A 144179-nucleotide genomic window follows, 5' to 3' on the forward strand; every position below is an offset into this window, starting at 1 on the left:
CTGGTTGTTATCATGTTGGAATGGAAGTCCAGTGCTGCAGATTTTCTAATTTTTAAGGAGAAGCCAAAAAAAAAATTCTGAGTTTATGTGGTTATTAAATATTGGGAAATATAAACTATAAATACAAAATATAATGTGTAAAAATCACTTAGCCAGCCCTGTAAAACATATGAAAACCAAATTTAGCTTGTGGGCCACCACTTTGCAACTCTGGATTCATGTCATTCTTTTTGTCCTGAATGCTCTGCATCATGGGTTCCCAAACATGGCAGTGCAAAAGGATTCTCTATGGAAGTTATTAAAAGCCCAGACTATCAGGCCCCATTCAGTGTACTAAACTTGTAATTACATTTTTAACAAGTTCCTCTATTAACTGTATACAGCTTGCCCAACAAGAGCTTTTGAATAGCTGCCTATCAGCTACAATTGGAATAGCAGATGAAATCCATCTTGAATGCAAATCGCAATCTATTAATGGTGGTTGCCCAGGGCACTGATTTGAGGAGAACTGTCTGAGTGTGACCAGGTTCAGTGGGGAGATTGATGATCTGTTAGTGATGTCTACCTTGGGCATAGACAGGGAGAAATGCGGTACATGTGCAGTTTCTTTGCTGACCATGACCAATTGGTGAGGATCTGTGCTTTTAAAAATAATATTTAAATAGCTCCATGATGTGGCCTCACCTTCTTCTCTGGTCTCATCATCTACTATATCCTGCCTCATATGTGAATCTCCAGTAACAAAGTATCTGTTGCTTCCCATATGTGTCGTTCTGTTTCACTGCTCTGTGGCTTTGCTCCTGCACTTTCCGTCCCTTATGCCCTCCCTTTCTGGCTGACTCTACTCCCTGGGTAGGGCTCAGCTTGGACATCTTCTTCCAGAGGAGGATTTTTCTGACTTCTTCTCCCTCCCTCTTTATTTCAGGATGGGTTAAGTGCCTTGTGCTTCCTCATATGAGTGTCCTAAGAATATCTCCATCATAGTATTTGTTTCATATTATTAAAACCATCAGCTTACACTTGACATTTCTTTCCCAAACTTGAAGCTTTCCCATCTTGAATATTTTATTCATATATGTATAAACACACAATGTATCATCAATTACATAACTAAACTACATCTGATATATCTGTAGTGCTGAATTAATGTTTATTAAATTGAACTTAGCCATTTTTATTATGGATAGCCTTATATTATATATATTTGTATTGGAGACTTATCTTTCTTGCTGAATCTTATCTTGCTTAAACATAGATGTTAAAAAATGTTGAAGCGTAGAAGCGCCTTAGAAATTATCTTATTAATATATTTCTCTTGTAATTATACACAAGAGGAAAATGAGGTTAGGAGAGGAGAGAAGCCTATGTGGTTAAGCTTAATTTCTGGAATCATACTGTCAGGGTTCAAATCCTGGTTCACCACTTGCTAGCTACGGGAACTTAACTGTAAATTCTGAGCTTCACTTTTTTTGATGCGAGGATGAGGCCGATAATATTAAGTCCTTAAGAGGGATAATATGTTGTTTCAATGAGAAAACCTCTTTTTTTACGCTTGGTAAAATTCTTATCATGTTTCAAGCACTAACTGCATGTTACTTGTAGTTTGCCCCTAAAATACATAGTAGTTAGTGAAAGAACCAGAAGAAGAACCCAAGTTTTCTGACTTTCATTCCAGTTACGTTAACAGTTTAATTAATCCAGTTTTGGCACTGGCCTTGCCCCCCAAACACCTAATACTTAGCAAGAGGGCTAAGCAATGAGGGCTTTTTGCTGGAGCCTTTAAAAGTGCGTGCAAGGTAAAGGGAAAGCATTCTTAAGCAAAAACAAAACAAAATGAGAACAATGACAGAAATTTGGACTAGATGAATAGACAAATTCTTTTTCTCACATGTAATACATTCTGCAAAACATTTAGATAAGCCACTGAATACATTTCAAGTCAAGTTTGCTTCGGTGGTTTAAAAAAAATCATCCAAGGTGAGTTGGAGGGAAACATGTCTGGCTGTGTCCTCTCAATGACAACGTGCTTGTAAAATGGCGAACATTTGGGAGTTCTTGATAAAATCATGACAATCATTTGAGCCATAATCATAGTGAATAGTGTCAATAAATTATTCTTTTAAACATTGTCTGTAGCATTACATAATGTTCAAGTTCTTGTTTTTAAATCAATTCTACAGGATTCTCACTAATCTAAAGAAACCAAAAATATTTTACCATTGCAGTGGGACAACCAATTGCTCATCAGTTCAGCTTTGTATAGAATGTTCTATTCAATGTAATGTCTGGCATCCATTTTCTTGCCTTGCCTACAATATCCTCTATCAAGGCTTCAAGACATTATTTAATGTTAGCCATGCTCACTGGAAACTGATTAGTTTGATCATATATATAATCAAATAATCAGTTTTTAACAGATGGTTTTAATGGATATGTTTTTAATATATATTATTTTAAAATTAATCTGTTTTAATATATAGCATCAAAAGGTTTTTGATAATTCCAATATTGAAGTTGACAGAAATCATTGTGTTTTTATTGAAAACAATAATGCTTAACTATAGATTTAGATCAGTATATCGTAGGAACCTAAATCCTTTAAAAAAAGGGATATATGTTACCTGTGCAGAGTTGAGGCTGGCATGGTACCTTGGTTCTTTATGACAATGTGATCTACCAAACCAATGCTGAGACTGCCCACCTCCAATTCTTTTGTTAATGAGTAAGAACTGTGTCATATTCCTACCACAGGACAAAGGGGAGTGACTTAGGCCAATGATAATTTAGTCCACAGGGCTGGACACATTGCAACCAACAAATCAGAAAGAAGGAGATAATGAGCAATGGGGCAGTAACCAAAGGTGTGTGCTGCATCACCTCTAGAAATCAATTTGAAGAATAGATCCTAGTGCTAGGATGATGAGTGTTTTCTCACGCCACGGTGGCATTCCTAATGATCAGGCATTCATGTTCGTAAACAGCTTGGAGGATAAAGGTGTGCAGAAGTAATAACTAACATGAATTTAGCTGTGGTAATAAGATACATACCATTTAAAAACTGCTCTAGTATCTATGCAAATATGATACGTATTTAGGGAAACTTTTATTATTTCAGTTCACCAACTGGTGCTAGTTAATAAGAGTTTTAGTTAATAAATAGGATTAGTGTTACACCAAGAGTCTCAGGAAATAATAGTTGTTCCCAAACCTGGCTATGAAGCTGAATCACATGGACTTGAGAAATTCCAAGAACTTGTGGGATAGATGAAGAGGTGTTAGTATGAAAGGTGGAATGGTCCAAGGTATTTTTAATTTGAGCAATAAAAAAGCTTTGAGATATTTTGTGACCTACAGAGTTTAGAGTAACACCGTATGAAATAAACACGCCTGCCCTGAGCACGCTGGTATTCTTAAAAGGGGAATAAAACGTACTCAGGTGTGAATAGAAACCCTCATTAAAAAAATGGAACAAACTCGCTTGTGTTTGCCTTTATCCAGTGGTTCTTAACTTTCTTGGTTCAAGGGCCTCATTGAGAATCTGATCAAGGTTATGGAACACTTCCCAGAGAGATGCACATTTGCATATTCACACAGTGCTTTGAATATTAATACTCCCTTCTCTAATGTTCTTGGTCTTATTAGAAAAACCGAAACAGCATAACTAATAACTAACAACAGATACGATTGATCAAGTCCTTACCAGTTTTCCAAGTTCTACCTAGATCTACTGAATTAGAAGCTTCAGGGGCTCAAAAATACGTAATTTCATAACGTCCTTTTGTTGTTTCTGATGAAATTAATTGGATCCCTCTTGATTAGTCAGAGAAACAAGGGCTTTAGAGTCAGACAAACTTGAGTTAAAAAATCAAAACTTTACATTCAATGAGCAAGGAAGTCACTTAAACACTGTGTCTTAGTCCCTCTCACCTATAGAATGTGAAAGGCAGCTGTCCTCACAAGAGTGTGATAAAAATAATATGATATAATGTATGACAGGCTCAGAGCATGCCCCTAGCATATAGTAAGCACTATATGCATCTTTTCTTTATCGTAGATACTCATAAGGGGCCTGATTTGTTTGCAGTGAGGATATTGTCCTAATATTAAATAATTCCTTGAGATAAAAAATTCAGAAAACAGAAATCGTGATACTAAAACCAAGATAAAATAGCAAAGGCAAGAGCTGCAGATGGCTTTTATTTGAGTCACATAATGTATAAACATATTATCACGGCAGAGCTTCAGAAAACAAAGCTCATTCCTCCCCAGATGCACAGGTCTCATCTTTAACCTTAATTTTGCAAGGCTTCTGGAAGGTTTCCAATTCTTAAAGCTTTTAAATTTTCATGTCAATATAGTGAATTCTTGGTTGTGTGAAAGGAGACACAAGTGTTCAGAATGGTTCTGAATTGGGAAAAGGATAATATAAATCATGTTTTATGTCTAGCAACAAACCTTTGAGCATGATGCAATAAACACTGTGGAGAAGAGTTAAGATTTAGAGATGTACCCCGATTGTTTGGTCAACCAAAAAAGAATATTCTTATTGGAAACATTAGCTTTAAAAAGGATAAAAATGGGGGGTCTGGGTTAGGCAAAAAAAAAAAAGAACAGTAGCGGCATTGGGTGAAATAACTGAGAAAATGGAAAAGGAGGAAACAGCCAAAAACAGGGAAGCAGTGATGACTGCTGGCATTTTGGGAGAGATTTTAAAGTAATTTTGCATAGCTCAGTAACTTACTTGGGAGGTTTTCTCTCGCTTCTTAGGTTAATGTATCTTTGATACATCCAAGAATCTAAGAGATGGGTCAGGAGAGTTAAGATCAATGATGGAGTGTCCCGAAATAGAATCAGATCACTAAAAGAGCTTAGTGACATTTAGTGACCCATGAGGCCACTATTGTCTCTGAGAGAATCAACATATGAGATAAATATTTGCCCTGAGCTGGTGAGTGTCCTCTCAAAATGTTGAGTGCAGAACCATGGCTGTGAGTCAGTACTTTCACAGAGAACAGAGCCAACACGTGTTTGCTTTTTTTCCGTGGTCTTTATGTTTTCCACCCATGGACTTCACTGAAAATCTGACAAAAGATTTTATATGCCCTTCCTAGAGAAATTGTTTACATTTACATATAAGCATAGTTTTTTGTTGTTTGATCGCCACTTCTCTAATGTTCTTGGTCGTCTAGGGAAATATAAACAATGTAACAAGTAATAATACCTTCAATTATTAATTAAGCTAATAATAACTAATAGTTACCATTAATTAAGTCCTTACTGTGGTAAGGACATTGTGCTAAGCCCTTTATATGCATTACCTCATTTAATCCTCACCTTGACCCTATGAATTAAATAATATTATGGACCCCATTTTATAGATGAGAAAACTGAGGCTTAGAGAACTTAAATAGCTTGCTTAAAGCTCTACGGCTAGCAAGTGGCAGAGCCTAGAATCAAACTGAGGTCCGTGTGGTGCCAGTGCATATAATCGTAAACACTCCTTCATAATACTTCTAATTTTTTTATAGAATTTTTTTATAGGCACTTGAGATCCCATATTCCAACCTGGGCTCTAAAAGATTAGTGAACCTTCTGAATTTATACATTGTGTGCGTGTGTGTGCGATGTTTGTTTTTCTGGAGATCGATAGCTTTAAGCGGATTCCCTTAGGATACCTCATCTAAAACAGTAAAGAGTCAGTCATCTAGCTCTGTCAGATTTTAGCTGTGGATTAAGTTAGGCCATCATAGAGCCACATATTTGGGCCACATTGACCGTCTTCTCTCCACTTCTGTCATCTCACAGAATGAGAGATGTTATTGAGTTGTTTTTGGAATAATGCCCTAGTCTTGAATTGAAGAATACTGCCAGAAACAGATGTATAAAATCTACGACTGCATTTGCTTTAGGAATATTTTTGAGTATATTTTAAATATACTCAAATATTTTAAATATTTAAAATGTTTAAAAATACCTCCAGTGTCTTCTAAACGAAACCTCAACCAACAAATTACTTTTAGAAGAGAGAATATACCTTCCTTATGCATAATAAAGAAAGTAATGATGTATCCCTTTACGCAAAAGCCAAAATTTCAGACTCGAATCTGCAATCCAACTTTAGTACTTTTGGAGGGGTCTTTGGCTTGCATACTTGAATTTTATCTCACCCTCAGTTATAGTCATCTACTCTGATTTGTATTTTCCCTTGTTTTTTGTGTGTGTGTAAATAAATATATATATTTCATTTCATGAATTTTTGTTTTTGGCGGGAGAAGGATTTATTACTTGCAGCAAGTAGGGAGAACACAAGGGATCTTTCCTAAAGCAGTGTCTCCATTCCATGAATTCTTGTAAAGCGTCTGAAATTCTTTATGGAACACTGAGGAATATAAATTAAAAATTTAAGTTTTCCTCCTTCTTCCTTTTCTATCACTTCATGCCTAAAAAGAGGCAGAGCTTTAAGACCTTGCAGATGTTTGTTCTTTAATGCCTTCACCGACAAAGATCATTTTCAAGGAAATGATCCCCAGTTAGGGCAAAATAGCAGATTAAAATAATACAAATGCCTTCAATGACAAACACTTTTCTTACTGATTAACTTAGCAGAGGACCATATCTTGCTTCCCTCCTCCCCTACAAATATTTTCTCAGGCAAAAATGGATTTCTTTCATTCACGACTGGATTTTCTGAGAAGTAGCTGTATTGTAGCTATTTTGTGTTGTGAATCTAATAAAGCCACATGGTTTAAACCCAGATTTGAAGGGGCAAAGTTCTCTTCCGGTTGTGTATACTTGAGTACCTGAATGTGAAGTCTAGCCCAGTGAAAAGATCAACACACCAGCTCAGGCGTTAGCTAATATGCTGGTATTTATGCATAGAGTTAACATTTGGCTCAAGAAAGAACTTTGAATTTTCTTAATCAGTTAAAACAAGTAATTGGTTAAGAGTCTAAACCTTGGTGCCATAGAGCATGATTCTTGAAAACATTTTAGGTCAGGTTGAACCAATTATGAACTCTGCTGGGAAACTGTAAAAAATCAGGAAAAACTTTAAGACAGCTACAGTGGGTGTCTGTTCTGAAAAAAATGTATACAGAAAATCTTTTCCACTGCCTTGCATACCAAGAGAACTCTCAAATTTTTGCTTCTCATCAAGATCAGTCTTATAAACCCTACACTTACATATCTCACTACTGGTTCCTCAGCTCTAACGCATGTCTCATCATTTCGAACTCAGTATCTGAAGTGGAATTCATACACATCCAACCTGACTCTTTTTCTTAAGTATAGTTGATTTACAATGTTGTGTTAGTTTTAGATGTACAACAAAGTGATTCGGTTATGCATATATATATATATATATATATATATATAAAATATATACTTTTTCAGATTCTTTTCCCTTATAGGTTATTACAAAATATTGAGTATAGTCCTTGTGCTATACAGCAGGTTCTTGTTGGTTATCTATTTAATATATAGTAGTGTATATATGTAAATCCAACCTGACTCTTCTCAGTGTTCCCTCTCTGAGTGAATGGCCCACCCAGGGCAGGCATCAGAACACTGAGGGATACCTTGAATCATTCCTCTCCTTTCCTGTCTCCCCCTCCTCTTTCAACAAACTGCTCTTTTTTCTATTTCCTTTGTCAAAATTTGTTCCTGCCAAGAGTCTTTTTTCAGCCAGATGACTGAGCAATCCTCCTGGCTGGTGACCTAGATTTCACTCTTGCCTAGGCACAGCCCATTCTCTGCATTAGAAGCTGGAGTGGTATTTTAACATTTCAATCTGACCATGCCATTCCCTTTATTGAAAACTTCCAGTGACTCCCCATTACTTTAAAAATTAGGATCCAAATCCTTAATGTTGCCTAAAAGGTGCCCACCTGATCTGAATACATCTTCAGACTCATCTCTAGCATTCGGATTTCTCTAAAACCAAGTGCCTACTTGCCTTGAGTCTTTCACACACACACACACACACACACACACACACACACACACACACACACACACACACACGCAAGCACTCCACCCCTAACTAATTTCTATTCTACTTTCAAACTCTGCTCAACACACATCCTAACAGAAACTTTCCTTGCTACTTCTGACAGATTCAACCCACTGTAATTTTTAGAGTACCCTATATTTGCCCTTTCTAATACTTATCACAATTTAATTAATTCTGTAACTAGTTTTTAATATCTTTTTCTTTTGTTTGACATAAATTTCAAAAAAGTAGATGACATTTTTTTTTTACACTATATACCCAGTGTCTGAAATTAGTGCCTTGCACAAAGCAGGTATTGGGTGAATTAAGTAACAATTGGTGAACCACCATGTGAGTTAGGTACAAAATGCCACTCTAAATAGTTATATGATTTTTACCTTGTGGAAATTATTAAACATTAATGCTACTAACTATTCCTATTTCCTTTGGGAAGAAGTCAATTTTAAACACAATTTTTAGTAAAAACTAGGAAAGAAGAGGATGGACATATACATTGACTGAGTGCTTACAGTGTAGAACGGCTTTAGATCATCAAGCGATACTAATTCTAGTGTAATTCTCACAATTGCTCAGTGAGAATTCATGAGAAAAGAACAGAGACCCAGAGGATAACTTGACCATAGTCACACAGTTATCAAATGGCAGAGATGGCAATAATTCAAAGGTTTCAACAAAATAAGTTCACTTTTGGGAAATAACAGGACCAAATGTATCTTCTGGTGTATTAACACTTGTTAACAAAGGAGATGCTGGGATCTAGGTGTATTTGACTCAAGTGTCAAGAAACCATTTCCATCACATAACTGTCACTCCATCTATGGAATGAACGAAGAAAAGGCTCTTAGCAGTAGTGCTTTGATATACACGCTGAAGATGTATTAATTGCCCATAAAACTTAAAACTAAAGTGAAACTTTGGGGCTTTGTAGGAGCCATCTAAATTAAATCAAGATACAACATAGTAAGTTTTCCATCTGCTTCTATGCCATGTGCTATCAGATACTTTGACCTTTGAGATTTATGAAAGAGTACGACAAAATCCTGTTCTCCAGTTTGTTTATCCTAAGGACATCATGGCTTCAAGGTCTTCCAGGACCTTGAAGAAACAGATGACAACCTGTTGTCCACTTCTCTGCCTCTCTGGTATAGTCTGAGCTTGATCTCTTAATAGATAGCTGCAGCAGGGTAATGGGACAGGCCACCCTCTTCAACGAAATGAAATTCATATTTGGTGCTTTTGATTGCAGACTTGACTGTCAGTGATCCACAAAGAGATATGTACGGTGCTGCAGTGAATTGGGTCCTTGCCACTCTGTGTGTGTGCACCTGCATGTGCACATGTGTGTGCACATGAATGTGTATCTCTTTTGGTGCTTTTGGTGCTTTGGATTCTGATATGGTTCTCCTGTGAAGTGGTAAGGTCACACCTATGTGGGTGGAAGGAGAGTAAGTGGTCTCACTTTAAAGAGTTGGATATTACTGGAGTCAATGATGTGGTAAAGAGGAGGATTCTCAGAAAAGAATGAACACTTAGAAGGTGGGCTTTAGAAAGGCAAGAGGGAATGTCTGTTGCTCTCTGGGGTCAGCCTCCCCCTAAATAAGATGGCCTCTGATGAACAGGCCACAGGGAAATGAGTCTGGAGCTGAGGGGGGAAACGCCTCTCTAGGAGACCACAGGAAAGAACATGAACAAATAATACTTTACGAACTATGTTGCCTGGTTGTATGTTCCTATCTGGTTTGGTTTCCCTTGTTATTATATCTGAGCTTCAAGTGGAGTTTGTTTCACTCCTCCAGCCTTGCATCAACTCCAGGACTAGGAATTTAGAGAGCAGTTGTGTTCCACATCAAGCTGTACTATTACACGTGAATTTTTCTTCTATTTATGTCCCCATGTCCCCACTCTCTGGGCCCACGTGGTGGTGGCAGAGTTGATTACTGAGTTGTTTATCCGTCAACCTCTTGCCTACATGACAATATTCTCTCCATTGAAACCTCAGAAGGTATTAGACTTGAGTTATTGAGCAAGGTTCTGGACTCTTTAGAGGAATATCTTTAGATTCTTCTTTCTCGTAAGTTTCTCCATAGCCCTCAGATTTCCCGCTAATAATTGCTGTTTTCTGAAAGTCATGTAAGAAAAAATTTTTCTTCAAAAAAAAAAAACACTTAAAGGCACAATATACAAATACACAGCTATATACTAGCCTGATAGAATTTTGTTCATTCTGAAATATAATTTATCAACCAATAACCATACAATTTCAGAACGTTTCTTGTTTGAATGGGAGGAATGGGTGGGAGATTAGGAGCCCTTTGTGTAGGACAGAGGGGGCAAAAGAGGAATAAGAGAGGCTAGAAATAGCAAAGACCAGCTGGGCTTACTTTGCCTCTTTTCTTGGAGTGAGGCTAATTTACTTTCAACTGGTGGAGTCCTTTTGCCCAGAGTGGGAAGCGATAAGCTGTGAGCCAACTTGTTTTTCAGTGATGGACCAAGTATTGGATGACTTTTTCCCTCAACCACAGCAGTTTCTTAAGAATCTGGTTTCCAGAGAATTCATAAATAGAAGTATCAGTGTATTTTACATCTCTATACAATAGATAAGGAGAAGGGGCACACCAAGAAAATAATGTACCTCATCTTCCAAAATGTCATGGTTTGCTGTATGTTTGATAATCCTAATGTAGGCGTCACCTTAAAGGAAATGAGTGGGTTGATAATGACTTATTATGAACCTCTAAGAGCAGGACACATGTGGGTCCTATCACAAGATAAGCACCCTACTTGGCAGCAGGTTAGTAAAAGCTACTGGGTCACATAGACAATCCAACAGGAAGTAATTGAGTTTGGATTATTTTTGAGATCTCCCAGCATCCTTCGCATCACTCTCAAGTTTACTCCTCTGGAGCTTTGGGCAGTAATGCTTTCTATCATTGTTCTTTTTGGTTTCTTGTCCTGTTAGGTTATAGAAAAATCCCTGACGTCTCAGTTTAGGAACAAGAGTCTAACTCTTAGGGGATAGAAAATGAGTACTTCTGATAACTATTTTTGGGCTTTTGTCATTGGCAATCTTTTTTACTTTGTGCATTTTATGTTTTACAGCCAAAAGTAAATAAATAAATAAATATTTTTAAAAACCTGATGCTCTGTTCCCAAGCCTTCCTTGAAGCTACAGTTAGGGTGAAGAAAGGCACAGCTAGTGTTCAGATGCAGCAGCAGGAGAGATCCTAGCGGAATCATCCACTGTCCGGCCTCAGAGTGTTGATGGCATCAGATGCACTGTCTGTGCCCATTGGGGGACAGGGCAGAGCACTTCAAAGGCCAGTCCCCCTGGGTGCTTATTATGTGCCAAGTTAATTTCAGTTGCCAATGTCAGAACTGCCAGTGTTAGAACTAGCAATACGTCTTAGGTAGCATTCTGTTACATGAACACATTTGTGCTATAAAAAGATCCTTCTGGCTGAAGAGTCCATGAGAATAGATTGGAGAGGAGTGAATCTCAAGGAAGGGGGACCAGTTAGGAGGCATGTTTGACATTTCAAGTAAAAGAAGATGATGACTTGCGGTAGGATGGTCGCAGTGAGATGGAAAGAAGTGAAAAAATTTGAGAGATTTTTAATAAAAGTTAGAATCCATAGAAACTGCTGATTAACTGGATGTAAAAGATGAAACAGAGGGAAGTGATAAGGGGGAAAGAAACAGGGTATTTGTCTGGGGTTAAAAATAACTGTCCTTTTTGAGTGATTTACTCAGGAAGAGATGCATTTGTACTGAGTCATCTAACTCTCTTACCTCCCTGTAACCTCACTCTGGTAGAGTATAATTACAGGCCCATTTTAAGGAAATGATCCAAGTGGTGGAGGCTTGCTTACTTGGAACTGAATCTCTGACCTGCCTTTTATAGATAGAGCCTGTATTGAATGCACCTAATCAGCTTAGCACACTGACATTAGCCAGTGGAAGAGAAAACAGACAAAGTTTGAGTTTGTTGAAAGACCATATTAATAGTATTAAAAGCATACAAAAATCAGTGAAGGGGGTGCAGTCATTTTGGAAGGTGGTGAAAACACCTAGTGTGAATACTTTACAAAGATATTAAGCTTTTAGCAGTGGCAGTCGAGCTAAGAAACTGTTTGATATCCCCCCATTATCCATGTCCACAGAGCGGGGTCATTATTTTTCTTTTTTATGAGACCTGAGCTGTCTCATGAGGTATAGACACTTTGAAGGTATATATTGTAGAATCTCAACAAAGTTCCTAAAACACATGACTATTTTCATGGGATGGAATTAACAACAGACAAGAGAAGAAGAAGAACCGAAGTGAAACTAAAATTTCCCAGTGTAAAACTTTCTGGGATTAAGAGATGAGATGAGTGAAGATGAGTGTGTCATGCACTTCTTTAGAGAGAATGTGAGTTTAGGGAAGGAAAAACGCAGTAAAATGAGAAAAGATTAGACCTTGACAGTATATAGCAAATTATCATAGTATGCCTCCTCACCATATGCTTGTTCCATGACAAGTTCATGTTCCAAGATGAAATGAGAAATTAAGATGCATGGCATTCATGATTCTGGAAAGGATAATAATAAAAGAAACCTGTACAATAAAAAAAATCCTAAACAACCACACCCAACCAATAGTCATTTTCAAAGTTCAGTTATTACACATTTACTTGCCTTATTCATTTGGAATGTTATTCTGCAAATGCATCAAATCTTTACAATTTATACCTGTTTCCCTGGTTATGTAAGATTTACTCACCCGAAGTCTGTTTTGCTGATGGGTTATGAACTCCTCAATTATTTGTTGTTTTTGTTTTCCTTTGATGATGAGAATCCAAGAGTCATGATGTAATGTTGCTATGGTAATGAATATGTACAAATAGATGATTAAGGGTGGGGGAAACCTTAAATCTTTAGAAATCTTTAGAAATATATTTGCATGTAAATTTCTTTCCAGTGAAATTTTTTTAAATTTCACATGTAAATTTTTTTCTGTTATGTACAGAAGTATGAAAGATGTACTATATTATATCGTATCTTGAACAATGCATTTGTGCTGCTTATATTAAGTAACAGGAGTCACTCACTATGCTCCAAGGAGTGTTTTCTTAATAATAGTTCATTTTTAAAGATATTGGATTAAAACTGGATTAATTTCCATAGGTGCGTTTATGTGTGTGTGTGTACAAATAAAGTATACTCTTTTAAGTAAAAATTGGGACACATTATAAGGGTGAAGCTCTTTTCTTCAAGCCTATCAGAAATATTTATAGTTGCCTAAGAATATACTTTGCCAGCCATTGGAACTCAATACATGCTGAGTGGTTAACTTGTTACTTCAAAGCTGCCATAGAACTGATGTTGGAAGAAGACATGAACTTAGGACAGAGGGAAATGGTATTTGGAGATGTAGTTTAATATAATCCTACAAGTTAAGTATTTAGATTTTGACTTATTAACCTTTTTTTGTTGTATCACAGAACTTTGCACCAAGATATCAAGAGTTGCTGCTTCCTTCATTGGCTGGCCACATGTTGTCTGGCAAGGTACTTAACAACACTTGGCTTTTTTATACTGTGCTTAAGACAAAGGTAATGATCTTTTGCCATTTGAGGAGGATTCATTAGACCAGCATTGTCCAATAGGGATAGAATGTGAGCCACACATATAATTTAAAATTTTCTAATAGCTATATTAAAAAGTAAAAAGGAAGAGGTGAAATTAATTTTAGTAACTTATTTGACCCAGTGTATCCAAAATATTATCATTTCAACATGTAAGCAATATAAAATTATTAATGATATATTTTACATTCTTATTTTGTAATAAGTCTTTGAAATCCAGCATGCATTTTTTTTTTTTTTTTTTTTTTTGCGTTGCGCGGGCCTCTCACTGTTGTGGCCTCTCCCGTTGTGGAGCACAGGCTCCGGACGCGCAGGCTCAGCGGCCATGGTTCACGGGCCCAGCCGCTCCGCGGCATGTGGGATCTTCCCAGACCGGGGTACGAACGCGTGTCCCCTGCATCGGCAGGCGGACTTTGAACCACTGCGCCACCAGGGAAGCCCCAGCATGCATTTTATACTTACAGCACATGTCAATTTGGACTAGACACAGTTCAAGTGCTCACTACTCACACGTGGCTGGTGGATAACATAGCAGACAATGCACCATTAGACTAAGAGGAAAGTGTTGAATTTATTTAGAATATTGAAGTTATTCAGTATCAGACTTCTTGGGATAATAACCTTGCTTTCTTAGAAGATGAGAGCTTTCCAACTTGCAGGGAAATTGCTTACTGTATTCAAGAGACAAAATAAATGTGTGGAGGGTAAATACCTGACATTAGCATAATGCCTTGGTTTGACAGTATGTTCACATTCACTACCCTTTTTAATCCTGTCGTGGTTCTGAGAAATAGGGAGGAACGAAGTTCCACTTACTTTTGAGGAAGCAGGCCCTGATCTTTAGGCTCCAAGTCTCATGATCCAATGGTAGATCACCATCTAGGGTATAGTTACCAAATAATGAGCAAGCCAAGTCAGCCAAAATATAATGTGTTCTAGCATTTTCTTTTCTTTTTTTAAAAAAAGCATCTGTTTTGTGGGTGTCTGGAAGGGCTCAGGCTTGTCCCAGATCTCCATTTTTTTTTGATTTATTTGTTTGCTTGGATCCAGAATGAAATGAGAACAAAGTCTTTTTATGCTTAGGAATGTTTTGATTCATACAAGGTGGTGGTGGTGGCGGTGAGATCCTCAAGACTGTCACTATCATGCATCAAAGTCCGACAAATATCCCACCCCCAATACTGTGACTCTTTGATTAAGTCAACTGCATACAGCATTTCACCATAGGTCTTCCATAGATGTGCTATTTAGAGCTAAAGTAGGTGAAGAAGCAAGTAATGTCTCTTACTCCAAAGCAATTCATTTATATGACAATCACTTTTCAAAGAGGCCCCTAATAGCAGCAATAACACCAGCACTGGATTCTTGGCTTTTTGTGTCGTTCAGTTTAAAATAATCCCATTCAGCCTGACATATACACACTACTATATATAAAATAGATAACTAATAAGGAGCTACTATATAGCACAGGAAACTCTACTGAATACTCTGTAATGGCTTATATGGGAAAAGAATCTAAAACAGAGTGGATATATGTATATGTATAACTGATTCACTTTGCTGTACACCTGAAACTAACACAACATTGTAAATCAACTATACTCCAATAAAACGTTTAAAAAATAATTCCATTCACTTTAATGTACAAGCTACATACCTGGATTAAATTTAGGCTAATTTCTATTAATTGGTAATGCTGCCCTTATATTTTCAAACGCAATCCACATGGGAAGCACACTCATTTGATAAGCCCCAGGGATTTAAACAATACTCAAAGTGTCTAGTGCAGTACTTTCAATCATTCTTCACCTCCCCTTAAAGCTTGTGTATGATTCTAACCCACCCCTCAGTTTTTCAACTGCTGAAATTGTACTTGCTAAGTATTTTGCATAGGACGGGTCCTCTACTTCCTTCTAAACCTGGATTACACGTTGCAGACGACCACATCACCTGGTGCAGGTAGTCCAGCTTCGGTCGCCATTCATGGGGGGGGGGTCACTTGAAGGCATCAGATTAGAGATGAAGTTTGTTAAGCCAAAACTATAGGTAGCCTAGGAAGTGAGGCACCTGGTTATTTCCAGGGCTGGACAGAGAGGGCGCCCTTCCACAGACGCGCGCACAGCCAGGACGTGGCGGAGTGAGGAGCCAGGAGGAATACCCAGGATGTTTCAGGGCTCAGTCTAGTTAGAAAACCTTTAGGGCACTGGACAACAAATGAGTGTCGAGACCTGGACGCGTGGATCTTCTGTAGGAGACTACAGAGCGGAGCAACAGGAAGCAACTGCTGCAGGGTTTAAGTCTTCCTGAAGTCTCAGTAGGGCTTTCCCTCCTGTCCGACGCCCTTCTCAGCGTATCCAGTCTTGGGGACTCCGCGCCACCCCACCTGCTTTCTTTGCCTCCCCCTGCGCCCCCCCGCCCCCACCTCTCTGCGATCTCACTGCTTCTCCTGCGGGCCGCCCTTGCCCGCCAGCCGGGCTGCGGCAGGCCCAGTGCGGCTGCCGGAGGGCCCAGGGGGCGGAGGCGCGGCAGGGGCGGGCTCTGTCGCCCCCCCGCCCCCCTGCCAGCCGGGCTGCCGGGGCCAGTGGCTGGAGCGCCGCGCACCGCCAGCCGCGGGGGCGGGGGATGGGGGAGGCAGGGGAGGGGGAAGCCCGCGCTGATTAGAGCCAACCGCACACTTCAAAAGGGTGTCGGGCAGTGCTTCCCTCCTGCGCCCCGGGAACTTCAAAGCGGCCCGCGCTGCCCCGGCCGTCGCGCTCGGCTCCCGGGCCTCGCAGCCCGGGCGCGGCGCCTGGTGGCCATGACCCGAGCGTTCCGCGCCGCGCTTCGCCAGGCTCTCCTGCTGCTCGTCGCGGCCGCCGCGCTCTCGGCAGGTACTACAAGCGACCCTTTCTCCGCGCCCGTGAGGGTGGGCGTCGGGGGCGGTCTGCGGGTGGGCAAGGGGTGGGGAAAGAAAGTGCTCCGAGCGAACTGACCTTCCTCGGGGCGGAGTGCAAAGCGCCAGTTAGATTGAAGGGGCGCGGGATAGGGCGCAGCGTGGGCACCTGAAGTCGGCCAGCAGGGTAGACAGGTGTGTTGGGGATGAAGCCACCAGGAGGGGGGAAGAGCTCCAGGGACGTTGGGTTATGGGATTAGGGGTGAGGTGGGTGACACATTTGGGGGCAGATTGTAGCGGAGGGAGTAGGAGAGTGTTTGTGGGTGTGTGCAGGGCTGGGAGTTGGGTGGCACCGTGAGTTCACTCTGCAGGGGCTTGGGGGACGCTCCGTGCTGAGCTCCGGAGAGCTAAGCAAGGATGACGACACGGTGGTGGTGGGAGAGTGGGGAGTGGTGGTGGCGATTCAGTCAGAGTTTTAGGAGATGAGGGATACCTCAAAAGCCGCTGGTGCCAAGCTCTGTAGGCGGGAGTGGGAGCTTAAATCTGCGTGGTTTGCAAGGCACAATGCTTTCGAGGTATGATCTTTACTAAGAGCTGCAGGGAAAAAAATTTCTGGCAAGAGTCCCAGCGTTTATGACAGGTCTGTGCTTTGATAGGCTAAATAGAGCCCTCGGCCCAAGCTAGAAATTAAACATTTCTTCATAATGTTTACTAGAAACTGGGGCAAATGCATATAGTGTGCTATGATGAAGAGCCCTTTAACTCTAAAATTCTTTTCATTATCACATTATTCTGGGTTATGGAGAGAGACCAGGAGCAGATTCCTTGCTAACTCATTCTTTAAACATGTCAATCAGACATTTAAGACATTTGCACATAAAAACCTTGTGTTTTTCCGTAGGGCTGTACTTTGTCTGAAGCTAATTTTGATGCATTTTTGTTTTCTCCGATGACAGTCTGTTTGACATTAATAGCTATACTCCAGGGTAGGTAGTTTTCCTCTTAGTGACATGTGCACGAGAATGTTTTGAATAGTATGATTGCTGTCACGTGCAGATTCAGTGTTTCAGATGGTCTGAGAGACTCACCAAATACAATATTCAAATGAAAATTTGATTGTTGGAAGTGATCAGTTGATACAATATTAGAATGAAAACATTTCAGTTATCTTTGAAAAGGCACAGCCTTTTAGGAAGCAGTTACCCAGAGACTTGTCAGGAAGATGATGGGATAAAGGGAAGTATTTGAATTCAGAGTTAGTAAATTCATCACTGGGAAGAAGAATGACTATGGGAAGGTCTTTATGAGAAATGGGCAGAAACTCCACTAACTTGGAATACTCAAAGTGCTCTTGATGACTTAGTAGAATTTACACACACAAAGTCTTCTGGAGATCACAGTTTTAACTGGACACCTGTGAAGTTGCCTCTGAAGGCTATCTGTACAAACCCTGTTTATTTCAGGGAGCTAATAGCTTTGTTGCAGACATTTAAAAAAATAGACTCAATTATTTTTTATCTAGCTTGAAAGGTATATTTTGTTGTATGACAGAATCATTAGAAGATTTCAGAGACTCTGGGCATAGCAAAATAGGAAACACATGCCCTGCCTGCTATGTTCTTAAAAAGGCATGGAAACTTTTGACATTGAAATGTACAATAGATCATCCATTCAAATTTGATTGTTTCCTTAAAATTTGAAGGCTAAGAAAAATGCCTGATATGGAAATAATGTGGCAATACAGTAGAGAAGGACTTATCAAAATTGAACTTTAACGATGAACTTTTCTATGTAGAATGCAATCATTCTGAAACCTGTTTAAGAAATTTTACTCCTCTTTGTGTCCCACAGGAAAAAAAAAATATATTGCAATCTACATTTTTGATTCTTATTTTTTTATACAAATCTTTGATTATTTGATCGAGGGAGTCAAGGTTATTTATTTATTTAATCTTTTAAATTGTTTTCTCATGTGGCTACCTTCATTATCTTTGACCTGGTCACTTTTTTTTTTTTTTTTTTTTTTTTTTTTTTTTTGCGTTACGTGGGCCTCTCACTGTTGTGGCCTCTCCCATTGTGGAGCGCAGGCTCAGTGGCCATGGCTCACGGGCCCAGCCACTCCGCGGCATGTGGGACCTTCCCGGACCGGGGCACGAACCCGTGTCCCCTGCATCGGCAGGCGGACTCTCAACCACTGCGCCGCCAGGGAAACCCTTGACCTGGTCACTTTTACAAATTGCATTGGTAATCATATTTACCATGTTTTGGAGATGTACATGCCATTGTTGACATGTTATATGATAAGTTGCTATTGACAGTGACATAGCAAAACCACATGACAGAAAACACTACTTTCCAACTTGGCTCTGTTGAGCACCAAGCCTAGGACCTTAAATATCTGAAGATATTGATGAACGAATAAACCCTTTTTGCTTTGGCTGTTCTTCCCCAGCATCTCTAGCACCTTAGGTATGTCAAGCCTTGACAGCAGAGTAGAAATCATTGCTCCTTGGTGAAAATCTCAAAGGGTAACCGCTGGTCTGGTGGAAACTTAGAGAAACTATTTATTGGTCTGGACTGGCTAAAAAAATTAGGCTGCTCTGTGTTGCTCTAATTATCTAGTTTCTGGGTTCCTTGATGTTGATAAGAAAGACCTGACATGACCTCACAACATTTATCATGTGTATTAAACAAAGAATTGCCAGAAAATGCCCTGGAGTTCTCAAATTTGAAGCTGGACTTGGACATTATACAGATTTACACATTGTATATTTTCTACTAATTTCATGAAACTCCTTTGTCTTCTGGCTAGAAAGGATTATTAAGAGTCCAGAAAGCTAGATGCTGTTACTCTAAAGGTGAAAAGATAACTGTTGCATTTAATAACCAGAGTGGGGTAGGGGTTTCAGGTAGTGAGTTTTTTTTTTTCCCCCACTTAACAGCAGTTAGCAGTTCCTACTATACATTTTAAACTGTGCTGGAAGTAAAAGTGAAAGCCTTGGACTGAGTTTATAATGCAAAAGATGGCACCTTTGCCCTTCTTTAAGCATGGTCATTTATTGGTTGATTGACACAAGTGTAGCAAGAGGCTCCCTGGTTCCAAAAAAGAGACTTCTTTGGACTAGGAGAAACTCTGTGCAGAAGTCCTTGGGAGCGTATTTCTTCATTGATTGTACTGCCTGAACCTGTTTTCTAGCCTCAAACGTACAGAAGTATAAAATAGAGAGTTCCTCCGATTTTCTACAATGACGCAAAAATACAGGATTTGAGGTGTGAGAGTAAGAGAGGAGCAAAGGATGACACAAAATTTTGACCCAAGCAATAGAGGAATAGACCATTAAGTAAGGTGAGGCTGACTGCAGGTGGAGCAGGCCTGGGGAGAGGTGGGGCATGGTGGAGGAGAGCTGGAGCTCAGTTTTGGGTATGTTGAGTGTTAAATGTCTCATCGGTACTGGGGTGGAGATGTCATGTGAGCAATTGGTTTTGTGAGTCTGGAGTTCAGTCTGACCTGAAGATTAAAAATCTAAAGCCAAGGGCATTTACAGATGATTTTTTTTACTTATTTATTTTTAAATATAATTTATTTATTTGACTGCATTGGGTCTTCATTGCTGGGTGTGGGCTTTCTCTAGTTGTGGCGAGCGGGGACTACTCTTTGTTGTGGTGCGCGGGCTTCTCATTGTGGTGGCTTCTCTTGTTGCAGACACGGGCTCTGGGCGTGTGGGCTTCAGTATTTGTGGCTCATGGGCTCAGTGGTTGTAGCTCACAGGCTCAGTAGTTGTGGCACACAGGCTTAGTTGCTCTGCGGCATGTGGGATCTTCCTGGACCAGGGATCAAACCCATGTCCCCTGCATTGGCAGGTGGATTTTTAACCACTGCGCCACCGGGGAACTCCCTTTAGATAATTTTAAAAGACACATTAAATACAGTCACAGATTTAGTGAATCACAGCATGCCCAGTTAAATTGAATTTCAGATAAACAACAACAAATAATTTTTTAGTATAAGTAGGTTACAAATATGACATGGGACATATATATATTAAAAATTAATTGCTGTTTAATTCTAGTTTAACTGGGTAGTCTGTACTTTTATCTGGCAGCCCAACATTAAATAAATATTGTGGTGAGATGAACTGCTTCAGATATATGTATTCCCGGCTCTTGCATTAGAGAATACACTTATTTTCTAGTTCTCATCTCTTAAAACTTCTGTTCTAGCTTTGCTGCCGTCCCCATGTGTATCTCTGAATAGATCACTTCCAAGTCTTGGCACTGAATGTCCTTCTGAGTCAACAGAGGGGGATACCCAGCCTTTCCTAATCTTACATGAGTACCTTAACATAAAAGGATGTGTGAAAAAGAAACAATACTCTCTAGACTCTCTGCAAATATTTATTGTTACGTGAAAGCAGTTGGTTTTGCCCAAAGTTATGGTCTTTTGAATGTGATTGTTGCTTTCAAATGCATTTTTAGAGTACAGGGGGACTGGTTCCAGGACCCCCGGGATACTGAAATTTGAAACTTGAGGATGCTCAAGTCCCTTATGTAAAACGGTGTAGTATTTACATATGATCTACGTACATCCTCCCATGTATTGTACTTTAAATCATCTAGATTACTTATAATACTCAATACCGTGTAAACACTATGTAAATAGTTGTAAATATAATGTAAAACCTATGTAAAGAGTTACCAGTGCATGGCAAATTCAACTTTTGCTTTTTTGGAACTCTCTGGAGTTGGTTGGTTATATCTGCAGATGCGGAACCTGTGGCTACAGAGGGCCAACTGTGTTTTCCTTTTGAATAAACATTCATGTGTTTCTCTTTAAAAAACTTCTAGGCAGCAGCTGAGATCCAGGTTGTTGTATTTTTCTTGGCGGAACTTGCATCTCTTATTGTAAATAAGGAAAGGTTAGAAGAGAGGAGAACAACTAGGGTCACACAGGACCTGATAATCTGACAGTTTATGGTTCCAGAGCATCTTCCTAAAAGAATGATCTTGAGTCCTTCAGGAGAGGGACAGGGATACATAAATATCAGCCAGAGGATGTTTAGTTCCTGCTCTAGCTAAGTCTCGACCTGCTACCAAATAATTAGCATTGGCTTCATTTTGAGGTTTGCACGGCAAAAGTGTCCTATAAGTGAACTGTAGGCATGGATCATTAAAAACTCAAACAGATATGTTCACATGAATAGAAAGAGTTTGTTTTAATAAATAAACAATAGGATTAATTTTCAAATATAAATGGAAAACAGAACTAAATAGGAAAAAAAGGAAAAGTTCTAAGCACAGAGTGTGTATTTATCATTCCTTATCTTTTATATCTTTTTCTGGATTTTTTATCGATTGGGATTTCATGTTTAAAAATTTTCACAGCAAATACTAAAAATCTCAAGGTTTATCTTTACATTGTTTAAGAAATTGGGATAGGACTTCCCTGGTGGCACAGTGGTTAAGAATCCGCCTGCCAGTGCAGGGATCACGGATTCGAGCCCTGGTCTGGGAAGATCCCACATGCCACGGAGCAACTAAGCCCGGGCACCACAACTACTGAGCCTGTGCTCTAGAGCCCGTGAGCCACAGCTACTGAGCCCATGTGCCACAACTACTGAAGCCTGTGCGCCTAGAGCCTGTGCTCTGCAATGAGAAGCCCACACACCACAATGAAAATTAGCCCCTGCTCGCTGCAGCTAGAGAAAGCCCGCGTGCAGCAACAAAGACCCAATGCAGCCAAAAATAAATAAATAAATTTATTAAAAAAAATTGGGATAATATTGGGATATGTTCATAAATGATATAGAAATTCAAGATAGATGCACAACTATATGAATGTACTAAAGCCATCAAATTACATACTTTGACAAATTGTATGGTATATTATTTTATCTCAATAAAGCTGTTAAAAAGTAAATATAATAATAATAAAAAAAAGAAATTACTCTTTTGTTAAGGGACCTAGGAATACCTAAATACTGTCTTGGTTCAGCTGTGCCTCTCCTCCAGTCTAAGATGGCTTACTAAGTGGGGCATCTAGAAAAGGGAGGGAAAATAAGGCAAGGTAACTTTTTTTTGTTGTTGCCTGGTACTTTGGCTGCAAATTCCATGGCAGAACTCTAATATTCTCCCTTTTTCTAAACTTTGAACAACTAAATAGCCTAGGATAAAGAAAGGGAGGTTATGATAAGTCAGAATCCTGGATCCTGACACTACGCTACCAACAAAAGGTCTTGCAATGCATGGATGAAGCCAGAGTGACAAAGCAGGGGACCTCTATCTCCAGTAGCTCATGGTAGTTCAACCTTCATGGCAGCTCTGACAGGAGTTCTAGGCCATAATCTCAGGGGTGACTGCTAAGTGGGGAAAGATGGAGTGTCTGTGGAGTTAGGTGGCTGGTTCTCTTCTATGAGGAAGCAGGTCCTGCCCTTCCCACGCTTGCTATGAAAAGAAGTAGGAGACAGGGACATGACCATGAGCCCTGTGCCTTTCATGTTCTTTGAAAGCTGGATCCCTGAAGCGCGTGGGTCTCTCGGTTCCCTGGAACCTGAACAATACAGATCACTACTCCTCTCACTTAGGGATCCAGCAAAAAGTAAAAGAGAGGGAGGAGGTGAGTAGGAGTGTGAAAGAGACAAGGAAGACTTTATTTTCATAGAAGCCAATACTCCATTATTTTTCACTCTTTTGCCTTATCATGTGGCTCTTGAATTCATCTGCTCTGATTGGCCAACCAGGCTAACAAGGTTCTATTCTGTCCTGATGCTTCCCTTTTTCTCCTCTAGAATAATTTCCCTTTTCTGTTGTTCTCTTCTGGTTTTTTTAGAGTAGGTATGTGAAGATGCTGTTTCTTCGGAACTGTTTTAAATTAATCCCCTCAAGAATTCATGGGTGAATCATTCCGTATGACTCAAGAGCTTGGCTTATTAGTTTTTTTAAAACAATTTAAATTTGCCAGTGACTTAAGCATCCCAAATTAGATCAGTCTACTTTTTCATTAAACTTTTCACGTCAAGAAAATGATTAGGTTCTCTAATTTTGAAAGTGAAACACATATATTTTCTTCTAATCTGTTTTATCATTCTTGTCTCATGCTAAAGTAAAATGACAGAGATAGATGCTACATCTCTGTATGCTGATTAAGTTCCTTATACATTTTTCATTCAGTGCCATGATTGAATTAATACTTTGGTCAAAAACCAGATTAGAAAAAAATCTAATCCATCAGGATCTGGACAATCATCATTTTAACGCAAAATGTTTAGTTTCATAAGTGCATGCTTATCTTAGAGATGTTAACTCAGAGGGTGGTAATCCAGATTAACACAGCTTTCAGGAGCCAGATTGTTTTCAAACAGAGCCAAAATATATTAAGGAATATTAACTCATCACATCTCATAACTTTATCTGATGACATTTTCCTGGCCTGATCCCCTAGAAATGTGTTTTTTTCTTCTTTCCATTCCCATTATTTCTCTTCAAGAGTAAAGATCTACACTGTGAACCTTTGCCTCTCTAAAATCATAGTGAGACTGCATTCTCACTCAAATTCCACTTGGAATCAAGAGTGTGTATTTCCAGGAAATAGACAATACACTCTAAATTTGAAACACTGAAAAAAGAATAATTATATGATTAGCAGAAGATTCCTTACAGAATAATAAATGCATAGTTGAATGAACCTCTCTCCCTTTTATAGCTGTTCTCTAGATACAGCTGTTCTCTAGATATATTAGCTATATTATATTAAAAGGCATTGCTTTTTTGCACATAGAAGAAAGTTGACTTTGTTAAAACAGCTGGACCTCTTTAAAAGGATTGAGAGTTACTGTGACAAATCAAGATGAGATGCTCCTTTAGAGTTAGTTTTCCTGAACTCTCCTTTGGATATTGTCTTTATCATAGTTTTTCATAATATTTCCTTATTACCTTTTTAATACCTATAGTATTTGTAGTGCTGTCCCTTCTTATATTCTTGACATTGAGAATTTGAATATTCTTTCTTTTTCCCTTGATCAGTCTAGCTGGAGGTTTATCGATTTTATTGATTTCTTTCAAATAAAAAACTTTTGGTATTATTGATTTTCTTTGTTGTTTTTTTCCTTCAATTGTTTTCTGCTCTTATCATCACTGTTTCTTTTCTCTACTTACTTTGAATTTATTCTTTTTTATTCTATCTTCTTAAGTTGGTACCTTAGATCAAGAGTTGACAAACTTTTTCTTATAGGGGCAGATAGTACATATTTTAGTCTTATGGACCCTACAGTCTCTGCTGCAGCTACTTAATTCTGCCATTGTAGTATAAAAGCAGGCATAGACAATACATAAATAGGTGTTGCTGTGTTTCAACAAAATTTTATTTACAAGTGGGACAGCCAGTGGACCATAGTTTGCTGACTCTTTCTTAAGTCATTCACTTAAGACCTTCCTTCTTTTCTGCTATAAGCATTTAAAGCTCTAAATTTCCTTCTCAGCAACTGCTTCAGCTCATCCATAAATTGTGCTGTACTGTGTTTTTGTTACCATTGAGTTCAAAATACTTTCTAGTTTTTGTGATTTTTCTGGGACCTGTGGGTTATTTAGATATCTGTTGGTTAATTTCCAAATACGTTGGGAATTTCCAGATCATTTTGTTATTGACTTCTAATTAAATTCATTGGGGATGAAAATACATCAGCTGTATGATTTCAGTTTTTTAAATTTCATTTTTATTTGTTTCAGAACCTAGCATGTGTCTGACCTGGTGAATGTACCACATGCACTTGAAAATAATATGTATTCTGTTGTTGTAGGGTGGAGTGTTCTATAAATGTTATTCAGGTCAAGTTGCTTCACATGTTATTCAAGTCATCTATATCTTTACTGATATTCTGTCTTCTTATTTTATCAATCACTGAGAGAGGATTGTTGACATCTTCAACTTACATTTGAATTCAGCTATTCTTCTTTTTAGTTTTTCCAATTTTTGCTTTATGTATTTGAAAAGTTTGTTAATGGGTACATACACATTAAGATTATTATGTCCTCTTGATGTATATTCAGCATTAGGAAACCACTTGCTTTATCCCTGGTAATATTTATTATCATGACATGTCTTTCTTTATCACTGGCAGTATTCTTTGCTTTAAAGTCTACTCTGTCAAAATTAATATAGACATCCCAGCTATGCTTAATATTTGTATATCTATCCTTTTTTTACTATTAATATAGCTATTCCAGCTATCTTGTGCTGAATGTCTGCATGTTATAGATTTCCCATCCCCATATTTTTAACTTTATGTGTACATACATACATTTATACATGTACATATACATAATATATACATATGTATATATGTATGTGTGTGTTTATGTATGTGTATAGATGGTTACTTGAAGAGAGCAAATGGTTAGGTATTGTTTTTCATCCAGTCTTCCATACTTGTCTTTTAAATGTAGTGTTTAGACCATATACATTTAATGCATTTATCAATGTGGTTATGTTTAAATCTGTCATCTTATTATGTTTATATCTCTCCTTCTCTTTCTTCCTTTTTTTGCCTTCATTTAATTGACTAAATGTTAGTATTCTATATTATTTCTTTTTTTAAAATTAATTAATTAATTAATGGCTGTGTTGGGCCTTCGTTTCTGTGCGAGGGCTTTCTCTAGTTGTGGCAAGCGGGGGCCACTCTTCATCGCGGTGCGTGGGCCTCTCACTATCGCAGCCTCTCTTGTTGTGGAGCACAGGCTCCAGGTGCGCAGGCTCAGTAATTGTGTCTCACAGGCCCAGTTGCTCCGCGGCATGTGGGATCTTCCCAGACCAGGGCTCAAACCCACGTCCCCTGCATTAGCAGGCAGACTCTCAACCACTGCGCCACCAGGGAAGCCCTTATATTATTTCTAATACTAGTTTATAAGCTACATCTCTTTGTTTTTAGTGATTACTGCAAGATTTATAACATCCATCTTTAAATTATCAGAGTTTAATCTAAGAACATTATTATCATATTCTTCCATTTCTGTCTTCTTGTCCTTTGTGCTATTAATCTCATATATTTTACTTCTAAATATTTTATAAACCATGGGACAAGTTATTATTCTGGCTTTAAATATTTAATTTTATTTATTTTATTTGTTTTTAGTTTTATTAACTTTTCCATTGAAGTATAGTTGATGTAATTACCTTTAAGTGAATTAAAAAATGAATGTGGGGGCTTCCCTCGTGGTGCAGTGGTTAAGAATCTGCCTGCCAATGCAGGGGACACAGGTTCGATCCCTGGTCCAGGAAGATCCCACATGCCACGGGGCAACTAAGCCCGTGCATCAAAACTACTGAGCCTGAGCTCTAGAGCCTGTGAACCACAACTACTGAGCCCTCACACCACAACTACTATAGCTCGGGTGCCTTAGAGCCCGCAGGCCGCAACTACTGAGCCCACGTGCTACAACTACTGAAGCCCGTGCACCTAGAGCCTGTGCTCCGCAACAAGAGAAGCAATAAGAAGCCTGCACACCACAATGAAGAGTAGCCCCTGCTTGCCACAACTAGAGAAAGCCCACACGCAGCAACAAAGACCCAACGCAGCCCAAAAAAAATAGAAGAAAAAAACGAATGTGGTATTTTGCGTTTACCCACCTATTTATCATTTCCATTTATTGCTCTTCATTATTTTGTGTGGATCTGAATTTACAACTGGTGTCACTTTCTTTCAGCCTGAAGAACTTCTTTTAACATTGCTTGTAGCTCAGTTCTGATGACAATACATTTATTTTATTTTATTTTATTGGAGTAGATAATAATGTGTTAGTTTCTGCTCTACAGCAAATTGAATCAGTTATACATATGTATATATTCACCCTTTTTAGATTCTTTTCCCATATAGGTCATGGCAGAGTATTGAGTAGAGTTCCCTGTGCTATACAGTAGCTCCTTATTAGTTATCTATTTTATATATAGTAGTGTGTATATGTCAATCCCAATCTCTCAGTTTGTCCCTCCCTCCCCTTTCCCCTCTGATAACTGTATGTTAGTTTTCTACATCTTTGACTCAACTTCTGTTTTGTAAATAAGTTCATTTGTACCATTTTTTTTTAGATTACACATATAAGTGATATCATGTGATATTTGTCTTTCTCTGTCTGACTTACTTCACTTCGTATGGCAATCTCTAGATCCATCCATGTTGCTGCAAAATTATTTTGTTCCTTTTTATGGCTGAGTAATATTCCATTGTATATGTATACCACATCTTCTTTATCCATTTCTAATCTGTTTTTGTTTTCTGGAAATGCTTTTATTTTCATTTTTCTCAAAATTTTATTATTAAGCTTTTCATACACTGGAATTTAAAGAATTTTATAGTTACTACTGATACATTCACCAACTAGATTATATTTGCTTTGTCCATATACATCCATTTATCTCTCTATTCATTAATACATATTATTTTTGATGCATTTTTAAATAAATTACAAATAGCAGTACACTATTCTCTAAGTACCTCAGCATGCATGTCATTACACAAATTCAATATTTGCAAACACTTGCAAACACAACACTATCCTTTTTTTATGAAACATTTACATATAATGACATTCACAAGTCTTATGTGTGCATTCTTGGTGTTGAGAAATGCAGTCACTTAATCTTCTTCAAGATGTTAATGTTAAACGTCACCACAATGAGTTTACCCAGTCATTTCTCAATGCCATACTCCCAAAAGCATTTGCTGTTCTTATTTTTTTCACTGTAGATTAGTTTTGGCTGCTGAGTGTGTTGCTTTGTAAATGCCAATTAGGTAAAGTTTGTTGATAGTGTTGTTCACATCATCACATTTTTACTGAGAGGGGAGTGTTATAAAAATCTCCTACTGTACTTGTGGATTTGTCTCTCTCTCCCTTTATTTCTGTCGGTTTTTATTTCATGTGTTTTGAAACTCTCTTATTAGACACATACACATTTAGGGTTGTCTGTCTACCTGATGCAATGACTATTTAATTACTATAAAGTCTCTCTCTTCATCTCAGTAATACTTCTTGTCTTGAGTCTATTCTCTCTGATATTATTATAACCATGCTTCATATTTGCATGTATATTTTCCCCATCCTTTTACTTACAACCCATCTGTATCTTTATATTTGAAGTGCACCCTTTGTATATAATGTTCAGTTGGTTCTTGATTTTTATCCTTTAACGATATGACAATATCTGCATTTAATTTGGTGCAGATATTGCATCAAATTAAATGGCTAGTCCATTAATATTTAGTGTAATAATTGATATGGATTTAAGCCTACCATCTTGCTATTTGTCTCTCTTTCTATTGTTCCTCTGTTTCTTCTCTTTTGCCTTCTTTTTGTTTGATCATTTTTGGGACATATTCCATTTATTTCCTTTATGGATTTATTTACACTCTGTTTTAATTATTGTTATTTTTAGTGTATCTAGAGTAACCTAAAATTAATAATAATAAATTAGGTTACTCTAGACCTAACTGTATTCTTTCTTAACTTAATGTTTACTTTGAGTCAATATTGTACTATTTCATACTTCACTCTTTATACCTGACACTTCATTCTTCCTACTTTACTCCCCTCTTTATCCCATGACATCTCCTACTTTAATGTAAAGACCATATAATAATATGATTACATTTACCAATAGTATGATTATACTTGACACCAACGAAAAATTATTAGAAACACAAATAATCAAGGAAAAAACCTTACTGTCCGGAGACAGGGCACTCAATAGAACCTAGTTTAGATGTGATGCAGATATTGGAACTATCATACAGGGAATTAAAAATAACTGTGATTAAAAGCTGTGTGGAAAAGGTGAAAAATATGCATGAACATCATTTGCACTCTGAGTGCCATCCCAAGTGAAAGAAAATTGACAGAGTGAGGCACCTTTATTGATAAAGGCTTGTTTTTTCAAAGGATTAAAGCTTAAATGACAGAGCTTGGTTTATGAGTCCTAAATGGAAAAGGCTTCCCAAACAGGTGTTGAATTCCTCCGTATTCACAACTTGCTCAGCTTAATACATGCTTCTTGTGCTCCCTGAAGTGCCTTAAAGTTTTTATTTTTAATTTAGTCTTTTTGCTTTGAAACAGGTTTCATTTACTGTGTGCTTTTGGCATTATTTATTCTTTTCAATTTTATTTTCTAAAATACTGTTGTCCTAGATTCTACTCTACCCTGGAGCCCATTTTTATGTTTTAAAACTGATTATGTGGTTTATTTCATTTGTTTGCTTCTGTTTCCTGATTTTATGTTTAGTAGAAATAAAGCACCATGTTACGGTATGCCTGATGAGAAAAAAATATGCCTGAACAGACGTGGCATTTTAGCAGAAAGATAGAGTGTAAGAAAATGTCAAATGGAAATGCTAGATGTGAAACATGAGAGGAAGAATGTTCTTGATGTGCTTATCAGTAGACTTAACACAGCCGAAGAAAGAATCATGAACTTGAAGATGGAACAATAGAAATTACCTTATAATTATGTAATTTTACTATTATAAAGTCATTACACAAAAGTGGAAGGTGTCAGGAGGTAAAGACGGAAGAATGAAAAGAACAAAAACAGGGCATCCAAGAGGTGTAATACAATATCAAGTGGCATAACATATGTGTAAATGGAATCAGGTGGAAAAGAGAATGGGATAGAAGAAATATTTGAAGAGATTGATGAATAATTTTCCAAATATAATGAAAGATATCAAATCATCAATCACAGAGATTCAAAGAAGCCCAAGCAGGATAAATATTTTTCCTTCCAAACCCCACACTATTAGACATATCATATACAAATTGATCAGATTCAAAGATAGAGAGTAAATCTTGAAGGAAGCCCAAATAAAATAGACCTATAACATACAAAGGAACAAAGTTAAGAATTAAAGCAGATGTCTCATCAGAAGCTATGCAAATCAGAAAACAATAAAGTGACAACTTTAAAGTACAGTATAAAACTGTCAACTCATTATTCCATACCACATAAAGTTATCCTTTAAAATGGAGGAGAAACAGACATTTTCAGGCAAATAAAAACTGAGAATTTATTACCACAAGACCTGCATTACAAGAAATGTTAAAGTAACTTTATCAGACAGAATGAATACAACATCAGAGACTTGTATCCACAGAGTGAAGTAAAGATCTCTGGAAATGGCTAAAATGAAGATAAATATAAAATAAATTTTTCTTTAACTTTAATCACTCTAAAAGATGATTGACTCTCTGAAACAAAAATAGTAGCAATTCTCTGTGATTTTATAGCATATGTATGGATAAAGTGTATGACAGCTTCAGCACAAAGGATGGGAAGGAGGAAATGGGAATATACAATTGTTAAGTTTCTCATATGTGAAGGGTTATATAGTATTATTTGAAGTTATACTATAATTAATTAAAGATGTATATTTTACAATCAAGGGCAATGCCTAAAATAGTAAAGTGTAAATTAAAATATTAAGGTATAAATAAGAAACAAGTACTGTACATAAAATAAAATGAAAAATTTTAAATCCCAAAACATGATGACAAAATGGCAAAGGCACCAAACATAGGTGGAACAAATAGAAAGAAACTAGCAAGTTGGTAGATTTTAATTCAACCATATCCATAATCACATTAAATGCAAGTGGTTTAAATACAGTAATTAAAAAGATGAGACTATCAAATTGAAAAAACAAACAAGAACTAACTATATGCTGGCTATAAAAACTCACTTTCAATATGAGAAATGCACTTTAACTATAAAGACACAAATAGGTTAAATGTAAAAGAATGAGAAAAGTGGTACCATGCAAACAATAATCATAAGAAAACTATCTTAATCATAAGTGACTATCTTAATTATAAAATTGACTTCAGAAAATGGAATGTTGAAAGGGATGTTCCATAATGATAAAGGAGATAACTAACCAAGAAGATATGATAATCTTAAATGCGTATGCACCTAAATACAGAGCTTCATAATTCGTGTAACAACAATTGATAGAACTGAAAGGAGAAAAGACAAATCCATAATTAAATTTTGAGTCTTCAACACTCCCCTCTCATAATTGATAAAATAAGCAGACCAAAAATTAGTAAGAATATATAAGGTCTGAAAAATACTTTTAACCAACTTGACTTAATTGACATTTGTGTAACATTCCTATCAACAACAGAATATACATCATTTTAAAGTGCACATAGAATGTTAATCCACATAGATCGATTGTGGGTCATAGAACAAACCTAATAAATTTAAAAGAACTTAAAATATACAGGGTATTTTCTTTGAACATAATGGAAGTAAACTAGAAATCAACAACAGGAGCCTACCTGGAAAATCCCCAAATATTTGGAAATTAAGCAATAAACTTCTGAATACTCATGGATCAAAGTAAAAGTCAAAAGAAAAATTAGATATTTTTAATGGAAGGAAATGAAAACACAACATATCAAAAACTGTGGGCTATACCCAAAGCAGTGATTAGAGTGAAATTTATAGGAACAGCTAATAAAGCAAACAGAAGGAAGGAAATAAAGGTAAGAAGAGAAGCCAAGGAAGTTAGAAATAGAAAAAACATTAAAGAAAATCAAGGAAACCAAAAACTTTGTTTTTAAAGATCAATATAATTGGTTTACCTCTATCTAGATTTACCAAGGAAAAGGGCAATACACAAATTACCAATGTCAGAAGTGAAAGACGACATCACTATAGACCCTACATACATAAAAATAAGGGAATATTTCAAACATTTTTATGCTCACAATTAGGATATTTAGATAAATGAACACATTTCTTTTTTTTGATTTTTTTATTGGAGTATAGTTGATTTATAATGTTGTGTTAGTTTCTGCTGTACAGCAAAGTGAATTAGTTATACATATGTATATATCCATTCTTTTTTAGAGTCTTTTCCCATATAGGTCATTACAGAGTATTGAGTAGAGCTCCCTGTGCTGTACACTAGGTTTTTATTAGTTATCTATTTTATATGTACTAGTCTGTATATGCCAGTTCCAATCTCCCAATTTATCCCTTCCCACTTTTCCCCCTTGGTAACCATAAGTTTGTTTTCTACATCCATGACTCAGTTCCTGCTTTGGAAATAGGTTCATTTGTACCATTTTTTGGTTCCACATATAAGTGATATCATATGATATTTGTCTTTCTCTGTCTGACTGACTTCACTTCACTGACAGACTCTAGGTCCATCAACCTCACTACAAATGGCATTATTTCATTCTTTTTTATGGCTGAGTAATATTCCATTGTATATATATGTACCACATCTTCTTTATCTATTCCTCCATCAGTGGACATTTAGGTTGCTTCCATGTCCTGGCTATTGTAAATAGTGCTGCAATGAACACTGGGGTGCATGTATCCTTTTGAATTATGGTTTTCTCTGGTTATATGCCCAGGAGTGAGATTTCTGGATCGTATAGATCCAGCTGGATCATATGATAATATCTCTATTTTTATCGATAGTGTTTTTAAGGAATCTCCATACTGTTCTCCATAGTGGCTGTACCAACTTGCATTCCCACCAACAGTGTAGGAGGGTTATGAACACATTTCTTAAAAAGTACAAACTACCAAGTTTACTCAAGAAGTAACTGAATAGTCAGAGGGATTTATTTCATAGCTCAAAGCTTGAAAACTTTTATCAAAGAAGTATCCAGTCCCAGATGGCTTAACTGGCGAATTCTATAAAACATTTTAAGAAGAATAATGTCTATTTCCACAAATTCTTTCAGAATATGGAAGTAGAGTGAACACTTTTCAGTTCGTTTTATAAGACCAGCATTACACTGAGACCAAAACTAGGTAAAGACATCTCAATGAAAAAAACCTACAGACCAGTATCTCTCATAGAGATGCAAAAACTTCAACAAAATATCAAATTGAATCCAACAATATAATAACAGGGTAATACATCATGATCAAGTGGGGTTTTACCTGGGTATACAAGACTTTCGACATTCAGAAATCTGTTATTACAATTCACCATTTCAGTAGCCCAAAGAAAATAAAAATATGACAATATCAATAGATGCACAAAACCCAGATGACAGCACTCACATCTATAATAAAAACTCTCGGGCTTCCCTGGTGGCGCAGTGGTTGAGAGTCCGCCTGCCGATGCAGGGGACGCGGGTTCGTGCCCCGGTCTGGGAAGATCCCACATGCCACAGAGCGGCTGGGCCCATGAGCCATGGCCGCTGACCCTACGCGTCCGGAGCCTGTGTTCCACAACGAGAGAGGCCACAGCAGTGAGAGGCCCGCGTACCACAAAAAAAAAAAAAAAAAAAAAAAAAAAAGTGTAATTAAAAACTCTCACCAAACTAAGAATAGAAGGTGAACTTTCTTAACATGAGAAAGAGCTTTTTCAGAAAACTTACGGCTAACATTGTACTTAGCTGTGAAAGACTGGATGCGTCTCACTAAGTGTGGGAACAAGGCAAGGATGTCTGTTCTTACTACTTCTAATAAATACCAAATGTAAAGTCCTAGCCAATGCATTAAGGTAAGAAAACTGTATAAAAGTCATATGGATTAGACAGGAATAAACAAAAATTCTTTATTCACAGATGATTTGATTTTATATATTAAAATACTAAAGAATCTCCCAAAAATTATTAGAACCAATAAGTTCTTGTTTAAGTTCAAGGTTGCATGATACACAGTATAAAAAAATCGTCTTTTTATGTAGTAGCAATGAAAAATTAGAAATTGGAAAAAAGGAACCATTTACAGTAGCATTTAAAAATCCATGTAATATTTAGGTATCAATCTAACAAAATATGTGGAGAATCTGTATTTTGGAAACTGTAAAACACAGTTGAAAGATTCAAAGACCTAAATAAATGGAATGATATACTATATTTACAGAATTGAAGGCTCAATGTTGTTAATAAGTCAGCTATCTACAAATAAGTCTATAGATTCAGTGTAATCACAGTCAACATCCCAATCAAAATTCCAGCAGGGAGTTTTGCAGAATTCACCAAACTTTAAAAAAAAATTACTATATATGGAAAGGCAAATGAGCTAAAAGAACCAATCAGTTTTGAAAAAGAAGAACAAAGTTGGAACCTCACAATGCCTGATTCAAGGCTTATAAATCTACAATAATTAAGACAGTGCATTACTGGCAAAAGGAGAGAGGAATATTGGTTAATGGAATAGAATAAAGAAATGAGAAATAGATCCACACATTATGATCAATTGATTTTTTACAAAAGTATAAAGGCAACTCAGTAGAGAAAGGACAATCTTTTCAACAAATGATGCTAGAAAAATAGGCAAAAAAAAAGAATAAAGAACCTCAAAACATGACTGACATGGTTATAATTGTTAAGTCAGAATGGGTAATACATGTAAAAATAACATCTAAAACTATAAAAACTTCTAATAGAAAACATAGAAGAAAATCTTGTGATCTTGGGTTAGGCAACATTTTTTAGATGAGAGCACCAAAACCATGATCCATAAAAGAAAATATTGATAAATTGGACTTTATCAAAATTTAAAACTTTTATTCCTTGAAAGGTGCTGCTAAGAGAATGAAAAGACAAGCTGAAAGCCGGGAGATAATATTTGCAAGACACATGTTTGATAAAGCACTTGAATCAGAATATATGAAGAATTCTCAGGACTCAATAACAGGGAAACAAAGAACCCAATAAGAAGTGGGCAAAAGACCTGAACAGGTATAAGGAAGATATCTGAATGGAAATAAGCACACCAAAAAATGAGGAAACGCTTATTAAAACCACGACATGCTGCCACACACCTGTTCCAGTGGTGAAAAAACCAAAATAAAACAAAACAACAAACAAAAAACAAGATAAAAATACCAAGTGCTGTCAGGAAGGCTAAATACCTAGAACTCTCATACATTACCAGTGGGAATATAAATGGTACAGCCACTTTGAAAAACACTGGTAACTTTCTATAAAGTTAAACATACACTTTCTGTAAAATGTACTAATCCCACTCCTAGATATTTAGAGAAGAGAAATGAAACATTTCATATAAAAATCTGTATATTAATGTTTATTACAGACTTGTTCCAAATCAGCAAAAACTTGGGAAATACGTCCTTTAACTAGTGAATGGATCAACAAACTCTTGAGCATTCATTCAATGAACTTTAAACATTTTTAAAAAAATTTTTATTGGAGTATAGTTGATTTACAATGTTGTGTTAGTTTCTGCTGTACAGCAAAGTGAATCAGTTATACATACAGTTTTAGATCCTTTTCCCACATAGGTCATTATAGAGTATTGAGTAGTGTTCCCTGTGCTATACAGGAGGTCCTTATTAGTTATCTATTTTATACATAATAGTGTGTATATGTCAATCCCAATCTCCTAATTTATCCCTCCCACCCTCTTTCCCCCCGGTAACCATAAGTTTGTTTTCTACATCTGTGACTCAATTTCTGTTTTGTAAATAACTTCATTTGTATCATATTTTTTTGATTCTGCCTATAAGTGATATCATATGATATTTGTCTTTCTCTCTCTGACTTACTTCACTTAGTATGATAATCTCTAGATCCATCCTCATTCAATGAACTTTGGTTGTATGCAACAACATGAATCTCAAATGCCTTCAGGCAAATGGCAGAAGCCAGACTCAAAAGGCAACATTCATTTGACATTCTAGAGAAGGCAAATGTATAACAGAAAACAACATTGTTTGCTATGGGCTGGGGTAGCAGGAGGAGTTGTCTAACAAGCTGTATAGGGAATTTGGGGGGAAATTTGAACTGCAGTTGTCAAAACTCATAAAACTGTATACTAAAAAGGATGAATGTTACCATATGTAAATTACACCTCAATAAACTGGACCCTGCTTCCCAAATTGGAATGCATGTGTATGAACTAGGGAGTCTTAATATAAATCAGGAAGTCAGCAGATAGTTGTTCAAATTGGTTAATCAAGAACAGCACTCTATTTTTAGAGTTAATGCCCTAAGACAGTATCCTAAAAACAAGAACAAAAATAGTTAAAAATGGGTGCCTCTGGGAAGTGAGACTGGACAGATTCTTTTCATTTTAATTCTTCCTATACTACTTTTTTTTTTATCATGTGCATTTGTAACATTGATTAAACAAACAAAAAATTAAAAATTACAAGTAATTGATTTACTTTTGTTATATAACTTCCATGTAAGTAAGGGATGTCTGTACATATTAAAATGTTTTTTTGTGTGTATCATCTTCAGTCTGTAAAATAGCATAAGGTAGACAGAAATGAAATCAAATTAGGGTACATAAGGCTGTGTTTCATTCATTAGCGGGGAGTAGTGATTTCTTCTCTTAGCAAAGGAAATTGCAACTGAGGGTTGTTATCCATACACAGATAAAGCCCGTTGTAAATGTGGCATTGCTCACCTGCTTTTTTAGGTGAAAGCATTTGGTTCAACTTGAAAGGTCATTTATCACCTACAAGAGAGCACTTATGGGCTGCTTTGGCTCTTTTTGTTGGTTTACTATAGCATTAAGCTTGCTTATGGAGAATTTTGCTTACATCTGCAGTCTATACACAGACCCATTAATGCATTAACAAACCTTATTTTGCTGAGTCAGGTTAGAGGTACCCCTTGTTTAATACAGTGTCATGCACATGGTGGGCAGTCAGCATTTTCTTGATTGTCTTCTACACAGTCAGAGAAAGTCACCTTGCTGGTTTTGACACTCTTCTAAGACAAATTAAAAGATGAGAGGAAATGTTGTAGAAAGATCATCAGGCTACACTAGTGTGTTGGTTTATGTCCTCGAGATCAGGTAAGATTCCAGTGTAGAGTGGGAGTCATTATGTGATATTCATATATCTGAATTTTCAGGGATAGCCCTGCTTTCAAATATGCTAGCCTATTTTCAGAGCACAAATTACAATTTTTGGACTTGAAAATAGAGTTGCTGTAAGCAATGGGGTAACATGGCAGCACACATGTGGGTGAATGCCAGACTCTGCCATCAGTGTTATTTTAAAGGCATAGGCAGAAGAGCTGACTGAAGATATCCCTATGATATCCTCAGGCACTCCCTATGAACTAAATATTTTAACAGAGCAAAAAGTGATTTTAACAAAACTTTTTTGTTAGTTTCTGATCATAGCATTAATATGTGTTCATTATAGGAAATTAGGCAAAAGTGTTCAAAAATGTAAAAATCATCTTTAGTTTGATACCTCAGAGATAACCACTATTACTATTTTGTTTTCTTTCCTCCTAATCTTTATTTCTATGTAAATTAAGATCATATCCTAGATGTTTTATGACTCTACTTTTCATTTAATATCTATAGTGAGCTACTCTAATTAAATATTATTAAAAACAGAGTATTATGCTGTCATATGTATTATCAAAATTTATTTAAACATTTTGATTTGGGGATATTTAGGTTATTTCCATTTTTCACTTTTGTGAATAATAATTCCGCAATGGAAATTCTAAATAAAATTTTTTTTTGATTATTTCATATAGAGGAAGTGGAAATGCAACCGCAAAGATGATAAACATTTTTAGGACTCTTGAGACAGATATGTCAGATTGTACTCCCAAGTTTGTACTAAATGATACTCCATCAACTGTGTGTAAAGGTGAAATTAATTGATCCCCTCTTGTCATTTCTGGTTGTTATAATTTACAAAATAATTTTAAATAAAAATTATGTCTTTGTATTAATTTCCTGTTTTGATTATTAATGAGATTAAAGCTTTTCATGTTTATTGAAAGTTTTTCTTTCTCTGTTCATCTTCTTTGTTCATTTTTCTATTGACATATTTGTCATTTTCAAATTTATTTGTCAAACTCAAGAAATCATTGATTGATATGTGGGAAAAAAATAAGTGTAGCAACCAATATGAGAGTTAACATTCTAGATACTTCTACTCTTTGATCATGCTCAGATGTCAAAGCTTTGGGGTTTTCTTAAGACAAAAAAAGTCTATTTCGAGTTACAGCTGCTGATTTTATCACCTTAGTGGAGCAGTTTCACTACTAAAGAAAAAATTAATCAAAGCCAGAAAGAGTTGTCAGAAACACTCACAGTTATATTCAGGGAATATGGTTTGGGCTTTGAATGTTGAGCTCTGAACAGCTTATAACTTATAACAGCAGGAACTTAATTTTTAGGTTTTTTGTTTTAACCTCTGTGTGTCAAATGTTTTATATAAAATATCTCTTTTAATCACAAAAACCTTGTGAGATTGGAATTATTATCCCTGCTTCCCCAGTGCGTAGTCACATTTAGAGAGGTGAAGAAACTTCCCGGGCTGTGCAGCTGGTCTAGCAGTGGCTCAGGATTTCAGCTACAGATGTGGAGTCTTCTGAAGCACAGGATGCTTTCCCTACACCTTACTGAATTCCCACAATGTTAAACTTAAACGAACAGAGCTAGAAAGATAAGGGTTGTTTTTATTATTTTGCTACAGTTTTTGTTTTGTACTGTTTTATACTGGCTTATCACGACTGTAGCAGCAAAACTCAGGACTACCTGCCTTAGACTTTCCTTTTCTTTTGGCTTAATATGAATTCTTTGAGGTTTCTGAGGTCCTCTAGTTTCTTATATTTCTTCACTTTTATGTCTTGAAATATATTTGCATAGCTGAAAAAGCAAGCAGTTATTTTGTTTAATAATGCTTTGATAAACAAAAGGAAGACATAATTCCAGGGAAAGCCATGTAACCTACCTTCTGTAGCAGCTATGATAATCCCTAGAGGTCTGAGAATTACATATATTTTAAAAATTATGAATTTAAAAATGTCATCTCCCACTCATCCGCTCCCACTCCTACCCATCTTCTTTGAATAGAAGGCAGCAGGTAATGCTGCCCATTTCATGCTTGTACAATGTAAGTTCTTCACAGTATCCAAGCTAAACCTTTGAGTTTTGGGGTCAGTGTTGGAAAGAGGCCCAGTGGGATCAGCCTTAGAGAAAACTTTCCTTTTAAATCACTTGCCCTCCTCTTCCCCTTTCAACTCTTCACTTGCCACTCTATTTTTAGTTAGAGTAGGTTCTTACTTTGTATAGTTTCCTTTTATTTCTAGATTGAGAATTATCTATTCCTTACCATATCTGATCGTAGAAATGAAGAACTGTGGATTGTGATAAAAATTTCTGACAAGTGAGCCCTTAAGAACGCTGAAGACTTTAATTTTTCAATTTTATTTGCCACTTTCATTCTAAACTTGCTACCATTTTGTCTCTTTTTCTATCTGTGTATTCTTTTAGTCCTGTTGTTTGACTATTAATTATTAGTTACATTTTTCTTTATTGATTATTTTAATTGCCTCCTTTAAATAAGTCAGAACCTCCTTAGCTTTTAAAAGTTTATCTTTGTATCAACTTTCTGTATTTTTTTTTTTTTTTTTTTTTTTTGCTGTACTTGGGCCTCTCACTGTTGTGGCGTCTCCCGTTGCAGAGCACAAGCTCCGGACGCACAGGCTCAGCGGCCATGGCTCACAGGCCCAGCCGCTCCGTGGCATGTGGGATCTTCCCAGACCGGGGCACGAACCCATGTCCCCTACATCGACAGGTGGACGCTTAACCACTGCACCACCAGGGAAGCCCCAACTTTCTGTATTTTGTTCCATTTTTTTTATAAATAGATGAAATATTTCACACGTTCGTATTCTCCTTTCATCACCAAATTCTCTGTGTTCCTCTCCCACTTGGTTTCTATCTTCTCTACTTCATAGAGATTGAAAAGACAACACTAGCTTTCTATGACTCAGTGGACTTCCAAAGTATGAACTCTGATTATACACTTCAGTCTTCAGCAGAACGATGCAATAGTCTCCTGAACAGGTTTCTTCGAGAACTAAGATTCTAGGACAATGACTTCTTTGTTCTCTGGGTATGCAATCACTCACATTGCTCTATCTCATACTGCATGGTGACCATCTATGCATTCACCTCTTGGAGTCATAGATCTTTAGAACTGGGAAGGACATTAGAGGTCATCTAATTGAATTCTTTCTTGGATGGATCAGTTGAGGTCGCAGAAGTCTCAAAGGCCATGTTACTAGAACTAGGATTAACACCCTGCCTCCAAAATACACTGAACTGAATCAGAATTCCTGGGCCGTTCTTTTCTTTACCTAGGTTCATTTCTCCATGCAACAGAGTAGCAACCTGTGCTCATCACTACAAGATATTGCTGGAAATCATATCCTTCAGGAGGTGGTTATAATTGGTAATAATTTCTCATGGAAACAATGTTAAAATTGTACAGTGTGTTCCTGATTAAGAGCTCATCATCAAGTAAATCACAGATTTGAGAAGCAGTATATTGAACACAGGTCTGTAATAATTTTAAAAATACCTTCCTCCAAGTTCAATAAAATAGACCTAAAAGTACAGGTTGATTAAATACAGTGTTAATATCTGTGCCCCAATACTGGTGGAAGCATTTACAAAGTGAATCTTTGGCAGGTGAGAATTTGCCTAGACTGAGCTCATTGAGTTGAGCCCAGAAGGCCCAGCAGTCTGTTTTCTGAACAAAGAAGTCCCTTGTTAGTCAAACACTGTGCTGTCTCCCACTATTAGCTTTCTTTGTAGCTTGGCGTGCGTGGCTTTTATTATTCAGCTTTATTCAGTTTTTTGGAACGTTCCATATTGAATAAAAATAGCACTGTGGATGGTTGCCTCTTGCATTTAAGAGAACATTTCTATGTGGATTGTGGCCATTGATCATGAACAAAACAAAGTACAGGAACAGGTTGAACACTCAAGTTCCACTTTCTGATGCACAGTTCATCCCCAGATGAACAATCTGTATCAGAAAAAGACAAAAGAAATGTAACATGATAAAATACAATTATGTTTTACAACATCTGAAAATTTTAAAAGATATCCTTGATCTTATTAAGGTCTGTCCTTAAACCTGGGATTTATGTCCTTCCTTACTTCATTGGTATTGTAATTCCCTTTCTTTTTTGAAATGATGCTAATAGAGTGTGCTTTTTTTTTCTTTTTTTAATGTTCTTCCTTGGGAAAGCAAAAATTTAGTTCAACCCTTGACTGAGTCTCAAAATTATTTTCGAAATTTTACGGGTGGGCGATATCCCCAAATCTGGTAACCATTACTATCAAGTGTGATTTTATGTGAACATCAACATAGCAGCTCTATGGGCAATGGGATCTAAATGAATATGCAAATAATAAGTATTAAAGACTTAATTATCTATTTTTCTTTTATTCATTTTATTTCCAATGTCAAATAATAGAAAACTAAGGGTGTCAGCTTTTTATGTTTAGTTAAAAGAAATACGGGTTTTAAAAATGCTTGAGAGGGACTTGCCTGGTGGCACAGTGGTTGAGAATCCGCCTGCCAGTGCAGGGGACACGGGTTCAAGCCGTGGTCCAGGAAGATCCCACATGCCATGGAGCAACTAAGCCCATGCGCCACAACTACTGAGCCTGCACTCTAGAGACCGTATGCCACAACTACTGAAGCCCGCGCACCTAGAGCCTGTGCTCTGTAGCAAGAGAAGCCACCACAATGAGAAACCTGCGTACCGCAACAAAGAGTAGCCCCTGCTCGCCACAACTAGAGAAAGCCCATGCGCAGCAACAAAGACCCAACGCAGCCAAAAATAAATAAATAAATTTATTAAAAAAAAAAAAGGCTTGAGAAACGCTACTCGGGAGTGGAGGTTATTCTGTAAAAAGTAGCCCGCGTCCTCTCTATGCTGCCACTAGATGGTACCCAGGATCACTGGGAAGGCATCTCTGGAGTGAGACTCTCTCTGGGCAGGCAGGGGGTGAAGCCAGCGGGAGCTGACTGGGTCCGGAATTCACTCATGCCAAAGCCCGGCTGACATCCTGGGGATCTGGGCAACCCGAGGGAGGACCTGCAAACCGTTCAGGTGAAGAGGAGGTAGAAGTCCCCAGGCCCTGTACAGGGGGAGGGCTCTGAGCCCCAACCTGCAACTCCGGGGAAGGTGACTGAACCTTCCCAGTCAGTGCCAGAAGAGTCGAGGGGCCCTTGGGAGGGTGGTGCCCAGGACACTGAGATGCTTGGCCTGGGAATGTAGTTCCATCTGGGGAATGGGTGTGACAAGAATATATTGGCAAAGTGGGGACAAGTTAGCGCCCATATATTTCAGCCCCATAACAGGAGCTATTTCCCCACTGTCCAGTGGGTGAGGACTGCCATGCTTTCCCCAGGCTGGTGGGGCTGGCTGGAGGGTCTTTGGGGACTGCTGAGAGTGTGGGGTGGGACTGGTACTCTGAATGGGGGAGGAGAGGAGACTGGGGATGGTGAAGAACAATTGTGCTTCTCAAGACTCACCTCAAAGGAACCTTGCCTATCCACCCCTGCCCCCTCCCCAGCTGAATTAAGCAGCACTCAGCCTCTGTGTCCTAACACACTGTGTACACATCTCTGGCTCCGTTTTCCACATTATAGTACTGTCCTTTAACACTGCAATTTCTTTAGGAAATGACCTTTTTGCTTTCCTCCCTACCTCTTTTCCTTAGCTCTTACCATGGTGTTTGACACATAATAAATACTTGTGATGGTTAATTTTATGAGTCAACTAGACAAGACCATGGTACCCAGTTTTTGATCACCAGTGTGGATTTTGTTGTGAAGTTATTCTTAAGATGAGATTAACATTTAAATCAATAGTCTTAGAGTAAAGATTACCCTCCATAATTGGGTGGGCCTCATCATATCAGTTAAAGAGCTTTTGAGGAAAATTAAGGTCCCAGAAGAAGGAATTCTGCCTCCAAACCATTTTTAGACTTGAGTTGCAACATCAACTCTTCCCTAGGTCTCCATTCTCCTGGCCTATTCTGCAGATTTGGAATTGTTAACCTCTACAATCCAGTGACCAATTCCTTAGAATAAATTTCTCTTTCTCTCTGTAGGTACAGATGTATAGATATATATATATACACACATACGCACATGTGTGTGTACACATCCTACTGGTTCTGTATCTTTGGAAAACCCTAGCTCGTACAATATCCTTTTTGTTAAAGTCTAGTTTATATTTATCACCATATACTATCACAAGATTTTAATTTTCAGATTCTACATATAAGTGAAATCATATGATGTTTGTCTTTCTCTGTCTGACTTATTTCACTTGTCATGATGCCCTCAAGGTCCAGACATATTGTCACAAATGGCAAGACTTCATCCCTTTTTATGGCTGAATAATATTCCAGTGTGTGTGTGTTGTGTGTGTGTGTGTGTGTGTGTGTGTGTGTGTGTGTATACCATATTTTCTTTATCTATTCATCTGTTGATGGACACTTAGGTTCCATATCTTGGCAATTGTAAATAATGTTGCAGTGAACATTATTTACATATATAATGTTCATATACCTTTTCAAGTTTGTGTTTTTGTTTTCTGTGAATAAATATTCAGGAGTGGAATTGCTGATTATATGATAGTTCTATTTAAAATTTTTTTAGGGACCTCCTTTTCCAGAGTGGCTGCACCAATTTATATCCCCATGAACAGTGTACAAGGTTTCCCTTTTCTGCACATCCTCACCACCTCACTTGTTTGTTCTTTCCTTCTTTCTTTTTCTTTCTTTTTTTTTTTTTTTGCGGTATGCGGGCCTCTCACTGTTGTGGCCTCTCCCGTTATGGAGCACAGGCTCCAGACACGCAGGCTCAGCGGCCATGGCTCACGGGCCCAGCCGCTCCGCGGCACGTGGGATTTTCCCGGACTGGGGCACGAACCCGTGTCCCCTGCATCGGCAGGTGGACTCTCAACCGCTGGGCCACCTGGGAAGCCCCCTTTTTCTTTTTTTTTTTTGATAATAGCCATTCTAACGGTATAAGATGATATCTTCTTGTGGTTTTGATTACACTTCCCTGATACAAATTCTTAAAAATTGCAATATTCTTTTAATAATGTTTTAAAAAACATTTTTAACATCTGGGAACTTGGCATAAAATAATTCACTTATCACCTTCCCTGGTGGCGCAGTGGTTAAGAATCTGCCTGCCAATGCAGGGGACATGGGTTCGAGCCCTGGTCCAGGAAGATCCCACATGCCGCGCTGCAACTAAGCCCATGCGCCACAACTACCAAGCCTGTGCTCTAGAGCCCGTGAGCCACGACTACTGAGCCCACGTGCCATAACTACTGAAGCCCACATGCTTAGAGCCCATGCTCCACAACAAGAGAAGCCACTGCAATGAGAAGCCTGTGCACTGCAACGAAGAGTAGCTCCCGCTCTCCACAACTAGAGAAAGCCTGTATGCAGCAACGAAGACCCAACGCAGCCAAAAATGAATAAATAAATAAGTTTAAAAAATAAACAAAAAAGATTTATGTATTTTTTCATACCACAATCAAATTCCACATGAATTTAATGGTTAGTGTATAAAAAATCATTAGGTGGAATAAAATATTGAACATTTAGAAAACATCTGGATGGGAGATTTTTCAAGCTTGAAGGCAAAGGAGGAAAGTGCCAAGTAAAAGACTGGTAATCCAGAGGAAATATATATATTTTTCAAAACAATGAAGATGGTGCATTAGGAAAAAAGCAAATAAAATGAAAGTGGGAAAGGTTATATGTGACACATATGACAAAGGATTTCTATCTTTATAGACAGCTCTTTTAAACTGAGAAGTTTCAAGATTTATCCAAGAGATAAACGGCATGGACAAAAAATCACCTAAGAGAAAATCCAGAGGAAATATTAAAAAAAATTTCAACCCCATTAGGAGGGAAAAGCAGATTAAAATGAGATGCAACTTCCATCTGTCATATTATTAAGTTTTTAGTGAGAATATCTAATGCTGAAAAATGTATTGTGAAATAGGTACTTTCATAAGGGCCAATGGAAATCTTAATTAGTACAACTTTTCTGGAAAGCTGTTTGACAATTCTATCAAGAATGTCAGATGTTGTAATTTTGGGGGCTCTAGATTAGGAAATTAAATTTGGTTAAAAATTAATCCACAAAGATGTTCAACAGTGTTATTTAATTGCAAAAATTAGAAACAACTGAAACGCCTAAAAGTAAGGAAATGCTATATGCCATCCATTTACATTAATAATAGGTCTATCAATACCATCGAATTACCATAAAAAAGATATTATAAAGCTCATGATATAATGCTGACAGACTTAAAAAGCAGCACTTAAAATTGTGTTTATAGGTAGAATTCAACTGTGAAAAACTCTTACGGAAAAAACTAGAAGAAAATATACCACAATGAGAATATTATAGGGTTTTGAGTTGTGTTATGAATTTAGCTATCTTATATTCTTCTGTACTTTGCAGTTTTCTACAATTTTTAATTTAATACTTGTTAATTGGGTTTTTATCATATGCCATACCGTCTTCTAGTTGTTGGAGAATATGATGGTAGATAAGGCAGGAAAAGATCCCTGTCTTCATGAAGTTTTCATTCTAGTGAGGCTGATATAATAAATAAGCTAATTACAGATTGCAGTTAAGTACCAGAAAGGATGGAGAGCAGATGGTCTGGCAAGAGGAGTCTGTGAAGATTTCTCTGAGGTGGTGATGTTTGAGCTGAGATCTGAAGAATTAGAAGGAAAGGAGGAGCATGACAGGCAAAGGGACCAGTCTGAGCAAAGACAATGATGTGGGAAAGAACTTGTTATTTAGAACTATAACAAGGAGACCGGTGTGTCCAGGAGGCTTAGTTATAAGAAATGAGGTTCAAGGATTGAGAAGAATCCAGACTTACTAGGCTCTTAGGTCATAATAATGATTGTGGATTTTGTTTTATCCTAAATGTAATTGGAATCCATTGAGATTCACTCTTCTCCTAGGCAGAAGACAATACAAAATCTCAGGACTTGAAGGAACAGTTTGATAAGGAACCACTTAGGCTGCCAACGTAAGAAAACTTCTCAAATTCAATAAGAAGTATATGGGAGGGTAGCAGAAGACATGTGTCCTGTGATTAGGAACAGCCTTTTCTTTGACATGATGCTTTGAGATGGGAGACCCCAAACAGCGTCAGTCCTTTTCTTCCTTACATGACTACAGTCAAGGTCTAAAGTTGTAATCATGTATATACGGTGATTTAGGGATTAGTCAAGAGTCTGGATGTCAAGATCAATTCAGAGAGGCTTTGAACTTTCCTCTACTTCCCCAAAATGTCATGCTGACATCGAAAAGAACATTAGATTCTCATATGATAAATATAGAGCAAGATAAATCATCTTTAATATTGACTGGAGAAGTTTTGTTGGATTACAAACCTGTAGGATCCACTCACCCACTGAAATATGTGTGTGGATTTGGAGGTACAAACCTGTCCTTCCCTGGGTGCTCATATTTCTAACCCAAGCTCTCTATCTGTGATAGATCGGGTAACCCCAAAATTACTTATATTGAGAATTGTGACCTGAGCTCAGAGCAGAAGAGGGCTATAAAATTGGAGGGGTCTTTAGAAATCGAATCTACTTCCTGACCTTATGATATATCGGATGAGGAGTCTAAGATGCGGAGAGGTTGAGAAATTTGTCTGAAGTCTTAGGTGGTTTATGGTAAAGGTGGGCTGAAACCTCAGGTTTCATTTAGTGCTGCTTTATTTTTAAATATTTATTTATTTTATTCTATTTTATTTACTGATTGATTTTGGCTGCGTCGGGTCTTACTTGCAGCATGCAGGGTCTTCGCTGAAGCATGCAGGATCTTTCACTGCCGTGTGGGCTGTTCGTTGTGGCATGCGGGCTTCTCTCTAGTTGTGGCTCAGGCTTCAGGGTGCGTGGTCTCTGTAGTTTGCGGCATGCGGCTCTCTCATTGAGGCGCGTGAGCTCGGTAGTTGTGGCACGTGGGCTTAGTTGCCCCTTGGCATGTGGGATCTTAGTTCCCCAACCAGGGATTGAACCCGTGTCCCTTGCACTGGAAGGTGGATTCTTTACCACTGGACCACCAGGGAAGTCAATTTAGTGCTGCTTTTGGATTGAGGACGTTCAGAATGGCTAATATTAGAATTCAAGATGTGCTGGACTTTTCCTAAATTGAGCTCTACAACTGGAAGTGAAAGTGGTTCACCTAGATAGCATTCCTCCTGTTAGGGTGGTTCTGCTCCTTCTCAGCCATGAGGATGAGGCCTCCTGGAACAGGGAATACAATTGCCACTTGTACAAAGGAATGGTTTTCCGTTGTGCTGGGTATACATTCCTATATTTTAGGAGTTATGAATTTCTTTGGATACAGCCAGGCAAATATAATTTCTAGAAGTTGAATTTCTGCTTAAAGCTCATTTAGCCAAAAAGTTTGCTTTTATATTGCCCATATTTTATTTCTTTATTTAGCATCTTTATTGTAGTATAATTGCTTTACAAGGTTGTTGTTAGTTTCTGCTGTATAACAAAGTGAATCAGCTATATGTATTCATATATCCCCGTAACCCCACCCTCTTGCATCTCCCTCCCACCCTCCATATCCCACCCCTCTAGGTGGTCACAAAGCAGTGAGCTGATCTCTAGAGCCCGTGAGCCCTGTGCTATGCAGCTGCTTCCCACTAGCTTTCTATTTTACATTTGGTAGTGTATATATGTCAATGCCACTCTCTCACTTCATCCCAGCTTACCCTTCCCCCTCCCTGTGTCCTCAAGTCCATTCTCTACATCTGCATCTTTATTCCTGTCCTGCCTCTAGGTTCATCAGAACCTTTTTTTTTTTTTTAGATTCTCTATATATGTGTTAGCATACAGTATTTGTTTTTCTCTTTCTGACTTACTTCACTCTGTAAGACAGACTCTAGGTCCATCCACCTCAATACAAATAACTTAGTTTCATTTCTTTTTATGGCTGAGTAATATTCCATTGTATATATGTGCCATATCTTCTTTATCCATTCATTTGTCAATGGACACTTAGGTTGCTTCCATGTCCTGGCTACTGTAAATAGTGCTGCAATGAACATTGTGGTACATGACTCTTTGAATTATGGTTTTCTCAGGGTATATGCCCAGGAGTGGGATTGCTGGGTCGTATGGTAGTTCTATTTTTAGTTTTTAAAGGAACCTCCATACTGTTCTCCATAGTGGCTGTATCAATTTACATTCCTACCAACAGTGCAGTAGGGTGCCCTTTTCTCCAAACGCTCTCCAGCATTTATTGTTTGTAGATTTTTTGATGATGGCCGTTCTGACCGCTGTGAGGTGGTACCTAATTGTAGTTTTGATTTGCATTTCTCTAATGATTAGTGATGTTGAGCATTCTTTCATGTGTTTGTTGGAAATCTGTATATCTTCTTTGGAGAAATGTCTACTTAGGTCCTCTGACCATTTTTGGATTGGGTTGTTTGTTTTTTTGATATTGAGCTGCATGAGCTGCTTGTATATTTTGGAGATTAATCCTTTGTCAGTTGCTTCATTTGAAAATATTTCCTCCCATTCTGAGGGTTGTCTTTTCATCTTGTTTATGGTTTCCTTTGCTATGCAAAAGCTTTTAAGTTTCATTAGGTCCCATTTGTTTATTTTTGTTTTTATTTCTATTCCTCTAGGAGGTGGGTCAAAAAGGATCTTGCTGTGGTTTATGTCATAGAGTGTTCTGCCTATGTTTTCTTCTAAGAGTTTTTATAGTGCCTGGCCTAACATTTAGGTCTTTAATCCATTTTGAGTTTATTTTTGTATAGGGTGTTAGGGAGTGTTCTAATTTCATTCTCTTACATGTAGCTGTCCAGTTTTCCCAGCACCACTTATTGAAAAGGCTGTCTTTTCTCCACGGTATATTCCTGCCTCCTTTATCAAAGATAAGGTAAACATGTGTGTGTGCATTTATCTCTGAGCTTTCTACCCTGTTCCACTGATCTATATTTCTGCTTTTGTGCCAATACCATATTGTCTTGATTACTGTAGCTTTGTAGTATAGTCTGAAGTCCAGGAATCTGATTCCTCCAGCTCCATTTTTCTTTCTCAAGATTGCTTTGGCTATTCAGGGTCTTCTGTGTTTCCATACAAATTGTGAATTTTTTTGTTCTAGTTCTCAGAAAAATGCCATTGGTAGTTTGATAGGGATTGCATTGAATCTGTAGATTGCTTTGGGTAGTATAGTAATTTTCACAATGTTGAATCCTCCAATCCAAGAACATGGTATATCTCTCCATCTGTTTGTATCATCTTCAATTTCTTTCATCAGTGTCTTATAGTTTTCTGCATACAGGTCTTTTGTCTCCTTAGGTAGGTTTATTCCTAGGTATTTTATTCTTTTTGTTGCAATGGTAAATGGGAGTGTTTCCTTAATTTCTCTTTCAGATTTTTCATCATTAGTGTATAGGAATGCAAGAGATTTCTGTGCATTAATTTTGTATCCTGCTACTTTACCAATTTCATTGTTTAGCTCTAATGGTTTTCTGGTAGCATCTTTATGATTCTCTTTGTATAGTATCATGTCATCTGCAAACAGTGACAGTTTTACTTCTTCACTTCTGATTTGGATTCCTTTTATTTCCTTTTCTTCTCTGATTACTGTGGCTAAAACTTCCAAAACTATTTTAAATAATAGTGGTGAGAGTGGGCATCCTTGTTTTGTTCCTGATGATAGTGGAAATGGTTTCAGTTTTTCACCATTGAGAATGATGTTGGCTGTGGATTTGTCAACATGATCTTTATTACGTTGAGGTAAACCCCCTTTCCAGAGGGTTTTTGTCATAAATGCGTGTTGAATTTTGTCAAAATCTTTTTCTGCATCTATTGAGATGATCATGTGGTGTTTCTCCTTCAATTTGTTAATAAGGTGTATCACATTGACTGATTTGCATATATTGAAAAATCCTTGCATTCTTGGGATAAATCCCACTTGATCATGGTGTATGATCCTTTTAATGTGCTGTTGGATTCTGTTTGCTAGCATTTTGTTAAGGATTTTTGCATCTATGTTCATCAGTGATATTGGCCTGTTGTTTTCTTTTTTTGTGGCATCTTTGTCCGGTTTTGGTATCAGGGTGATGGTGGCCTTGTAGAATGAGTTTGGGAGTATTCCTCCCTCTGCTATATTTTAGAAGAGTTTGAGAAGGATAGGTGTTAGTTCTTCTCTAACCGTTTGATAGAATTTGCCTGTGAACCCATCTGGTCCTGGGCTTTTGTTTGTTGGAAGATTTTTAATCAGAGTCTCAATTTCAGTGCTTGTGTTTGGTCTGTTTATATTTTCCATTTCTTCCTGGTTCAGCCTTGGAAGGTTGTGCTTTCTAAGAATTTGTCCATTTCTTCCAGGTTGTCCATTTTATTGGCATAGAGTTGCTTGTAGTAATCTCTCATTATCTTTTGTATTTCTGCAATGTCAGTTGTTACTTCCCTTTTTTCATTTCTAGTTCTATTGATTTGAGTCTTCTCCCTTTTTTTCTTGATGAATCTGGCTAATGGTTTATCAATTTTTGTTTATCTTCTCAGAGAACGAGCTTTTAGTTTTATTGATCTTTCCTATTGTTTCCTTCATTTCGTTTTCATTTATTTCTGATCTGATCTTTATGATTTCTTTCCTTCTGCTGACTTTGGGGTATTTTTGTTCTTCTTTCTCTAATTGCTTTAGGTGTGAGGTTAGGTTGTTTATTTGAGATGTTTCTTGTTTCTTGAGGTAGGATTGTATTGCTATAAACTTCCCTCTTAGAACTGCTTTTGCTGCATCCCATAGGTTTTGGGTTGTCGTGTTTTCATTGTCATTTGTTTCTAGGTATTTTTTGATTTCCTCTTCTATTTCTTCAGTGATCTCTTGGTTATAAGTAGTGTATTGTTTAGCCTCCATGTGTTTGTAGTTTTTGCAGGTTTTTTTTCCTATAATTGCTATCTAGTCTCATAGCGTTGTGGTCAGAGAAGATACTTGATATGATTTCAATTTTCTTAAATTAACCAAGGCTTGATTTGTGACCCAAGATATGGTCTCTCCTGGAGAATGTTCCATAAGCACTTGAGAAGAAAGTGTATTCTGGTTTTTTTTGGATGGACTGTCCTATAAATATGAATTAAGTCCATCTTGTTTAATGTGTCATTTAAAGCTTGTGTTTCCTTATTTATTTTCAATTTGGACGATCTGTCCATTGGTGAAAGTGGGTTGTTAAAGTCCCCTACTATGATTGTGTTGCTGTCAATTTCCCCTTTTACGGCTGTTAGCATTTGCCGTATGTATTGAGGTGCTCCTATGTTGGGTGCATAAATATTTACAATTGTTATATGTTCTTCTTTGATTGATCCCTTGATCATTATGCAGTGTCCTTCTTTGTTTCTTGTAATAGTCTTTATTTTAAAGTCTATTTTGTCTGATATGATAATTGCTACTCCAGCTTTCTTTTGATTTCCATTTGCATGGAATACCTTTTTCCATCCCCTCACTTTCAGTCTGTATGTGTCCCTAGGTCTGATGTGGGTCACTTGTAGACAGCATATATATGTGTCTTGTTTTGTATCCATTCAGCCAGTTTATGTCTTTTGGTTGGAGCATTTAATCTATTTACATTTAAGGTAATTATCAATATGTATGTTCCCATTACCATTTTCTTAATTGGTTTGGGTTTGTTTTTGTAAGTCTCTGTTTCCAGCCTAGAGAAGCTCCTTTAGCGTTTTTGTCAAAGCTGGTTTGTTGGTGCTGAATTCTCTTAGCTTTTGCTTGTCTGTAAAGGTTTTAATTTCTCTGTTGAATCTGAATGAGATCCTTACTGGGTAGAGTATTCTTGGTTGTAGGTTTTTCCCCTTCATCACTTTAAATATGTCCTGCCTGTCCCTTCTGGCTTGCAGAGTTTCTGTTGAAAGATCAGCTGTTAATCTTATGGAGAGCCCCTTGTATGTTATTTGTTCCTTTTCTATTGCTGCTTTTAATATGTTTTCTTTGTATCTAATTTTTGATAGTTTTTTTGTTTGTTTTTGTTTTGCGGTACACAGGCCTCTCACTGTTGTGGCCTTTCCCGTTGTGGAGCACAGGCTCTGGACGCGCAGGCTCAGCGGCCATGGCTCACAGGCCCAGCCGCTCCACGGCATGTGGGATCTTCCTTGACCGCGGCATGAACCTGCATCCCCTGCATCAGCAGGCGGACTCTCAACCACTGCGCCACCAGGGAAGCCCGATAGTTTGATTAATATGTGTCTTGGCGTGTTTCTCCTTGTATTTATCCTGTATGGGACTCTCTGCACTTCCTAGACTTGATTGACCATTTCCTTTCCCATATTAGGGAAGTTTTCAAGTATAATCTCCTCAATTATTTTCTCAGACTCTTTCTTTTTCTATTCCCCTTTGGGACCCCTATAATTCAAATATTGGTGAGTTTAATGTCCCAGAGGTCTCTGAGACTGTCCTCAATTCTTTTCATTCTTTTTTCTTTATTCTTCTCTTTGGTAGTTATTTCCACTATTTTATCTTCTAGGTCACTTATCTGTTCTTCTGCCTCCGTTTTTCTGCTCTTGATTTTTTCTAGAGAATTTTTAATTTCATTTCTTATGTTGTTCATAATTGTTTGCTCTTTCGTTCTTCTAGGTCCTTGTTAAACGTTTCTTGTATTTATTCTATTTCCAAGATTTTGGACCATCTTTACTATCCATACTCTGAATTCTTTTTCACGTAGACAGCCTATTTCTCTTCATTTGTTTGGTCTGGTGAGTTTACCCCTTGCTCCTTCATGTACTGTGTATTTCTCTGTCTTCTCATTTTGCTTAACTTACTGTGTTTGGGGTCTCCTTTTCACAGGCTGCAGGTTCACAGTTCCCATTGTTTTTGGTGTCTTCCCCCAGTGGCTAGGTTTGGTTAAGTGGTTTGTGTAGGCTTCCTGGTGGAGGGTACTGGTGCCTGTGTTCTGGTGGATGAGGCTGGATCTTGTGTTTCTGGTGGGCAGGACTGCACCTGGTGGTGTGTTTTGCAATGTTTGTGAACTTACTATGATTTTAGGCAGCCTCTCTGCTAATGGGTGGGGTTGTGTTCCTGTCTTGCTAGTTGTTTGTCATGGCATGTCCAGCACTGTAGCTTGCTTGTCATTGAGTGGAGCTGGGTCTTAGCATTGAGACGGGGATCTCTGGGAGAGCTCTTGCCAATTGGTATAACATGGGTTCCGGAGGTCTCTGGTGGACCAATGTCCTGAACTAGGCTCTCTCACCTCAGGGGCTCAGGCATGACACCCGGCCGGAGCATGAAGACCCTGTCAGCCACACGGCTCAGAATAAAAGGTAGAAAAGAAAGAAAGAAAGAAAAATAAATAAATAAAGGTATTAAAATAAAAAAAACTAAAAATAAAAGAAGAGAGCAACCAAACCGATAAACAAATCCACCAATGATAACAAGTGCTAAAAACTATACTAAAAAGAAAAACAGACTGACAGAACCCTAGGACAAATGGTAAAAGCAACCCTATACAGACAAAATCACACAAAGAAGCATACACATACACAGTCACAAAAAGAGAAAAAGAAAAGAAAAAATATATATATAAAAAGAAAGAGAGCAACCAAATCAATAAAAGAATCTATCAATGATAATAAGCTCTAAATACTTAACTAAGATAAGCATAAAACCAGAAACAAATTAGATGCAGAAAGCAAACCCAAAGTTTACAGTTGATCCCAAAGTCCACCACCTCAATTTTGGGATGATTCATTGTCTATTCAGATATTCCACAGACGCAGGGTACAACAAGTCGATTGTGGAGATTTAATCTGCTGCTCCTGAGGCTGCAGGGAGAGATTTCCCTTTCTCTTCTTTCTTCACACAGCTCCCGGGGTTCAGCTTTGGATTTGGCCCCGCCTCTGCATGTAGGTCGCCTGATGGCATCTGTTCTTCACCCAGACAGGAGCGGGTTAAAGGAGTGTCTGATTCAGGGGCTCTGGCTCACTCAGGCCGTGGGAAGGGAGAGGTACTGAATGTGGGGCGAGCCTGCAGCGGCAGAGGCCAGCGTGACCTTGCAACAGCCGGAGGCGCGCCGTGTGTTCTCCTGGGGAAGTTCTCCCTGGATTACGGTACCCTGGCCGTGGCGGACTGCACAGGCTCCTGGGAGGGGAGGTGTGGATAGTGACCTGTGCTCGCACACAGGCTTCCTGGTGGCTGCAGCAGCAGCCTTAGTGTTTTATGCCCATCTCTGGTGTCCGCACTGATAGCCGTGGCTCGTGCCCATCTCTGGAGCTCTTTTAGGTGGTGCTCTGAATCCCCTCTCCTCACGCACTCTGAAACAATGTTCTCTTGACTCTTAGGCAGTTCCGGACTTTTTCCCTGACTCCCTCCCAGCTAGCTGTGGTGCACTAGCCCCCTTCAGGTTGTGTTCATGCAGCTAACCCCAGAGATCCCAACCTCTCCCTGAGATCTGACCTCCAAAGCCCGAACCTCAGCTCCCAGCCCCCACTCTCCCCAGTGGGTGAGCAGACAAGTGTCTCAGGCTGATGAGTGCTGGTTGGCAGTGATCCTCTGTGAGGGGATCTCTCTGCTTTGCTCTCTGCACCCCTGCTGCTGCACTCTCCTCCATGGCTCTGAAGGTTCCTCCCACCCCGCCCCAGCCCGTCTCCACCAGTGAAGGGGCTTCCTAGTGTGTGGAAACTTTTCGTCCTTCACAGCTCCCTCCCAGAGGTGCAGGTCCCATCCCTATTCTTTTGTCTCTGTTTTTACTTTTTTTCTTTTGCCCTACCCAGATACGTGGGGCGTTTCTTGCCTTTGGGGAGGTCTGAGGTCTTCTGCCAGCATTCAGTAGGTTTTCTGTAAGAGTTGTTCCACATGTAGATTTTTTTTTTTTTTTTTTTTTGCGGTACACGGGCCTCTCACTGTTGTGGCCTCTCCCGTTGCGGAGCACAGGCTCTGGACATGCAGGCTCAGTGGCCATGGCTCACGGGCCTAGCCACTCCACGGCATGTGGGATCTTCCCAGACCGGGGCACAAACCCGTGTTCCCTGCATCGGCAGGTGGACTCTCAACCACTGCGCCACCAGGGCAGCCCTAGATGTATTTTTGATGTATTTGTGGGGAGGCAGGTGATCTCCACATCTTACTCCTCTGCCATCTTAAGGTCCTCTGCCCATATTTTATTAAAGCTACTTTCTTTTTCTATTCTATTTTTCCTTACCATTAAGAAAGGAAAATGTTTTGAAATGACCATATGACAAGAAAATAAAATTTTGAAAAGGAATACAAAGGGTCAAAGAATTTCCATTGCCCTGTCTAGCTTTACTTCACAGACAGTAGTGCCAGTTGTCCCGGCTCCTTTCCTGTTGCTGTCCTTTTCATATTCAAAACACTGATGAGCTTGAGTTGTTCTTTTTTTAACTCAGAAGTCTGCAAATGATGAAAGGCAGCAGGTCAAACCTGAGAGTTTTCTGAATTAAAAAAATATTTTGCATTTTATGTCCTGCTCCCAAATTAGGGAAATTGAATCACCTAATTTTTGGAAAAGAGGAAAAGGTATGTGTCAGAAATTTATGTAAGGCACTGGCTAATAAATGTTTTAGCATATAACCCCCAAATGTAGGAAACCAGTTTATTGAAAATAGTATCTAATTCAAAACACTAATATTTCCCAACCAAATATTAGTAAGAATAGCACACAAACACAAGTGATACATTGGGTTCTTTTTTGTAGTCTTATGGTCTTTACATTTCTAGACACCAGGGTGTGCTTGCCACCACATGTAAATATGGATGAACATTTATTTTCTGGTTGATTAGAAATATGCACATCCTTTGGTTTCATGTGGGTAACAGATGTCTTGTGGGTAACAGATGTCTTGGCTTTTATAGACTAATTGGCAAAAAGGGGGAAGAAGAGGATAATTAAAAGGGTAGGAGGAGACACAAGAAAAATGCAATCTTCCTTGTGGGGAAAATCTAATAGACCTCCTTATTACGGGTAATTACCTCCTTCTTCTACTTCATTTGCTATCCCTTTCCATATGACTCAAGTACAGTATAATGGGAAAGTATAAAATAAAGAAATGTAAGTCTGACCTGTTGTCTGCTAACAACCAGTTTTATCCTGTCATAGAATATTCTAGTGTAATTGACTCAATAACATAATTTTTTTTAAAAAACAAAATATGAATGCATGTCTCGTCTCTAATGGCAACCTATGTTTTAATTGGTAACACTAGGGATCTATGTTCAGTCTTGCATTTTTCATTTCCCACCAATCCACTATGTGCAAGAATGAATACGTTTGTAGGTTGTGTCTTAGATATACATCTTAGGTTCGTTTTAGTTTACTGTTTGTTCTCTGTCAGTGCTACAGTACAGCCAATTGACCTGGAATAAATGAGGACATTTAGCAATTGTTTGAAGCCATTATCATCAACAAATCCTCAGTTTTGTCAGTGCTTTCCAGCATGCAAGATTTAAAGTAAATGTGTCACTTAACTATGTCTTAACTGTATCACTTTGGTCTGTATTATTCTTCTGATTGGTACCTTTTACTTTAAATTGAAGGAGTTTTTTTTTTTTGCAGTACACAGGCCTCTAACTGTTGTGGCCTCTCCCGTTGCGGAGCACAGGCTCTGGACTCACAGGCTCAGTGGCCATGGCTCACGGGCCAGCCGCTCCGCGGCATGTGGGATCTTCCCGGACCGGGGCATGAACCCGTGTCCCCTGCATTGGCAGGTGGACTCTCAAGCACTGCGCCACCAGGGAAGCCCTGTAATCATTTTTATAAGGAGCTAGTAATGCTTCCAAGAGAAAGTATCAGATTATGTACTTAGAAACTTACACTTAATACAAAACTTAAACAAACTGAAAGGTAAGATTATTTATACTAGATATTAGGCACAGGATATTGACTTTTATTTGACCACTTGTCTCAGAAAATATGTAGGCAGAATTTGTTTAAAAAGATAATTAGGACAATAAAGATCAAAATATCAATTGTCCATTGTTAAGTAATTATTAATTTCTTTTTGCTGTATTAGAATTAAATTTTATTCTAAAAATAAAATATTTTCTTGTATATAAAATATAAATTTTATAATAAGTTATATTTTATTCACCATTGCTAGAAACTGGTGAGGTGTGAGGATGGTTTCTGTACCCATCTTTTTTTTTTTTTAATATCAGCTTTGGTAGGATAGAGACAACATTGTTTGAGTAGTCTGATGACTGCCACATAAATTCAGTCACTTGATCTTTTTGAGCCTCATTTCATTATCTGTAAAATGGAGAGAGTGGCAACTAATTCCCACGGTTGCACTGGGAATTATACGCAACGATAAGCACACATGAAACTAACATATGTTTAGTTATTGAGTACTTTATGGTTGTCTCCACTCATTGGACCCATATCCCTTAGTTACTTGCCTTGATTTCCAGGCTAGGCTTCTCATGGAAATAGAAAATTCAAGGAGACTCTGATGAAGAGTCTAGTAACAAATGGTTTGAGACTATGTGTCAGGAGAGTTATTCTTCCCAACTTCAGCCCCTTAAAATATGAGATTGAAGAATAACCACAGTGGGGTAGGTTTTTTAATTGTAAAAGAATTTTCCATATTTTTAAATTTCCGTAAGTTGTAAATTCATAAAATTGTAAAATGTTGGCACTCTATGAGACTTCAGGATTTCTAGACCCACTGCCCTTCCCCTGGTTAATTTCCCATTTTTCAGAGGAAGGCACTGAAGCCCTATAAGGTTAAATATCTTCTCCAAAGCCAATCAACAAATGAGTGACAGAGCCAGGACTGGAAACTTGGTGTTTTCCTGAAATCTTTATCTGTACTATCACAAGACCACCCTTCTTTGTGACCACTGGGGATCTAGCCTGGACCATTAAAAGAATAAGAGCTTTCAACTCACTCAGCCATGCAGAAAGAGATGCATTTCTTTGTTATGCTTTTTTATTTTTATTCTTTATTGGAGTATAATTGCTTTACAATGTTGTGTCAGTTTCTGCTGTACAATGAAGTGAATCAGCTATATGTATACCTATATCCTCTCCCTCTTGGATCTCCCTCCCACCACCTCCCCCATCCCGTCCATCTAGGTCATCACAGAGCACCAAGCTGAGCTTCCTGTTCTTTATAGCATGTTCCTGTTAGCTATCTGTTTTATGTAAGGTAGTGTATATATGTCAATCCTAATCTCTCAATTCGTCCCACCCTCCCCTTCCCCCACTGTGTCCACTTGTCCATTCTCTACATCTACGTCTCTATTCCTGCCCTGCAAATAGGTTCATCTGTACCATTTTTCTAGATTCCACATATATGCATTAATATCTGGTATTTGTTTTTCTCTTTCTGGCTTACTTCACTGTATGACAGACTCTAGGTCCATCCACATCTCTCCAAAGACCCAATTTCGTTCCTTCAAATGGCTGAGTAATATTCCATTGTATATATGTACCACATCTTCTTTATCCATTCATCTATCATTGGACATTTAGGTTGTTTCCATGTCCTGGCTATTGTAAATAGTGCTGCAATGAACATTGGGTACATGTGTCATTTTTAATTATGGTTTTCTCAGGGTATATGCCCAGTAGTGGGATTGCTGGGTCATATGGTAGTTCTATTTTTAGTTTTTTAAGGAACCTCCATACTCTTCTCCATAGTGGCTGTATCAATTTACATTCCCACCAACAGTGCAAAAGGGTTCCCTTTTCTCCACACCCTCTCCAGCATTTATTGTTTGTAGATTTTTTGATGACGGCCATTCTGACCCATGTGAGGTGATACCTTATTGTAGTTTTGATTTGCATTTCTGTAACAATTAGTGATATTGAGCATCTTTTCATGTGCCTCTTGGCCAACTGTGTGTCTTCTTTGGTGAAATGTCTATTTAGGTCTTCTGGCCATTTTTTAATTGGGTTGTTTGTTTTTTGATATTGAGCTCCATGAGCTGTTTGTATATTTTCGAGATTAATCCTTTGTCCATTGCTTCATTTGCAAATATTTTCTCCCATTCTGAGGGTTGTCTTTTCATCTTGTTTATGGTTTCCTTTGCTGTGCAAAAGCTTTTAAGTTTCATTAGGTCCCATTTGTTTATTTTTGTTTCTATTTTCATTACTCTAGGAGGCGGGTCAAAAAAGATCTTGCTGTGGTTTATGTCAAAGAGTGTTTTTCCTATGTTTTCCTCTAAGAGTTTTAAACCCAGAGATAAACCTACACACATATGGTCACCTAATTTATGACAAAGGAAGCAAGAATATACAATGGAGAAAGGACAGCCTCTTCAATAAGTGGCTCTGGGAAAACTGGACAGCTGCATGTAAAAAATGAAATTATAACACTAGCTAACACCATACACAAAAATAAGCTCAAAATGGATTAAAGACCTAAGTTTAAGACTAGACACTGTAAAACTCTTAGAGGAAAACATAGGAAAAACACTCTTTGTTATGCTTTTTAAATGGTCTGTGCACATTAGTTCATTCAGTCTTTCTTTATGGATTACAAATGTATTTTGATTGTTTCATAGGACCACCAGCTTTAACTCCTCCAGTAAAAGAAGACAGAGTCACTAATATTTACATAGTAATTTCTATGAGCCAGGCATTATTCTTAGGACTTTATGTAGATTAACTATTTTATTCTCCATAATGACACCGTGAGGAGGTATATCTCACCTTTCATATAAGGGTGTGGAAGCACAGAGGAGCCAAGTAATAGCCAAGATTATTACCAGGATTTGAAGGCTTTTGTCAGATTTGAATCAGAAGATGCTAGAGAGAGGGAGATTCCACTGTCAGAAGATGCCTGGGTGGATGGATCTTTATTATGTGAGCTCTCTTTTATGCAAGGAGAGTGACTTAAAACATTTCCAAATTACCTAGATTTTATATATCTAGCTCTCCTGAGTCCCAATCAGTCTACATTATTAGGTTCTACCATAGCACATTAATATCAACAAAAGATTATATTTATTTATATTGATAACCACTAGAATAAATAGAAGAGTAAGCTATTATACTTGATCCAATGTTGATTAAAAAAAAGGTATTTTATTTCATGATTGTAAGTCCCTTAGCATGTAGTAATAAAAATGTTTGTAGGGATGGTATTTTGCTGTTCAAGAACAATTATCAAAAGAAGAGGTAATTTCTATTGATCACTATGTGGTTTGTTCTTTCTTACACATGCAGTTATATAGGAATATTATCTATATTGCTTACATTGGTATTTGAAGTTGAGTATAAAAATGGCCATTTCTGTATCAAATATTTTACAGGTATAAAATCAGCTCCAATTTGAGTAATTAGCAATTTAAAGACTTTAATTTGAGAAAAAAGTGATTGTATGGAAAAACGTTGGACATTCAGAAATTGCAGGGTGCTGTTACGATTTAACAAAACCTTCATTAAAGTAATGATACAAAAGGCTTATTCAGCATTGTTCTATTTAAAAATAATTTAAATAAAATTTGAATAAATTACTCACAACCACTGGATTATTCCAGTGGTTGACGTGATGACAGATATTTAACGTCAGAACAGAAGTGCTCTACCACTTTGAACATGTGAGTTAACGTGGGGTGTGTGTGTATATGTGTGTGTGTGTTTATTAAGTAGCGAATGTTGAGAAAACTTGAGAAGAAAACAGATTAATTTAGCAAAGTCTAATTTTTGAAAGTTTTATTGATGCGAATATATTAAATTCTATGATTGATTTGTTTTGCTCTACTGAATAGATGTGTTCATTAAAGAAAATTGCCTGAGGGTCATGGTCTATGTTCAAATGACTCTCGTTCTGAGATGTATTCTTTAGTGAAGAGGGGGAAGTATAATGGCTCATCAATGCCTTAAAGGTAACTGTGACAATACAATAATGTTAAAGAATCACAGAATATAAATGTGAAGAGTCACACTATTTTTTAAAGCTGTAAATATCTATGGTTAGGTTTGTGTTTAGCACATTCACTTAACAATTTAAAGGAGAAATTGTAAATGAACAGAATACACTGGACTGTTCAGTTACTCAGCTCCTGTAACAATACTTATGTTCTACAAGTGATGCTGGACAGCGCCCCTAGGTTGCTGTGTTACTGTATCCTAGCATTTCATAGGAGCTATTGATTTAGGAAAGAGCTGGTTGAGCTTAAAAAGGAGGGATTTACACCATGGATTAGAAAATTGTTTCAAAATATAGTAGCAACTGAATAAATTGCTTGTAAAAATATAAGCAATAGTAAATGATGATTGGGCAACCCTTTTGATAAAACACATTGCCGAGAGGGAGTAACAGCTTTAGCATGTGTGTCTATCTAGTACTATTTAAACCCTCTCTCAATCTTCATAAAGATTGAATTTCGCTATTCAAGTATTATGAAATTAATTTGCATTATAGCTTCCTAAAGCTTTTTGCCTTACCTTTTCCAGGTTTGAAGTGTGTTTGTCTTTTGTGTGACTCTTCAAACTTTACCTGCCAAACAGAAGGAGCATGTTGGGCTTCCGTTATGTTAACCAACGGAAAGGAACAGGTGATCAAGTCCTGTGTCTCTCTCCCAGAATTAAATGCGCAAGTCTTCTGTCATAGTTCCAACAATGTTACCAAAACGGAATGCTGCTTCACAGATTTTTGCAACAACATAACTCTGCACCTTCCGACAGGTAAAGGGTTTATCTTTGTTCATGCCAAATTTAATTGAACTCTTGGAAAGTTATATACACATGATAGAAATCAAACTGTTTTATGTTTCTTTAAATAAGAAAATCTGTTTTACAGTTCTCTCTCTCCCTTTTTTTGTTTTTGGTAAAATTCTCTAGAGCCTAGTTGAGATTGATTTTTTAAAAATTGCGCAAGACTGTCAAAACATTGACAACAGCATAACAATTTTGAAGAAATCTGTACACGAGTTGTATTTTTTGAAGTGATTAATGAACCTAAAGTAAAATATAAATTTTTATGGATTCTCTTAAAGGAAAGAAATTAAAATGTATACCAAGAAAAAGAAGAGAAAAAAGAGCAAAACAAAAATAGTAGATTGCCAACTTTTATGGAGACAGAATCTTTTTTTCATAGGTAACTTCTGCATATCTTCTTTGCCCACACTCAAGTGAGAGCACTCATTAACAGAAGACAGATAGAATGGAATTTGACCCTTCATTATTGTGCAAATATAGTCTTGCCTTTCCCCCAATTTCATGGAGTTTTATCCTAATTTACAAGGTACAAAAATCTTAATCTGGCCTTTTATCAATAATCTGGAGTCTGAAATTTTGGGGGCTAGTAAGGGGCAAGTAATTCAAATTAAAAACTAATTTATGACATGAAAATGTCCTGCTTGTAGATTTTCTTTAGTACGTTAATATCTATACACAAATACATATTCTTCCTCACAAATGAACATTTACATGTACTGTTATCCAATCTCAGATGTTCATATATCACCATATTCTAATATAGTATTTTTAACCTATTATTATTATTATTTTTAATAAATTAACTGCTCTCCCCCTTTTTTACTGGAGAACATTTACTTTATGCAAAAACTTGACATTACTTCTACAAATGAAAAACCAATTTACTTGCCATAAATAAAAGGTAACTACGTAAATAAACAAATGTACTGACTGCATTACAGTTAGGTATTTTGTATTTTCTTTTTGTTTAAAAGAGAAGACAGTGGTGTTAAAGACATACTAACATGAAATGAGTGCTTTTGATACATAATCAGAAAAACTAAGAGAACTAGAGGAGAAATTCTTGTGTGATTCAATGTTATTTAGTATCATGTTGGTTTACCACTCCAATTAATCTCAAGAACCCTTAAAAATCATTTCATGAACCACCCCTAATACTTGTCCCATTCTTTGAGAAACACTACTCTGAAGCATTATCCTATATGTTACGACCTCAGAAGTCATACTTGGCATATTTCATCCCCCAAAGCTACTAGGAGTCTTTGATTTTAGACCACAGTTATTTTGTCTCAGATTCCATAGACTTCCTTGGTTTGATAGTGATCTGGTATCTATTCTGATACCAGAATTTTTCTTTCCTTATATATTCTCCCCTGATTTTGGTGGACCAGAGAACCCTAAAATGAAGGTCCCCTATATTTGATGCTGGTCTTCCCATGACAAGATCCAAAAGATTAAGGAGGGGAAGGAAAGTCTCCATATTAGGCTGTGGCAATGACCTCTTTAATGTGTCTTCTTAATAAAGAATTATCCATAAGACCATGTTCTGCCAGTCAGTATGGGTACAAGACAGTACTTTGACTGCAACAAAAGGTCTTGGAGGACAAAATGGTTCACACGCAGTTGGGCAAATTAAAGGTGCTTAGCGCAGCTAGGATGTGGGTCCTTCCCAGCCCAACTCTAAACTGTCTAACTACTGAGATGCCTATGATCTACCTTTAAGTCCACTTGGGAACCAGACTTTCTTTTTAAAAAATCAGTTTTATTGAGGTATAATTTGGATATAATAAAATGCACACATCTTAAGTGCACAGTTTGATGTGTCTTGACACATACATTTGTGTAACTGCCACAACATTTCCGTTACCTCAAAATGTTCTCAGTCAATCGCCACTTTCACCAGGGCCGGGAAACTCATCTATTTTCTAATAGCTGTAGATTAATTTTTACTGGAGTTTCACATAAAAGGAGTCCTATGGAAGATATAATTTTGCACTTGGCTTCTTTCACTCAGCATGTTTTTGAGATTTATTCATGAAGTTGGGTATATCAGCAGCTTGTTTCCTTTTTACTGCTGGGTAATATCCCACTGTATGTTTTGTTATTTTTACGTTTTCATCCACAATGGGTATTCAGGTTGTTTTCATTTTGGGGCTGTTATTAACAAAGCTGCAATGAACAATTGAGTACAAGTCTTTGGAGATATGTTACCTTTCTCTTGAGAAAATACCTAAGAGTGGAATTGAATGGTCAAATAATAACTATATGTTTAATTTATAAATCTAATCTCCCAAATAGTTTTCACACTGCTTATACCATTTTATGTTCCCAATAGAAATGTATGATAGTTCCATTTGATCCATATTTTTGTCAGCACTTGGTATAATCAGTCTTTTTAATTTTGGCCATTCAAGTGATTGTATAGTGGTATTTCATTGTGGTTTTAATTTACATTTCCCTAATGATGATCAATTATTTTTTTCTTGTGCACATTGGACATTTGTGTTTCTTTCTTTATAAAGTGTCAAATATTTTACATATTAAAAAAACTGGGTTATCTTCTTATGGTTGAATTTAAGAGTTCTTTATATATTCTGAATACAAGTCCTTTATCAGATATGTATATTATGCCTATTTTCTCTCATTCTGTGGATTGACATTTTGCTTCCTTGAAGGTGTCTTTTGCAGAGTAGAAGATCAAAATTTGATGAAGTATATTTTGTCTTATTAAAAATTATTAATGGTTCACATATTTCATGTCCTGAGAAGTCTTTATCTATCCAAAGGTCATAAATATTTTCTTTTATGTTTTCTTGTAGAAATTTTAACATTTCAGCTTTTACATTTAGGTCTATGTTCAATTTAAATTTAATTTTTGTTATTATGTGAGGTTAGGTGGAGTTTTATTTTTTCCACATGTATATGAAGTTGTTCCTAGCATCATTTGTGGAAAAATCTATCCTTTCAATTACTTTGACCCTTTGAATTAAAATAAAGTGACCATGTATATGTGGGTATATTTCTGGCCTCTATATGTCTATACTTATGTCACTATCAAACTTTCTTGATTATTGTAGCCTTATAGTAAGTATTAAAGTCAGGTCGTATGACCCCTCCAACTTTGTTCTTTTTCAAAATTGATTTGGCTATTCTAAGTCCTTTGAATTTCCATTTAAATTTTGGAATTGGTTTGACAATTTTCACAAAAATATGATGATGAAATTTTTATTAGATTGAGTTGAGTATGGATTATTTGGAGAAAATAGTCATGTTAATAATATTAACTCTTTTGATCCATGAACATAGTATGTTTTTCCATTTATTTAGTTTTTCTTCAGTTACTCTTAGTGTATTGTAGCTATCAGAAAACAGGTCTTATACATATTTCCTTGAATTTATCCCTAAGTATTGCATGTTTTTAGATGCTACTATAAATGGTATTTTTAATATATCAATTTCTAAATGTTAACTGCCAGTATATGAAAATAAAATTAATTTTGTATATTGACCTTATATCCTGTAAGCTTGTGAAAATAGCATATTAGTTCTAATAGCTTTTTAAAAAATTCTTTGGCATTTTCTACATACAGAATAATCTGTGAGTACAGACAGTTTTACATCTTCCATTCTGATCTCTATACATTTTATTTCTTTTTCTTGTTTTTTTGCACTGGCTAGGATCACTAATATGATGATGAGTAGGCGTGGTTAAAGATCCTTGCCTTTTTCCTAGTTCTAGGAGGAGTGCACTCACTCTTTTACCATTAAATATGAAGTTTTTTTGGTAGATCCCTGTTATCAACTGAGGAAATTTGCTTTTATTGCTAGTTTTGGGAAAGTCTTTTTTAAAATCATGAATGGATATTAACATTTTTCAAGTATTTTCATGGATTTATTGAGATTATAGCATGACTTTTCTTCTTTAGTCTACTGATATGATGGATTATCTTAATTGGCTTTCAAAGATTACTTATAACAGGGAAGGTATGTATTATCTAGCCAGTTAATTAATATGTCTACAAAAAATGTTATGTGACATTTAATTGATATCAAATTTCTTTACATAAACTAAAAATTTGTTTCTTTTAGTGACATGGGTATGGTAAATTGACATTGAATTGAGTAGGATTGCATATGCAGTCATCTTGTGTTAGGTTGTTCTCTCTGTGAGGCAGCACTGAATGGTTATTAGCTGTGTTTGGAACAGCAGCTGTTGGAGAGGAGTTGGGAACCTCTAGGCTGAGCTGTGATATAGCCAGTGCCAAGAACTCTGCTGTTTTTGTGTCATCAGGTGAGTGTGATTGATATCCCCTGCTCTGCCTAGTAAGAATTTATCAATTTCAAATGTGATCACATGTATATGAAATATATAAAAGTACGCTGAAAAGTAGACAGTGTGATATTTCCACAGTACTTAATCCTCTGCATCACATTCATGGGTAAAATGATAGAAGAAAAGATTGAGAGGTGACCAGAACAGGTTGGAGAAACTCTGGGACTTCCCTTTTCAGTTTCAGCTGAAAGCTAAGTGGATCCTTCCCTTTTGGCTCTTTCATTCATCACCCCAGCTTGTGGTGTCATTTCTGGCTAACTGACTTCATGTAGGTACAGTTACCCACCCTTGTCATGTTTCAGCTGGCTCTTTTCCGTCCGTAAGTCCTGTTTGTGATGATTGGGCTCTTGCTTCGTTTCTTTGTGACAAACTTCCTACCTTGAATACATCTCGTGACTTTTTTCTCCCCCCTTCCTCTCCCTGATGGTGTCCTAGTAACTCAGCAACTGGAGATCTGTAGGCACAAACTCTTGCCCTCCTAAAAATCCTCTTAAGTGTTTGATTCTAATTCTTAAAACTTTAGACCAGTGGCTTTCATACAGCTTTCCATTGTGGCACACAGAAAGAAATACATTTTATATAATTTCCCCCAACCCACATGCACACACATCTGAAACAAGAATTTCACAAAATATTCTTACCCATAAAATGTACAAGGTACTCTGTGCTCTTTCATTAAGTAAAAATGCTGATCAGACCCCATAAGTTGTTTACATATTTACAGTTGAAGAGAGACTGCTTTAGTTGATATTTAAAATGTGGTAATTTTAAATGCAGCAAGGACATTTATTATTTTAATTAACTAGCTCAACAAACTATTAAGAATCTGGTTACTATTTTAATTTACAATGTTTTTCTTTTAAGTGGCCTTTTAAAACCTTCTTACCCATTCATTTATAATACTAAATTGGATTAAAGTTGAATTAATTCAGATCATTGTAAGCAGGATTTGATTTAGATCACATTAAATTTGATCACTTGCCCTTAAAAAAAAGTACTTCCTTGCTTCACATTGCATGTGGGTTTAATTTTCAGGAGTTAATTTTTTTGATAGAAGTAATTTTATAGTTTAGTAGAAATATAACATTAGAAAAATTGCTCGTTTCCCTGAAGCTTATTGTAGTAGATATCTTTGATGTCACTGGAGTGACCTTCCAAGTTCAGCTATTATCACAAATATTTAGAGGGCTTTTTTCTAAGTAAACTTGAAAGGTGAAAACCATTTCCAAAAACAGGCATGTATTTGACTTGTGCTTGGAGCTCATGTCTCTACTAATAGTAAATATGTTATTTTCATTATACGAACATACTGAATATTTAAATAATACAATTAATATAGGCTATGCAAATCAGTTAAGCAAGAGAAACATATGTATTTTATGTAGTGTAACCTAATTTCTTATTACTGTTTATTTCTAGACCAGATAAAAATAGCTCTTTTAAACTCCAAAAATATCTGCCCACCTTTCTGGATTCTACTTGTCTTTCCCTGACTCCAGTGACTTTAGATCTAGTACTCTCAGGCTTCAGTACATTTCCTGCACAGTAACTCATGCAGATTGACCACTCACAGCTTCCTCTGAAATTAGGAGAGAAGCCACTTTGGTGGGAAAAATTCACCTCAAAAATAAATGATGTTTTCTTAGCTCTTCAAGAGCATTTCCATTTCAATAAAAAAAGGACTTATTTACCCAAATTAGTGCGTACTTTTGGGGTGGAGGATGGGGAGGGGGATTGTTTTCAGGGTAAACAAACAAATAATAAGTGAAAAAGTTCCATTCTTTTGGAAAATGTTCCAAAAGATGTTTGGGGTGTGTGTCCCTGTAATGGGTTCTGTCTGTGAGCCCTCTAATAAGTTCTCACAGTTTCTTTACTGGTTTTGTGTAAGTTGGGCCTTCTGTATCTATTCTTCAAGCTTCTTAAACTGTTTTCCCTATATTTGCTAATATTTGAGTCTCTGATAATTAATTAATAATATCTACAGCTTCTATGAGTTTGAATCTGCTGACTCATATTCTGGGTGGCTACTTTCCTTGCGTGTTTTTTAATTTTTGATTGTGAGTTCATGTTTTGAGAATCATATCTGGAGGAAACTTTTGATGCCTGTATTTAAAATATGTTCCTCCAGAGGAGATTTATATTAGCTACTGCCAGGTATCTGGAAGTGCTACCAACTCCAACCCATTCAGTGTTTTGATTACGTTTTTTTGGCCAACATATAGCATGAATTCTGGCTCTAAGCCTGCCTATATAGATGCACACTTATGGTGAGGACCTCTCAGAGAGGTTTTTTTTTGCTCTACCCAAAGTCAAGGTTGAGACAGACAAATAGATGAATATACACCCTGTCTCTCTCTGCAGAAATTTTCTATTTTGTTTTATTTTCAATGTAATGCCATTCATATTTGACTGATTTATACCAGGATCTCTGATCTGACCTTTCACAATTTCAGGAACCATGTTTTATTTCCTGATCTTGTTATACAATCTGATAAACTAAGCACTGAACTACCAAGAACTGGCAGATGCCTCCAGGGTAAATGGCAGTCCCAGTGCTCAGATACCTCCTGGGATTTGCATTTTATTTTTGGCTGCTGAGCAATTCATTTATTTTCCTCCCAGGTTAATCATATAATAGAAAAAAGAGTTTTTCATTTATATTTTATTCAGCATTTTTGTGTGTGCTGTACTAAGAAGGGCTCTGTGGACATCTAAAGTGTAACTTGGCAGAAGTGGAAACTCCAGGATGGTTTATTTTTGAAATGATGCTGGCATAATTATCTATCCATCTGGAAGAAAACAGGGCTGTACCACAGTGTCATACCATATACAAAAATAAATTACAGCTTGATTAAATATCTAATTGTGAAACATAAAACAATTTAAATGTCAGAGGAAAATTTAGGGAAAAAAGGGTTTTTATGACTTTACAGTATGGAAGCTGTTTTTAAGTAAGACAGGAAATCCAATTGCTGTAAAAGGAAAAGACAGATATAATTAACTACATGCAAACTAAAATAAAAATGAATAATAAAAGATAACATAAATAAAACCAAGATAATGAAATATGGGATAGAAATATTTGTAGCATATATGACTGGAAAAAAATAACTATTTAAAAGATAAAGAGCCTCTGTGTATGTGTGTGTGTGCATGTGCACATGCCTGTGTACATGGCAAGGGAGAGAGTGGAAAGAGAGAGAAGGAGAGGGGGTGCTAAATGAAAAAATGGGCAAAAAACACACATGGAAATTTTACAGAAGAGAATCTTCAAAGTGGTAAAGTATTGAAAAGATGTTCAACAAAACTAATAGCTGGGGAGATGCAAATTAAAACAACATACTATTATTTTCCATCCACTGGATTGGTAAAAGGTAAAGGAGGATGTTTTCAACTAAAAGTATCAGAAACTTAGATAATATCTTAACTAGTGAGGGAGTTCACAGCCTCAGCATGACAAGAAATCTGGAAGTAGGTTCTTTCTATGATTTGTTAACAAAGAGACTCAACAGTGTCAACAGCCTACTTCCAGTTTCCTTTTTATGTGAATTGGTGAACACCATTATTGTTTAAGACATTATTATCTAACTTTCTGATGCTCTTATCTGGTACATTTTTTTCCTCATGTGTATCTGCTTTTTCTAACAAGGGAAATGTTGGGTTTTGCTATTAACAATTTGAAGATTCAGGGAAGACAAAAGTAAAACATCATGATTTGCTCAGATTGGGTCATCTAATAGAAACTGCCATGTTTAGCAGAATTATCAAAGGTCTCTTTCCTTATTGCAAGTTTAAACCAGACGTAAATACATCTCCTTCTAACCTCAGGGAGGAGGCTTGGGTTTATTACTAAGCAGAACAGGGGAAAAAAAGAAATAATGACAAGCAACAACTTTAAAACAAACCAAAAACCTTATTCTTGAGAAGCTGTGGACATAGCATAGCCATCACATGGATTTTAAACCTGAGTTTCCATTGTCTGAGTGGTACTCTCCAGAAGAAAAACTTTTTTAAAGTATACCCAGACTAATAGTGTCCCCAGTTGCCTGCCAGAAGAAAGTTCAAACTCTCTGGAGAAAGGCACTTTAATATTAGGTCTCAAAGAGACACAACAAACACTTTTTCAAGGACATGAGAAGTACATAATGAAGAACAAGGACTCCAAGCTTACAGGGGTTCAGAACAGCATGAGCATGAGCCAATAGAAGAGAGCACAAAGTTTCATATATTGGAATTATCAGACAATAATTATAGAGTAGCTATTCTATGTTTAAAGAAACAAAAGGCAAATTTGAAAACATTTGTTAGAGAATAAGAAATTATAAAACAATGACCTAGCAGATTTGAACAATATTGAAAAAAACTTTTTAAAATTAAAGATACAATAACAAAAATTAGAAACTTAATGTATAGGTTTAACAACAATTTGTATAACAACAACTGAAGAGAGAATTAGGGATCTGAAATATGGGTCCGAAGAAACTATTTTGTATTCAGTAATAAAGAAAATACATAATGGAAAATATGGAAGAGAGGGTGACAAATAGAGGAAAGTATAAGAAGGTTTGATATGTGCTTTTACATATACCATGCATAGATTAAATTAATAAAAATGTTGACATATTACTAGCAGGCAAAATTAACTTCAATGAAAAAAATTACTAGAGTTAAAAAGTTCACTTTTTAATGATTAAAGTTTCAATTTACCAGGGATTCTTTTTTTTTTTTTAATTATTTTAAATTTATTTTTGGCTGCATCAGCTCTAGTTGCGGTACTCAGGATCTTCGTTGAGGCACACAGGATCTTTCGTTGTGGTGCGTGGGCTCCTCACTGTGGCACACAGGCTTCTCTCCAGTTATGGCATGCAGGTTTTCTCTTCTCTAGTTGTGGCGCATGGGCTCTGTGGCACGAGGATTCCAGAGTGTGTGGGCTCTGTAGTTTGCGGCACGCAGGCTCTCTAGTTGAGGTGCGTGAGCTCAGTAGTTGTGGCACGCGGGCTTAGTTGTCCCGCAGCACGTGGGATCTTAGTTCCCTCACCAGGGATCAAACCTGTGTCCCCTGCATTGCAAGACAGATTCTTTACCACTGGACCACCAGGGGAAGTCCCTACCAGGGATTCTTAATAAATTTAAATTTCTGTGTACTTAAGAATATGGTCTCAGACTTTCCTGGTAGCACGGTGGTTAAAAATACACCTGCCAATGCAGGGGACACAGGTTTGATCCCTGGTCCAGGAAGACCCCGCATGACGTGGAGCAACTAAGCCTGTGCACCACAGCTACTGAACCTGTGCTCTAGAGCCTGTGAGCCACAACTACTGAACCCATGCGCCAAACTACTGAAGCCCGCATGACCTAGGGCCCGCGTGCCACAACTACTAAGCCTGCGTGCTGCAACTACTGAAGCCCACGTGCCTAGAGCCCATGCTTTGCAACAAGAGAAGCCACCACGATGAGAAGCCTGCACACCACAAGGAATAGTAGTCCCCACTCGCCGCAACTAGAGAAAGCCCGTGTGTGGCAACGAAGACCCAATGCAGCCAAAAAAAAAGAAAAAAAGAAAAAAGAATATGGCCTCAAAAATAAAGCAAATATTTACAGATCTATAAGGAGAAATAAAGAAGTCCGTGATCTCAGAAGGAGATTCACCACTGTCTTGGTAATTGATAGAATAAGTAGATTTTTTTAAAAAACCAGTGAGACTACATAAGGTTGAAACAACATGATTTATGAGCAACCTAATTTTTAGAAAATTATAATGTAAATTGTAATAGTCTTATGACGTATCTGTAAGGAAAATTTCAAAGCCCAAGACGTTCTACCACAAAATTCTGCTAAATTTCCAGGAACAGATAACTGTGTAACTGTTACACAAACTCTTCCAAAACATGGACAAAGAAGAAACACTCCTTAACCTATTTTATGCATAACCTTGGTATCAAAACCCAACAAAGACAGTATGTAAAAAAGAAATTACAAGCCATTCTCATTTATGAGCACATATGTAAGTATCCCAACTTTAACCTGTAACAATACAGGAAAAGGGATTCTGGGAAGCACAGTACAAGGAGAAATGATTATTTGCCAAATCAGGATAATGATTACCCTGGAGGTTGGGAAAGGATATGATCATGTTGGGTATCTCCGAGTGGGGGAACAGGTAGTGGGTAAGGGGGCTGGTGATCCATGGGGGTTTATAATTATTTTTATGCTCAGTGTATATGTTGTATGCACTTTTCTGTATATTTATTATATTTCACAACAAAAGGAAAACAAAACATCAAGTTTCAAAGTAACTTTTTTTGGCCACACCGCGCGGCACGAGGGATCTTAGCTCCCCGACCAAAGATCAAACCCGCACCCCCTGCGTTAGAAACACAGAGTCTTAACAGCTGCACCACCAGGGAACTCCCAAAGTAACTTTTGAGTATGGGTAAATTTATGAAAATTACACATTCTCTTAACATCCGGAGTTGATATCGGAGAGCTAACCGGCTGAGGACATTATTTAATTCTTTCTTTATAAATTTTCATACTGTTTGTTTTGTTGCAAATGTGTTCTTTTTCTAATGAAAAAATCTAATGGATCAAAGTTTGCTAAGACTATAAATGTTTCAAAGACATCTAGTTTCCTCCAATACCCATTTAGTAGCAGAACCTAGACTTAGCTAGGTGTATGGCTCTCCTACCAACTGACAGTATTTTCAGCTACTCTTACTGGTAGATGTGGCGTAAGTTGTGGCTAATGAGTTGACTGGCAGTGTTTTGGAGAACTTCTGAGAAGACGCATTTAAAACAGAACTGGCACCTTATATGCCATCCTCCATCATGCTGCCTGGATGTAAAGGATGGAGTTTAGCAGCTGCCTTGGACTACATGATAGGGATGGAAACAAGGGAGATGAAAGGACCCTGACCAAAAACTACATGGAACCAACCTGCTGACATTGGACTATCCATCTTCAAATTTCTTTTACGTGAAAGAGAAAATGAAACTTCTGTATAGTTTCCTCTGTCATTAGTAGCTAAATAATTCTAATGAACATAGAAACAGCAAAACAAGTCATTGAGAGTTCTACCTGCTTATTGGTTGTACCTCACCCACAGACAGGTTTCATTTGATCTACGTAGTTTCTGGGAGAAAAGAGTGAGTTTCTTTATAATGTTAAACATTGAGTCAGTATAAAACTCCAGACATCTGGCTTATCTTGAAAAAATCAGAAGCTTTGGCATTCTTGAAGTTGGCTGTAGCAGAAGTGACTGATTTCCTTATTGGGCATGAGCTTTCCTTGTTCATTCATTCACTCATTCAATACCTATTGAACTTATATCCACTGGCCTAGAGTTCCTACTATCAGTAGTTTAGTCTATTTTCTATTTTAATATAGTTGAGTTATTCTGTTTAATATAATTTTATGTCTGACTTTCCTTTCTTATTATTAAAACATGTCTTTCCTATGTGAAGGAATCACATTTTGTTGCTTGTTTCTTTCATAGTGGGTTGCATTGTGATTTGTAACAAATGATTTCTGGTGACTCTAGGTGACATCGGAGACGTGCTCCGAGAAATAGTGGTGATGTCAAATAGCATCAAGAACATTCTAAAATTGTCTATGAAAGTTCATCAAGGATAAGGTCAGGAAACCTGGGCTAGAGAAGCCTCTTATTTATAGGGTTAATTTTTATAGGAACTGCTATTTGGTTTATGCGTGCACTAATTACCACCCTTCATATGGAAATAGAGTATTCAATAAAAACATTCATGTTCTGGGTATCTTTGTTCCCATTTTGCTACCAAAACATACAGTGACTGAAAGGGTAAGTGTAATAATAATTTCTGATTTTTCCTTTTGGAGTTCAATACACTATTTTAATACTATCGTATTTTTGACTAATTCAAATAATTAGTTTCAATAAAGAAAATACATGCACAACATTAAGATGTGGGTACTTTCCTAATTAACCTCAGTACAATTTTCACCTTCCTGTTCTCAATTGTGTAAAGAAAAAAAGAACAATTTATTATTTATATCAGCTAGGGTAGATGAACAATGCATATTGTTAGGCACATGTCTAAATTAGACTTTAAGGCAAACTGAAGGATTACATTTGAAGGAAGATAAAATGTGAAAACATTAGAATTGAATTTATCAAAATTAATCATTTTAAAGCGTGCTATAATTATAAAAATTTGCAGGCTCAGATAGTGAATATTATTCTTTGGGGAGCTGAAAAGTCTTGCTATCTTAATCCCTTTAAAAAATCCATTGTTGTCTCAACTTTTATGGTTTTCTATTTTAAATGTAAATTTATTGCTCTAGGCAGTGTAAGGTGATATCAACATGCTGAGAAATACTCATGGGACCCCTTGTGGAATTGTTCTGCCACCACAGGAACAAATCCATTTGTAGCTCATTCTCTGAGGATTCCCCACACACCTGACAGGTGTGCCAGACAGGGATTTTTTTTCCCCATAAGCTGAAAGATGCTATGATTTTTACATTTTGGAAAGTCTATGAAATATAAGCATACAAAAAGTCAAACTTGTACTTTAAATGTTTAATATAGGAAGCATTTCTTGTCTCAAGGAACAAGTACACTGATTTTAATTATGAAATTTTGTTCATAGGAATTAATAGGAAGTTGAAAGTAAAATTTATAACCAATTCTAAATTGAGGATTTTACACTATGTAAGCCCTACTCTTCTCAGTTACGTAAATACTATTACCTGTTTACTCAGATATTTTTCATGTGATTATCATACACAGGATGTTGAACTGGGTCAAAATATCATTATCTCATGTCAGTCTTTTCCAAATGGACAAGCTGCTTTGTGTGAATGTGTTAGCTGAGGGAGAAATTCTATTAGCGTGAACTTTAGGACAGAGAAGTGTAACTTTTCCTTGTCACCAATATTTTTAAGTGCCTTCTTTGAACAACGCCCTCAGCTATGAGATAGGGTGCTTCTTCCAAGGAACTTTGATTTTTCGTAAGTAAAAGTTTGGCTTAAAAAAAAATTAAAATATTCTTTGAGTAATTACTATCTAATTTCTTTATAGATATGTATCATTCAAGAATACACACTACTATATATAAAATAGTTAATCAACAAAGACCTACTGTATAGCACAGGGAACTCTACTCAATACTCTGTAATAACCTGTATGGGAAAAGAATCTGAAAAAGAATAGATATATGAGTATGTATAACTAAATCACTTTGCTGTACACCTGAAACTAACACAACATGGTAAATCAACTCTACTCCAATATAAAATAAAAAATTAAATAAATTAAAAAATGGATATGTGTTTTGATGACAGATTAAGAAACTGATCTCTGGTGCGTGCCCTAAAATTAAGAAAAACTGCGAAGCCGATTTGAACTCTTCCTACATTGTATTAATCTCACCTCTGCTTGAGTCAGAGTTCTTCCTACCCCTTATGCCAAAGATTATACTCTTCAATCTAACATTCTTATTTCCTTAATATATAAAATCATTGTTATTTTTAAATTCAGGTGCTGGTGGACAGAAGAAGATTTGAGGCTTCTCAGTGTTCCTCCCAGAAAACTGGCAGCACAAGGGGAACTAGCTAGGAAATATTTTGATGTGGGGTGCTGTCTGCCTGTTACACATGCATGAACTCAGGCCAGATGTAGACCTTGTATACTAGTAGCCATTTATAGATTGATCACTGAATGACGGAATGGCCCATCAATACCTCATCTGATATGGTTAAAAGGCAGAAGTAATTCTCATGTTATTTCTGTCACTGTCATGGCTCAGTTGAATCTCTAGATTAGAAAATATTCTGCCATTGTTCAGTACTTGAGGTTCATGTTGATCAGAAACAACCTGTTTGACATGATTATTCTCACTCTGTGAAGAAGGGGGACCATTTGCTTCCCCCTATAGTGAAGCATGTTGGAGGGATCTAATCAACTTAACTTCTAACTGCATTTTTCTTGGTGACATTTATAAATATAAGGGTCACTGTGAAGAAGTAGGAGGCTAGGACAAGCTCTCGTGGGTGGTGGTGGAGGGCTCCCTGTAATCAGGAGTAAAGAATTACATGGAAATGTTAGACAAATAAAACTGCATTTGTGACTTAACTCCTTGGACCCGTTCTACATCCCATGTGTGTGCTTCACACATGTAAAGTTTTAGTTACATATTCTTTATACTAGACTGATTCATCATGAATGGAACTCTTCATCATGATCTTTTTCTTATCTGCCACATCTCTCGCTCCTACATAAAGTTTTCTCCGTATTTTTACCAGCCAAATTGCTTTGGAATTGTACCCTAGATAGTAGATTTTAAATTCCACAAAGATGTGGACTCTGCTCCACTCTCTGCTCCCCATCCCAGAGAGTTGTTCTCAGTGCAGTAGTATACACACCAATCCATTTGGTTCCAGGTTTTGAACCAATTTAGTAAAGCAACCAATTAGAAATGTATTTTCATTACCATCAGGCAAATGTTTGAGATAATGGTACCCATATTTCTGGGTGCTTTGAAATGGCAGGTAAAGGAGAAGATTTGGGAGATTTCTTGTTGCTTAACATGTCACTCTGTTTTTGACAAAAGAAATCATTCCTGTTGAGCTAATTAGCAAGGTAGCTTTGAATATCTTAGAGGTAATGTATTTCTTTTTTCTGTTTCAGCTGCACTTATTATTTCCACACTTTCCCCCCAGAAACCTCTGAACTGAACAAAAGGCTCTTTAACTGAAGTCAGAGGTCATAGAAGTTTATAGGGTAGGTAGATGGACTGTACATCACCATGTCATTCAGTTGTTCCTAGTGGCATTTCTTCTGGTGCCAGGACAGAAACAGACCTATCAGAAAGCATCTCGAGCTACACTGTCTTTTTGGTTGCTTTATTCTGAGAACATTTCAAAGCCACAAGCTGGAGAAACAAATGCTTCCCTTTTCCTGGGGTGGGCGGGGGGCGGGCGGGTGGTAGGGAGGCAGTTGAAGACTTGATATTTATACGTTCATGGATTCAACCTTGCAATAATAGCATCTTTTCGCTTGGGGAAAACTTTTGATAAAAGGAATAGGAGTGGTTCAATGCTAAATTAGTTTGTGGTTTCTTTAGGGGTGCTTTGGACCCTCTTAAATTTAGGTAGCTACTTGCTATAGCAACTTTTGGGAAGGAAGCACTAACCTTGAAATGATTCATAAAAATTCACTTTGTCTGGATGAAGACCTCTGTTTTCTTTGCTCAGATTTGTTTTTAAACAGCTGTCCAGCCAGTATATATCTTTTCAGTCACTATATCCTCATTTTCTGTACATCGCTCCATTGTAATATATCAGTTTCTAGTCAGTTGAATGCCATTCAAATACAGTGAAGAAATATACCTTTAAGTTGAACACAAATATACTACAGAATTTTTGTGTTATTTGAAGGCACCGATCAAGTCCACATCTCTCCTCAGTTCTAAGGCATCTCCTCCTATTAGCATATACTAAAGAAATACAAATTAATTAATATGAAGGTCATATAAATCTCATAAACATCAATAATTTTTCATACTTTTAATAAAGAAAGAGAAAAGGTCAGCAGGGGAAGAAACATGGAGATCATGCCCACATTTTCTCATCTTTTTCTTTTCATCTTGAGAAGTTTGCCTCCCTAAAGCCAGAAATAGGAGGTGGCGAGGAGGTAACAGGAACTGTCCTGGGAGAAGCTGAGGCATCTAAACTGGTTCTGAACTTTATTTGGGCAGGAGTAACCACCACTGCTTTCACAATCACCAGTTCCACTCCTGTCTCTAGGGAAAGCTGCAAAGTCACAAAAATAGTTTTAAAAAATTTCTCCTTTCTTTCCTTTTTTCTTCCTTCCTTCCTCCCTCCTTCCTTCCTCTCCCTTTTTTTGTTCTTACCTTCTTACAATCTTTTGCCTTTTGTATGATTCCCTCCAGCTGCCCAGAATCTTCCACCTCATACATTCCCTTCTTCCTGGCTTGTTAATACCTCCTTCCCCTGCGCCATCTTGGTTTAATGGACTGCAGAACTTATATAGGGGAGACTCTCATCCATGTGGGCTAGTGTTTGTCTCTTTTTTCCCAACCTCTGCTATTTCATTTACTAGAGAGTGAAATAACTAGAGTTAGCAATGCAGCACTCCCAGACCTCACTTTTGGGATTAACGTATGCCACCATGGAGCTGCTTATTCCATGGAGATATCACCTCAGTTGACATGGTCTCAAAATTTGGAAATTATCAAATAATAAAAGTTCTCCTGGGACTTCCCTGGCAGTGCAGTGGTTAAGAATCCGCCTGCCAATGTAGGGGACATGGGTTTGATCCCTGGTCCAGGAAGATCCCACATGCCACAGAGCAACTAAGCCCGTGCACCACAACTACTAAGCCTGTGCTCTAGAGCCTGCGAGCCACAACTACTGAGCACACATGCTGCAACTACTGAAACCCGCATGCCTAGAGCCCTGCTCTGCAACAAGAGTAGCTACTGCAATGAGAAGCCCATGCACCACAATTAAGAGTAGCCCCTGCTTGCTGCAACTAGAGAAAACCTGTGCACAGCAATGAAGACCCAATGCAGACAAAAAAATAAAAATAAATAAAATTATAGAAATGGAAAAAATATTTTAAAAAGCAAAAAACAAAGAAAAGAGTTTTCCTATGATCAAGAATGTAAAATCTGGGGCTTCCCTGGTGGCGCAGTGGTTGAGAGTCCGCCTGCCGATGCAGGGGACACGAGTTCGTGCCCCGGTCCGGGAAGATCCCACATGCTGCGGAGCGGCTAGGCCCGTGAGCCATGGCTGCTGAGCCTGCGCATCCGGAGCCTGTGCTCCGCAACGGGAGAGGCCACAACGGTGAGAGGCCCGTATACCGCAAAAACAAAAACAAACAAAGCAAAAAAGAATGTAAAATCTGTTGGGAAAATTAGTATTTTCATCCGAGATAACTTATTAAAATGTATTCTTAACTGCACTACTGTCTTTTTCTACCATGACTTATTGGGTGTAGACCACAGTTTTCTTCATTTGTCTCCTGTAGAGATTACAATCAACATTTGTTTAGAAGATAGTTTTACAAATGTTTGCCTTAAAAATTGCTCAGTGCTTAAGGAGCTCTTTCTGGATGGTGTTGCTAGCCTTTTTCTAGCCGAGTCATCTTCTTTTTTCTTACTAACTCGTTTCAGTAAATTGTTCACAAAAGTAGAAACATTGCCCATCTGTAATAAACATCCCTGAGAGCAGTAGCCATCACCAGAGCCGTGCACTTTTATAGATATTATTCTATTTTCAGGCTTGCTGACCTTTCGCCTCTTTATTGGTTGCCATAGTGATGATCTGAGCTCTGCTTAATAGAGCTTTACTAAAATGAAGACAATAAGCTTTTTAACAGTAATGTTTATATTAATAGTTCCTAATAACATGTATCAAGATAAAATTTAGCCATATAAATGTATCCAATAGTGGAGTTTTATTTTTAAAAACATGTTTAGGTACATGTTTATGTAAGTTGCAAATGGTTAAGTACATTCTGTGGCTTTCTTAGAATTCCTGGAATACCTTTGTGAGGACATAAAAATATGGATGCAACTTGAAATGTAGATTTGAAAGATTATTATGAAGTGGATTATAAAACTTTTTTATAACAGCAAACTTCAGAAGTGCAACTTCCATGGTTAATGATTTCTCATTCAAAGTCAAGTCTGAGATCTCTTGTAGCACCTTGTCCTAGGAACACTCAAGGCCAAGCTGTCCTCATATGCACCTGTACAACTTCTAATGATTTCAGAGGAATCCTGCAACACTCAGGAGAAGGAAAGTTGGTGATCTGCCAAAATTCACCTGGCAAAGTAGAAGAGCATGAAATATGTTTGTTTCCAAAGTTCACTTAACAGTTTTAAATATTTTACTCATTGGTAGTAGATAGACTACTATTTTTAGGCTTTTAGTGAAACTTTTATGAACACATCTTTGAGGAATTTGATTCTTTTTCCTTTAGAATTAAATAATATTTGTTTTCAAATTATGTTCACATATTCTGGTTAACATGTTGTAAGTAAAATTCAAGTGCATTTAGTATAATAAGCTCTCCTGGGTTGTCATTACCAAGAAGGAAGTCTGACTTAATTCCTCCTCTCATTAAGAACTAGCATATGTTTTTTGGAAGAAATCAGATAATAAATAAGTGAATCTATGATGTGCCAGGTGGTGATAAGATCCAGGAAGTTAAATAAAACAGGACAAGGGTATAGAGAGTAAACGGGGAGTGAGAAGGAAGTACTATTTTAGATAGAGTTGTCAGCCAAAACCATCATCTCTGCCTGCATTATTGCATCAGGCTTCTAATTGGGTTGTAGGTATTTTCCAGGTAAACATCCTCGCCACAAACATTTTTGCAGCAAACAGTTTTTGCCATATAACTAATTGGCCGTAAGGTAATTTTGCCATGAAAGATGAAATAACTGGTTGACAGTTTGGTTTCATTTCTCCATTGATGGAGTACTCCTATTTTTATATTAGATAAATCTTAGCCCTCATAATGGTCTCTACAGTGATGAGTAGATGTGGTGATCTTAAAATACTGGATGATAACAATTATATCGACTTGATAGAAAAGACAGTAATAAATTACTGGAAGTGTGAAATAAGAGAATGTAAAGCCAGATTGCATACGATACTAGAAAATGATAACATATTGGTTTGCAAATCCTTTGGTGGTTTGAAGGTGCAGAGTTGAACCCACATTTCCCATGCAACTTTGGAATGTCTATCAGTAGACGTGTGACAATTTGCCAAGAACAAACAACAGCATAGAGGTTTTCGTGAAGCAATACAAAGCTCAGTTACAAGTATGCATCCGAGCATTTGGAAACTGATACCTCTCTTAATTAAGGAAGAAATTTTAGCGAAAAGGTGTGATGCTGAATGAGGAGACGAATCAACAAGCAAAAACAAAAGGTATAAAACACTATGAACGAAAGACTTGGAAGACAAGTACTTAGGTACAACTCATTAAATAAAATTAGTTATTTATGCAGTATCACCATGAATCTCTTACACATTTTACATGTATTCAAATATTTTGTATTTCACTATAAAGTCTTTTAAATTTTGTTATTCATTTTTCACTGTTTCATTGTTTCCTTTTTTTTTTTTTTTTTTTGCGGTACGCCGGCCTCTCACTGTTGTGGCCTCTCCCGTTGTGGAGCAACAGGCTCCGGACACACAGCCTCAGCGGCCATGGCTCACGGGCCCAGCCGCTCTGAGGCATATGGGATCTTCCCGGACCGGGGCACGAACCCGTGTCCCCTGCATCGGCAGGCGGACTCTCAACCACTGCGCCACCAGGAAGCCCCATTGTTTCCTTTTTAACGTCACTTTTATTTTTTGTTATTTTATCTTTTACAGCAGAATTGCCTTATGGCCAAGTAGTTATTCAGCAAAAATGTTTGCGGCAAAAATGCTTACCATGAAAATACCAGATACATTGTAATTGGTTTCTCAGCTTTTACTTTGTGCCCCTAGTGTCTGTTCACACAGTGGTCACTCAAGATATGTTAGATCCTATCTTTTGTCTGTTCAGAACCCTGTGCCAGCTTCCACTTGGAATACAATTCACAGTCCTTTTAGCCTTCAAGACCCCACATGATCTTTTTCTTTTTGACCTCCCTGACCCCATTTCCTTCTACCTTTCTCCTCATTTACTGCACTTGAGGCAAAGATTGTTCCTGAACACTCCAAGTAGGTCTCCACCTCAGGGCACCTTGCACTTGCTTTCCTTCTGCTGGGAACATGCTTCCCTGAGCTACTTCTCTTGGAGCTCCCTGCCCCCTCCTCAGAGTGGCCTTCTGTGACCAGTCTTTCTAAAGTAGTGTCCCACCATCACTTTGCCTCTTTGTTCTGTTTTCTTTTTCTTCATAGCACTTATGATCTCTTGCTTTTGTATTACATACCCATCTGTGGTTGTATGAGAACATAAGCACCACAGAGCAAGGATTTGGGCTCTCTTACTCACTGCTATATTTCCATCACCTGGAATAGTGGCAGCATATTGCAAGAGCTCAGTAATTATCTGTGGCTAAAAGAATGAATGTGCCTTAAGGATGGATTGCTGAAAAATGGGGAGAAAATAGTAATAAAATGTCAAATGGTTTGGAGGTTTTAAAAGGGATCGCAGGTGCTAGTGCTTTCCATGATCCTAATTCTATCTTCCATTGTCACCTAGCAGAACGGAACTGCAACTGCATCCTCACCTCAACTCCCTTTCCCCGCCTTTGCTTTTATCATAGAGAGTCTTCACCAACTAACATGAGTGCATACTGTGTAGCTGCACATTATAGATGTAAAATTTTGGTGATCGCATTTCCAATGTCTATAATACTTAACGTGGGTTAACATATGGTCATGTTCTTTCTTTTTTTGATTACAGCATCACCAAATGCCCCAAAACTCGGACCCGTGGAGCTGACCATTATTATTACTGTGCCAATTTGCCTCCTGTCCATAGCTTCACTGCTGACAGTATGGGCATGCCAAGGTCGACTGTGCACCTACAGAAAGAAAAAGAGACCAAACGTGGAGGAGCCCCTTTCTGAGTGCAATCTGGTCAATGCTGGGAAAACTCTAAAAGATCTGATTTACGATGTGACTGCCTCTGGCTCTGGCTCTGGTATGTGCCTATTGTTCATTTTTCAGTAAGAAAAACTCTACTTAAAAATAACACCCATTTTAACAAGAAAGGGCCCAAATATTCTTAATTCCATTGTTTAAAATGCTTGATATGGTACATTCTGGCATGGAAACTCCTTTCAGGATTTGATGAAGAGTAAAAACTGTCCTGGCCTAAAGAATGAAGTCTTATCAATTGCTTTTTGTGCCTTTAGGTGTTCAGATTCTCATTTCCACATGCCTTCAGAATTTATTTCTGAAGCCAGAAAGAGTTTTTTTTCTCTGCCCTCTCCCACATTATGGTTAGTAATAATCATGGTTGCCGTCTTGGTCATGTTTCATGGGCACAAAATAGTTACGGGGCTTAAGCAGTTGAGTTCTGGGGAAAACATATTAGTTATGCAAAGTAGTGTTCTTTGCTTGTGATTATAAAGGTCTTTGGAATCGGTCCCCCGGGATCAAGAATGTGGTCTTAAAGCATAGAAACGGAAGATGAAAGGGAGCAGCACAGCATTCCTGGGCTGGCTTGTGCTCCTAAGGTTATATGACAACTCTTTCCCTCTTTAATGGAACTTCAGAACCCCTGATGAAGCAGTTCAAAATACCAGGCTGTATTATGGCTTAAATGAGCCTTTCTCATAGCACAAAGCAGCTGAGGGCCTTTTGTGTTTCCGGTGACAGAAGAGCGTTGACCCCCGACCCACATCCCGTAATAACAAACTCCCTAAAATGGCAGGGGACTCCCAACTTTCATGTATAATTCCAGAAATCCTGTCAGCATGTGGTGTTGCAGAAACATGAACGAGGGTAAGCCTAATTGAGTCATTTCAGGCACCCCTGCATCCCATCTGGCTTTGGAAAGATCATTAAGGATGATTACCCCAAACAGATTTTGAGGAACTCCCTTGCCCATGGCCTTTGGGAGTGTCCAGGCAGGCATAATTAGCAAGGGCAGGTGACAGAGGGTTGGTAGCATCTATGTGGGCATCCATATTTAGCAAGAAGCAGCTTTGGACTCAGAAGTATTTATCAGAAAAGAGAGGCCTAGGGCTTCCCTGGTGGCGCAGTGGTTGAGAGTCCACCTGCCGATGCAGGGGACATGGGTTCGTGCCCCGGTCCAGGAAGATTCCACGTGCCGCGGAGCGGCTGGGCCCATGAACCATGGCCGCTGAGCCTGCGCGTCCGGAGCCTGTGCTCCGCAACGGGAGAGGCCACAACAGGGAGAGGCCACAACAGTGAGAGACCCGCGTACCACAAAAAAAAAAGAAAAAAAGAAAAGAAAAGAGAGGCCTAATTATGTCATCCAGAAAGCCCAGATAGTTGGCTGCTTCTGGGGGCAAGATCGCTTGCTCACTGACCAAAGCCTCAGTGTTTACAACATCACTGCACAAATCAGGCGGCATGTTTTCAAAGGAGGAATACTGGAAAGAGTATCTCCAAACTGCGAAGTTTATAAAACTGAAATCCAGACTAAATTGTTGGATAGAAAGTTGACATTTTTTCTTTAAAAGTAGAACTTACTAGGATTTAATACTCTTTCCTTCCTTGAGTGTTACCTTTTGGGGGCCACTGCTCCCTAACTTCCTGAGCCCTGGCAACGTTCTAGGCTCAGAATATAGGCACAGAAAGCTCTGGTTTGTGCCAAATTCCTTGAAACCTTATACAATTTATTAAAAGGTTCAAGTGATTAAATAACCATCTATTTAATCCCCACCAAACCTTTCAGTTCGTATGAAGAGGTAAGGCAGAAATATGTGTTTTGGAGCTACTTCTTGACTATACTTAAGATTGACCAAGGATTTCCCTTTCAAATAAAAGTAATGAAGATTTTATAACTGGAGACTGGATATTTAGTTTAAGAAAGCGGTTGTGAGCCAGGGCATAAAATCAAAAATTAACGTTAAGTTTTTTGGTATTTTTGTGCATCTTGAAACCTAAATCTGGACTTATTGACTGCTGGACCCTTTCCTCTTTAGATTATTCTAAGTTCTCTCTTAAAAGAGAGCCGTGAATATACCCAAGCATGGATGATTTCTTTAATGATCAACTTAAAATAGTTCTAGGCACTTTTCTCCAAAGCCAGCTGCATATGTTTGCCAGTGACCACTGGCTAACAGTAATGGATGGCCATACTGCCTTTGATCATCAGGGAGAACGGGTCCATGTGTAGCAAGGCTTCTGTCACAAAAGCTCATGCATAGGAAGGAAATCAGGAGTTCTGCTTCTCCTCTGCTTCTCTTCCCTGGAGAGCGACCTTAAGCAAGAAGCTGCTTTGTCAGATGTTGAGAGACAAAAATTATGAAGCATATCCCGACCTGGTCAGGGACAGATTTCGAAGAGATATAATGTTCGCAAGAGAGGAAAATGGACTGGTGTTTGACGGGATGGTCTTTGAGAGATCATGGTGTCTCAGGTGGCTTCTAAGAGGCTTGGTAGGTTTCTGCTTTCCTGTTGTGATATAACGCTACTGATGGATGGTGACATTTCCATAAGTCAGGCATCAGCTTCTACAGCCCCTGGTAAAAAAGAGTAACATAGCAGGGAGAGCCAAAGTCCATGTGTCTTCAAAGGAAATCTCTAAGTGTGTAACACAAAAATTACTCAGATTATTTTTGGTGGTTGCTTTGAAAGATGCTGAAGCAATTTTCATTGTTTTACCTCCTCAACTTAATTGCTGTGCTGAGTACCTTAGATGAAATCCTTCTTTGTCCCTGGTCTGAGGCATTGATTATGTGCCTAATCAATTTGCAGTTTGAAAACATTGGCTTATCTAGTTCTCTAGCCAGTTGTTGTTGTTGTATTGTTGGTATTGTTGTCGTTGTCATTGTTGTTGTGATTGGTCGTGGTGATGCTTTCGTGAGTTTGTGTGTGCAAGACGAGGAGGGAGGGAAGAGAGAGAGATTGAAATTGTACTTTGGCTTAATAATTGTTAGTACAACTTTCATTGTGTGGCAAGTAGTGAAACTGACTATGGCTTACAAAAATATCCTGGATAGTTTGCTGCTAGAAATCTTTCCAGCTGGGGAGGACTGTAGTCATATCCACTGAACGGTGAGAGCATAAGAATTTGGATTGAAAAACAGTGTTTTAGTTGTAGGTTTGACTTCCACTTATTCCTGGGCAAGTTTCTGACTACCACACAGCCCCAATTTTCTCATCTCTAAATGATAAAGTTGAACCAGATGATCTCAGAAGAACTTTCTGGCTGTGAGGCTTTGTGACTAATTGTTGAGATCCATAATAGCAAATTTATAGTCTGTGCTTATTTAGTCATGGTGGGTGGTTCTCATGCACATGAGAACATCTGAATAAACTGGCTCATTTCAGGAGTAGAGGTCGAAGCCTACAGAAGCTTACAGGGTTGTTGCTATAAGGGTTTCCCAGCCATCTGAGTACAATGACAACTAAACATGACTTTCCCAAATAAGTTATACTGTGACCTCTTTAGCTATTTTCCTTCTAATTATAAGAGTAATAAATATCTATGGACTGTTGTGGACATTAAGCAAATGTAAAGAATTAGAAAGGAGAATATCACAATTTACTTCACCCCGATTCCACTAAATAGAAATACCCATCATGGCATTTAGCATATATTCTTTTCAGTCTTTTTCCCGTGAATATTTTCAATAGCTAGATACACTTATTTAGATGGATAGAATTTGCTATGCTATTTGTCTTTAACAAAAGTATTTTTTCACTTAACAAGGTATGGTTTTTATTATAGCAGAAGTACTTTCCTATGTCATTAAGAAATAACTCTTCATAAACAGCATCATTATTTTTGGCTCTAAGTAATCCATCCTTAGACATAATGTTAAGGGCAAGCCATTATTGAGCATGTTAATAGGCCAGATACTGTGCTAGGTGCTTAACATGGTTATTAATTCTCAAAGTATCCCTATGATATAGGTAATATTATTGCCCACAGGTTTTCAGGCAAGGAAGCTGAAGCTCAGAGAAGTTCAATAATTTGCCCATGATTACCATGTGGCACAGATGAAATCTGAACCCAAGCCTTTCTTATCTGTGGTCTCAACCTCTGCACTGTACTTAACAATTTTTCCATTATCAGACACTTTTCCTTACTTTTTCTATAAGTAATAATATATTAAATATCTTGACATAAATTTTTCTGCATTTTTCATTAAATCTTTAGAATAGAATTCTAGAGGTATAGCTATTGGTTCAAAAGAACCTAAACATTTTACATACATTCAGAATATATTTTCTTTGACTTTCTTTTATTCCACAGAAAATATCCATTTGATATTTTCTATGACTGTACCTTGCTTTCAGTGTAACATGATTGCCTCACTTCATCATTGAATTCGATTCTTCACTTTCCAATTTTAACTTGGTTTTTAAAAAAATTCATGAAGCATTCTCTGTTGTACTAGGAATCATATTTTATTTTAGAGACTAAAAACTTATGCTTTTTAACCTTTGTGTATTTAGCAAACTGACTGGCTTCAATGTGCAAATCAGAGAGATTTGCAACAATTTTGGAAAATTAGATATCTGCAGTGGCAGGCTATATTCAAGAAATTTTTATTTGTGAATATGAGAAGAGAAATCATAGTAAGAATTTGGAGTGCTTTTTGAGCATGCTTTGACTAAATTAAAGTTTGGTATAATGGTGCTTATTTCTTCAAAATCAGTAAAATTACTAAAGTGGTTAAATGTTTGCTTTTTTATGTGAAAATAATGGTCATCATGACAGTTATTTTCTGGCAATTACTTGTTTTTAATCATCAATTTCATCTTTTCTTTGGTTAGGTCTGCCTCTGTTGGTTCAAAGAACAATTGCAAGGACGATTGTACTTCAGGAAATAGTAGGAAAAGGTAGATTTGGTGAGGTCTGGCACGGAAGATGGTGCGGGGAAGATGTGGCTGTGAAAATATTCTCCTCTAGAGATGAAAGATCTTGGTTTCGAGAGGCAGAAATTTATCAGACCGTTATGCTGAGACATGAAAACATCCTTGGTTTCATTGCTGCTGACAACAAAGGTATTTTCAATCTAATTGGGTCCAGCAAATAAGATATTATGTCTGCTATCAGAGGAGAATAAATAATCTCTTTGTTTTAATAAAATCTACGTAAAAGTCTGATTTCTTTTTTGAGGAAAGAAAATGCTTTCCTCTTCTCCACAGATAAATGTGCAATAAATGTAAAATAAAGCAGGGCAGACGAGTGATATGAAGTCATGATGACGCTATAGTCAGCTTGATACTTAAAATATTTGATGACTGGTATGGCACAGGAGCTAACCAACCGGAACAGAAGCTTCAACTGGAACAGAGTTTTGGGAGAACCCTGCCATGCTAGGTTTTTTTTTTTTTTTTTTAAACATCTTTATTGGGGTATAATTGCTTTACAATGGTGTGTTAGTTTCTGCTTTATAACAAAGTGAATCAGTCATACATAAACATATGTTCCCATATGTCTTCCCTCTTGCGTCTCCCTCCCTCCCTCCCTCCCTATCCCACCCCTCCAGGCTGTCACAAAGCACCGAGCCAATATCCCTGTGCCATGCGGCTGCTTCCCACTAGCTATCTACCTTACTACGTTTGTTAGTGTGTATATGTCCATGACTCTCTCTCGCCCTGTCACAGCTCACCCTTCCCCCATGCTAGGTTTTATCCCTTTAGTTGCTGGGTCATAAAAAGATCTGGAGGCATCTTGAGGGTTCAGGAGTTGCTTTGGGTGTCTAGGGCAAAGGAATACCGTTGGAAGTTTTGAATAGCAGCTGTTAATTCAACAGGACAGAAATATTTCAATATTTTGATAACTGGTACAAAGATACCAAAGAATGATAGTTGAATAGTCATCTTTGTTAGGACTATACTTTCATCTGTACAGCAGACCTCAACTCCAGGACTCTAGTTTTCTATGAACATTATTAGAATGGTGGCAAGCAAGACACTTTTAGTGAAATTAATGTACTTTGAGTATGGTTTATATCGTGAGGTTTAACATTAACAACCCCAAATAACACTGCTTTATGAGATTTGTGGAATAAGACAGACCATCAACTTTTTGGTATTTAAATCAATAGTCATAAAATTTTGTGTATATGCCCAGTAATCAGGGACTAGATATAGAGTTTGTGGATTACCTATGCTCTCTTTCTTCTTTTTGCATAGCTTTTACTCACTTAGCTGTGCAACAATTCCCTTAAAGGGAAACAGGGAACAAAGGTGAGCAAAACTTGATCCAGTCAATTATTTTTTATTTGTATCAGTTATACTCATGAAGAACTTTGGAGAGGTGGAGATTATAACATCTATCTAGCCACAAATTATCTGTGGCTATCAGAAACCTACCATTACCTAGGAAAAATTTAAATCTATGGTTATTTCTATTTAATATAAGCTTTATCATGAAAGTATTTATGATTAATTAGATGGCCAAAGGGAAGTTTAGTGTTATGATACATTTTGGCCATAGTTATGTTTGCTGATGATTTGTCTTTTCTGATTTGCCAGGGAGAAACTGAATAAAGCCAAGTCAAGCCAGGGAGAAACTGAGCTTAAAAAAGGAAAAGGTTCCTTCCAAGTTCTTAACTATACTATTGAAAATGAAACATTGCTTATTAAGCTGTTAAGAACTTTTACTTTTTCTTCGTAACATTGAGCTAAACTATCTACTGGTTAGCTTCATTCACAATGTTATGAAAGCAGTAATGACTGCCGTTATATGGATCATCCTGATAGAGCTAATTTAATCATGACATTTATTGGATTATAAAACAATATGCACAACAAAGATCACCCTTGATTGTCTCTTCTTCAGTTTAACTGGTCTACTTGTGTCAATGGCTTAGTTGTCAGTGGCTTTGTGTCCAAGTGGTCTCTAACATCACTTTCATTTTCATGCATTTCTATATCTTTTGCAACATTTACAGTTTCACTCTTTAGTTTAGTCAACTGTCTGACAAAGATATTGGTACGAGAGGGCAAAGATAGCCACTGGTGTTAAGCAGGGAGAGAGGTGTAAGTGTTAGTTTTATATGTGGTCAGTTTATTAGCGAACTTTATCATGTTATGTTGATTTTTGCATCCCTAGGAAATGTTATCACTACCTGGATTTGGAAATTAAATACTTGGATAACCAGGAGCTCTTGTACATAAAGCACTAAGTACAAAAATTCCTTAGCAAATGTTCTTTAATTATAGTTCCCTTTCACTGAGGATCAAAACTGGTCAGGACTTCCCAGGGCTATTGTAGACATCCGATTCTGAAAGCTAAAGCTAAGTCTAGGGACTCTAATACCTAGAGAAACTTTAGGCTAATTTCTTGTCTGCTAAAAATCTTTTATAAACTGGATTAGCTTTGGTTAAATAAGGTAAATTATTTGAAAAGGTCTAGTAATTGTGTTTGGCACTTATATTAAGCTTTGAGGGAAATCATCAATTTCATATTTTGAAAGATGAATAATATGACCATCCTTGGAATGTTAGAGTTTTATGATAGAATAATACTTTGTGTAAATTTGTTATATTTCTGTTTTTATTGGTACAATCTTTCTTAAAAGCTCAAGAATAATTTATAACACAACGCTGAGCCTAAATGCATCTCTCAGTAGTTTCTGCCATAATGTGATTGCTATTACCAGCAGGTACTGATATAGAGGGAATAAGAAAGGAGTAGTTCAGTTGGTAGAATCACCGCCTCACAGCTTCCTATAGCAATGGTGGGTACATGTAACAGGTTCTAATATGTCAATAGGAATTCGTTGAGAATTTTCACCCTACTAACTTGGACTGTAAGTATTATCACGGAAGGAGTTAATTTTGCTTTGTTAACAACACAGATTTGCTTTAAACACTGACATTTGTTAAAAGCTTTTGGCTTCTTTCTCAACATAAACTTACAGCAACAAAATAACTTTTTCCTGTTAGATAATGGAACTTGGACTCAACTTTGGCTTGTCTCTGAATATCATGAACAGGGCTCCTTATATGACTATTTGAATAGAAACATAGTGACAGTGGCTGGAATGATCAAACTGGCACTTTCAATAGCTAGTGGTCTGGCCCACCTTCATATGGAGATTGTTGGTACACAAGGTATGTATTTTCTTTCTAATTTTTTTTCTCCTTGAATATGAAGATAGAAACACTGAGTTGTATTATAGTGTTCAGCTGTGTTTTAGTTTATGACAAACAATTATCAAATGTAAAGAAACACTAAAGGTATTTTATAAAGCTGAAGGTTTTGTCATGATATAGCCAACTCTCATCTACATACTTGTCATTTTGTATACTATCCATAATAATATTTTTATTCCTAGTGGCTCTATCTTTGCTATTTACAACATGTACCTGAGAGATCTTGCTTTGGTGGCAAATGCTCTATTTTCTGAGAATACAAATGATTTAACTGTTTACCTTTGATAATTAAAATAATTAGGAAGAGTTATTCTGACCTTAAAAAATACTTATATATCATGTACTTGAACTCCAAATAATACACACTGTCTCGTCTGTTCATTGAGTTAATAGAGAATTGGCTCTAGAAAGTCACTCTAGTCACCGTAGTGCTTCTCAGATTTGGATTCATGATCCCTTTAAACTCTTAAAGATTATTGAGGACCCCAAAAGTTTGTATATGTGGGTTATATCTATTAATATTTACTATATTAGAAACTAAAATTGAGAAATTTTAAAGTATTTATTAATTTACTTTAAGTATAATAATTAACCAATTAAATATTAAAATAAATAACATAATTTTTAAAAGTTACATAATTTTTGTAGTACAAAAGCCAATCTAGCTAAAATAATGCCATTTTACACTTTCGCAAATCTCCTTAATGTCTGGATTTTCCTACCTGTTCTTCATTCAGTCTGTCCCAGTATGTTGTTTTTGGTTGAAGTATGTGAAGAAAATGTGACATCACACAGATATGTAGTTGGAAAAGAGCCTTAAGGACCCCTAGGGATCTTTGGGCCACATTTGAGAACTGCTGGTGTAGGGTGGTAGAAGTTTGAAACTTGTTTTGTAAGAGAATATTTGCTATGTTCTTATGTGGACATAGCAATGCTAATACTTTCCCTACTTATTCAGCAGATATTTACCAGTGGTTACTAAATGTCACCTAGTGTTCTAAGCATTGGAGGCATGGTGATGAGTAAGACATAGCCACTGCCCTTAGGTAGCCTACAGTCTAGTTGGGAGGGACAGATAATGCATATGAATGAGTAAGATAATTTAGATAGTGATAAGGGCTATGAAGAAGGCAAAATGGGATAGTCTGATGGAGAATGACTTGGAATGTAGAATGGGGGTCAGGGAAGACCTTTCTTAGAAGATAACATTTGAGCCAAGTCTTCAAGATGACGCCTTTCAGAGAGGTTCAATCTCCAGTAATGAAAAAAGTGAATATGTTTACCTTATGCTTCATAGGTAAACCTGCTATTGCTCATCGAGATATAAAATCAAAGAATATCTTAGTGAAAAAATGTGAAACTTGTGCCATAGCAGACTTAGGGTTGGCTGTGAAGCATGATTCAATACTGAACACTATTGACATACCTCAGAATCCTAAAGTAGGAACCAAAAGGTAAGATAACTTACTTTGGTAGCATACTGAGACTTATGACTGCCCATAAACATGAATGCCTGGGATATGTGTATAGGGAGGTGGGTGGAAATCCAAAGTTGGAAACCATTAGGCCCAAGAAAGCAAGAAGTCTTCTCTGGGTCACCGAGAAATCAGTGGCACAATGGTTATAAAGCAAGAAGAGTTGGCATTTGGTCATATAGAAAGTAGCTATTTGTGTGGGGAGTCCAGTGGAAAGGAATGGTGGAAGTGATGGTGATATATTATTTTCAGCGTGCCACATCTGAGAATAGTTTTCCTACAGAGAGGAGGAAAAAAATGTTAGCAGTGTATAGCTCCTTCAAAGCCTTTATATCAATTCTTCAATACCTCGTAAATGAACTGAAACTCAGGGCTAGTTCTATACATTCAGGTCCTAACAACAGATATAGAATCAATACACTTAACTAGATAGGTGATATAATATATATATATATCTATATAATATAGGTTATATAGATATATATCTATATATCTATATAATATTCTCTCAATATTTAAAAATATTATGTAACATATTTACCTATAGTTGTACTTATCCATAAGTCTCCCCAGTTGATGTGTATTAAGGTAATATGAGTTTGGACACAATTCCCACTTTCAAGGAACAGAATCTCTGAAAGTTAAGAACAAGCATGATTTATATAGAGCATACCACACGTATGTCAGGACAGACCCATTAGTAATGGGATTCCTGGTGTTTTCTTATTATAGCCAGACTGTGGCCATATGGCCAGCATACTTCTGTTTCCTTTCATTTGAATTTCAGGATCTGTGCTACTTTGGCATAATTCCAGGTTTCTTGACCTTGAAATCAGAAATAACCAAAACACTTTCCTGGAGTTGTTAAAGGCCCTTGAGAGTAGAGAATTTCTAAGCTGGTATAGTTAGCCTACAAGCCATATTTGAGATTCCAGGCCAGTCCCTCTGAGTCCTTCACTTTGTTCCCTGGGAGACTTTACTGGGGCCCCAGAAACACTTCAGGACAATTTATTCAGACTGGGCAGCCCTAAGGGACCTCTTCTTTTTTCCCTTTAAAAAGCAAGTTTTAACTTGTCCGTCAGGGAAGTCTGGGATGCTGGATTCCTTCAGAGAATCTAAAGCTTTTAAAATATTGGGGAGAGTGTTGCATCCTCACCTCAATATTCTGAGAAATCCTCGAAATATCCCTAAGACAGCTAGGCTCAGTCAGGTCCCAGGGACTGTAGAATTTTTGATTTAGTCCTATTCAAGCAAGGCTGTAATTTTATTGGAGCCAATATATAATATGAATATATGTCTTGGAGCCAACGTATAATAACATTGTTCATTCAGAGCAGGTATTTGTGGAATGATGCTGAGCACTGTGTTGGAGTACTGGGCCCACCATGATGAATAGAACATACTCCTTGCCCTCAAGGAGCTTTCTTGGCTACAAACTACTGGAAATTGAGTTCCATCTTTCCTATTGAGCGCTTTCCAAGTATTTGGCTCCTGGCCCACAGGCTTTAACACTAGGATGATCTCTAGTTCTATTTAAAATGTTTTTAAAATTATCGTTCAATAATTAAATAAATTTACAAATAAATAAAACACACAATTATGTCAATAGAGGCAGTAAAAACATTTAACTAAATTTAATCTCCATTATTGATAAACACTCCCAACAAACTAGAAATGAAAGGAAACTTTCTTAATCTTATAAAGGACTCCTACAAAAAACTTACAGTTAGCATCACACTTAGTGAACCCTGGCCCCCTGCATTGGGAACGCGGAGTCTAAACCACTGCGCCACCAGGGAAGTCCAGTTAGCATCATACTTAATTTTATTCTGTTATAGTGGCTCAGATCAACCTGTAAATTTGATGTAAACTGCCTTAACATATTGTATATCAGGATTTATTAACATTGCGTTTTACTGGACTGCTATAAACTCATACACAGAATCTGAAGTGTGCATGTTTTTGAAGGTACATGGCTCCTGAAATGCTTGATGATACAATAAATGTGAATATCTTCGAGTCCTTCAAACGAGCTGACATCTATTCTGTTGGTCTGGTTTACTGGGAAATAGCCCGGAGGTGTTCAGTTGGAGGTAAGATTTTGGAAATATTCTTTGTGTCTGCCTTTCCTTGATGCTCTAATTCAATGCACTATATTGAATCGTTTCTAAATATTTAAGAGATTACCTTTTGGCGATATCTTTCCAGTGGCAAAAGTGGAGCATTTTGAACAGAACGGAGATTTTAGGTTGTGATTACCGCTTAGTTCTCCTGATAATTCTGATTTCCATAATAATACTTTGCAAAGCACTTGAAAATTTTCTTCTTTGAGCTGTATTCCTATTTTATATCAGAAATTAAACCCAAGGAAGCTAAATGACTTGCCAAGGCCGCAGGACTTAAATTGAAGTCTTCTGGTTCTCGGGCTTTTCTTGTTCATTTCTTTCCGGTGATGATGTATGTGTGGGGATTAAAGTGGAGGACAGAGGTAAGCAAAGACTAACTTCCTGACTCTACTGCTCCCAGCAGTTTAGAGATTAATAATGAGAGGAAGAATTTGGGAAGATGAAACCCTGTAAATGCAGTCTGATGAAGTTGTTTCATCAGTGGAGAAAAGTTAAATCCTGGTAGAAAATGATTTAGATTTTTCAGTTTCAAGTGAGACAGACTTAGTCCTAAACCTTGGTTTAGCAACTTCCTGAATGTCTGACTTTAGGTGAGTTATATGGTCTCGCTTTCCTCATCTGTAAAATGAAGATAATAAAACTGACCTCTTGGGCTTTAAGGATTTAATGGACTAATTCAATTAATTCATGTGAAGCTTTTTGTATAGAGCCTGCTCATAGTAAACATTCAATGAAAGAACTGTCATTATTAAACCACTGTCAGCTTTTGCATTTTGTATTGATGTCATTTTGCCTTACATAAATCTCATATTTAAAAAAATGAAAAGCTTAAAAGTTTAAAATTATATTTGAATGAGAAAACATGCTTTCCCCCTTTTATTCCTAGGTTAGATAATAAAATATTCAGGAAGATGAAACTATTCACAGAAGCAATAGACTTAGAGTGGTGCAGAAACAGTACATGGACACTGGAATCCCCAAGCCTGGGATCGAGTTCCAGATCTGCCACTTACTAGCTATGTGACCTTGAGAAAATTCATGACACTCTTTGTGCCTCAGTTTCCTGATTCTGTAAAAATGGGATACTATGTACTTTCTTTAGTCAGTGCTTTTGAGGAATAATTAGTTAAAACATGTAAAGGGCTTAGGAAGGTGCTTGGTAAATAGCAAGATTCAAACATGTTATTATTTTTTTTAATTTCATACTGATATTTGTCTAGATTTGCTTTTAGATTTTTGTCCTTAAATTTTCTTCAACAGTTGAAATGGTAATTTAGTTAACATGATTTGAATTTCATTTTCTAAATTATGCCAATCTTAAATATTTAAATTAAAAGAACTATAGTTTAATTCAATTGATTCTGTAAGGAAATTCTTGAACTCAGGTAACATTCTGATAATTAAAGTCAAATCTTTGTCTATTATTTGAGACTCTTTAAATATTAACCTTCACGTTGAACTGTTCATCTTCAAATACCTTTGGCCATTTCTCTGGAACATTCTCAGATCTAGTAGCTGTAAAATCCAAATGTAAAAAACTCAGCTCTTAAAAGATCGCCTAACAATTTTCAAAAAGAGAAAGCTATTGTGTTTTGAAAAGGAGAAATATACTTCATTCATGGAGAAATATACGTCATTCACAGATCAGTGAGGCTTGCTGTAAATTTTGTAATTAGATATTACTTCTGAATTGCACAATGGCATTTTATGAAAATCAAAATTTACATAATTTTCATAATATAAAATTATATTTTTATAATTATTAAGTTATGTAAATGTAACATGATATTTTATATAAAATTATATATGTATAATTATATAAAATTATATATTTTATACAGTAATTACATATACTTTTGTCTCATATAACTTGTTTAATTATCAAAATTATATAAATTTTCATAGTATAAAATTTCATAAACTTATATAACTATTCAACTTAGTGCTTTAAACTTATATCTTTGGTTTTACAATGATACATAATTTTAATAAGCCTGATTTTCCAGTTTTCCAGGGTACCACTTGTGCCTAGAAAACTTAATTGGTATTATTTTGAAGTAAACATCTTTGTTTATTATTCACACTGGGAAATTTATTATGCAACTTTTTTATAGGAATTGTTGAGGAGTACCAGTTGCCTTATTATGACATGGTGCCTTCAGATCCCTCAATAGAGGAAATGAGGAAGGTTGTCTGTGACCAGAAGTTCCGACCAAGTATTCCGAACCAGTGGCAAAGCTGTGAAGTAAGGCTATGTTCTTATGTATATTTTTCCCATTATAATTTTGAGGTAAGTATCAGGGTGGATTTTCAGAGGCCATAGTCCTCTTTATCTAGGCATCCAATTCATTTCATGTATGTAGGTATATGTCTTCATATAAGCTTCAGAAGGATTTTATTCCCTTTAGCTGTCAGTATCATAAGGCTAAGTTATGTGGCAGGAACAACCTTGACATCCCAGTGACTTCACACAAGACTTTATTTCTTGCTATGCCAAGTCCCCTGTAGGTTAGGCAGCTTTCATTGGAATCTGTGCTCCCTGTGGTGATTCAGTAATCCAGGTGACTTTGATCTTGTGATGCTGCTATCTAAACACATAGTTTCCAGAGGTCTAGGTCAGGAGAAGAGAGGAGCTGGAGGGTCACACACTGGCTCTCTAATACTTTGGCTCAAGTGACACATTTCATTTCCACTCATGGTTCATAGACCAGAACGAGTCACACAGTCCCATCCAGCTGGAAGGGAGCTGGGAATGTCGGGAACACAGGCATATTCGGTGGGTAGTCAATGTCTGTGCTACACAGAGTATTACAATTTCAGTCATCCTTAGAGTCAATAAATTATTCCTAATCCCTAACTTGCTGAAGTTTGAGTTTATTCTCTTCCATCAGAAAAGCCTCCCCATGGCAGGGACCATTGTTGTTTATCTCCTCATCTTGTACCACACATGTAGTAACCATCATAGAGCAGACATATTGCAGTGCTTGTTCTGCCTGTGTGAAGAGAGAGACTTCTCTAGCTCCCACAGGAAGCAAAAGGGAAGGTGGAGGAAAGACTATAAATCATCTAACTAGTTCCACAACTATTTTAATGCTTTAATCTCCCCCATCCCAATTATGACTGTTTGTCTTCTGCCATATTTAAATGTAATGCTTGAGGCGATTTTTTTGGTGACATCTTTTAGTTTTGGCTCTGTCATATCTTATACGGTTACGTTTTTCCTCATTTTTCCTCTCCTTCATGTTTTGCTCAACTCATTTCCTATTTAAGGCAAGATTTATGTCCTGATATTTCTATTTTGTGTAGATAGCTTACCTATATACTCATTTGAGAAGCAGAATTTGAGGCATTTATAAGCAAATTGAAATTAAATTTTCTCTGATATTAACCATTTCATGCATATGAGAGGATATTAACATATATGTAAAGTTATATGTAAAGATAATAGAATTCATGACCAAGTTTAAAAAATAGAACACTTCCAATACCTTTGAAGATTACTCACCCCTCTGAGAGGCTACTATTATAACTAATCATTTTATTATTGCCTTGCTTTGCTTTAAAATTTAGCCATACATATATATATATATGTACGTGTATATGGCTAACTTTTGTTTATTTGTGAAATATATTAATGACACTTACTATAGATATTCTTCTTAATTTTTTTTACTTTACCTTATATATGTATAGCTATAATCTGTTTATTTTCATATCTGTGTAGTATTCCATTGTATGTATCTAATTTCTTTTTTTCACTCTACTGTTGATTGTCACATGTGTGATTTTTAGTTTCTTTTAAAACAATACTGCTGTGTGTGTGTGTAAAAATTATTTCTTTAGGGTATAAAACTATAGATTCTTTTGGGGTGCCTACATAGATGATCATATCCCCAAATAATGAGAGTCCGGGGACTCATACCTTTCTTATTGCAGTTTCTAGGATTTCCAGTATAATGCTGTGTGAAAGTCATGATAGTTTTGCCCCTTAAAACTTTGCATGTCTTACCTTTGACACCTTTTTTTATATTAGTTTTGTTTTTTATTGTTTGTTTTGGGGTTTTTGTTTTCTTTTTAAAATTTTCTTTGTTTTTTGTTCTGATTCTGTGAAAAATGCCATTTATTTGTTTTGTTTTGTTTTAAATATACTTTTGCTTTTTACTTATGTTTAGACTTTTCTCTTTGCTTTTTAAAATGTACTTTATTTTAAAAATATTTTATATCATTTAATTCTAGCATCTAATGTTTTGAGAGGTTTGATTTTCCTGTTTGTTGTTTTGACTAACTCTTGCTTATGATACTTTATTTCCTCATCTTCTTGTGAATTTTCACTATGAGCTCAGGCTTACTGCAACATTTTAAGGCTAAGGTTTGATTTTTTCTTTACCAAGATCAAAGATTTAGACAATTTTCTTCACAAAGTTCCTTCTAAGACCAATTCATCCTTATAGTCTGGACTTTGTAAATGTCTTGATCTGACACCTTCTGTGTGCTTTGGGCTGTATTTCCTGTCTTTCACATATGGTCCATCAATTCTGAAATTCTAGACTGTGAGATCAGCAAATGCCATCAGAGCAATGCCTTGCTTCAGTGATTTCTTATACCTCTCTGGATTCACGCATTCTCATTGTTTTCCCCTCTGAGTATTTATCTTATTTATTTACCAGTTCACTTATACTGATTTTTTTTAATTCAAAATTTTTGATATTAGTATTTAGGTCATTATTTTATTGTGGCATAATTTACATATGATAAAATGAATAAATCTTAGTATATAGTTTGATGACTTAAAAAAAAATGTATATGTGTGTACTTACCATCCAGAGCAACACAGGGAATTTCCAACCCATCCCTTATCCATTTTTGTCTTTCATGTCCTTTCTTAGAATATTTTAAAAGATAGTCATTCTACCATATTCCCAGAATTTTCAATTAAAAGAGGATTAATAGCCTCCCTCTATAGGATTAATATCTGTGTTTTGACAGGATTTTTAAAAATATTTTAATTCCACTACAAAGATTTAAAAGAAAGTTTACATATTCTGAAAGCCCAAGGGCAGACATTGTTAGCTTTTTTATACATAACATATATAATTTCTTAATTGAAAGCATTTTATTTTCATGCAGCTTGAAAGAAGAGGAAAATTTTCATAAAGTGCATACATAAAATGCATAAAAAGATTAATCGTTTCAAAGATTATTGATCATCTCAAGAAGATAAAGCTATTCAATTGATTTCACTTACTCTAAAAGGATGTTGTGTAAGGTGGCCATATTCTCTTTCCTAAAATTACATTCAACAGAGTAGGTGGAAGACAAATAAACAACTAATCACTAAACAGAAAAGACTGAAACAAATGAAACTGGTCCATCATTTCACATTATGCTAATCAAACATGACCTTAAAAATGATAGTGTAATTCCATAAACCAAAATGCCACTGAGCAAAGGCTCCCTATCATCTCCTATAGCTACCTTCAAGGTCCACAAATGATGGCTTCAAATCATCTAGCAGATCAGTGGGCCCTGTGCCTCTGCCTGAAGCCAGAGGAGATCGCCTGGCCCCTTTCTGAGAGGAGACACCTGGCCTGTCTGAGAGAAGACACCCTGGTCTCCCTAGGAGAGGAGGTGCCCTGATCTCTGTTTGAGGGGAGACAGCCTGGGCTCTGTCTGAGGGGAGAGCCCTGGTCTTTCTATGCTAGAAGTTGACCTGGTCTCTGTCTGAGGGGAGAAACTTTTTTCTCTGTTTGAGGGGAGAGCCTGGTCTTTTTCTGAGAGAAATCACCTTTGTCTCTGTCCATGGGGAGACATTCTGGTCCCTCTCAGGGGAGATGCCTTAGTCCTTGTCTGAGGGGAGACAGTCTGGTCCCTTTCTGAGAGGAAATGTCCTGGTCCTGGTCTGAGGGTAGATGTCCTGGTCTCTGAGAAGAGACACTCTAGTCTTTTTCTGAGAGAAGTCACCTTGGTCTCTTTCTGTGGGGAGATGCTCTGGTCCCTCTGAGGGGAGATGACCTGGTCTCTGTCAGTGGGGAAATACCCTGGTCCCTTTCTGAGAGAAGTCACCCTGGTCTCTGAGAGGAGAGACTCTGGTCTTTTTCTGAGAGAAGTCACCCTTGTCTCTGTCCGGGAGGAGAAGCCACGGTCCTTGCCTGAGGGTTGATGCCCTGATCCGCGTCTGAGGGGAGATGCTCTGGTCCTTGTCTGAGTGGAGACACCCTGGTCTATGTCTGGGGGGAGATGCCCTGTTCCTTGTCTTAGGGGAGACACCCTTGACAGGATTTTTGAAGTGATTTGGCCCTGATCTCCTTCTCATATTGATTTAAGTTTACTATTTCTGTATCAGAGCTTAGCATCGATTCCTGTGTTTGTGGCTTTTCTTCTCTCGTACTGTGTTTTGTGCTAAAGACTTTGATATTTTCTCTCTTAAAGGCACTCCGAGTCATGGGGAGAATAATGCGCGAGTGTTGGTATGCCAATGGGGCAGCCCGCCTAACCGCCCTCCGGATTAAGAAAACTATTTCTCAACTTTGTGTCAAAGAAGACTGCAAAGCCTGATGATGAGAATTGTGTTAAAAAGAAACCTCTCACATCTTTCTTTCTCATTTTTCCTTTTTATGTGAATTTTTTGGCCTTTGTTTTGTCATCGTTGCTGTTGTTCTACCTCAAAGATAATGCAGTGCAGTATTTAAGTGCCCAAAGGCACCATGAAAAAATAACTAAAGTCAAGTATGGGCTGGAGTTGACTTCATCCACTCCCCATGTTGTCTTTAATTTTATTTTGAAAAGCAACACATCAACTCATCTTTTTATTTAAGAAACATACTACAAAAGTGTAAAATAAGCTATATGAAATAATGAAAGTTATTAAGGTTTTATTTTACTTGAATCAGGAGCACATGAATGAATAGAAAAGAAAATATAAAAGCCCATTGTTTTTTCCTGAGATGAAAACACGTTTATTAAAAATGTGGCCTGGAGGATGTTATATCTAAACAAAACTTTAGATCATAGAATCTGTGGTTTTCTCTTTAAACAGGATCTTTTAAAAATTAAATATTGCTCTGAACTTTAGTATACAAAACATGTAAAAGTAGTGCTGCTCAGGTGGAAGATGGAAGGGAGATCAGATCACTTCCCTGGTTTCTCCTTCCCTGTTCTCCTCTTCATAATCCACCACCACAGCAGCCCCTGAGGCAAACAGTTGGGAAGTCACAAGGTTGTTACTTTCTCTTATTTTCAAATGAGACACCTGACACCTTGAGACATTGACAGATGTCCCAAAGTCACATAGCTAGTGATAGAGCTGGCACTAGGTCCAAATCTTATGATAATCCACATGATAGTTAGCTAGCTTCCTACTTTCCCTTTAATTCCTATAGCATTTTTTCTCCCTATGGAGAAACAACATCTTTCATGACAGAATTTGTGGTTTAGTCAAACGGAAGACAAATTAAGTTATTTTGCAGAATCATAATGGATCTGTATGAACTCTCAGGACAATATCCACTGACATTTTCCTCATAGAAATTCCATAGTCACCCTATTTGTTAGATGAGTTTTAACGTTCTCTGAATACTTCCAGACATTAATCAGTCATAAGGTCATAAATTGTCAGAGATGTCTTTAAGATGTATTGCAGAGGTCCCTACTACTTTTGTACATATACATTTAGAAAGAGAAGAACAGAAAAGGAAGAGGCTACTAGGGGATATTTTGAGGAAAAATTAAGAAAACTCTTAAATGAAATATGATAACAAAACCCAAGCAAGGGTTATCAGTAAAGAGATATTCCCTTACCCTTTCAAAATGAGCAATGGGTACAGAAGGCTCATGATAATTTTGCTTTTATTCTATTTCCTGTGGAGACAAAAGTGATGCATTCTGAATAATACATGGAACATTAAATATTTCCTTCAAATCTATAATTCTGCTTTGGTGAAGGAAGATTTAACATGGTATCGTTTATTGTTCTAAAACATTGTTTCCTAAACTCTGTTCCTTAGAATGCTCTTCTGAGATGATCAAAGACCAAAAGTGTTCTTTGATAGATTTTTAGAAAGTGATACCGCATATTAGTATATTATGTGCTTTGAGGAGTCTAGCAGTAAAAAAATGTTACTTGAATTTCTTTAACTGGATTTTCCAAATTATTTGACCAATGGAACTCTTTTATAAAAAACGGGAAACCTTTTACTAGCCCACATTTTAGTTTCTACAAAGCATGACTTGGGTAACAATGTTCTAAAGGATACACCTGTGTATTATCACATAGAGTACAATCTAGTGATTACACTTCATTCCACTATGGAAATGTGTTACTAAACCCATCTTCATTTGACTAGGATGAGATATCAAAGGCAAAAATCTGACAGCTGTGGTTTACATATACCTTCATTCTCATTCATGCAATTATCCATTCATTACAAAATGTGGGGCACTGCATATCTTCCTTGCCACAATTTTGGGTTCAACAGGGAAATTAAAAGGTGGATAGGTTCTGCCCTCAGGGATTTTAAAGTCTAATTTGGGAATGGGAACAGGGATGTGGGTGTGTAGGGGAAGTAAATTGACAAATGTGAGGATGTCTTGAATTCTATATGACCGTGGGTTTCAAAAATTGCTCTCAATTTGCAGCACATGTAGGAAGTATCTTTATTGGTTATTCGAGACAATCTAAATTATGTAATCAATTTTTTAAAGTGCATATGGGAAGGAATTCTAAAAAGAGCTTCTGTGAAGGAGTAATCTTGCTTGTGCTTGTTACCTTGGTTTCTCATAGATTGTTTCTGCGTATATGAGAATGAAATTATTTATTTACTATGATTGTACTATAGTTTCATAAAAACAAGAGTAATATTTCTTCTTTTATTCACATATGATGGGTGAATATACTTATTTAATTTTTGAGCGAAGGTGTTTTATAATCTCCCATTTTCCTTGACATTATGTTTTATAATCTATTTGAAGGTGTCCAAATATAATTCCGTATTTTTATTGAGTCAACTTCCACTGTAGAGAAATCTGTACATTTTGAGATATTTTTCTTGTTTTTGTGTTTGTTAACTATAACTCCTAAATGAATAGTCTTATATTTCAATTTCCAAATGCATTTTTAAAGAAAGAGGGTAGGTTAACATAAATTATAAGAAAAAGTTAAAAGTTTTAGTTTTTCCTTAACTTTCAGAATGATTATAAATAGAAAATGCTCATTTACAGAAATATGATCCAGTTTAGAGCATTAGGCAAATTTACTGTATATAACCTATGCTGTTAAACTTTACATTATTTCTTTTTAATGGAGTCATTGTGTAATATTTATTTCTTTTGAATTGTGTTACAAGCAAAAAATATTCTTCTTAGGCTCAAAGTGTCAGTGTTCTTTGCTCCTTTCAAATATTTTGGCTTTGGGTATAACGTGAAGCTTGGGAAAATGCTATTTATGAAATTTCAGTACTGTATAAAGTGGTGATGGGATTTATATGCAGCATCACTTCCTTAAACTAAGGGAAACATCATTTGTTGTCAATATTTCAGCATGAACTTGTTGCCTTATAAGCTAAGCATTTAAGTGTGTAATTGGTACAGATTCTGTTGTGTGCTTTCTTCTGTCTAAAATATTTGGCATGTCACATCTAGAATTCTTAATTTATGTTCTGACTTGAAAGTTAAGTGAAACATGACTGTGTCGTGCACTATTTTAGGTATAGCACTTGCTTCTCATCTTTATACTTTCAATTAACTTTGCATTTTAAATTTCCATGATTATATGAAAATAGTAACCTGATTGCAGTGTCTGAAGACTTCAAAATCAGCTTTTATTTTAAAATGAAAATCTACAATAGATTCACTAGGTTAGACATTCCATAAAAGTTTATTATTTGTAATATTTCTACCTTAGTAGAATTATTAAATAAAACAAAAGAAAACTACTTCTACTATGCTGGATTTTTGCCACCATGTGACTTATTGGGGCAGAGAAAACTCAGGGCTATCTTAGAATTTACGCAAAAGTACCAGGGAAACTACTTAGCAAATCATCTGAAGACAGGGAGCTCACATTTGCCATTATATAAAGTTCAACTTAAAATTACTTAGCAGGGAATAGTTTCTGATTAATTATTTAAAATAAATACGGAAATGTAATTCATTTACAAAAATTTATTTAAAGTCCGGACATTTTATTTCCCACCAGGAAATTAAGAAAGTAAAAATAGCAAATGAGTGAAGGTGATGGTAGTTGATGTCTTCAATAATTGTTCCTTTAAATAAATTTACAAGTACATTTTAAGTTATTTGGAAATGTTTAAGAATTAGTATCTTAAAATGGTGTCATTGTGGTTTCTGAAGAGATTCTAAGTATTTTTTCTTTTGTGAAACATATTCTTCTGTGTTTGATAATGTTTTGTATTAGCTCCCTCCCCAAGCTAATACCTACATGGACTTGATGCATTATTTAGTGAAGACAGTAATCCCTTTGCTCCTGAGGGCTTCTTCTAAACGGAAAAAATGTCAGTTGGAATACAAAAATTTCATTAAAATGTTAATATTAAATAGAATTTCTATAGTATAGACAATTTTTCAAAGTGTTTTAATACAAATTTTCATATATTTGGCTTTCTTTTCTCCCTCTAGCTTTTCTTTTATGCTTCATTATTTTTCTCACCTCCTTTTAAAATATTCCCTCACTGTCTCCCAAAATTATCTTTAGTCTCTAATTAAAAAAAAAACAAAAACTAGCTACTATTTACCTTAATCATTTTACTATTTAGCCTTCTAATAAAGGGAGAATCCCTTGGTGGTCTAAATTAGTTTAGTGGTGTCACAGACAAAAACCAAACCCAGTATTTGGGAACTGTAAAGTATGTAAGAAATTTTATAATTCAATTCCCATATTTTGTTAGATGAAGAAACTGAAGATCAGAGATTAAATGACCGCTAGTTATTAGCAGAACTAATGTGAGAAACCAGTGGTGACACCTACCACACTGCCCTGCCACATCCAACATTTAATAATTAAAAAATAATTAGCATCCATGTACACCTACGTTGAATGTAAACTAACATGCCATTTAATGGTGATGATCAAATCCCCCTTCTCTTTTTATTTCTGCTAAAATATTCTGCTCACTCATGGTGAGATCAGTGAGTAAAACTAAAATAATCTAAGGAAGAGTTGTAAAATAGTTGTCCAGCTAGGTAGGTGACCACTGGAGTGCTGAATAAAATTTAGAAATTGTGAGAATATAGAATTTCTTAGTGCAAGTAGTGATAAGAGATGCTTCATGACTTCTTTCTATAAGGATTGTTCTTTATATGCACTGGAGTGGGAGTGAAAGATGATTTGGTAGTTGAACGTGGGACCATGTGTAAGTAGCACATTATCTTACTTCTTTCTTAGTTTCTCATTAGGTCATCCTCGGCATTCACATTCTTTCAGTGCATTAAAAAATATCTTTGCTAGATTTCATCAATTCCAATCACTGTTCTTTTAGTATTCTAGCTCCTGTTCAGATTACTACACACTGAACCTCTTAACAAGATTTTAATCTCCCGTATCCACATATGAGAGCTTTCATCTCATGCCTTCTGGTACTTTTTCATTAGCATTATGAAGAGTGTATTTGTTAACGGCAGAGAAGACTTTCTTTTAAATTTTAAAAAGACTAAGCAGTCTAGGTATATTCTAGCTTTTAGCTAACATACAAGGGATGTCTACTTTTGCCTTAATGATAAATTCCACCTAAGACGTAGATTGGACAGAGAATGTGAAATATATGTCCCATAATGTGATTGCTAAATTTCTTTCTGCTATATTTCATACTATTGCTTTGTTTTGCTTTGACTGTCTTAAAATTAAGCCATTATGCTATATGGTTTGGAATATATTATATTGATGTTAGGTAATAATCCCCATTTAAAAAGTCCCTCTATTAATATAACTTCCAGGATACTTCTTTTTTTTTTTTGCGGTACGCGGGCCTCTCACTGCTGTGGCCTCTCCCGTTGTGGAGCACAGGCTCTGGACGCGCAGGCTCAGCAGCCATGGCTCACGGGCCCAGCTGCTCCGCGGCATGTGGGATCTTCCCGGACCGGGGCACGAACCCGTGTCCGCTGCATCGGCAGGTGGACTCTCAACCACTGCGCCACCAGGGAAGCCCTAGGATACTTCTTAATTAAGTTGTAGATTAATACAACATTTGGGAGAATATGAGCTCTATCTAATCCTAGATTTTAATATTTTCAGATATGACTAATTTTTTTTTTTATCATTGGTCAATGTTATCCTACAAGAAGTTTTTCTCTCCATAACTAACAGTTTTAACTGCTAGATTTTTACTCTGGGCTACATGAACATGAATACTAGCATAGCCACTAAGAATCCAACTGTATTAGGGAAATTAACCTTATGCTGAGTGTCACCAGATCCAGCTGGGCGTGTGCTTTGCTAGAATCCTCTCAGGTGAGGAGTAGGTAGGGGCTGAACTCCAACCTGCAATTGCAGAAATATTTTTATAGTTTGCAGAAAAGCACCGTATTAGCTTATATAGCTTTAGAAACGGGCCTGCTTACACATCTTCAGAAAATGAGAACTAAAACTTCAAAACGGTTCCTGATATCTGCAAGTTGAGAACTTGGAAAAAAAAATACTTTAGATTTTCATCCTACATTCCCAAGAGAGCAAAAGAGATTGCATGTTTATCTTGTTGATTTAATTTTTCAACCCAGACAATAGGTAGCAAGACACATGGACCCTAATTTTTATATCTCCATTGAGTTTTTAATTCCACACCCAAACCTATTTGCTGACTTTGCCTTTAAAAAGGCAATTACGTGCCTAAATTCTAACTAATGCAGGATTAGAGTGATATTTACCAATATCTCCATTTCCTCCAGTAGGCTAAATACAAGTAGTTAAATATTTTTGAAAATCCAACTCTTTTTTCTCTTTATATAAAGGAAGGTTATTTTAGCCAACATACTAAATTCTAGTTCATTTCCACAATGACTAGTGTTCAGCTTTTGTACTCTTCTGATCCTAGACTGGAGAAAATTATTCAAACTTAATCTGTGTTTCAGATTTTAAAATATCCTAAAAACAGAAAATTAGATTCAGATCTCGAAAAAAGTAATTTTGGATTGACTTTCAAAGTACTAATACTAATTATACTTTTCTTTTGGTAGTGTGACTTTTCTTATACCTAAGAACATATTACAAATGTCAAAACCATTGCATTTTGACATTGCAAAGCATGCCTTGAACTCTTGAACTACTGTGAAAAGAATCACTGTTGTAAAGACATTGTAAGCTAGCTGAAATTCTTAAGAATGTAAAAAGATATTACCTTTCAACAGACAGGCACAAATGAATGTATATAAGAAATATGAAGAAATAAATTAGGTTTTAAAATGAGAAATAGGCAATAAATTGTATAAAATATATGTAGATGGAAATTTTAGTAGTTGCAATTTAATCATTGATGCTGAAGAGAATTCCAAATTCCAAAGAGAAATGAATGACATTCAGAGGTTTCATTAATTTCTAGCCGGTGGAAATATGCATTTTATAGTAATATATGTATACTTATTTTGTTTAAAAATAACAGTATTTTAGAATTTAGTATGAACTCAGTGATAGCCTTCATACCAAATGTTTAACTTTACCAAAAGCAAGTCATAAAAGTATTTATTTTAAAGCTTTTAAAAATATTATTGCATAACTTTCAGTTGCCTCCAGATGTAAATAGGTATCTGCCTGAATGTTATATTTTTATGTATGCATTTTCCAAAAAAGTATTGTTTTGTAAAGTGGCAAAAATAATAAATTAAGCACTCCTTGAACTTGTTTCTGTGAAGCATATAGAGCTCTATTTTAAATAAAAAGAAAAAGTGTCATATTCCAGTTTCTATACAATTATGTTCTATTATTTTAAAGTCGTATTTATATTTGCATGCAGTATATGGAGGGGGTTTTGGGAATTTAAATGCTGCCTCCATGGGCACTGGAATTTTCCTTCCTGGAAGTGACACTTGCTTCTTCAACAGCTATTTCTCTACATGAGACTTAGGACAATAGCCTTTGTTTTACTTTTCCTGTAGAGTAACAGGAAAAATATTTGAGCTGGGTTGTCCTGCTTTCAAGCCTAAAATAGCTTCCTTCACACTTAAAATAAAAGCCTAACACTCACGAGGTCTACAAGCACCTTGGGGATATGGACTCTGACAACCTCTCTGCCTTTATTTCCGGTATCCTCTTATCTCCAGCCCCAGCTGTTCTGGAGATGCCTGATCTGGCTGTTCCTTGAACTTGCCCTACACATACCTGTCCAAGGGATTTGCTCTATTTCCTCTGCGTGTTCCTTCTCTAGACATTTGTATGGCTTAAGTTTCTGTGCGAAAACCATCACACCAAACAGACCTTTCTTGCCACCCTTTCTAGAGCAGCACCCTTTGTCAGTCTATCCACTCGGTCTGTTTTATTTTTCTTTATGGCATTCTGCATTAGCTGGCATTATATTATATCATGTGTCTTGTAGTATATAGAACCATGGTGACTAAATCCTTGAGCACTAGAATTAGGGGTAATTTCAGCTAAGTTTGAAGATGTAGATTTTTAAAATTTATTTTGTATTTTTAAAATTTTTTATACAGCAGGTTCTTATTAGTTATCCATTTTATACATATTAGTGTATATATGTCAATCACAACCTCCCAATTCATCACATACTTTAGATGGACATTTAATTCCTGAGTGGTTACCTTAAGCTATCATTTTTCTCTCTCAAATTGTTTGATAGAGAACACTTGGTAGCACGTGTGACTCTTGGAAATAAGAACCTTAAAACATGAAATTTTGTATTACAGGGTTTTTTTTAAACATCTTTATTGGAGTATAATTGCTTTACAATGGTGTGTTACTTTCTGCTTTATAACAAAGTGAATCAGTTATATATATACATATGTTCCCATATCTCTTCCCTCTTGCGTCTCCCTCCCTCCCACCCTCCCTATCCCACCCCTCCAGGCGGTCACAAAGCACCAAGCTCACCTCCCTGTGCTATGTTGCTGCTTCCCACTAGCTGTCTACCTTATATTTGGTAGTATATATATGTCCATGCCTCTCTCTAGCTTTGTCACAGCTTACCCTTCCCCCTCCCCATATCCTCAGGTCCATTCTCTAGTAGGTCTGTGTCTTTATTCCTGTCTTACCCCTAGGTTCTTCATGACATTTTTTTTTTCTTAAATTCCATATATATGTGTTAGCATAACGGTATTTGTCTTTCTCTTTCTGACTTACTTCACTCTGTATGACAGACTCTAGGTCTGTCCACCTCATTACAAATAGCTCAATTTCGTTTCTTTTTATGGCTCAGTAATATTCCATTGTATATATGTGCCACATCTTCTTTATCCATTCATCCGATGATGGACACTTAGGTTGTTTCCATCTCTGGGCTATTGTAAACAGAGCTGCAATGAACATTTTGGTACATGACTCTTTTTGAATTATGGTTTTCTCAGGGTATATGCCCAGTAGTGGGATTGTTGGGTCATATGGTAGTTCTAGTTGTAGTATTTTAAGGAACCTCTATACTGTTCTCCATAGTGGCTGTACCAATTCACATTCCCACCAGCAGTGCAAGAGTGTTTCCTTTTCTCCACACCCTCTCCAGCATTTATTGTTTCTAGATTTTTTGATGATGGCCATTCTGACTGGTGTGAGATGATATCTCATTGTAGTTTTGATTTACATTTCTCTAATGATTAATGATGTTGAGCATTCTTTCATGTGTTTGTTAGCAGTCTGTATGTCTTCTTTGGAGAAATGTATATTTAGGTCTTCTGCCCATTTATGGATTGGGTTGTTTGTTTTTTTTGTTATTAAGCTGCATGAGCTGCTTATAAATTTTGGAGATGAATCCTTTGTCAGTTGCTTCATTGGCAAATATTGTCTTGCATTCTGAGGGTTGTCTTTTCGTCTTGTTTATGTTTTCCTCTGCTGTGCAAAAGCTTTGAAGTTTCATTAGGTCCCCTATTTGTTTATTTTTATTTTTATTTCCATTTCTCTAGGAGGTGGGTCAAAAAGGATCTTGCTGTGATTTATATCATAGAGTGTTCTGCCTATGTTTTCCTCTAAGAGTTTTATAGTTTCTGGCCTTACATTTAGGTCTTTAATCCATTTTGAACTTATTTTTGTGTATGGTGTTAGGGAGTGATCTAATCTCATACTTTTACATGTACCTGTCCAGTTTTCCCAGCACCACTTATTGAAGAGGCTGTCCTTTCTCCACTCTACATTCCTGCCTCCTTTATCAAAGATAAGGTGATCATATGTGTGTGGGTTTATCTCTGGGCTTTCTATCCTGTTCCATTGATCTATTTTTCTGTTTTTGTGCCAACCATACTGTCTTGATTACTGTAGCTTTGTGGTATAGTCTGAAGTTAGGGAGCCTGATTCCTTCAGCTCCATTTTTCGTTCTCAAGATTGCTTTGGCTATTCGGGGTCTTTTGTGTTTCCATACAAATTGTGAAATTTTTTGTTCTAGTTCTGTGAAAAAAGCCAGTGGTCATTTGATAGTGATTGCAATGAATCTGTAGATTGCTTTGGGTAGTAGAGTCATTTTCACAACGTTGATTCTTCCAATCCAAGAACATGGTATATCTCTCCATCTATTTGTATCATCTTTAATTTCTGTCATCAGTGTCTTATAATTTTCTGCATACAGGTCTTTTGTCTCCTTAGGTAGGTTTATTCCTAGATATTTTGTTCTTTTTGTTGCAGTGGTAAATGGGAGTGTTTTCTTGATTTCACTTTCAGATTTTTCATCATTAGTGTATAGGAATGCCAGAGATCTCTGTGCATTAATTTTGAAACCCGCTACTTTACCAAATTCATTGATTAGCTCTAGCAGTTTTCTGGTAGCATCTTTAGGATTCTCTATGTATAGTATCATGTCATCTTCAAACAGTGACAGCTTTACTTCTTCTTTTCCGATTTGGATTCCTTTTATTTCCTTTTCTTCTCTGATTGCTGTGGCTAAAACTTCCAAAACTGTGTTGAATAAGAGTGGTGAGAGTGGGCAAGCTTGTCTTGTTCCTGATCTTAGTGGAAATGCTTTCAGTTTTTCACCATTGAGGACAATGTTGGCTGTGGGTTTGTCATATATGGCCTTTATTATGTTGAGGAAAGTTCCCTCTATGCCTACTTTCTGCAGGGCTTTTATCAAAAATTGCTGTTGAATTTTGTCGAAAGCTTTCTCTGCATCTATTGAGATGATCCTATGGTTTTTCTCCTTCATTATGTTAATGTGGTGTATCACATTGATTGTTTTGCGTATATTGAAGAATCCTTGCATTCCTGGAATAAACCCCACTTGATCATGGTGTATGATCCTTTTAATGTGCTGTTGGATTCTGTTTGCTAGTGTTTTGTTGAGGATTTTTTGCATCTATGTTCATCAGTGATATTGGCCTGTAGTTTTCTTTCTTTGTGACATCCTTGTCTGGTCTTGGTATCAAGTTGATGGTGGCCTCGTAGAATGAGTTTGGGAGTGTTCCTCCCTCTGCTATATTTTGGAAGAGTTTGAGAAGGATAGGTGTTAGCTCTTCTCTAAATGTTTGATAGAATTTGCCTGTGAACCCAACTGGTCCTGGGCTTTTGTTTGTTGGAAGATTATTAACCACAGTTTCAATTTCAGAGCTTGTGATTGGTCTGTTCATATTTTCTATTTCTTCCTGATTAAGTTTTGGCAGGTTATACCTTTCTAAGAATTTGTCCATTTCTTCCAGGTTGTCCATTTTATTGGCATAGAGTTGCTTGTAGTAATCTCTCATGATCTTTTTTATTTCTGCAGTGTCAGTTGTTACTTCTCCTTTTTCATTTCTAGTTCTATTGATTTGAGTCTTCTCCCTTTTTTTCTTGATGAGTCTGGCTAGTGGTTTATCTATTTTGTTTGTCTTCTCAACCAGCTTTTAGTTTTATTGATCTTTGCTATTGTTTACTTCATTTCGTTTTCATTTATTTCTGATCTGATTTTTATGATTTCTTTCCTTCTGCTAACTTTGGGGTATTTTTGTTCTTATTTCTCTAATTGCTTTAGGTGCAAGGTTAGGTTGTTTATTCGAGATGTTTCCTGCTTCTTAAGGTAGGATTGTATTGCCATAAACTTCCCTCTTAGAACTGTTTTTGCTGCATCCCATATGTTTTGGGTCGTCATATCTCCATTGTCATTTGTTTCTAGGTATTTTTTAATTTCCTCTTTGATTTCTTCAGTGATCACTTCGTTATTAAGTAGTGTATTGTTTAGCCTCCATGTGTTTGTATTTTTTACAGATCTTTTCCTGTAATTGATATCTACTCTCATAGCGTTGTGGTCGGAAAACATACTTCATACAATTTCAATTTTCTTAAATTTACCAAGGCTTGTTTTGTGACCCAAGATATGATCTATCCTGGAGAATGTTCCATGAGCACTTGAGAAGAATGTGTATTCTGTTGTTTTTGGATGGAATGTCCTACAAATATCAATTAAGTCCATCTTGTTTAATGTATCATTTAAAGCTTGTGTTTCCTTATTTATTTTCATTTTGGATGATCTGTCCATTGGTGAAAGTGGGGTGTTAAAGTCCCTTACTATGAATGTGTTACTGTCGATTTCCCCTTTTACGGCTGTTAGTATTTGCCTTATGTATTGAGGTGCTCCTATGTTGGCTGCATAAATATTTACAATTGTTTTATCTTCTTCTTGGACTGACCCATTGATCATTATGTAGTGTCCTTCTTTGTCTCTTCTAATAGTCTTTATTTTAAAGTCTATTTTGTCTGATATGAGAATTGCTACTCCAGCTTTCTTTTGGTTTCCATTTGCATGAGATATCTTTTTCCATCCCCTTACTTTCATTCTGTATGTGTCTCTAGGTCTGAAGTGGGTCTCTTGTAGACAGCAAATATATGGGTCTTGTTTTTGTATCCATTCAGCCAATCTGTGTCTTTTGGTGGGAGTATTTAGTCCATTTACATTTAAGGTAATTATCGATATGTATGTTCCTATTCCCATTTTCTTAATTGTTTTGGGTTCGTTATTATAGGTCTTTTCCTTCGCTTGTGTTTCTTGCCTAGAGAAGTTCCTTTAGCATTTGTTGTAAAGCTGGTTTGGTGGTGTTGAACTCTCTCAGCTTTTGCTTGTCTGTAAAGGTTTTAATTTCTCCATCAAATCTGAATGAGATCCTTGCTGGGTAGAGTAATCTTTGTTGCAGGTTTTTCTCCTTCATCACTTTAAGTATGTCCTGCCAGTCCCTTTTCGCTTGCAGAGTTAATGCTGTAAGATCAGCTGTTCACCTTATGGGGATTCCCTTGTGTGTTATTTGTCGTTTTTCCCTTGCTGCTTTTAATATGTTTTCTTTGTATTTAATTTTTGACAGTTTGATTAATATGTGTCTTGGCGTATTTCTCCTTGGATTTATCCTGTATGGGACTCTCTGTGCTTCCTGGACTTGATTAACTATTTCCTTTCCCATATTAGGGAAGTTTTCAACTATAATCTCTTCAAATATTTTCTCAGTCCCTTTCTTTTTCTCTTCTTCTTCTGGAACCCCTATAATTCGAATGTTGGTGTGTTTAATGTTGTCCCAGAGGTCTCTGAGACTGTCCTCAGTTCTTTTCATTCTTTTTTCTTTATTCTGCTCTGCAGTAGTTATTTCCACTATTTTATCTTCCAGGTCACTTATCCATTCTTCTGCCTCAGTTATTCTGCTATTGATCCCATCTAGAGTATTTTTAATTTCATTTATTGTGTTGTTCATCATTGTTTGTTTCATCTTTAGTTCTTCTAGGTCCTTGTTAATGTTTCTTGCATTTTGTCTTCTATTTCCAAGATTTTGGATCATCTTTACTATCATTATTCTGAATTCTTTTTCAGGTAGACTCCCTATTTCCTCTTCATTTGTTAGGTCCAGTGGGTTTTTATCTTGCTCCTTCATCTGCTGTGTGTTTTTCTGTCTTCTCATTTTGCTTATCTTACTGTGTTTGGGGTCTCCTTTTTGCAGGCTGCAGGTTCATAGTTACTGTTGTGTTTGGTGTCTGTCCCCAGTGGCTAAGGTTGGTTCAGTGGGTTGTGTAGGCTTCCTGGTGGAGGGGACTAGTGCCTGTGTTCTGGTGGATGAGGCTGGATCTTGTCTTTCTGGTGGGCAGGTCCACGTCTGGTGGTGTGTTTTGGGGTGTCTGTGGCCTTATTATGATTTTAGGCAGTCTCTCTGCTAATGGGTGTTGTTGTGTTCCTGTCTTGCTAGTTGTTTGGCATAGGGTGTCCCGCACTGTAGCTTGCTGGTCGTTGAGTGAAGCTGGGTGCTGGTGTTGAGATGGAGATCTCTGCGAGATTTTCACCGTTTGATATTATGTGGAGCTGGGAAGTCTCTTGTGGACCAGTGTCCTGAAGTTGGTTCTCCCACCTCAGAGGCACAGCACTGACTCCTGGCTGTAGCACCAAGAGCCTTTCATCAACACGGGTCAGAATAAAAGGGAGAAAAAGTAGAAAGAAAGAATTAGTAGAAGAAGAAAGAAAGAAAGAAAGAAAGAAAGAAAGAAAGAAAGAAAGAAAGAAAGAAAGAAAGAAAGAAAGAAAGAAAGAAAGAAAGAAAGAAAGAAAGAAGGAAGGAAGGAAGGAAGGAAAGGAAGAAGTTAGGGAGGGAGGAAGGAAGGAAGGAAAAAAAGAAAGAAGATAAAGTAAAATAAAATAAGATAAAATATATTGAAGTTATTAAAATAAAAAGTAATTATTAAGGAAAAAACAAAACAAAACAACCCGGATGGATAGAACCCTAGGACAAATGGTGGAAGCAAAGCTATGCAGACAAAATCTCACACAGAAGCATAAACATACACACTCACAAAAAGAGGAAAAGGGGAAAAAATCATAAATCTTGCTCTCAAAGTTCACCTCCTCAATTTGGGATGATTCGTTGTCTATTCAGGTATTCCACAGATGCAGGGTACATCAAGTTGATTGTGGAGCTTTAATCCGCTGCTTCTGAGGCTGCTGGGAGAGATTTCCCTTTCTCCTCTGTGTTCTCACAGCTCACAGGGGCTCAGCTTTGGATTTGGCCCCGCCTCTGCGTTTAGGTCGCTGGAGGGCGTCTGTTCTTCGCTCAGACAGGACGGGGTTAAAGGAGCCGCTGATTCGGGGGCTGTGGCTCACTCAGGCCGGGAGGAGGGAGGGGCACGGCGTGCGGGGCGGGCCTGCGGCGGCAGAGGCCTGCGTGACGTTGCAGCAGCCTGAGGCGCGCCGTGCGTTCTCCTGCGGAAGTTGTTCCTGGATCCCGGGACCCTGGCAGTGGCGGGCTGCACAGGCTCCCCGGAAGTGGGGTGTGGATAGAGTGACCTGTGCTCGCACACAGGCTTCTTGGTGGCGGCAGCAGCTGCCTTAGCGTCTCATGCCCGTTTCTGGGGTCCACGCTTTTAGCCGCGGCTCGCGCCCGTCTCTGGAGCTCCTTTAAGCAGCGCTCTTAATCCCCTCTCCTCGCGCACCAGGAAACAAAGAGGGAAGAAAAAGTCTCTTGCCTCTTCGGCAGGTCCAGACTTTTCCCCGGACTCCCTCCCGGCTAGCCGTGGTGACTAACCCCCTGCAGGCTGTGTTCACGCCGCCAACCCCAGTCCTTTCCCTGCGCTCCAACCGAAGCCCGAGCCTCAGCTCGCAGCCCCGCCCGCCCCGGCGGGTGAGCAGACAAGCCTCTTGCACTGGTGAGTGCCGGTCGGCCCTGAGCCTCTGTGCGGGAATCTCTCCGCTTTGCCCTCCGCACCCCTGTTGCTGTGCTCTCCTCCGTGGCCCCGAAGCTTTCCGCCTCCGCCACCCGCAGCCTCCGCCCGCGAAGGGGCTTCCTAGTGTGTGGATACCTTTCCTCCTTCACAGCTCCCTCCCACTGGGGCAGGTCCTGTCCCTATTCTTTTGTCTCTGTTTATTCTTTTTTCTTTTGCCCTACCCAGGTACGTGGGGGGTTTCTTGCCTTTTGGGAGGTCTGAGGTCTTCTGCCAGCGTTCAGTAGGTGTTCTGTAGGAGTTGTTCCACGTGTAGATGTATTTCTGGTGTATCTGTGGGGAGGAAGGTGATCTCCGCGTCTTACTCTTCCGCCATCGGGTGTTTTTTGAAGATGTTGTTTTTAAAGCATTAAGACTAATATATTGTTTTGCACAGTGAGTAATACTTTATGGAATGCATTAACTCCCCCGTCCCCCAGAAATGTCTGTAGTAAAACCCAATCAAGAATAGTTTAGCCAAATTCATAGTGGCTGTTCCAGACTGACATTATGAGAAAATTAGGTTGTTTGGTTTATATTTCCAACCCTACAAAGATTTTTCTAGGACTTAGCATAAGAGAAGCAGAACCCTGCGTGGGTTTTATTTTTTGTGTGGGTTCTGAAGTTTTTTGCTTCTTCATTTTTTTTCCATTTGGGGGGCAGTTTTGTTGATGTGTCCTCGTCTTGCATTAAGTGGGTACTAGCCAGATTTACAAGCCAAATATTCTTGCTCAACAATCATTAAATCAGGTTCTCATCTGGCTTCATCATTAGCTTCTTCTTGGAGTTGAGGAGAAAGGCAAAATATATTTATTTTACATCAACCTAGGTTGTGAAACCTATGCCATAAATAAAACAAGTGGTTTAGTTTCAGCAGCACTAGTGTTAGTAGTTTATCCTCAGCTCTAATTTTGTAATAACTTTTTAACATTTGATTTTTTAGCACTAATGTGTGCGAAAGTTGAACATTCATGCTGATGAAATGATTTACCTAATGAGTGAACTTAACAAATGAAGAGTTACCTTCCTTCCCTTAGGATGGATTCCTGGAGATCAGGGAATTACTAAATCAAGGCCGTTTTATGGGATGTTCTAGAAGAGATTGATGACTTTTATGACTTTTAGAGGAAATAAATGTATGTTCAGTTAAGGAGGGTTATGAAAACTTTAATTTGAATAGTTTCTTTAAAATTATTTAATGAGAAACATTTTTCTATAGTTTTTTAATGCTATATCTAACAGTGTTGTAATTACAACTTCTATAATTAAAAGTTAAAATTATTTTCCTCTCATATATTAGTCAACAAATCTTTATCAAATATTGCTGCTGCATAGTATCATAAGAGTCATTGTAGGTGGTGCTAAGAAACCAGTAAGCTCCTGCACTTAAGAAGATAATCTATTAAGGAAGACAAAGCATGTACATGAATTGCTATCTAGCCTTAGAAGCTAGTAATACAGAGATGTCATAAGGAAGAAAATTATTAAGGCTGCGTGTGGGTACAGGTAAAAAATGATAACAAAGACAAAGAAATGAAGTATGAGTTAAGCTGTAAGAGGCAAGAAAATTACTGAGTTGATACTGTAAGATGGGAAGGATCTGTATAAGTGGAATAAACAGAGAAGTCCTTGGTAGGAAAATATATCTGAAAGTCAGGAATGCTCATGGCAGTGAGTAACCACGGAACTAGAATGGAAGGTCTGATGAGGTTCAACATTTAAACTTGATTCTGCCTTTGAGGGAGACTGAAGGGTTTAAAGCAGCAAAGATAATGGGACGTTGGTATTTAATAAAGGCAGTAAAAGAGTTATCTTCTTAGGAGATTTATCAAAGTAACCTGAAAATCCTGCCATTACCTTTCTTCCCTAATTGGTCAATATTTAGAGAGAGCAGACAGGTGAAGAATTTCAAGATAAGCTGTACGGTTGGTGTCATGTAGGTGTCTTTATATGGTACTTTTTTCCTACTTTTTACTGTGCCTTAAAAGAAAAGCAAATTTTATTCACAAGGAAGAGAAAAATTAAATGAAAAATTATTAAAGATAATTAAAGATTTCATCTTTAGTAATTTAGTTTTATCACAAATATGACCCAGGGTATTTTAAAACACAAATATGACCCAGGGTATTTTAAAACACACACACACACACACACACACACACACACACACACACACAATCATCTTAAATAGTCTTTCTTGTAATTTTATCTATGCATGAAGAAATTTCCAGGTGCCACTGAACTGTGTGCAGTAAATTTCAAATATAATCAAATTCGGTTTAGAAATACTAATGGTGATTTCATAGAAGAACACTTGCTTCAACAACTTAGGAAATTACACTTGATTTTCTTTTGAGTGTTACTCAATTGTGCTTGAAATTGTTCATTTGAACTCTTCTAAACAAGAAGCAGGTGGTTAAATGTGGGCGCTGTTTAACATTTACACAAAACATTCCAAGCACAATGCACTTTTGCCATTTGAATCTCAACCAGCTCTCGCTTCTCTCTCACAACCTGTCCTTCCTAGGCCATTTGATTTGACCTCACTACATCCCTGAAAGGAGAGTTTGTTCAAAAGTAGTTACCTGCTAGGAAGCATTAGACTATTTTTACAATCTTCCAGCTAAAGCTTTTAATGTGGCAACTGCTGGTTACTGAAGCAGTTTAGGAAAAAAGGAACTGCTGAGTTTGCCTTTTATTTTCAAATGGAGAAACACAAGGTGACACAATCACGAGATACAAGTGAACCAGAAACAAGGAAATACAGCCTAGTTTTCTTCACAGGCAAAAACAAGACTTTCAATTCTATACCGCAATCTGGATCTTTGCTTTTATATAATATGTGAACTAGTTTATAAAATGTGTTTTTCTCTAAGTCAGCTTTTCCTTTATCAGAAAATGCATGGGTGATATCATGAACCTCTTACTGAGAAGCCATTTGCTGAAGAGTACTTATTAAATAGCCCAAATTTATAATCAGGTAGGAAGATTACATTCACAGAAATTCATAGAAATACATAGACGTAGCTATTTCTTTATTTCTTCTTTCCTTTCTGAAACAAACTTCTGTAGGATATATTCTCTGTCCCCATCTCCCCTCTCATCCATTCCTCAGTCCACTGTAATAGACCTTTTTTCTCATTGCTCCTCTAAAATATCCTTCTCTATGCTCAGGAATGACCGTATATAGCCTAGTGCAGAAAACACTTTACCCTTTTCTTTCTTAGTCCTTCTAGGATCTTTGACACAGAATGTCCTCTTCCAGAATTATTTTTCCTTATTTTCTGAAATATCATTTTCTTCTGGTTCTCCTCCTACTACCTCTTTTTCTCTTTTTCAGTGTTCTCCACAAAGTTTTTTTTCTCTGTGTATCCCTAAAATGCTAATATTTACCCAGGATTCTGGCTTTGGTTCTTCTCAGCCTAAAAATTCCCTTTTGGTGATCTCATCTGCTCTTTTTCTTTAACAAACCTACATGTTTGTTCCAGACTTCTCTTCTAAGATCCAGTCCTAATTTTTAGTTGCTTCCTGATGTAGCCACTCTGATGTGCTACAGTTACTTGACTCAAATGTCCTTTTTGTATCTGACTTCCTCTGCTTAGCATAATGTATTTGAGAATCGTTCATGTCGTTAGATGTATCTGCAGCTTGTTCTTTTGTATTGCTGGATACAATTCTGTTGTATTAACATATCACAATTTGTTTATCCAGTTACCTTTGGGCATTTGGGTTTTCCAGTTTGGAGCTATTATGAATAAGTCTGCTATGAACATTCATGCAAAAGTTTTATTGTGGATATGTATTTTCATTTCTCTTGGGTAAATACCTAGGAGTGTAATTTCTGGATCAAGTGATAAGTGAAAACCATTGTCCAAAATATTTGTACCATTTTATACTCTCACTGTCAATGTATGAGGTAATAGTTGCTCCCAACTTTTTCATTTTAGCCTTTCTAGTGACAATGCAGTAGTATCTCCTTGTTATTTTTTAAAATTTAATTATTTTATTTTTGGCTGCATTGGGTCTTCGTTGCTGGGCACGGGCTTTCTCTAGTTGCGATGAGCGGGGGCTACTCTTCGTTGTGGTGCGCGGGCTTCTCATTGCAGTGGCTTCTCTTGTTGCGGAGCACGGGCTCTAGGCGCACGGGCTTCAGTAGTTGTGGCACACGGGCTTAGTTGTTCTGCAGCATGTGGGATCTTCCCCGGCCAGGGCTTGAACCCGTAACCCTTGCATTGGCAGGCGGATTCTTAACCACTGCACCACCAGGGAAGCCCTCTTTGTTATTTTAAATTGCAATTTTGTGATGGCTAATGATATTTAGCTTCATTTCCTGTGAGTATTGACTCCTATATTGGGAGGTATGTTAAAATAGTTTGCCCATTTTAAAATCGGTTGTTTGTTTTCTTATTGTTGAGTTGTGAATGTTCTTTATATAGACTAGATACAAATATTTTGTCAAAATGAACTCATTTTCTTCATGACAAACCTGTGCTCTTGACTATGATTCTCTTGTTCCACCCAGTAACCAAGTCCTATTGTTTCTAGTTCCTTAGTGTGACTATTCCTCCTCTTCATCTTTATGCCACTACTGTTTTAGCTCATTTCTACTCTTTATGTTTCCCCCTTTACAGATAACATTAGCAATAGTTCTAAAACATAAATATGATGGCTCTAAGTCATAAAAAATAGGGGGCAAAATCTCATTCTCCTTCTTTCTACTTATCAAATAGGAATAAGCAAGTTCTATATACTTTGACCAACAGATTCTTGGAAAAAAGAACATCTTTCCAGAAGTTGGCAGTATTCCCCCTTTGCAGATGACATGTTGTCCTTGCTAGTGGAATCAGTCTTCTGAGCCCAAATCTAGTTTACTGATAGTTTTGTCCTGAGTTGTCCATACTCCAAATGGTTTCTATCCTTTTTAACTTATTATTCAGTGTATTGTTTTATGGTCTGGAATATGGTTTATCTTGGTGAGTACTCTGTGTGCACTTGAAAACAATATGAATTCTGTAGTTTTGTGTATAGCGTTCTATAATAGTAAATAAAGACACATTACTTGATAGAGTTTTCAAGTCTTTTTAAACTATCTGATTTCTATTTTCTGTCAGTTACTGAAAGAAAGATGTTGAAAACTCCAAATATAATTGTGGATTTGTTGGTTTCTGCTTTCACTCAGTCAGTTTTTGTTTATGTATCTTGAAGCTGGTTTTAGGTGCATTCACATTTAGTTTTATGTCTTCTTGTTAATGAATCCCTTTATTATTATGAGATATCTCTTTTGAAATCTCATAATATTCTTATTCTGAAATATGCTTTGTATGATATTAATATAGCCAATGCAGCTTTCCTGTAGATTGTATTTAAAGTGGATTTCTTGTAGACAGCATATAGTTGGGTCTTACATTTTTAGCCAGTCTGATAACCTCTGACTTTACAAAATTGGAGTGTGTAGACCATTTATATTTAATATAATTATCAATATATTTAATTTTAATTTATTACCTTGCTATTTTTTTGTAGTTTTCTCATCTGTTTTTTTTATTTTACTTTTATTCTTCTTATTTTATTTTGAACTAGTTCACTACTTTTACTGTTCTAATTTATTTCCTCTATAACTTAGTGACATCTCTTTTTTTTTTAAGGGATCACTGTAGGTTTTACAATATGCAACTTTAATTAATTTATCCTAATCTTCCTTCAAATACTGTCATATCAGTTTATGTATAATGTAAGAATTTTACAAAATATATTTCCATTTTCTTCCTCCTTTGTGTTTTTACTGTTGTACAATTTACTTCTCTGTATGTTATAATTTCACAATTTATTGACTTAATTTTCACTTTAAATGGTCGGTTTTGTTTTAAATAAATGAAAAATCCTTAAATGAGCACTATTTTTTCATCGTATTTACTATATCTGATGCTCTTGATTTCTTTGTGTAGATTTGAGTTTTAATCTGAGGTTATTTTCTTCAGTCAGAAGATTTTCCTTTAACATTTCTTATATAGCACCAAGTTCTCTCAGCTTTTGTTAATCTGAAAATACCTTTCATTTTTGAAGAATGTTTTCACTGGACATAGAAATCTAAATTGCTTTGTTTTGTTTGTCAGCACTTTAAAGATGTTGTTGTGTTATCTTCTAGTTTGCATTATTTCTGATACAAAGGTCAGTGGTAATTCTTGTCTTCTTCTGTATTATGATCTTTTTTTGCTTTTTTCTTCAAATAGGAGGCTTCAAGTATGTTTATATTAGACAACCTCATGTTGTTCCATTGGTAGCTGAGGTTCTAATCATCTTTTTTCTGCTGCTGCTTTTCTGTGCTTCAGTTTGATTCATTTCTATTGCTTATGATTTAAAGTTTATTGTTTCTTTCTTTTGCATTTTCCAATCTGCTTATATACCTTTCTAGTGAAATTTTCATTTCTGATATTATGCTTGTTTCAGCTCTAGAAGTATTGTTTGGATTTTTTATACACCTTTTCTTTTCTCACTATTTTCATATGTACTTTTATGTGTCCTTGAGCATATTTATAGTAGCTGTTTTAAAATCTTTGTCTTCCTTTGGGTCTATTTCTTTTAACTGCTTTTTCTCTTGTTTGTAGATTATATTTTTCTTCCTCTTTGCATGTCTAATAATTTTTTATTAGAAGCTGAACATTGTAAAGGCTACATTTAGTGAGTGTCTGGATTTTACTGTCATCCTTTTAGGAGAGTTGAAGTTTGATTTAGAAGACATTTTAGGGGCTTGGAGAATAGTTTTATCCTTTCAAATCTTGTTTTCAAGATTGTTTTGTTAATCTAGCTACTTTTGTTAAAGTAGCCTAACTCTAGGGCTAGTTTAACACTATTACAAAGGTGTGACCCTCCTGGGGTTTCAACTGAATGCCCCAGGTTTCAGTAAGCTCTCTATACACTGCCTGGTCAGTACTCAAACATTTCCCAGTCCTGTGTGAGCTCTGGGAATTGTTCAGTTTACAACTTCTTGATAATTGTTCTTTGCCTTTTCTCATTAAGATTCATCTAAGCATGCACTGTACTCTATTTGGCAAAAGACTCAAGGGTACCTTACTGCAGACATTTGAAGCTATTTCTCTGTGAAGCTCCCTCCTGTTCTGCCAGTATGAGTTATCTTAGCCTTCTCAAGCTCCAAACTCCATCTCCTCAATTTAATGAGCTCGGTTCCTCCTCTCTCCTCACAATCCTCCGGGAAGTGCCTCTAGGAATATATCCTGGGCAATGGTGGGGCTGCCTGTTTCATGTGTTTCCCTCATTTTAGCAATTATAATCCTGTGCTTCCTATTGTTGGATGTCTGAAATATATATATGTAAATATATTATATATAATATAAAATATATAATACTGCATGTATAGTTGACCCTTGAGCAATGTTGGGGTTAGGGGTGCCAACTTTTCATGCAGTTGAAAATCCGCATATAACTTATAATCAGTCCTTCATATATGCAGTTCCTCCCTATCTGCTGTTTGGCATTCAGGGATTCCAACAACCACAGATGGTGTAGTCCTGTAATATTTACTAGTGAAAAAAATCCTCATCTAATGAAGCCACACAGTTCAAACCAGTGTTGTTCAAGGGTCAACTGTATATTACACAAGTATATTTGCATATCTATTTCACATATATATTGTGCATATATTTCATTCATTTCAGATTTTTAACTCTTTATGGCAGGGAGGCAATTATAGCACCAGATGGTCTGTCATGGATGGAAGCAGAAGTATCTACTTTTATTTTTTAAGTTTTTGATGTATTAAATGTGTTTTTCAAATTACTTATCAATAAGCTTGTCTATTCTGTGGACTAGGTCTTTTGAAACTGAATCAAGTAGAGTAACTACAATAAAATTTTGGACAGGTACAATTCATTAAGCCGTGTTTATACTAAAGGGCACAGGAACAGGGAATGAGAGAGACAGAGAAAGATCACAAAGGCTTCACAATCATTTGTTCACATTGAGGAGTTAGTATAGACAGATGGTGGGAGGTGGTGAATAATAACTTTGAGGTACAGACTACTTGTAAGCAGGCAAGCATTTCCAAAATTGTCTCTGCAATGTTCAATTTCGTTGTAGAAATAGCTTGAAAATAATATTTTCTAGCATGCCTATGTTACTTGGATCTTTAGTTTTAGATCACTATGAAATTTGCAGTTTTTACAGAATGCTAGAACAAAACTATTGATTATTATTCTAAATGAATGTAGGTAATTATATATACTTTTGACACTTCCATCTTATTTCTGACAGTTACAAGTTTTTCTTCTCTGGAATTGGGGGTTGGAGTGGCAAATGCCTGACGTCCTTCCTAATATAACACTTATATTCCTCTTTCTTACTACCACTTTTTCTCCTTTTCCTTTCTGATTATGTGTATTTTTCCATTTCCCGCTCTAGTTACTCAAGAAGCAGTAGATAATAGGAATTATAGTGGTGAGGACTGGTTTAGAAGGGGAAAAGAATTTTGCTTAATTACTTCCTCCTTCACATGGCTTGGTCACCTTTGAATCATGACCCATGTGAATCTAACTTAATGTCTTTTGAGGCTAGATTCATGAAACCAGAGCTTGTTATCGAAATTTGAGAACAAACAACTCTAGGGGCAGGTTGACACAGTCCCCAGTGACTTTCAGTACTATCATAATGTATGTTCTTTGATGCCCACTCTAAAGAAATAGTAATGCTGAATTACTGCAAATTGATTCTGGTTTCAGTTGAGAGAGCTTATTTAACACATAAAGAGATAATATGTGTTTGCTTAAGACTATATAATACATACCATTTAGATTAAAAAAATGATAGGAAATTTAACTTTTTTGTACCAATGCTCCTTTTTCCTTCTGTTAATTTCTCTGAATGAAACACCTGTAAAACTGACTTCAGCATTACAGGAAATAGGTCCCTTTTCCAAAAATGCAATTTAAAAATATTGTACTCTATAATACAGATCATAGCAATAGTTCTTAATTGTATTTGTTTCTGGTCAATGATATTTTAAGAATGTGATGTGTTCTCCCCATATAAAAGTTTTTACACACACAAACACTCACAAGATTGTGCATTCAATCCAAGGTGTCTTTAAAGACCATGAATATATCCCATGTTAAGGCAGTATTCTGCATGAAGGTAGAAGAGAAATGTAGGTTTTGCTTGAGACAGAGAATTGATATGTGTTGAACATTTACTTTTTTAATGTAAATTATTTCATTTATCTCCTTTGAGGCAGACGGTATTTTCCGAAAATGGCAATAATATTTTTTTTGGTCTCACGTACCCTTCCAGAACATTGCTACTGTCCCTTCTATGGAAGCTATTTCTCTTCCACTTGAAGAGTGGGGCCTGTGTGACTGTCTCAATGAAAAGAATGTAGCAGAAGTGACATCCATGACATCCATCTGTGTCATACAAGGTAATACATCTTCTTATTGGCTTACTATTTCTCTAAAAATGTTCACTCTTGCAATCCAACCACCTTGTTGTAATGAAGCTCAGGACACATGGAAAGATTACATGTAGGTGTTCTGGCTAACAGCCCCAGTAAAGATTTAAGCCAACAGTCAATATCAACCAGCAGGCATGTGAGTTAACAAGCCTTAAGGTTATTCCAGGCCCCAGCCTACAAATCATTTGCAAGATTTTAGTCTACCAGCTGACGTCCCAAACATCATGGAGCAGAGATAAAATGTGAATTCAGTCATCAGCCTTTAAGCTGCCCCTGCTAAGGCTGAGTTGAGCAGAGATGAGCAATCCCCACAGAGTTTTTCTCTAATTGCAGATTCCTGAGCAAAATAAATGTCATTCTTTTAGGTCATTGAGTTTTAGGGTGGTTTTACAGGCAGGAGTAAACAGTTGGAACACATTTGGGTTTCAGGAAGTAACATACAGCCAAAACTAAAGCAAATATATGTGGAAATAGATTTAAGACTAGGACTCAGGCAGAAATGAGAAGCATCCTTATGACAGTGTTAGTGCAATCTTAAAGGGGTCAAGGAAATGAGTAAAGGAAGCCTCATGGATCTTAAAAAGGCTTTCAGTGAAGACTTAAAGGAAGAGGAAAATGCTGGAAGCTGGAGGAAGAGATACTCTTGTTATGTAGTGAAAGAAAGTTTAGCAACAATGTCTCCTGCAATAAGGTGGAAAATAAGAAGTATACCTATTTTCTAGCTAAGAAGAATTGCTGAAAGAGGGTTGAATGTACTTTGCCTCTTGTCTGCTTCTAGCTGCCTGCAGTAAAATGCAAGGAAGAAAGATGAGCTAAAGAAAGAACTGTTATATATAAAGTCTCTAGGACTTGCTGGGTTGGAAAAGAAAACTGTTTCTCATTCCCAGCCTCTCCAGATGGCAAATGATGCTAAAATTAAGATGTGGCTTCTGAGCAGAGATCAAATCCAGGGTGCTGTCAGGAAAATGTGGTCTAAATATAAAACCTTTTGTTAAAGCCTCATAAAGGTTTTAGATAGTGCCTTATAGACCATTTCAAACAGACAAAAGGCCCTCTAGGGATCTTGGTAGGTGCTTCACAGATTCATTCTATAAAAACAATAAGCTTTTTAAGAATCTTAAAGGAGGTGGCCTTAAAGAGAGCTCAAGTCGGAAAAAGGCTTATCCCAGTGAGATTTGGACATGTTTCTATTCTCTAATGGGGTGGATTATAAATTGATTCATAAGAAACCCACAGAGTGTTTAAAGGAATTTTATCTCCTTGTACTGAAAATGATAGAGATAGTACAACATGAAAAGATATATTTGGACCCCTCAAAATCTATGGACAGGAAGCACATTAAAAAACCACTCAACTGTAAAGGTAACCTATATTTTAGGGAATAGAAAGATGAGTCAGTGTTTGGAAAGAGCCCAAAAAGCAGAGCAAAGAGTCATGGAGAATTCCTGGTAGTAGGACTGAGCACTAATTAGGGAACTGGTAACATGTACCTGGCTGTATTTCAGAATTGTTATGAACCAGTGACTACTGTGTTTCATCTATTTTACCTTTTTTGACTATGAGTACATTTAATGGTTTTCCTCTGTCTAACACATCATTGTATCTCAGGTGTATGTGGAGTTGATGAATCATGTGTTTAGTTCACAGATCTGCAGATCAAGAGGAATGGCACTCAAGGTGCTTAACCCAAGGAACCACACCCAAAACACTTGATCAAATTTAGATGACAAGATCCTAAACCTCAAGTCTAAGCTTGATGAGCTTGGGAGAGAGGTCTTGGGGAAGAAAGTTAGTGTATTTTGCTTGTGGAAGAGATGTGAATTGGTATGGCCTGAAAGTTAATCATGGCATATTTTAGTTTTCAAGAGTAGCCTCTACTCTATTTTTGGCCCCAAGTGGTCTTCCAGAACATTGCCACTCCCCCATTAATGGACTGTATATCCCATTCCCTAAAACCTGGCAGACCTTAGTGGCTACCTCAAAGAATAGACTGCTATAAAAAGTATTGCTGTGTGGCTTCTGAGGCTAGCGCACAAAAAGAAATAGAGCTTCCACCTAACAGCTCTTTCTCTTGGAATGCTTATCTTTGGAACCCCACGTTGTGAGGAAGCCCAAGCTACCAGGAGATGTAGATGTTCTGACTGACTGCACCAGCTAAGGGATCAGACCACAGCCAGAATCAATTTCCAGACTTGTGAGTAACGAAGGCTTTTCATGATTCTAGCCCTAGCCTTCAAGCTGCCCCAGCTGATGCTAAGTAGAGCAGAGATGAGCTATCCCTACCAGACTCTGATCATATCACAGAATTATTAACAGAATAAATATCATTTTTAAGCCACTAAATTGTGAGGTGGTTTGTTATGCAGCAATAGGTAACTCAAATAACCACCAAGAGTACTGTAAACTAGGTATGATCATCAATTTTTACAGACAAGGAAATACGCTGACAGCCACATAGCACATAAATGGAAGAGCTGAGTTGTGGATCCCAGGGTGCCTAAATCCACAGTTTGAGTTCCTTCCACTCTGTGAAACCCTTCTGTAAAAGGGCATAGGTTGACCAGAAAGACATTGAGTTGAACTTGATTGAGCTCTAGACTGAGAAGATTGAGCCCAGCGGAAGGAAGATGAGATTTGTAGCCTGCTAAATGTAGAGGCCTTCCTTGAAGACAGGATACATTTTGCTGTCAAAAAATTTAGAGTCAAATTCTGTTCTTACATTTATGAGTTTTTGTGTGACCGCAAACATGCTATATAACTTCCCTGTGTGCAAGTTTCCTCAATCAGGAAACGGTGATATAATATCTGTCTTGTAAAATTGTTCTAAGAATTATTATTTTTATATGAAAATAAGAGAAACTATTATTATTAGTCTGACTATCTTACTGTAGTCATCTGAAAGTCCTGTGGGAATATGAGTGTCATACATCCACTGCTCATTGACCTTCGATCAAAATGTCAGCACTGAACCTGGCCATTGTCCCTTTCTCTTTGGAAACACTGCCATCTCTTTCCCTAGTTTCAGATACTCACTGCCCTCTGGGGCTCTAGCTATCAGAAGTCTGCCACTTCCCCTAATCCTCAGAAAGTTTCTTCATATCTCCTTTCCCTACCACAAACTTTTCTGCCTTGAATTTTAGCTAAAATAGATTATTTATTTAATGACATTCAGGTGCAAGTGAGGCTTAACCCTATAAGACCTTTGCACTTTAAAAGAACAGCTCATTAACTACTATGAGTCTCTACTTGGTAGAATTAGTGGGAGAAACAACTTTTGTTCCCAGAGCTCTTGGCCTACTCTCTCTTTCCTCCCACAATACGCAAAAAATATTCCTGAAAGTTACTTTGTAACCTCTCTGCACTCCTTTTGTAAAACACTTTATATCCCAACAGGGCCCAATAGAAATGAATTTGTTGCCAACAGGGCCCAAGAGAAATAAATCTGTTGCCTGAGGAGGGAATTGAGGTTGGCAGTAAGAACACAAATGAACTTTATTTTAAAATTACAGTTTCTTTACTACCTTTCACCCTCCTCACATAGTGGATGGAATTGGTTGGGGGAGGAGGCTACCATTTATTGACCGCCTTGAAGTACTTGATGTAGCTCTCAGTTTATTCCATTGTTTGCTTGTGTATTTACTGTCTGGATTAGCCAAACCTTATTTTCTTAAAAATATGTTCATTATTAGTGATTATTTGAATCCTATGGGGGGCAGGAGAAAGGGAGATTTATGTTGTTCCTATGACTCTGGAAAGGTGACTTCACTCCATTTTGTTTGACACTGAACACAAAGCACTACTGTATGCGATGCTGTAGAGGCTCATGAGGTAGACATTACAGAGAACAAAGTGTATAATTAGAAGTTCTTTGGAACAGGCATTTGGTCCATTCTTTAGGAAATACGCAAGAGAGGTTTTTACAGTTCAGGCCAATGAGGGAGATGAAGAAAGAGAATAAGAGTAGATAGAGCTTGTATTATATCATACATATTTTTATCAATTCATACTCTCCCCAGTATACATAAAATACAACTTGTAATTCATTATAATTTAATCAAGATATAAAAAAATTTGTCCTAAACAGTATTGAACAGCCCCCATCCAAATCTCTAGCTTCATTTCTAGTCAGTGTAAAGTTGTCCACTTCATTACATTCCCTTTGGATTTATTACTTTGAGGTTTCATTTTGTTCAAGTGCTCTGTCTTATAATAATTAAACCCACAATTTTATTATGGTAACCTTCCACTTTCTTTAGCATCAATCTTGTTCCCTTTGATCATGGATCCCTCTGTCCAGGGCTCTTGCTCCATTAATGCCACTATATGGTGCTGGTACCTCTTCTAGTCTCAAAGGCTGGCTGTGTATCAGACTTTCCTGAGGAGTTTTGAAAATTATAGATTTCTAAGGCCCATCCAGAGCTACTGCATCATAATGCTTTTCATATCTGTTCCTTCTTTTTCATTCTCATTACCACCCAAGTCCAAATCTTCATTTGCTGGGTTGTTGCAATTATTTATGAATTGTTGCCTCCAACTAGTCTCTTATCTCCCCAAGAACGCCTTTGCCAGATTAATCTTCCTAAAATAGTGCATCACACATATTGTCCCAATGTTCAGTAATTGTTAATGTATCCCTCAGGAATATAATCAATTATCTTTAGGGTGGCATTGAAAACTGATACAATTTAGCTTCTACATACCTTTTCAATGTACTTCAGTCCTTATCTGACTTGACTTCCCACCAGTACATGTCTGATGAATCTTTCTGTCTTAGTTTAGACTCCTATAACACAATACCATAGAGTGAGTAGCTTCTTAAAAAACAAATATGTATTTTTCACAGTTCTGGATGCTGGGGAGTCTAATATCAAGGTGCTGGCAGATTCAGTGTCTGGCGGGATCACTCTTCCTTGTTTGTAGGTGGCTGCCTTCTTGCTGTATCCTCACATGGCAGAGAAGGGAGCTCTGGTTTCCCTTCCTCTTCTTATAATGGTGCTGATCCCATCATTGGAACTCTACTGTCATGACCTTATCTAAACCTTTCCAAAGGCCCCACCTCCTAAGACCATCACATTGGGTGTTAGGGCTTCAACATAAGAATTTTGGGAACATAAAAAGATTCAGTCCAGGAATTCCCTGGTGGTCCAGTGGTTAGGACTCAGTGCTTTCACTGTCATGGCCCTAGGTTTGATTCTTGGTCAGGGAACTAAGACCTTGCAAGTCATGTGGCATGGCCAAAAAATGTTCAGTCCATAACACCTTCCTTCTTACTAAAAGACTTTCTTCCTATGATTTCTTTCATATCATAAATTCTTTCTTAAATTTTATGTTGAAATAATTTCAGAGTTTCAGAAAAGTTGCTAGTATAAACACTTCCTTATTACCCTTCGCTCAGATTCTCCGTGTTAACATTTTACTATATTTGCTATAACATTTTCTGTCTCTCTTTCATCCATATATATATAGCAGACATGATGCTACTTTACTTCTACCTGCTTCAGTATGTATCTCCTAAACACAAGGGCATTCTCTTAGATAACCACAGTAGTATAATGATCAAAATAGGAAATTAACATTGATACACTATTATTATCTGATCTACAGAAAATGTGGATTAAGCAAGGCACAAATGAAAGAACATTTTTCAAAATGTATGTATGTGAAAAAGTCTTACCTTGAGAATATAAAAAGAACTCTTATAATTCAATTATAAAAAGATAAATGCTCCCTTCCCCACTGGGACAAAGACTGGGACCTCCCAAAAGAAGACTGACAAATGGTCAAAAAGCACATGAGCAGGCACTCAGTATTAGAATGCAAGTTAAAACCACAATGAGAGACTACCGCACACTGAGTAAAATGCCTAAAAACATAAAGACAATAGAAAACCCCAAATGTTATGAAAACATGGAGCAACTGGAGCCATCATGCATTACTTTTGGATATAAAATTATTCAATCACTTTGAAAAACTGGCAATTTCTTATAAAGGTAAACAGGTTTTCCTTATGACTCATCACTTCCACTCCTCTTTAATTATCTAAGAAAAATGAAAACATATGCCCACAAAAATACTGTAGAGGAATACTCATAATATCTTTATGTATAAAAACCAATAATTAGAAACTACTTAAATGTCTATGACTAGAAGAAGAGATCATTAATAGTATATTTATACAGTGGAATAACATTCACAGTAAAAGGAGACATACCACAGATAAAACTATGTGATGAATCTCATAGATGTGATGTTGAGAGCAAAAAGCAAGAATAAAAATTAAAAATTTAATTTACAGAAGTTCAAAATATATGGTGACAGAAATCAGAACAGTGTCTGCTGTGGCAGAGAATGTACCGACTGGAAAGGGTCATGAGAAAACGTTCTGATGTGATGGAAATGTTCTATGTTTTAATTCGAATGTGGGATTTTTAGGTGTATACATTTGTCAAAGTTGATTGGCTCATGTACATTTCACTGTGTCTCACTTATATTTTAATAATAAATGTAAAACAGAACTTGTGAGTGGGGTGCAGTCGAACTACAGGGATATGCTGGAACACAGGTCTACTAGCAGTGGAGCTACTAACATCTCTAGATGGAAGGCCTGGGTGAAAGCAGAGATTTCCAAAATTCAGAAGAAGAGCGAATTCCCTACAACAGGCCAGTGAACTGACTTCAGTTAAGGACATGGACAAACTTTGGTGAATTGCAGGGATGGAACCAGTGAAATAAATAATCAGAACTCTATTATCCTCTATCCCTTCTATTTCCGCTAGGACTTTCCATTGGTTGTACATCTGAAAGCAGAGGGCATGAGAACACTGTAGATATAGTACTTACAGGTCAGCTTCCCAGGGGATCGAGTGGGGAGGAGAAGGAAAGAGATTAAATCTTAAGGGAAAAACAGAAGATACCTGGCGTATGGCATATTTTTACACAACTTCAAAGGGCATCATTTAATTATCATAATGGTGGCTTGGCCAAGAGGTTCTACAGATTGAGAGACATCTGAGTGAGTTGAGAGTATATGAAAGAGAGTAATTGCAACAATTGATTCTGGAATTTAATCTTTTTAGTAATAATGAAAGTGAGCATACGATGGGATGAGGGACAATGCAACCATGGTAGAATCAATGGAATACGGGACCACGTAGGGTAAAAAAATTATTGGAGTTGTAGTACTACGAGGAGTTTTTGCTAATGAGACTATGGAGGGATTTCAGTTAATAGTGGTGAAAGGTCAGGTATATGTCTATGGAAATCTGTGGCTAAGGTAACAGAATACAAAATGATTGAAGGAGAGGAAATCAAGGAACTAAACCACCAGGAAAATGGAAGGATTTTCTGCACATATATTGAAATAATCAAGAATTATCACAGGATGGAGAAAATGACAGAGAACTAGGAGCTAAAAGTTTAGAAAGAATGATGAGGACCAGAGATGATTGCAATAAGGAGAAGTGGGTGGTATGGTCTGTTAGCCTGAGTCATCCTCAATGCTTTTCTCTCAGCCCCCAGAGTCAACCAGTCATTAAATCCTGTCAGTCTATTGCTTTTCTCAATATTAGCACCACTCCAGTCACCCACTGGGTTTTTTAAAAAATCATTTCTCCCTGTTTCAAAGCATTAGTTTTCTAAATGAGGTTCCACTAGCTACTTTGGCCAGTCTGTTTTCTTTGCTGCAATCAGTGAACTTTTCTTAGTAAATATTGTCATGTCATGCAATTCCCCCCTATCTTCCTCTAATCCAGCACGTATATTTTTTTCAGTGGGACTCCACTGCTTTTAAGATTAGGAGCAAATTCTTTCAGGTTTCTAATGAGCCCAGATGATCTGGCTTCAGGTCTATTTGTCTAGTCTTATCTAGCAACATATTCCCCCATCACCTCTCTGTGCACCAGTCACACTAGCCTTCCTGTTCTATCCTCCTGCAGGGTCTTTGCATATATATGCATCTTGCTTTGTCCTCCTTCACCTCCCTGTGTTTCACCAGGTTAATTAGCAGTCTTCAGTTAAAGCTCTGTACAAATATCACCTACCTAAGGAAACCATTTCAACATCTCCCAGACTGAGTCTGTAGCTACACCCTTTATATAAGGAACAGGATGAGTGCTTCTTAAGGGAGACGTTCAAAGGAGTATCTCATATGGGAGACATTTAAAATTTATGTTGGCTTCTCCTTTGTTAGGGTTGTACTCAGCTAGTTGCCGAGATAGAAGGAACGGATTGGCGTGAAAAAGAGAATATCCTTAAAGAAGTCACAAATGAAGTCTAGTTTAATGACATGGTTTCAGCATATGAGTCTAGTGGAGAACTGGTTTGGACAAGTGTGTAACTTTTGCTGGAAACTCCCTCAAATGCAGCCTTTGTAGCTTAGGGATTTTGATGCCACTTTGAAGAAGGAAAACGGATTTTGAGCTGCAGTTTGTTCAATGTGAAACAGGTTCCATTGGATCTAAACCAGCAGGGACACTGTAGTGTAGGAAAAGCCTGTGCCTCCAGGTAACAGATGGGTCTTTAATAGCGACACTCTGTGGTAGCAAAAACACCAACAGTAGTGGACCTGTTTAGTGGTCTTAAATTCTTGATTGTCATTAGAATCATTAGGAAGCTTTGAAAAGATACCAACAGTGGTGATGTTTGAACAAATCTATAAAGTTACTTTAAAAATTATTTAATTGTGCACTTAGAGTATGTGGATTTATAGTGTAAATTATGCCTTGATAAAGTGGTAGAAAGTATTAAAAATGATACTGTTGCTTGGCTGCACTCTTCAATTATACAAGAACCTCTGGGGGTAGGGCTTGGACATTAATAGGTATTAAAACTCCCCAGGAAAATTTAGCAATCTTTAACAAAGGTACATATGCTTTTACTTTTTGACTCACTTCTGTTTCTAGGAATTTATTTTGGAGCCCTATCTCTAGCAATACAATGCACAATATTATTCATTTGAGCATTGTGTATAAAGGCAAAATATGGGAAACCATCTAAATGTACTATGATACATCCACACAATAGAGAGCATTATGCAGCTATAAAAAAAGAATGAGGAATACCACTTCGAACCAACACGTAGTGATATCCAGGATATGCTTTCATATGAAAAAAAGCAAAGTGCCAAAATATATCTAGAGTATGATACCGTTCAAGCAAACATGGAGACAGAAGAAATTATACATATATCTGCTTATTTGTGCAAAAAGGAATATGGCAAGGATAAATGAAAAACTTTAGGGCTTCCCTGGTGGCGCTTTAGGGCTTTAGGGCTTCCCTGGTGGCGCAGTGGTTGAGAGTCCGCCTGCCAATGCAGGGGACGCAGGTTCGTGCCCCGGTCTGGGAGGATCCCACGTGCCGCGGAGCGCCTGGGCCCGTGAGCCATGGACGCTGAGCCTGCATGTCCGGAGCCTGTGCTCCGCAACGGGAGAGGCCACAAGAGTGAGAGGCCCGCGTACCGCAAAACAAAAACAACACCAACAAAAAAACTTTAATGTGATTGGTTACCTACAGAGGTGACTGGGAATGGAGCAGGGAGAATGCGGGAGAGGGAATGGGTAGAAGGGATGAGTGGGGACACTTCTGTAAACACACCTTCTTGTACAGTTCTGACTTTGAGAACCAAGTAGTGGTTCACATATTAACAATTAATATTTAATTAATATTAATTAATATTAATTAATATAATTAATTAATTATATATTAATTAATATAACCAGATAATTAATATTAACCAGGATGTGTGAGAATCCAAACAGAATACAAATGATTACTAATGTACTAGAAATGAATACCACAACCATAACAAATGGGATAAAAAAGAAAATAACAAACCTAAGTAATATTGAAAAACAGTATTTTGAATATATTCTACAAGGCCAAAGTCAAAAGTGCTGCACACAAATACTGTACTCTTTTCAGTAAATTTGTTTTTCACAGAGGTATATATATTAGTAATTCTGAAACTATGTGTATTCTGAAAGTGAGTAAATAATAAATTTTGTAGAATGAGAGCCGAATTATCACTGTCAGAGAAAGGGGTTACAACTGAGGAAAGGGAGAAGACTAGAGTGAACTTCAGGTATTAGAATCGTAGGTATCAGTTTCACTACTAGTTTTATATATATACATAATATATTATGTAATATAGATATATTTATTTATAATAATTTTCTATAATAATTATGTATATATAATATATATAGGGGGAGAGAGAGAGAAAAAGGCAGATATAAAAATAGATACAGATGTACATGTAGTTGTGTGTGTATACATGTATGTACTTCCTTGCTCTGTTCACTTAGAAAACCTAGAAGCAATGACACCTCAGCAGTAATGAGTATACCTAGTACCCAGAACTTGGTTTTTAAGTGCCATTTTTCAATAAAATGACTGAGTCCAGGGTTGGGTGCAGAAAGCATACGGTAATCCTTGATCATCTTGTGGTACCAGAAAGTAAGTGTTCAATAAATGATGGGAGCATATTGAAAAGCTTGGACACCAACCTGAAGTAGCTCAGTTGCCAAAGCTGGGATAATTTGGGTAACAAAATAAATAATGATAATATTGGATTATAACACACTGAATAAAATAAATATCTGTGCGTCTGTTGATTAGTACAGATGATTGACTACATAAATAAATACAGCAGAAAAGACTGCTCTTCATTACAGTAAAATTCCAATCAGTAAATGTAGAAGGAATGGCGGAAATGTAAAAATCACCATTTCGCAAATGCCCAGTAATAGTTGTCATAAGGAAGACTCAATGGATGCTAAAATCAGTAGGCAGAAACATAATTAGAAACAAGATATTTGCATAATCTCAGAATATCTCTCTACAAGATACTAATTACAAAGATAAAGTAGTATCTCTACAATGGAGAAACTTGGCAGACACCAATGTAAGTGACCAAAGTTAACATCACCAATAATGTGATACGCTGACATCATGGATTTCCTGATAGGAGGTACTGAAAAGTGCACAACATCATTTCTTGGTGTTTTTCCAAAACCACATAACTTTCATGTAATTATGAGGAAACATCAGACAAACCCAAACTGAAGAACATTTTATGAACTGTTCTGTACTGACCAGTATTCTTCAAAAGTGTCAAGGTCATGAAAGACAAAGAAAATATAAGGCTGAGGAACAGTCCCAGATTGGAGGAGACTGGGTGGGATTAGAGCCTGTCTTAGGGGTGGGGAAGCTCTCTGGAGAGCCAGGTAGGATTTTATGCTATTAGAATATAGGTGATTTCTTGCATAATTAAAGAGATGGGGTCAAATGAATAATCCAGGAAGTGGTGCTGGTCATAGAGTTTAAGAATGCTCTTGTAGCACCCTGAACTTCTCCAGTGCAGCATTTATCAAGTTACAATCCTGTCTGTCTCCCCTATTAGAATGTAAGCTCTATGCACACAGAGAGGTGCCACCTCTATCTCGTTCACCGCTCTGTCCCACACATTGCCTTACACATAGTCAGTGTTCAATAAGTGTGCTGAAAAGTATAACCGTAATCTTCTTTTGCTGGTCAAGCCCATTCAAACACATTTTGTCTTTCACTTTGCTCCGAGTAGCTGCACTGGTTGGAATGCTGTATCCACCGGTGGCTGAGGGCTTCATTCCTTTACTTAATGCTTCCTCTTCCTTCAGGCTCAATGCAAGCCCCATCTTTTAGTGGAGAGCATCTTGGGCTTTATAATTTATTTATTTATTTAAAATGTGGGATCTTAGTTCCCTGACCAGAGATCAAACATACACCCCCCTGTACTGGAAACGTGGAGTTTTAGCCACTGGACAGCCAGGGAAGTCCCCATCTTGGGCTTTAGAGACTAAATATAAGGAAATATAATATATATATATATTAAATATATTAAATATTATATATATAATATATATTAAATATAATATATATATAATATAAGGAAATATAAAGAAACCCACCTCAGTCTTTCCCCCTCTCCAGGCTTGGTTACTTCAAGAGTAAAGAAAGGTCTTTGGATTTTTTTTTTTTTCTTTTCAGTACGCCGGCCTCTCACTGCTGTGGCCTCTCCCGTTGCGGAGCACAGGCTCCGGACGCGCAGGGTCAGCGGCCATGGCTCACGGGCCCAGCCGCTCTGCGGCATGTGGGATCTTCCCGGACCGGGACATGAACCCCCGTCCCCTGCATCCGTAAGCGGACTCTCAACCACTGCGCCACCAGGGAAGCTGGCCAGGTCTTTGGATTTTTAAGCAATGATTTTCAAACTTTTAAACATTTGTTTTGCTGTTGTTGTGATTATTGACGAAGGGATTGTTTATTTGCTTATTTTCTAAGGCCCCTTTTCTTTAAAGGAAATCTGTATGTAGTGTCCAGAGATGTACATAAATAATACAAGGAAAAAAGGAATTGCTCCATCAGGGGACATGTGGAGAGAGGAGTGTGTGGTAGAGTGATGGAAAGCCTGCCCAAACAACATCCCTTCCCCAGCCACCACCCAACTCTGGAAACCTTTGAGGTACCAATGACAAACTTCCAGTCCATAGTTTGAAAACTCTAGCAGATTGTTACAATTTTTCTACCACCTTCAGAAGCCCTGGTTTATCCCTACTGTGAGCTGTGGTTTTTATCCTTGCTCCCTTCCATTTTGCATTGACCATGCTACTACCTGCACGAGGAGGAACGGGCAATATATTTTTAGATTCAAGACCTGGTATAAAACCTTCACCTAGTATTTCATTTGGTGAAAATTTCTTGATGATGATCGTTGGGGCTGGGATCTCCAGAAACTTCTTAGAGGAGGTGATCCCTGAGTTGGGCCTGGCGAGAGAGAGCGGATTTGAATTGGCAAGCAGGAGGTCATTAGCCCCTATCATTGGGGACTGTGCAGTAATGACAGGCAGAGGAGGGCAAGCAGTGGGAAGTCACGAGAAGTTTTGAAAGACAGAGAGAGCTGGTAGGTGCAGGGTGGGCTGAGGTGGGCGACCTGAGACAGGACATGTGAGTGTAATAGCCCAGCTGTGACCTCAGACAGCCTAAAACCAGAAACAGAAATTATCATGCCACATTTTAAATTAATTCCCTAGTGTAGCCTCTTCAGAAAGATATTTCAGGAAGATAATTGGAATTGGCTGGTTTCCAGGTATCTTAATTTCAAGTCCCAAACAAAACATGGGCAACCTCCAAAGCAAAACTTTTCCTGACATTTCCGAGGCCACATCCCACAGCCGCTATTCACAGCTCAAGCCTACACCCTTTATCAGATCCAGGTGAGAAAATGATGATTGCTCTAAAGGTAGAACACTCTCTACGAAGCAGTTGCTCTGGTTTGGCTGTTGGCACCAGCTAGCTGGCTGTTGGTGGGAGCATCCTGCCCTCTGCTGGATTTGGCAGGAAAAATGAATTTGCATTGCCTGCTAAAGAATTAATGAAGGTTGAAAGTTTGGGGTTTTATCTGAAAATAAATATTTGCTTGCATGTTGATGAGGTCTGATTAATCAAGGAGTGCGTCCCCTGGATGACATGTGGCTTTCTTAGAAGACTTCCAGGTATCCAGGAAAAAAAATAAATCTTTGTGTATCATATGTATACATCTTGCTCAGTAAATAGGGGTGCAATGTTGGCATTTTTAAAGAAATGTAAAGAATCAAAGCTGCATCTCTAATAATTTTTAAAGTATTCACATGGTATATGACAGGAAGAACTTTGGGAGAACCGTCAGACTGCCCGGATTTATATATTAATTCTGCAAGTTACTAAATCTATCTGAGACTCAATTTCTTCTGTAAGGTACATATCCACCTTAAAACGTTGCTGTGAGGATCAGATGAGCTAACAAGGAATGAGAAAGCACTTCACTGTGCCCACTGAAAGTATGAGGTCTTAAATATACGTGCTATGCACAGGTTCACACAAGAGTACACACACACACACACACACACACACACACACACACACACACACAGTAGAGGCACACCGCAGTGATATTGCAGGGTTGGTTCCAGACCACTGCAATAAAGCAAATATCACAATAAGTTGAGTCACACAGACTTTTTGGTTTCCCAGTGCATATAAAAGTTATGTTTACACTGTAGTCTATTAACTATGCAATAGCATTATGTCCAAAAAAATGTACATACCTAAATTATAAACTATTGCTAAAAAATGCTAACCATTGTCTGAGCCTTCAGCGAGTCATAATCTTTTTGCTGGTGGGGGGTCTTGTCTTGATGTTGACGGCTGCTGACTGACCAGGGTGGTGCCTGAAGGTTGTGGTGACTGTGTCAATTTCTTAAAATAGGGCAACAATGAGGTTTGCTTCCCCGGTTGATTCTTCCTTCCATGAACGATTTCTCTGTAGCCTGCAATGCTGTTTAATAACATTTTACCCACAGTAGAACTTATTGCAAAATTAGAGTCAATCCTCTCAAACCCTGCCAACCGCTTTATCAACTAAGTTTACGTAAAACAGAACACACAAGAGTTCACACAAACGTACAAACCAACATTGTTCAATTATTGACTTCCTGAAATGTATTTGGGTAAAACTAGAAAAGAGATCATCGATATTTCAAATCCAGAGAGTGAAAAGAAAGCAGGATGCCCTGCAAATAATTTTTATAAAAAGCTCTAGAGACAGAACTTTTTTACTAAGTAGTATTTATCTTCAACTGCCTATCACTATGTTCTGTACAACCTATAAGAACATCTGCTTTTCTCACTTTCATAAAGAGAAAAATGGCAAAAATGAATTTGAAGAATAATCTTTTACAGAAATATAATCCCTCCCTTTTCTCCTTTCCTCTTTTTTTCTTGGGCCCTTCCCTATCCTTCTCTTCCATTTGTTTGATTTGAAACCAGAAATAAGTAGCTTCAGCTAGTATTGTCACTGCTGTCAATGGTTAGCTATTTCTCATCCCCTGTAGAAATTCCTTAGTATGTCGTTTTCTCTTCAGTGTTATGATTATAATTGGAGTAGAGTATGGTCCTGGCTCATTTAAAGGGTAAAAAGCTGAATGACAATGGTGTTGATGTTACTGTAGTAGCTTTTTTTTTTTTTTTTTTTGCGGTATGCGGGCCTCTCACTGTTGTGGCCTCTCCCGTTGCGGAGCACAGGCTCCGGACGCGCAGGCTCAGCGGCCATGGCTCACGGGGCCAGCCGCTCCGCGGCATGTGGGATCTTCCCGGACCGGGGCACGAACCCGCGTCCCCTGCATCGGCAGGCGGACTCTCAACCACTGCACCACCAGGGAAGCCCTGTAGTAGCTTTTTAATAAAAAAAATAATTGATTGGGGGGGAGCAGGAAGATGGCGGAAGAGTAAGACGCGGAGATCACCTTCCTCCCCACAGATACACCAGAAATACATCTACACGTGGAACAACTCCTACAGAACACCTACTGAACGCTGGCAGAAGACCTCAGACCTCCCAAAAGGCAAGAAACCCCCCACGTACCTGGGTAGGGCAAAAGAAAAAAAAAGAATAAACAGAGACAAAAGGATAGGGACGGCACCTGCACCAGTGGGAGGGAGCTGTGAAGGAGGAAAAGTTTCCACACACTAGGAAGCCCCTTCGCGGGCGGAGACTGCGGGAGGCGGAGGGGGGAGCTTCGAAGCCGCGGAGGAGAGCACAGCAACGGGTGCGGAGGGCAAAGCGGGGAGATTCCCGCACAGAGGATCGGTGCCGACCGGCACTCACCAGCCCTAGAGGCTTGTCTGCTCCCCCGCCAGGGCGGGCGGGGCTGCGAGCTGAGGCTCTGAGGCTCGGGTTTCGGTTTCGGACGGAGCGCAGGGAGAGGACTAGAGTTGGCGGCTTGAACATAGCCTGAAGGGGTTAGTGCACCACGGCTAGACGGGAGGGAGTCCGGGGAAAAGTCTGCACCTGCCGAAGAGGCAAGAGACTTTTTCTTCCCTCTTTGTTTCCTGGTGCGTGAGGAGAGGGGTTTAAGAGCGCTGCTTAAAGGAGCTCCAGAGACGGGCGCGAGCCGCGGCTAAAAGCGCAAACCCCAGAGACGGGCGCGAGCCGCGGCTGAAAGCGCGGAATACAGAGACGGGCGCGAGCCGCGACTGAGGGCGCGGACTCCAGAGACGGGCGCAAGCCGCGGCTGGAGGCGCGGACCCCAGAGGCGGGCGGGAGACGTTGGGGCTGCTGCTGCCGCCACCAAGGGGCCTGTGTGCGAGCGCAGGTCGTTCTCCACGCCCCTCTTCCGCGGAGCCTGTGCAGCCCGCCACTGCCGGGTTCCCGGGATCCGGGGACGACTTCCCCAGGAGAGCGCACGGCGGGCCTCGGGCTGGTGCAGGGTCACGCCGGACTTTGCCGCCGCAGGCCCGCCCCGCATTCCGTGCCCCTCCCTCCCCGCCGGCCTCAGTACGCCAGAACCCCCGAATCAGCGGCTCCTTTAACCCCGTCCTTTCTGAGCAAAAAACAGACGCCCTCCAGCGACCTACACGCAGAGGCAGGGCCAAATCCAAAGCTGAGCCCCTGTGAGCTGTGAGAACAAAGAAGAGAAAGGGAAATCTCTCCAGCAGCCTCAGAAGCAGGGGATTAAAGCTCCACAATCAACTTGATGTACCCTGCATCTGTGGAATACATGAATAGACAGCCAATCATCCCAAATTAAGGAGGTGGACTTTGGGAGCAAGATCTATGATTTTTTTCCCTATTCCTCTTTGTGTGAAGGTGTATGTGTATGCTTCTGTGTGAGATCTTGTCTGTATAGTCTTGCTTCCACCATTTGTCCTAGGGTTCTATCCGTCCATGGTTTTTTCTTAAAATTTTTTTCTTAATAATCAATTTTAATTTTAAGAACGTTATTATACTTTACCTTCGTCCTTTCTTTCTTTCTTTCTTTCCTTCCTTCCTTCCCTCCTTTAGACAACGAATCATCCCAAATTGAGGAGGTGGTCTCTGACAGCAAGATTTATGATTTTTCCCCCTTTACCTCTTTTAGTGAGGGTGTATGTGTACGCTTCTGTGTAAGATTTTGTCTGTATAGCTTTGCTTCCAACATTTGTCCTAAGGTTCTATCCGTCCCTTTTTATTTTTTCTTTTTCTTTTTCTAAATAAGAATTTTTTAATGCAATAACTTTATTATACTTTATTTTATTTTTAAAGTATCTTCTTTCTTTCTGCTTTTCCTTCTTTCCCTCCTTCCTTCCTTCCTCCCTCCCTTCCTCCCTCCTTTCGTTCCTTCTTGCCTTCTTTCCTTCTTTGCTTCTTTCTTTCTTCCTTCCTTCCTTCCTTCCCTCCCTTCCCTCCTTTCCTTCTTTCTTTCCTCATACTTCTACTAATTCCCTCTACTTTTTCTCCCTTTTATTCTGAGCCATGTGGATGAAAGGCTCTTGGTGCTCCAGCCAGGAGTCAGGGTTCTGCCTCTGAGGTAGGAGAGCCAACTTCAGAACACTGGTCCACAAGAGACCTCCCAGCTCCACATAATATCAAACGGCGAAAATCTCCCAGAGACCTCCATCTTAACACCAGCACCCAGCTTCACCCAACGACCAGCAAGCCACAGTGCTGGACAACCTGTGCCAAACAACTAGCAAGACAGGAACACAACAACACCCATTAGCAGAGAGACTGCCTAAAATCATAGTAAGGCCACAGACACACCAAAACACACCACCAGACGTGAACCTGCCCACTAGAGAGACAAGATCCAGCCTCATCCACCAGAACACAGGCACTAGTCCCCTCCACCAGGAAGCCTACACAACCCACTGAACCAACCTTAGCCGCTGGAGACAGACATCAAAAACAGGAGGAACTACGAACCTGCAGCCTGCAAAAAGGAGACCCCAAACACAGTAAGATAAGCAAAATTAGAAGACAGAAAAACACACAGCAGATAAAGCAACAAGATAAAAATGCACCAGACCTAACAAATGAAGAGGAAATAGGGAGTCTACCTGAAAAAGAATTCAGAATAATGATAGTAAGGTTGATCCGAAATCTTGGAGATAGAATGGACAATAGAATGGACAAAATGCAAGAATCAGTTAACAAGGACCTAGAAGAACTAAAGATGAAACAAGCAACGATGAACAACACAATAAATGAAATTAAAAATACTCTAGATGGGATCAATAGCAGAATAACTGAGGCAGAAGAACGGATAAGTGACCTGGAAGATAAAATAGTGGAAATAACTACTGCAGAGCAGAATAAAGAAAAAAGAATGAAAAGAACTGAGAACAGTCTCAGAGACCTCTGGGACAACATTCAGTGCAACAACATTCAAATTATAGGGGTTCCAGAAGAA

General features: G+C 37.5%; 1 protein-coding gene across 1 annotated transcript; it reads left to right on the forward strand.

The window, feature by feature from the left end:
• Positions 1-16492: 16492 nt before the first annotated feature.
• Positions 16493-101255, forward strand: ACVR1C (activin A receptor type 1C). The gene is made up of 9 exons (XM_060151490.1): positions 16493-16508; positions 61724-61954; positions 82739-82978; positions 87757-87987; positions 90883-91050; positions 92390-92546; positions 94536-94660; positions 96808-96938; positions 101123-101255. The coding sequence occupies exons 2-9, from the start codon at positions 61801-61803 to the stop codon at positions 101246-101248; spliced, it is 1332 nt and encodes a 443-aa protein (XP_060007473.1). The 5' UTR covers positions 16493-16508; positions 61724-61800; the 3' UTR covers positions 101249-101255.
• Positions 101256-144179: the final 42924 nt, after the last annotated feature.

This window comes from Lagenorhynchus albirostris, chromosome 6 (genome assembly GCF_949774975.1).
Source record: "Lagenorhynchus albirostris chromosome 6, mLagAlb1.1, whole genome shotgun sequence".
NCBI lineage: Eukaryota > Metazoa > Chordata > Mammalia > Artiodactyla > Delphinidae > Lagenorhynchus > Lagenorhynchus albirostris.

Coding starts and splice junctions, on each gene's coding strand:
- ACVR1C (XM_060151490.1), top strand. CDS start 61,801: ATGTTAACCAACGGAAAGGAACAGGTGATCAAGTCCTGTGTCTCTCTC. Junction 61,955..82,738: donor AACTCTGCACCTTCCGACAG/GTAAAGGGTTTA, acceptor TTTTGATTACAG/CATCACCAAATGCCCCAAAA. Junction 92,547..94,535: donor CCTAAAGTAGGAACCAAAAG/GTAAGATAACTT, acceptor ATGTTTTTGAAG/GTACATGGCTCCTGAAATGC.